Genomic DNA, 140,300 nt, shown 5'->3' with positions numbered 1-140,300 from the left:
CCTACCCTTTTGCTACACATGAGGCTTCATGTATCTCGGCTCCAGACCTAACACACAGAAAAAGAGCTTTATAAAGATATGTTATGCACCCCAGTGATGGCATCAGATCTGCTGCTGTGCTAAGTAAGAAATGCAGAAAAATGTATAATACGTAGTTTTGTTGTGATAGAGTCTGTTACTGGTAAATGAACATTCTCACTGAAGTGATATTGTTGAAGTTCAAGCTGTCGCACTTTGTACTCTAAAGCTTTCAACAGAACTGATTATTTCAATAGCCATGGGGGCTTTTGAGAAGATGCTTACTTGAATCATATAATAGGCAATAAAAGGCAAATTGCCAAAATGAATGTGTTGAAAGGAAAAAAAATATGGAACTTAACCAGTGCCAGCACAACAGGATGTGTCATCGATTGACATTTCAGAACATTTTCAGACATATCCTAACAGGGAACTTTTTTCTCCTTGTATATTCTAGGGAGAATGACTCTAATCATCCCATTATTTTTGTGTGACAGTCTCACATAAATAAGAATTATCATAGAAAGAACTTTACATGGATGACACATAGGAAAAGCCATGACACATAATTTTAGCTGCAATAATTTTTTGCTTCCTGTTTTATTCATGCTGCTGTTCAACAAGCTAGAACAAATGTACTCACAAGTTTGAAGCCAAGGAAATTCTTGTGGCTAAATTTTACATCAGCATTCTATCTATTCACTTTAATAAGGGATTTTTAAAGCAATTGTTAGAAAATCTCTAGTGCTGAATATTTCTGATTTTGTTCGTCGTTTGAAAACATACATTTTTAAAAATGACAGAGTTAAGAACAATACTCTGTTTGCAGAGATAGCAATTATTTTTCTTGCTTTTCATATCTACAATCAAAGATCTCCAACAGTGTGTTCCTATAACTGACTGGGGTTGGGGAGCATTATTGAAAATATAGACTCCTAGGCACTACTGCCTGGAATTCTGATTTTCTTTATTGGTATTGGAGCCCAGAAATCTACATTTTAATAAACACCCCCTGCACGTGATTCCTGTGCACACTGAATTTTGAGAATCATAGATACAGAAGCTGCATGAAAGATCATGCCAGTCAATACCAAGAATGATATTAGGAGTACCCAGACTTCTGTGGCAGTTGGTCATTCCTTTCATTACTTCAAGGTCATGTTCAATTATAGAAGACCAACTGATACAAGCAATTCAGTGAACAGCTTTCTTGAATAGCACACAGCAAAGACAAGTAGAATTCAAAATATATCACCTTGCAGTTTGAAATCATTAACTGAATCTACAGGATTTAATTAGAAAAGATCAAGGACATGGACAGTTTTTTAAGGAGCAATAGCAACACGGAGGTGATTAAAATGTGAATGAACTTAAAGAAGAGTTCTAGAATTGATAAGGGATTTTGATTGTAAAGTTACACTAATATATCTTATGGGAATTTCTTTTAATTTTCTCATGAATTAGGTAAAAAATACACAGATTACTAGAATATCATTGGTACAAATAACCCATAAAATGAATGGACAAAACTGCACACAATTAAGTTTATTATTTATGAGAGCATTTACATTAGTTAATTGAGCATTCAGTCTTAGAAATATTATTTATCAAATAATCCAACTTTTGAACATTTTGTTGTTAAGATAAAGCCATGAATTCATTGTCACTTGTTTTATTTTTTTTTAACTTTTTGTTGGAATACTACTACTGTTTTATTATTGTTCACATAGAAAACAATTACTCTCACTAATTAAGATCATGAGGCCTTGGAACTGGACAGCCTTGCAGTCAAATTCAAGTTCCACCACTTACTTGGTTCATATCATTGAACAAGTTACTTAAACTTTCTTAATTTCAGTTTCCTCATCTGAAAAATGGCATTCAATCATAATAAAATAGCTACCATTCATTGAGCACTTATTATTATCCTCAAAACAATCTATGAGATAAATATTATCCCTATTCTACAAGTAACAAAACTTGAGCTTAGAAAACTAAAGAAACTTGATTAACATAGCACAGTTAGTAAGGGGTGGAGATAGAGTTAAATCTGTTCAACTCCAGACACTTGTCTTCTTAACCGCTATTGATCGCAGCCCCCAATAAAACCTTTTTCCTGGCTCTCTCTAAGGATTGAGAGAGATGCTGTCTATAAATTACTTAGCACGGTGCCCAGCCTGCAATAGGAACCTAATGAATGAAGTCCATTGTTATTATTACCGTTGGAACTTAGCCAAGACCATAAATCATTATAATACAAGGCAGAATGTAAGTACCATTTGAGAGTTATAAAAAAAAAAAAAGGATGCCAAGAGAGTTTAAAGGAGAGAGAGAGGTGACATTTGTAAGTAATACCAGTCTTCAAGGAGGGGGCCTTTGAGAAAAAATTGTGTAGGGTTTTGGCACACAGAGATGAGGGAGGAGGGTAATACAAACAGAGGGAACAAGCAGAGACCCCAACACACAGATAGGAATGGTGGGGTTTGTTCAGGGAGCCGAGAGCAGCTGTTGGCCTCAGCTGCTGATAGACATAGAGAGCAGGAGAGGGGAGATGAGAAAGTCAGACCCCTTGAACCTCTCTGGGGAGGGCTTCGCACTGCGGGGTGAGGAGTCCTTATTAAACATGGTGCACAGTGGGGAGTCGGGGTCAGTTCTTGAGCTGGGAGGTAACGTAAGCTGGGTTGTGTGCTGGAAAGACAAATTTGGCAAAGATTGTTACAGAGAGCGACTGAGGGCGTGGGCAGGGCAGAGTGTCTTCGTCACCAGATGCCACCTCTGTTAGCTTCCAGGTGAGCGTGATTTCTCCTCCAGAGCACATTCCGGGGCCACAAGATTCCTTTATAGTTGGTGAGGTTTGCAGTACAACAGGGCCCTCTACAGGCGTCTTGATGATTTGACTCGGAGGAATTTAGATGAAGAAAGATCTTAAAATTATTAACACAAAGGACAAAGTTTGCAGTTCACAGGCTCACAGGACCCCTGAACTGGTAGCCTAAGCAACAGAAGGAGGTTGGGTGTTAAGGGCACGCTCGTTCTAACCGAAGCTATGTGAGAGATAGGGCCAGGACTCTAAATCTTCTGTTTTTCAAAAGAAGCTAGATTTTTATAGCAAAACATCTTGGTCTCTAAATGTGGGCTTGATTTAAGACAAATACCATGAGAGCTAAAGGAAATAGGTCTGTGGGCTGGATCTACCTTAGAGGCTTTGCATTTTCAACATACAGCTTCCAACCAGGAAGGGAATGTGTAGGTCATCTTTGGAATCTAACTTCTCCACTGAACAAACAAGAAAGTCAGATGCAAAGAACCACAGCAAAGTTAAATAATCACATAGCCAGACTAGAACACAGGTCATTTGAGTGTCAATCCATTGCACAGGTATATTTAATGTTGTTTCCAATTGGTGTCCTGAGCTGAACCACCACTATTTACTGTTTTTCTCCAAGGTGAACGTGGGGCTAGTGTGGGATTGAGGGTGATGGGGTCGGAGGGGGGTTGATGAGATTTTACTGTAGATGTGAAAACCACTTGGATGCCATCACCAACCTGAGCCAGGTATGTCCCAATTGAGGTAATGTCAGGGTCAGAGAACCCTTGGCCACAGGCTAGAATAGAATATTCCCAATATTTCAAGAGAATATTCCTTATTCCCTGAGCCATGAGGATCAGCCAGGGTTCATTTACAGTCTACAGTCTCTCCCCAGACTGTGCACTCAGCTGTCAGCAGGCACTGTGTCACACTATTCTGGCCCCACCCTAGGGACGGTATGCATATCTTAATAATCTGCAGATGACAGCAGGGAATTTTTGTGGTTGATCTGTGACAAAGGTTATTATTTTATGTATCTTAAAGAAAGAACTTTTTTTTCATTTGCATACAGGTGATTTGGGTGTATCTCTAAGTTCACCAAGAAATTAATTCTCAATAGTACATCATCCCTAAAATGTTGGGAAGCATTAGCATGTAGAGCTCAGATGAGGAACTTTGACCTCAGATCTACCTGGTTCAAGTTCTGTGATCTTGAACAAGTGACTTGCCTTCTTTAGGCCTCAATGACACACAAGAATGTATTAATTAAAATAATGCAGTTAATGCTTTCAAACATCGTAAGTGCCCATAAAGTGTAGCTGTATTGCATTATTGCTTCAACTAGATTTGGTAAGGAACTTAATATTGAATCTATATTTTTGTGCAATATTAAAGATCTAGAGATGCCATTTTTTTTCCAGAAAGATATGAGGCCTAATTAAAGTCCCCTTAAAGATCAAAAACACTGCTAATTTGATAGTTGCTTGACTGTGGTCTTAATCAAATTTGAGTCTAGATGAATTATGCTCCAATAATATCTGAGAAATAAAAATGACAAAGGCCATGAGGTATTTAAATAAGACCTGACTAAACAATTCAATTTTCCTTGTTATCATATAATCACATCCCTAATCTTTATGAGATGTTTCTTTGGAAGCTGTGGATGTTGCCCATATTCTGGAACATCTATCATGTTTAGTTTTGGCAGAGAAGTAAAATATAATAATGGGACACATTTATTCATGTGGATATTCTCAAGGGACCTAGCCTTAGAATTTGTAGAAAATTAACTGCTTAGGCTCCTGTATTCTCAGCTGGGCACTGATTGATTGAATGATTTTTAAAAATTCCATGCAGAATTTGGAAGATATGTTTGTGAATGTGCTACTGAATAGATCTGAGCCAAAGGTTTGGACAGAAGAGTGGACTCACCCAGATTAGCAGTGCCAGACGCTGACCAATTATATTTCAACACTTTACAGTTCATCTTGGCAGATGCTCATATCCTGACGTCATGCAGCCATGATGTAAGCCAGAAAGAGCTGTATTTTGCAATAGTAAGATTCTGGTAACCCTTCCCATGAATGTGGGTTGCAGGGTATCAATATTTATATCACAGCACAGAAAGCATGTTATATTTTGTAATGCAGAGAAGTCAGAAGGCTTACTCATGGTCCCCTGCATAGATGAATTATACAATGTTCAACATCAAAAGCTTAAATTGCTGATGTTTGTCTTGTTATTTTCTTAAGACATTTTCCCAATTAAATATAATGAATAGAAATCTTGATGTCACCAAAATGGACATGTCAAAATTAAAGAATCAGATCTCTATTGTGCCAGGAAACACTAAAAGATGGGCTATGTTATAACTTTATCCTCTTCATCTTTGTAAAAACATAATTATATAAAAAGCTAATTTGGGGAAAGAGGATACAATGACAAGCATTTATAATTCCTTCTTTGTAAATTTCCTGGCTCAGGTATGGCTGAGATTATAGTATGTGCCCCACCCTCATCATACTCTAAAATGCTAAGTAATGAAGCACTCATGAATATTAATGACCTAAGAATGCGTTCTCAAAGAATTGAAGGATAGACAAAGGGAGGAGACAAAATGGGGAATGAAAGCAGTTGCAGGACCCCTTGGCCAGTTTTATTTAGTCAAAGATGCCAGAAACATGTCCTCATTTCTTCCCTAAATGATCCACCCCACCTAATGATCCATTGACTGATAGCTGGAAGTGTGGTTCCGATGCAAGAGCTTCACTGGTAGGCTCTTTTGAGAGTCTTATTCCATACACGGAAAAAAAAAATGGAAAATGAAACAATTTGCACTTGAGTCCTGCTTATGCACATAAATATTGCCAGATGTGGCTCTGGCTCTGTCGAAATGCCAGAGATTCTTCCTGAAAAATTAACTCTTGGAGTTATGGGATCATAGATTATCTTGTGTGACAGACCATAAATAGATGGCTTTCATAAGCCGCACTCTTAAGTTTCTGTACAGTCTCACTGAGTGGGTTTGATATGGTTAATAAATACTATTCTATAGGTGAAAAAATGTGAATCTCTATTGGTATTTGTTTTGGTTAACATTTTGGTTTAGCGACATGGGAATTTTTTAATTCTCTGTCTAATGTTGTTCTAATTTCAATCATATCGTGTTGATAATTGACAAGTATTTACAGTCAATATGTATGACCTTTAAGGTTATCACATCTCCGGACTCTAGCGTTAATTCCTCTTCCCTTTTATCAGGAGACAGTTCCTAACTAATTAAAGGCTGTCCTTCATTGTTTCTCCCTGTACTCTCCCCAGATTTTTTACATCTTTTTAAAATGCTTAGGAAGAGCATAGCTTTCTAGGTGTGGTCAGTCGCTGGAGTCACTAGGAGGAACCTGCACCTCCCCACTCCGTGGTATGATGTAACCTATGCATACTGTGCGAAAACATGCAGAAAGCGCTGACTGCAATTCACCCGCATTAAATTCCATCTGAAGGAAAAACAAAGCAAGCAAAATACTTTCTACTCAATTTTCCTTGGAAAAGGAAAGCAGAAGGTAAAACTTTGTTTAGGAGTGAATGAAAAGTTACAACTAATGTAAATCAAAGGCTTGTTACCAGACTGACATGGTGGGAATATTCCAGTTTGATCCTCTCTTAACCTATCTCATGATCAAAATTGTTTTGCTTATCCACATCACAATGGAAAAAAAAGAGTCCATAGTTTTAGACTAAATTGAAAAATAAATGGTAGCAATTATAATTCTTTAATATTATTTTGTACTCCATTTAAAAATAAATTATTATTTTACAAACCAAATACTAAAATATACACCTAAGATAATATTCAGTGGTGTGTTTTCGGGTGGAGTTGGGGATAGAGGTGTTGAGGATAATCTCACCTGTAATGCTGACTTGGAAAAATTTTTTCTTCTATTACTGTCAAATTTTAGAGATAGAAGGGCCTTGTAGAAAATGAAACCAAAGCCCAAAGAAATTGAGGGACCTGCACAAGACTGTTCAAACTATGTGGCAGAAATATAATTAAAGAGGAAGGACATTGATTCCTAAGAAGTTATTTCAACCACCGTTCCATTTTTCCTATGTGCAAATCTGTTATCACATGTTTAGAAATGGTAAAGAAAGTCCCTACATGCTGTAGGCTGGTGCAAAAATTCCTAAGTCCAGTTATTCCGTTTCTATTTCAAGGCCAATTGTAGATTTTTATTCATTAGGAGAATTCTAGGATTTTGGTCCAAAATAATGGTCACCATGGCATTCCACTGATAAACTGGAGGAAGTGATGAACAAAAGCACTGAGTCCAACACAAAGTTTTATAATCCATACAGAAACAGAAATGCTTGGCCTACTCTGGACTTGCTATCCAGTCAGCTTTCAGTCCTCAGAAACTCCTTAGCTTATTCCATATTTCACAGATAAAGTCTGCCCAGTATTGTCACAAGCTGGGTATAATTTGTATTTGCGTTGAACATTCTGTCTTCTTTTCAGTGGCTTAGACCACATGTTTGGTTCACTGGAGGTGCCATAACATCGATTTCATCTTAAAAGTTGGCATCACATTCTTTTAGACACCATGAAAGCAGCATGTTTGGGATTAGGTCCATTGGGCAAATAGACTTAACGAAGCCCCATCTAGGTCGTCCAAGATGCTGAGTATCAAGCCCATGAAGAACCCAAGCTTGCCATTGCTTTGGCTTGCTGTAAGGTTGATAATTATTCCTGTGAAAAACTCACATCTGACATGGTCAGAAGCATAACTCAGTCTTTCTGCAGTGAGAATAATAACAACACGACATCAACAAACCCAGAGTAGAACCATGAACTTGACTTCTGTCATTGTAGCTTGTTCCCTTGGCTTCCATTGCATCCTGAAGACGGCAAAGTCTAAAGACCAATGCAGAATCTTAATCTCCTACTTCATCGTGATACCAACTTCCATCATTTCCAAGTCTAGTTAGCTTGGCAAGTTTTGTTGTTTCGTTTGAAGATTTCCATTCTGAGCCCACTGATTTTTACAAATGCCTCGATGAAAATTCCTTACAAAGGCCTCACAGTGGTTTCCCTCCAGAACAGATGTTGTAAGGCGATTTCATTTTTAGACACCTAAAAGAGAGCATTGGTTTCCATATAAATTTGACTGCTGTTTGTATAGGTCATTGAGGATTACATAAATGCACTGGTGTAGCAGTTCCCTTGGAGCCCCACCCAGATCCCCTTCACCCACTGGTGGACCCATCCCCAGCAGCTGTGGGTAGGTGTTAACAGGCTCACAGCTGCATCCTTTTCCAGAGGATTGCCTATGGCCAGCAGAACACCTGTCAGGAGTTTCCTGGGAGATTACAAACACCTGACCCCTACCCCACCGTAAGCATCCTGTGACCCACGACTGCCTAGTTCAGGATACTAAAACCCAGACTCTTCTCTTCCTTGGAACAGGTCGATGCTGCCATTCACATTCCAGATCTTCCTGTGGAATCAGGCTGAGGCTACACTTTGGCGAAAGCCACATCTTTGCCTATCTGCTTCTTGTGTTCTGCCTGCTTTCCTTACTTCATTACAGGTTTGACCTTAGAGCAGTCTCTCAGCCAATCACACACACAAGTCTCCACCTGAGACTCTGCTGCTAGGAAATCTGACCTCAGATAGCTGGCTTAGTAATATCAAAAGGTCTTCACCTCCCCTCCTCACTATTATTGTTAATTATTTCTTTGGTCTCTTAGGCAAATCTGCAACTGACATAATATAGATATGATTCTCTCTAAGATACAGTTGTTAATCAAAACAAACTTTTCCAATTTTGGATAGGCAGTTTTGGTCATTTCACTTATTTTTTTTCCATGTTTGGAAAAATTTTAATTTTTTTAAATTAATAGACTTCATTTTATAGGAAAGTTTTAGATTTACAGAAAAATTGAGAAGATAGCATAGAGAGTTCTCTATGCCCCAGACCCAGTTTCTCTTATTATTTACATCTTACATTAGAATGGTATATTTGTTTTAATTAATGAACCATTATTGACAAAGTTTTGGTCATTTTACAAATTAAAAATTAGTAGAACACAGCGAGGGAAATATATTTGTAGTTTTTTATTAATGTATCTCACATTATTTCTTTCTTTTTTTTTTTTTTGAGACAGAGTCTCACTCTGTTGCCCAGGCTGGAGTGCTGTGGCGTCAGCCTAGCTCACAGCAACCTCAAACTCCTGGGCTCAAGAGATCCTCCTGCCTCGGCCTCCCAAGTAGCTGGGACTACAGGCATGCACCACCATGCCCAGCTCATTTTTTCTATATATATTTTTAGTTGTCCATATAATTTCTTTCTATTTTTAGTAGAGACGGGGTCTCACTGTTGCTCAGGCTGGTCTCGAACTCCTGAGCTCAAACAATCCGCCCACCTTGGCCTCCCAGAGTGCTAGGATTACAGGCGTGAGCCACCGCACCCAGCCTCACATTATTTCTTGATTTCCCTAACTACATGGATTTATGGAAAAATTACTAGTGTGGAGAATCTAGAAGTAAGGATGAATACATCAGTAGTTTATATTTATTTGTAGATAAGTTTTATCTTCTTAGGTTTTTAGCAGAAGACAGTATTTTCTGAATATACTTCTAACTGATGTCTGGAGGAAAATGGCCCATGTGTGTGACACATTTTTATTCATTTTTAATACTCATTCTTTGATTTTTTTTCATTCAACAAATATTTCCTCAGTGTCTGTTGTGTGCTAGGCACAGTAGGAGGCACTGAAAATATAATTGTGAGCAAGGCATTAGTTCCCATCCTCTTGGGGCTCACTGTCCTCCTCATTTATAGCTTTGATGCAGGCAGACAGAGAGAGGATGAAAGGAAATGGTAAATTAGAACTATCCTATTACAACTGAACGTAAACTTTTACTGCTTGTCTGGGTTTATGAAAGAAGCATCAAAAATATTATATAGGAACTTGCCAGAAATACAGCCCTTTTTTCATTAAAATATTCTACGTGTCAATGCATGGCGCATTGTAGGGACACAATAAACATTTGTGGAATGAATATACGCCAAGTGACTTCATAATTTGTCTTTTCATACCTTTTTCTTATGTAGCAGTAAAAAATAGCAAGGAAACCACTTAATAGCAATCCAACACCAATCCCAACTGCAATGTATTTTTCATGAGAATCCACGGCATATGAAGTTAATGTCAAGTGCTCACACCTTTCTCCAGTATAACCTGTAAAACACCTTTTAAAAAAAAGAAAAACAAATGTATAATTTTAAAGCCCACACAAAGAAATAACCTATTTCAAAAAAATGAAAAAAGAAAAAAAAAAAAAAACTTCAATGGAAAGTAAGTAATTTAAATTAAAGAGGCAAATACCAAATGAAAGCCAATCTGTTAAAGGTAATGAAGTAGCTATGAATCTTAACAATAATTAAGGCTTCATATTTCTCCTCATTGGTAAAAGGGAAAGGTAGTGTGCTTGCATGAGCTAGTCTAGAAAATTGTTAGTCTGCTTGTCCGTAGAAGGATGCTGAGCAAATTAGTGATCATAAAAATAGTTCTGTGTTGCTCTAGTCTAGAATTTTATATTCCTGAAATGTTTTTGCCTTAGTCTGTTTTATTTCATCCTACAAACAACCCTGTGAAAACCTGGAACCACCGTTGCGTGTTGTTAAAAATGCATATTCCAATTCAGATGTTCTGGGATAGAGCACAGATTCGGCATTTCTAACAAGCATCCAGGTTCCACAGATGCTGCTAGTCTGGGCACCATATTTTTGAGTACTGAGGATTAAATAGCTTAGAAAAAGGCTCCTTAGATATTCAAATACACTGAGGACTGGCGAGTCATGTTCAGATCATGCACCCATTTTATCAGATAAGATAGAGGAGTATGGAAATGTACTATATGAAACAACAGAGGCATAAATTCACCTCGTCCTGTGTCTAGGACTTGGAAATTTCTTTGCAATTACCTGCAGAGGGCTTTCTCTAGTTCATGGTGGAATGTACAAACACCATTAATGCAGTAACTATTTAGGTCTTCCAGGCAAGGGTGTGAGAACTTCAAGGCTATGGGTCCTTCTGTGTTGTCAGCTAAGAAAAGGAGATAGAATATTAACAGTTGAAGTGTGTCCTGCTTTTATGGTAATTTTGAAATACATATGTAAAGAGACTTTTTATTTTGAGACTATTTGGGGGGAACACTTTGTCCTTTGAACTATTGGTTCCCTTAGCAGCTTATATTCCCAAGGGTTCGGTTAATGCCATCTAGACATATCATTAATTAATTAGGGGTGAACATGGATTGATGATTGTTCCACTGTTTGGAAGATACTCACTAAGGTACAGAGACAACAAGTTCGCCAAGTTCGCCAGAAGGTGGCAGCATTAGTTCCAGTCTTAGGTTATGTTGAGCAACGCTTCCCAAACGTGTCCTGGCTGCTAATTAATACAGAAGATCTCACGCGATCTTTTCATATAACCCCTTTACAACTGAGTAGTCATCATTTGGGAAGATTTGTATTTATGCTGGTGAGATAAAGAGCTAGATTTTCCTGCCCTCCCCAGGAAGAGAATGGTGAAATTTCTCCTTACTCTTACACAAACTACCATGAGGAGTTAATTGAAAAGGGGGCAATTTCCCTGACTTCATAGAGATACTGTTATGACCTATACAAGAAGCCAGAAACAACTTATGGCCTTAATATTGAGCCTTATATTATGGCTAAGACTTAATATAGTTAATGACAATACTTTCAAATATTAATTTAAAATTTTACTCAATTAAGAGGCATTGTGAAATAGTGGAATTAGAAAACCTGGGTTTTATTTCTAGTTCTAACACTATGTAAGTGACCACAACTGGGAAAAAATTTTGTAGTCAAGTGTCCAGGAATCACCTTCTGGGAAACCTTCCTTGGAAGATTGTGTTGTGGCAACATGTGTATTTCTGGATGTTTATTCGTGATTCTCTGATTTATTAAAGACAAACCTATAACATCCTTGGTGCTTATGCAGTGGGAATGACCTTTGGGGAAAACTGCATAACTGAGTCCTTTTGAGTATACTTTAACACTGATTCTTAACTTTTTCTCAAGCAGAATTAGTGGCATTTTATTTTGCCATTTTTAGGAAGAAACATATCTCCTCATCATTAGTTATCATGCTACACCATATTTGCCTTGCTAAGAAGATGAAGAGAATCTTTCTGGTTTCTAGGAAAAATACAGATCTAAAAGGCACTCTTTTTTACATTGAAAGTACTAAATCTTTAGGTTCTAGGGTATCAACAAGATACTATGTTGTATCACTTCGTTTTAGTTAAGAACGTACATAATCTTAAAATTCACATTGATTTTGTTGAATGTGGTGTGGTAAATATAAGTTATTGTTTTGATAATTCTGAGACAGTGAGAATTTCCCATTATAACTGGGCTTAGGTTCTTCCTATTTTAAGACTAAACAAGTTCAATTAACCAAGCCTGAACCAAGATTTGCTAGAACATGTGAGAATTAAAAGAAGTCATATGCAAAGAAAGGGTGTGATAGACTCATCTTTCCCCTCGGGAGAAGAATATTCATTATATATAACTTTATACAAAATTTTCTAATATACTAGAGTCATATTTTTAGTTAAATAAAAAGCAAAAGGAAAAACTAAAGGTTTTCATCAAGAGAGCAAAGGAAATATAGAGGTGATATATAGTCTTTCCTTGATATCCATGTGTTCCATGTCTGTGAATTCAACCAACCAAGGACAGAAAATATTTGGAAAAAAATGCATCTATACTGAACACATACAGACTTTTTTCTTGTCATTATTCTCTAAGCAATACATTTTAACAACTATTTACATAGCATTTACATTGTATTAGGTGTAAGTAATCCAGAGACAACTTGAAGTATGCAGGAGGGTGTACATAGGTTATATGCAAATACTGTGCCATTTTATAAAAGTGACTTGAGCATCCTTGGATTTTGGTTCCCTCGGGGTGGGTGGTGGCAATGGTGGTGATGATACTGCTATCCTGAAACCAATGCCCAGTGGATACCAAGGGATGATTGTATTGGATCCCTTTGTTCCCATTCCTATTTCCTATAACTTCAAGAATCTTATTTGCAGTTCACCATCAATTTTCTACAGCAATATCATATTCTGATAAGATGTTTCCTCTTTGTTTAAAGGCTCAGAAAATAAGAAGAAGTTGCCTAAAGGTTATTCTAAAACTCACACTGATTTTGTTTTACAAATTGATAGATACTCAAAAATTGAATGGCTGAAATATTTTAAGTTAATCTCTTAAAATTTAAAATTATTGGTGAAATGAGGAACACTTAGATATTACTATCTTTCACATTCAGAAACAAAAAATCTTGGGAGGGTGGTAAAAAACAAACAAACAAACAAACAAAAAACAGAAACAAAATCTTTGACTTGATCTTCTTTTATTTGCCTGACCCTGAGCACAAGATGTTGTTTCCTCTGCCCTAAATCACATCACCAGTCAGATGGAAGGATGTGAACTGCGTGAGAATCACAGCACTCAGTAGCAAGCTTTCCAAGTTCACCTCTGAGAGTTCAAACAGGTTTGAAAAAAATTGATGCTAACAGCAGCCAGAAGCCACTGTAATAATAATAATAAAATAGGAAAGAAACTATATCACCACCAACAACAAAAATTGGGTACAAGTAGTTAGGAAATACAGCATATACTAAAACAACAAAAGCCCCCAAAAAACAAACAAGAAAAAAGATCTTTCCAAATATGAGGGAAAGTGCTTTTCATCTGTAGACATAATTTCTTTGGCTGCAAAGCTCACAGTCACAGATGAAAATATGATATTGCTGCTCGAGAATGCCAAAAGGAGGGAGAACTGCCTCTGGACACTCAGGGGTCATTGGGACCAAGAAGAAATCAAGTAGAAAATGTGGCATGTTTCATTCAGGACAGTAGCTGCTGACAACTATCCTTCTCTCATTTGCTCCACTTCCTTCTTTTAAAAAGACAATTCTTTGCTGACATACTGATCCATCACTTACATTTAATAGCATCTTGCTAAAAGAGTTGATTGTCTAATATTAGAATTATATTTAAAATTGCCAATGTTCCTTTGATCACAATCCAAATTTCTCTCACAAGTTTTAAGAAAAGTTACTTGAAGTACAAAAATAGGAAGCAAATACCTTCTGTTTTGTTAACTGTCCAGTTAGCTTGCAGGGCTGTGATTGGAGGTGTGAATGTTGCAGCTGCCTCTTCAGCCAACGCTGTCATTGCTATATTAAGGGCGGAAAAAGCATCTTTAACAGATGAGCCTCCTTCTGTGTACAAGCAACAGATAGAAAGTATTCTTATTCTGTTTATTCCTATTTCTAGTTTTAAATTTATTGCAATTGAAATCCATAACCTGACGAGGGGAATTTCCTTACTGTTTCTCATCTGTTCCAGGCTTATATTATAATTATAAAAGTAAAAGCATATTACTTTTTATAAAAGAAAGTTAATACATTTATATACTCACTCCATCATAAGGGCACTCTAGTATCATAGCCAAAATTTATCAATTACCCTTCAATTATATGAAGCAAATATTTTGGAGGTCTCAAAAAAGTTGTCAAAATAGATCAAGAGAGGAACATACATTGCATAAGAAACTAAATTAATCCCCAGATTCCTTGCTCTGATCTTTTTCATAAAGAATAATTGTTAGAAGCCAACTTCTCTCTAATACAGAGAGAATAAATCCTATTCATATTTTACAGTGATATAAAGTTAACGAGACAAAAAAGGAAATTACCTACCATTGAATAAAAGATAGACTGATATTGGAACTCCCAAAGCCATTTCCTGCAGTTGCTTAACTTTCTTTCTCTTATCCTCCTAGACTGACGGGTGGAAGGTTTTTATTTGAGCTCTCTGAGTCTTCCTTGCATTTATATTTCATGAAGCGTCATCTGGCAGCTCTTACTAATCAAAAAAATATGTACTTCTGGCAGCAGCAGAAAGCCTCCGGGCGCTCACACACTTGTTTAGGATACCTGTGTTATCTACTGATGTGATCAGGTTTTCTTTTGAAACACTGGTTTCCTATTACCTGTGGGCATAATCGTGTATATAAAAGCATAAAAGTACTTAAAACAACAAAAAAGTATATATGCATTCCTTATTTAGCATATCTTGAAATTACAGTCATATTCCTGAAATTACAGTCAGTTATAGTACCTTTCATTACAGACTATAAGCTCCATTGCAAATCAAGATATTTTATTAATTTAGTTGCAGGGGAGAACAGTTAAATTTATGGGGAAAAAAAAGAGGTTTAATATTCCCTATTTGTTTTTGTTGCTTAGTTTTACTATGACAAGTTCTGTATGTATAATTACATTGAATAGTATAACATTTACCTTTAAAGTCATTCTGCTATTTAATATTTTTCTGAGTAAATGGAATGGGCTACCAAGTTCTAGGAACAACAATGCCTTAATCTATGTCCTAATAATTAGGCTAGAGAGGACCAGTAAAGTACCCAAATAACAATCGCAATAGCAATAATATTAAGATTCTCAAGATGACATTTAGTTTGGGTGCCTCTAAAAAATTTCTAAAAAATTGTAGAAAATTTTAAACAATACAACATTCAAATTTTTCTCAGTGTTTATCTAGTTATAATTATTTAAAGTGCTGATTTAAAGGCTGAAGTATGTAAGTACTATGACATTTTCTGACTACAGAAATTTTCACTTGCCCCAAGTTACTGTAAATAATTTATACATATATTTGGCTGAGGTGTTGTGCCTTTTGACTTGGAATTTCAATTGCTTATATTTTCTGTACCATGAAAACTTGCTCTAGTCAATACAGGCTATCGTTTGCATCATGTCCTCCCAACAAATTAGATTTGCCAGAAAGGATGCTTTCACTATTCAAATAGGAATTTGGCATTAGAAATCACACAAGAATGAGCTTGTTGAACTCATTATAACTTGGGCAATCACTTACTGTAGGAGTTAATCATTTTAAAGTTAAAAAATATATAGTATTTGCCCCCCTTTAAATATGCCTACATTTTGTATTGCTGCTTTTATGGAGTTTTTTAAAACCACTTATTATTAAATCAATTTCCGGACAATATTTTCCCCAGGCGAATAACATTTGAAATATAAATTGAATAATCCTCATGGCACCACTGGTGAGAATTTAAGGAGAAATCCTTCATAAAAGATTAAATAAACCATCACAACTCCTTTTGAAGTTTCTGGAGGAAGATGATAAGACATATTAAATATCTTTATTTCGAGAACCAAGACATAGAAATACAAACATCATCTTCGTATAAGCTATTAATCGGAGCTAGCATAGTGCTTTACACTTTACAGGTTTTCACGCACATCTCAATTCTTTCTTCAGTAATCCTGGCCCAAACAAATCCGGTGCCTAACATATAGTAAATACTCAATGAACCTGTATGGAGTGAATAAATAAATAAATAACAGGGTCTATTTTTATTCTCAGATGATAAATGAGGAACGGAGGCCCCAAAGAATTAATTGATCTGGGAAAGGACATGCCTCACAGTCCGGACTGCAATCCCACGTTTTAGGTCCTAAATCATACGCCCTTCCCACTCCCCTAGCAGTGTCAGTATCCTCTTGTAGGACTTGGTGTACTGATCTCAGAGGAAGTCCCTTAATTATCTTCGAAAATCAAGCTTTAAAAAAATTATCACAAAAAGCCAAATATTAAATGAATATTTAATGTGGTTTTCACTCACAGCTGGGCTGAGAGATGAACCGCTCCCTCTCTAGATGTTTCCCCACTCTGGCATAAGATTTGGACCAGAAAGTAGCTGTAATGCCCACATGCTGCTTTTCCTCTGGGCCCCATACTGGACCCACTTACACTCTGTGCAGAAAAGTCTACTCCCTTCATTTCTTACAATCCTCTCACCGAAAGATTCTTTCTCCCAATCCTAAAGACCAGGGGAGATGGGTATCATAACGTGGCCTCACTGATACCTTTACTCATGCTTGATACAGATTAAAGCAAGTTAGAGTGAGAAAGGAGAAGGAAATGAGAGGTTAACAGCTCCACTATCGTTTTTCCCTTTGTACCACTGTCTCAGTCTTTTTGATTTACTCATTCCTTCCCTTCCTACCTTTTCCCCTGCCTTTTTCACTAACTCATTCATTCATTCGTAAAATATCGAATGCCTATTCTATTCACGGCACTGGGCTAGGTGTTCAGATGTTTGTAAGACAAATAGACAAATCATGCACGGACCTCAAGGCACTAAAGGGAGCTAGGATAAGTATATATTTAACGACCATAGTGGTTAGGGAGTGAAAGCTGCCATGAACATACATGTGAAGGGCTAGGAGAGCGGAGAGGTCAAACTCTCACGGCATTTTTCACAGACGAGTTTCATTTGAAGTCAATCTTAAAGAACAAACAGGATTAGACATGCATTAATAAGAGAAAGGATTCTAGGCTCAGGGGAGGGCGCGGAGGGGAGGCAGAGTGGAGGTAAAAAGAGTGGGCTCTTAAGTCCTCCCAACAGATCGTTTTGAATTCACATCCTCCTCGTCTATCAAATGGAGATTGTCAGTAAGGAGCAAAGACAAAAAATTAAAATAAAAAGCAAAGATTTTAGCACATGATACATACTCAATTAAGGATAACTGTTACTAGTGAACAAGTGTAGGAAGATGCAGGTGTACATAGTGGTCATCAAGAAGGTCAGGAATTTAGTGGTTGATATATGCCGGCAAATTCTAAAGTTTCATCACTAGCCGTGAATTCCTATCCTCTTCCCAGACTGATATTACTCCAGCATTCTTATTTATGTCTTATGTCATCACCTCAAACTCAACGTGTCTTAAACTGTTTTATCTCTTCTCTACAGTCAGTTCCCCTTTCAACTGCTGCATGTTAGTCGATGTTAGTCAATGATAACATCTTCTAACTACAATTCTTGTAACTTACTAAATGTGATCTAAAATCTGATTAATCTAAGCTTCCTGTAATTTATTTGTACATATTTATTCAGCTGTACCACCCTCCAAAACACGCCCTTCATTTTGGTCTGACTGCCACCTTTGCTTTTCATACGTCTGTGCTAAGCTCAGTCTCACATCCATCACTTTGCATTATTGTTCCTTAGGATTCCCTTTACAGGTGCTTTACAGATACAGATATAGTAGTAGAACAAAACCTTCCTCTAAGTTCTCCACAAAGCCCATCATATGTCTATCTTTTAGGGACCTCAAATATCCATAAATAAAGTCATGGTACTGTGACTTTATCTCTTTTATATGTTGACAAGTAATTCCTCTTTCACCAAACTTTAATCAGGCTCCTGTGGTTTCTTTCCTTGACCAGGTCTTGACCTTGACCAACTGAGCCCAGTTTTAGCAAAGAATCCTGCTGAGTCAGTTTATAGTGAATCCTCCTACCCTTACTATCTGATCAAGTTTATCATCTCCTATCTTTGGTATCTAAGTCTTTGGCCTGATATTATCAAGACTCCTGATAGCCAGTTTAGCAAGAATCCTCCTACCCTTGATATCTAATCAAGTTCCTCTTAGTAATTTTTCATCCACTGACCCCCTGTCTCTGCTCTTTGTCTATAAATCCCCAGCTGTCTTTGTTGTATTCACAGTTAAGTTTAATCTCTTTCCTCTATTGCCATAGTCTTAAATAAAGTCTTCGTTATTGTTTTAAACAAGTGTCATAATAATTTTTATTCTACAGTGTTTTAATTTGTATCTGGGAAGTCTGACTCCTGATTGTTACAAAATAACCCCTCCTGCATCATCGAGGGAGTGGAGATTATTGTCTTCACATTTTCCATGTACACGTACATTGTTCATTTTATTTGTTTTGGGAGTTAGGGACGTTTAAAAATTAAAGAGGCCCTTCCCGAAATGTTTGCTTGGGAGCTTTGAATTTAAACTTCTGTTGGGGAGACAAAGATTGGGATGGACTGTTTGGGGAACATACTATAGAACCTTTTCCTTCATGTTTTAGAAACTTATATATTTCCCCAGCATGCAGTAAAGATATGGGTAACAAATACATGAAAAAAGAAATTTACAGCTATCTTAAGAAAAGAGAATACAGCTATTCTTCAAATTGCTTTTATTATACAGTTGAAATGTTATTAATTATAAACATCTAGTCTATTTTCACACAAATGATCAAGAGTACACACTGATCAAGACATGCATTGGGTAAGAATAATTATTGGTACATAAATATACTGGGATATACGCATGAAAACACAGTAGCAATTACATGGCTCCAGTAGACTCAAAATAGATTTTAATGGCATTCACATGTATTTACTTATTTAAATTGTGTTAGAAACATTGCATCTGCATTGAGGACCAAATACCATAACAGAAGAGGGAAGAACTGTGGGCAAGAAAGCAGTAGGTCTTTAGATGTATCATAAGGTTTAGTTCTGGCACATTGACAGTATCATGATTTCCTACTAGATTTCTGAATTTGTGAACAAACTTAGCAGTAGCATTTGCTATTCTGTAATGATGACGTCACTTATACCACATCATATTTGTCTGATATTTATGGGAAAATACAACTTTAGTTTTGTGTATTTATTTATTATTGGATTTTTTCATTATTGCTTGGTGAAGGTACTGTCCAAATGTTTTTTCAAAGAAAAAAGAAATGAAATGTAAACCTAACATATTATTCATATACTTTTACTGTGGTAGGTAGTCATTTATGATGTGATGGAATCATTGCTTTCCAAGTAGCACTGCATTTTTTGCCTTTCTGGAATGTTTTTATTTCCTTAAATAGAACATCTTTTCTCAGTAGGGTGGTCTTGTTGGATGCATTTGGGAGATATCTGAGATCAAGATTTTATTTTCAATATTCTGTCTTTCTTTTAGCAAGTTCTTTTTCAGCTTATGACATAGACCTTAATATATTAAAAATTTGAGCATGCCATGGCAAAACTTAAATAACAAGTTACATGGGTGCCCATCTGGTTGACAAGACATTTGTTGAAAACATACTGTGTGTGATATTTGTGTCAAAAATATATTTATTATGAGCCCTTTATTGTTTTAACAGTATGAACAAATATCCTCAAAATAAAACAACTGTTACCAAAATTTTCATTGAAATTGCTTTTTTTTCCATAAAACTCAAAATAAGTTAGCAGGAAATGCATAAAGTTATGTGAATCATCTGATCCACAACAATTCCATCCATGAAAAAATAAATACAATGCAGAAATAAATAGCTTTGTAGTAAAATATAAAGGTTTTGCCTTTTGTCAAATAAATAAATACATGACTTCAGTTTGCTTCATTCTGTCATGTGATCTAATAAATGATTTTTTTAGCTGCCAGAAGGGTATTCTTCAGAAGCATTGCCACCGTCATGGGTCCCACGCCTCCTGGGACTGGAGTGATAAAGCTAGCTTTCTTCTTAACAGCTGATGGAGAAAACAGAGAGTATTCTTTAGTTTCAAATTTATCTGAGAATTTCATATTTTTAAACATGCTGAATGCAATGAATTTTTCTATATTACACATATAACTCTAACCATCTCAAATCATTTTTATAATAAAATAGGCTCTAATGCACACGCACGTGTATACACACACACACACACACACACGCACTCACTTAGACAAATACTTCTGTGTATGACATCTAAGGTGGACCAAAAGAACACAGTGGGACCAAGACTGTAAGTTAATATCTACATGTAGCTCTGTTAGTTTTACGTGATGAAAAGCTGTAACCTATGATTGAACCAATTACTTTTAATTCTAGTTAACTACTTCTAAAACACATGATATTGGTCACAAAAGGGAGACAGAATATTGACAGTTCAGCACATACCATCCATTAAATCGAATTATTCCTGTTACAACAGTATCACCATGTATGTGTGGGTAATAAATTCCAGTGTAATCTAATAAATATCATTAAATATATTTGAATTACTGAGCACATATATAGTCCTGTTCAAAGGTATGAAGACTCATTCAGTGAATCTAGATGGTCCCCGCCTTGTGATGGTTTGAATTATGATTTTTTGATTACAACAGTGTAAAAGCCATATATATTCAGTAGAAACAATATTTCAAATTTTGAATTGTAATCTTTTCCCAGGTTAGTGATACGTGATTCAATACTCTCTCATATGCTGGGCAGTGGCAGCGAGTCGAAGCTCCCAGTCATCCACGGAATCACAAAGGTGAACGACAAATGCTCTACAGGGCACTGCACTGCCAGGTGATTTTGCCCAACTGTAGGCTCATCTAAGCATTCTGGGCATGTTTAAGGTAGGCTGGGCTAAGCTGTGCTGTTTGGTAGGTTAGATGTATTAAATGCATTTTAAATTTATGATACTTTTAACTTAAGATGGGTTTATCGGGACATAACAACATCGTAAGTTGAGGAGCATCTGTATACTCAAAGAAATACTTTTATAAGTTTGCTCATATACACTTCTACATGAATCAAAACCAACAGATGTTCGCTAGAGCTTAAATATTATTTTTGCACAATGTATACTACTCTCTTGAAAGGTGGTTTGTGATATTTACCTTTATTTAAAGTGGGATACTACATTGGAATAATCTTTTTAATCATAGGAAAAGCAAATTAATAATATTGTTTTACTTGAACAAAAGTCCAAATAAGCTTAAATACATAACCAAAAAAAAAAAATCCAGCAAATGTGTGTCATAAATCTTCTGGTAGTATGTTATATACAAGAGATAAGAATACTGTGATTTGGAAGGTGATATTTCAGTGTTCCAAAAAGCCTCTCTACACATAGAGCACACACCCTTTCCATTGCCATATGGAACTCTATGCTGCAGAAACATTAGACTGGGTTAGTAGCCAATCCACAAATAGCAATGAATTTTTGGTCCTTTCTTCCTGCTCTAACTGTCCCTTCTACCTGGAACATTGTTCCACCTTATCCAAACAAGAAACTCCTTATTATTCTTTAAGAGCCAATAAAATGTCACCTCTATAATTTTCCTCAAAACTCACCCCTCCAAAATAGAACTTAAAGTTCCACCACTATGTTTCCAATAATTTTATACCTATTCGCATTGTGGAACAGCACCCTGCACTGTCTGCTCCCTTAAGTACATACCAGCACCGGGAAGGCAGAAGCCAAGTTGTTGTGATTATTGCTTTTAATCAGCCGGGTGTGAAACATTCTATAATTCCATGATTTCACCCCATCCCAAAGCAACTGCATTATCATTAGCTGAACAAGTAGAAAAGTCCCAAGAATGGCTCAAGTGACAGAAATTAACTCAGTTGTCTCAAAGTGTTAGGAGAATATTCTTAGGAAAAAAAAAAAGGAAACTAAGAGGAAAAGGTTCTAACATATTAATTTTCCCATATTTTTACTATTAGTACTCATAACTCATCATCTTTAAATTACATCTTATGCTTCAAATTATACAACTGGCTTAACAGTCTTAGGTGCTTTATTTCTCGTGTCAGATCAGATAAACCACTGAACTTTCCTCTTCCAAATTAAGTTTTTCACAGAACATGTTTACTATTGCATTCTTTTGCTCAAAAAGTGAGGTATGGGTGGAGGAGACTAGGAATGAGCTGTTGCATGAAATAACACCTGCCAAATTTTTTCAGCTCAGTGTCTGCATTTTTGCACACTTTACTGGTAGAAACCGACACATATTCACCCTGTCCTCCCGATCACGTCATAGAATTAGACTGTGTGATGGCTAAATGGTCTTCACGTGACCCGGGCTCAGGCGTCTCTGGATATAAATAAGCATTTAGCAGCATCAATGGAGCCCTTCAAATTACTCACCAGGCAGAAGATAATATTCTTAACATATCTAGTTATTTAAATATTTGTTTCTTTTTTTTTATCTTTGAGATAAAGTAGATAGCTATGAAGGTAAAGTTTATGCATACACATGAAAGGCAGACAGTGATGAATTTGATTTAAAAATATGTTAGGTCTTCTGATATTATTTTCATGAGTATCCATGTGAGAAAGAAACATGAGCTTGTCTGCTGCTGCCTAGTGTTAATGTAACTTTGTCTATTTACAGGAGGATCAGGGTATGGACGTGATTCCTCAAGAAAGGTGGGGAGTTATTGGCAAGTGCCAGTGGGTACAGGTGCCAATGCTTTAAAAAATTCTCTAGTCTGGCTGGGTGCGGTGGCTCACGCCTGTAATCCTAGCACTCTGGGAGGCTAAGGCGGGTGGATCCTTTGAGCTCAGGAGGTCAGGACCAGCCTGAGCAACAGCGAGACCCTGTCTCTACTAAAAATAGAAAGAAATTAGCTGGACAACTAAAAATATATAGAAAAAATTAGGTGGGCATGGTGGTGCATGCCTGTAGTCCCAGCTACTCGGGAGGCTGAGGCAGTAGGATTGCTTAAGCCCAGGAGTTTGAGGTTGCTGTGAGCTAGGCTGACGCCACAGCACTCTAGCCCGGGCAACAGAATAAGACTCTGTCTCAAAACAGAAAAAAAAAAAATTCTCTAGTCTAATGATTTTTGCTTAACTATTTCATGGCTAGCCTAAGCAGTTTTTTAATGAAATACCAGAGGTAGCTTATGAGCTAAAATTAGTCATGTGAGAAAGAGTTAAATTCAGTTCATGCATGATGCTCTGAAAAGCATCTGTCTGAAAAAAATTAACAGTATTACATCACCAGAAATAACCTCTCATTGGCTGGTCTTTCCCTGAGGGCAGACAAGGTATTGCACCTGCTTGAAGAAGATGATGCTTTTAAAGATTAATCCTATTACGTGGGGGGAAAAGGTGTTCTATATGCTCCATTGAAAAGAAATACGGAAGCATTATAGGGCAGTCATTTCCTTCAGACTTGATTGTGGGAGTATGTGTGTGTGTTTAAGGGAAATACCAGAAGTTTTATATGTGTGAGAAACAGCTATTATTAATAGATCTTGATTGATAACAGCATTTTCATTAAAGGCTAATGAACACATATGGCAAAACCAGGATTAGATTCAATTTTACCAAGTCAACATGATTTTAGAGTTAATTGAGACTGACAATTGAGGTAAATAAAACAATCACCAGTTCCTATTGTATGGAAATTGCTCTGTGGAATGAAACTTAGAAATGACATGGTAATGGTTAAATCTAGTTCCTGAAAATAAGAATATTTTGAGCAAAGGCAGTAATCATCAGGACAATTTATTTGAATGACCTCCGCAAACTTTAGACCCTGCAAAGTAAATTTCATTGATTTCCATGAAAGTGCTATGGCATTGCCAGCATGATTTAGAATGTTACGAATGCCTGTGTTCAGTTGTATAGAAAGAAAAGAGAGTACTGTTTAAAATCAGTCATTTTGGATGTCAGATTTGCCTTTATACACACTCATTTTCCTTGTCTAACAGGCCTTTCCCTTACTTCTCCATCTGATGAATATTTATTCTTCCTTCTCAGATCTAGTACAAATGTTATTTCCTTTGCGGAACCTGCTAACCCCACAGTCTTTTTGCTCCAAGTCTACCATGTCAGCCATACAATCTACCGCCAGATTTCTTCTTTAAAACCCATATCATTTAATTATTTCAGCTTACAGACATTTGATGGATCTTCACTGTCTCTAGGATAAAATATAAATTATTTGTCATGGCAATCAAGGTCTTTTATCATCTGGCCCAACATCTTTGTGTTGCATCATTTCCTAACCCTATCCTTTGTTGTTCACTGTTCCCACACATGCTACAAACTGGACCAGACAGATTCACAGCAAATGTTTCTTGACCAAGATAGACACAGTTACTGCTCCTTGGAGCTTATAGTCTGATTGATAAGATAGACATTAAAGATACGATTACCTAAATAAGAATTGAGCTATGGCTATGGTATGTGCTACACACGAGATGCATTCTGCACTGCTGAATGTGTAAGGGAGACCTACCTGAGCCGAGCACTGTGTGTATGTGGGCGTAACTATGCCAAACTTTCCCAGGTAACATAGAGAGCTGGAGAATAGATAGAATTCTCTGTGGGGGGCAATGTTTGTGATAAGCAGGTGGAAAGCAGCTTGAACTCTTGGAAACACCACAAGAAGGCCAGGATGGCTGGGATGCAGGGGTAAAGGGGGAGAGCTGCAGGCCAGGACGTGGAAGGGGTAGGCAGGGTTTGGTTTATGTAGGGCCTAGGAAAGAATATCAAAAATTTTGGATATTAACCTAAGAGCAACGGTTAATGTGTTTTTAACATTTGGAAAACACATGTATCTTGAGGCAGCATAAAATCAAATGGGGAAACCGCTGGTTCTGTGTTTGTACATTTCTCTAATGAAGTGAGCTCAACATCTGGCGTGGAGGGAAAGGAGATAAAGTCAAAAATAACAAAATAAAACGAGACTCACTGATGCGGGAATAAGTGCAGGTTCTTGTGGGAGCACCTCAAAGAAAGAACAGAGATTAGATATGGAGGTGAGAGACAGATTTGGAAAGTTGCAGAAAAGCTGCAAGATCTGAGGATGCCCGAGAGGGAAAGAAAAGGAGAGAGAAAGGCAGTGCAGATGTGGAGAGGAGTAAAAGCAAAGGGGTCTTGGACTTGACAATGAATCTAACGCTATGGAGGAGCTGGAAGAAGTTCAGCTCAAGATGAAAACAGGGAGAAGAAAGAGAAGAGGCTGGGGAGGTGGTCATGGGCCGCAGGACTCCAAGGTCAGGAACCTTAGGTTGGTAGATGGTAGCTGTAGTTACCGTGTTCAAGGTGAATAACCTTTTTAAAAAGTCTTTTTGGAATGAACTTTATTATTTATACAGTGCCAGTTTTGTAAGATGAGAAATTTTAGAGAAAACTGTATGCCACTAAATAATTTTTAGAAGAAAATTAAAAGGAGACACTCATGTTGCATTTTCATAAAGTTTCAGGCTCTTGTATGTCATTAAATGAGTAGCCAAGAAACCCTTTTTCAGCCTAACCTGCTGTGTTCCCCCTTCTCCACTATATGGACGACCACTTTTTATTTTCTATGTTATGGGCTTCAGGTTTCTATAGGGAAGAATTCAGACAGACTTAACTTGACATTATTTCCACTATTCTTACTTGAAGACAGCAATTTTCCAATACCAGGATAAAAACAATAGGTATTAAGAACAGGTTATTTTAAACACTTATGTTTAAAATTTGAGGTGATTATAGGGATGATGGCAGAAACTAGGTGTCCTGTCTGTATGTGTGCCTCTGGAAAATAAATAAGGGTGACATATGGTCTCTAGGTGCAGAAAGATCACTCATGATGGATACTAACAGCAACATAAGAGATGTTAAAATGCCCTTTAACAACTTAAGTAAGAATAAAATTAAAAGTATGTGCTCATTAACCTTGTGGCACCAGAAACCCAGGCTTTATGACAGGGTGTCTCCTCTGGCTTGTGTGTTCTGTGTCATTATTTCCTCTGGAAACTTTATGTTCCCATATTCCCAGGGCCTGGCACTTAATAATCCAAATTCTCATCTAAGATATATTGTTTGGAAAACTCTCTTAATTCCTTGTCAGATAGTGAGTTTCTTAAGTAAACTATATACACCTCCCAAAGGCCCACGTAATAGAATTTTCAGATGTATCTAAGCAGAATCAATTTTGCTAGTGCATTTTGAAAATTGTATATTCTGGCCAAGTCAAAGAATATATTTGTGCTGTATAAATCTACTTTTGGATGGAGGAAGAGGAACTGATGTCTCAAGTTCCTCGAGTATTGTTTTATTTCTCTTTCTATTTTATACAATTCCCTGTCACTTAAAACAGATTATGATGCATCTTATAGGAAGTAGGTTTACATTTGTGTTTTATAGCTAAATGTTTTAACTTTTCTGTTTAGGTACCAATAAGCAAAGAATAATATTTCATTACATGTTTGTTAGTTTATAGTGTTAAGCAGTTTCCTTGTCAAACTCTACTATTCATTAAAATAAAACAAAACAAAACAGAAGGACTATATGGCTCATGTCTGATTTCTGACAATACAACTAATTTTTAAAAAGCCACTCCTTCCCCCTAAAGGAAGAGGGATGATTCCTCATCTGCAGCAAAAATGCCTTGCTTCTCTCATGTGAATTTCAGCCTCCTAGTATATATACGTAATTGTCTAAATTAAATGGTTGAAGAATTTTCCCATGCTTCTAAATGCAAGCCACTTAGGCATGGCCTCTCAAACATATCTACTATAATGAAGGGGAGACAAGCTTCAGGAAAATGAAATACAGGAATAACAACCAGAAAAACCTGAATGGCATAGGACGGCAGAACTAGTATGACTCAGGAGGTAATACATAAAACACCCCACTTTCTCACATGGTTGATATAAAAATGACACTTAAGAACACGATGAGCCAAAAAGGGCTCCTTAACAAGGGAATGGCTCAGCACTGAACTGCAAGGCAACAGGGAATCCAGTGCCCCAGAGGCAAGTCACTAAGCTTCCTCTTACATTTGTCCAGTTGCCTGATTCCTGAGGTTTGTACAAGTTTTCTACATATATGAAGATGTTATCACAACATCCTGTGGGCAGTAATAGGACAGGAAGGGTTATTTCCCTAATGGGGTAGAAGAGTATGAGACTGAGATCTACTTTTCTATACAAATTGTGTTGGCTTCATCAGCTTGGGGAGCTGTACCCTCACCTATTTACTTTGCCATCTGTATCTGTAGGTTGGCTAATTTTTTTTTTTTTTTACCCCTCCCCTGGCTAATGTTTTTTTTTTTTTGCTTTTACATTAAATTAAATCTCTATATATCTCATAAGCTGCATCATAGATGTAAATATCTAAAAATACCACTTATACCATTTAGAAGACAGTCAGTGGAGCCAAATTGCAAATCAATTAATCACTTGGGGAAAGTATAAAATTGTTTTCTCTGTATTCTATGACTTATCAGTGAAACCTTTCTGACCATGGGTGTTGTCAGCTGTCATTGCCACCTCCATTTTAGTCAGCAGGGGTAGCAATGCTGCTATGATATTTCTGGTAACTACCAAAGCTGGGAAAATTACTAAAATATCTCTCTTTCATAATGTCTTTAAAAAAACAAAATAATCATCTATTCTTATCATCCTCCCCAATCCTTTTCTTCCCCCATTAATCCTTTCTCCTCCAGCCACTGAGTATTCCTGTCAGAGTGACAAATCTGTAACTAGATCCGCTGTTTGGAGGATCCTCCGGATCTCTTGGCAGGGCCTTGATCTCAGTGGCCTGCCTTAACCAACCTGAGATAGGAGGAGAAAGAATGCCCTTCCCATAGATTTTTGTCTTTTACTATGGGGCACTGAGAAACAGCTACAAAAATCTAATCACAGTGTAAGAGAAGAAGAAAAACTTGCAGAGTCGTCAGATGCTTCTCCAGTTCCTATGAATTTACTCTTTGTGCTTCTACTTTAACTCTTCTCTACAAAGGTAGCTCATTCAGTGTCAAATACATTCTACTAAATAGACTGTCCCTAAAGGTTGACTTGCTTTCAAAGACCCAGACTTCACACGAACCAGCCTATGTTGTAAGCCACGGTGCAGGCAGCTGGCTCATCGATGATTGGGACCTCCTAGTGACCACTTGTTTTATGAAATGACCTCTGTGGGTTCTATGATCGCAGTATTAGTGACAGTCTCCCCCTTAGAGGCTTTTACAACGTCCATCAACTTTTCCAAATGATTGGAACAGATCACCTGAGGCTTAAAGTATTCAGTTTTCCCTAATACTAAAAAGCTGGACTTTTATTTTATTTTATTTTTTTTTGAGACAGAGTCTCACTCTGTTGCCCGGGCTAGAGTGAGTGCCGTGGCGTCAGCCTAGCTCACAGCAACCTCAAACTCCTGGGCTTAAGTGATCCTACTGCCTCAGCCTCCCGAGTAGCTGGGACTACAGGCATGCGCCACCATGCCCGGCTAATTTTTTCTATATATATTTTTAGTTGTCCAATAATTTATTTCTATTTTTAGTAGAGACGGGGTCTCGCTCAGGCTGGCCTCGAACTCCTGACCTCGAGCGATCCACCCGCCTCGGCCTCCCAGAGTGCTAGGATTACAGGCGTGAGCCACCGCGCCCGGCCAAAAGCTGGACTTTTAGATTACCTTTTATAATCATCTCCCATAAAAAGTTGATCTTTTGAGTCAGACTGATCAACTGTATCATCAACTTAAATGATTAACACTGAAAGGTGAGGTGGTGGGGAGTCACATTCATTGGGTTCTTTACAATATCACAGATGAATAGTTTTGTAAAAGTGATATAGTTTAAGAACAGTCCTGTTTCCTTAGAAACTGGTAACATGGTCTTACTGTCCCATGTTGTAGAACACCCACTTGGGAGTAACCAGTGCCAAAACCACTTCTTAAAAAAGCTTACTTGGACATAATCTGGAAAATATAACTTCCAGGGAGTTTGTCTACTATGTGCATGGCTATACACCCAATACCTCAAACAGTGCCTGGTATGAAGCAGCGCTCATTAAATATGTGCTGAGTCAATCAATGAATGAACCAATGGGTGTATTATTAATGGATATAGGTTGCTGTGGATTAATAATGCATTTGCAGCTACCTTGAGTGGGAGCTTTTGTTCTCATTAAGGCAACTTACGTCATATAAGAGTGACACTGCAGATTTAAAAGTACGAAGGATGTGCACAGAAATGACCGGTGGTATGACTGGGAAGGCTGAGACCTGGTGTGGGATGGAGATACAAAAGAAAACTAAGACAAGAAGCTCACCTTAAAGAGGTGCGCAATCTAGTTGGGAACAATTAAATCAAAGTGTAAAGTGGTATAGGATTAAGAGCAAAAGGAGGAAGGTGGATGAAACCTACAACAGGAGACTGGAGAAGACGGAGATAAACATGAGTGCCTTAAAGTTGATTCATACGGTGGTTGAGTGCGGAACAGACTAGACCAGAGAGCTGAGGCCAGAAAAGTAACAAGTATGGTGGTGTCTGGAATGTGAAGTTATACAGTTGTGAGCGAGTGGTGCAGTGTGCGTGGAGAGAGAGGGTGAATAGCATGCACACATACACACACACACACACACACACACACACACACACGCTGTTTTCTGCCAGGCATTATGCTCAGCAACTCACATACATTAATTAGCTTATGTAAGGTGATTATTTCATTTAATCTGCACAACAATTCTATAAGATAGGTATTATTATCTCAGTTTTTCACATGATAAAATCGAGTCTCAGAGAGGTGAAGTGAGTTACCTAAGACCATAATTGTTTGCAGCAATAGAGTTAGGATTCAAACCCAAGTCAGCTGCACTCCAAAACATAGTCTTTTTGAAAGGTCAGACGTAATATAAAAAGAGCAGGGAGTGGAAGATATCTTTGAGGTTTCAAATGCAAAGCATCAAAAGAAGAGAAAACACAGATGGAAAGATGCTTAAAAAGCATTCCAGGGGTTTTTTTGTTCCATATCTAGTAGTTGCTAAGAAGAATGGTATTGGGCTTCTCTATATTTAATAATTCCAAACCCTTTTCTGTCCTCATGTTCGGGTATTGGGATTTTGAGAAATAATCCTGACCAGATCGAGTCCCAAATTAGAGGCTCCCTTTGTGGAAGAGATTTCCTGCCCAGTGAAGATTCTTTTGAAAAAATGCTAGGCAAAGCTCCAGCTACGTGGGGCACGTTTGTTCACAACATCATGCTTCCCTCCTTCAACAGACTGTGCTGGGCCTACTATTGAGTACGTTAGGACTGTTGTAAGAATTTTCCTCCTTGACTTTGATCTGCTGTTCCCGCATTCTAGAAAGAGCCTCTTCTTCCTCTCTGCCCACTCTCTACCCTAAATACACATACTTGGGTAAAATTCATTGAACCTGTAAGATTCATCTCAAAAGGATTCTAGAACTGGCACCTCCACTCTTGCTTATTCCAAAGCCCTTGGAGTCACACTTGATTCTTCTCTTTCCCTCATATCTAATCATTTAACTAATCATTCTAACTCTCCTCTTAAATTATATGTACCATCTAACCTCTTTGCCTATTTTCACCCTAGTCCACACCCCATCATTTCTTACTTGGACAATTACAATAGCATCTTAACAGGAACCCCTATTTATACCCTACGTCTCTATAGCCTATGTGTCATTCAGAAGCCAGAATGATCCTGTTAAAATACAAGTCAAATGTCATTTCTTTGCCCCAATCCTCCAGTGGCTCTGCATTGCCTTAGAGCAAAATCCAAATTCCTTTCCACAGTCTGTAAGGCCCTATGTGATATGGCACCATGGCTGCTACCTCTTTAACTTTCGGCTCTACCACTCTCCCCCTGACTCACTGTGTCCCAATTACAGTAGTCCCCCTGCAGCTCATTAAAACCACCAAGCATGCTCCCCCCCACAGTCTCTGCATTTACTGCTCCATTTGTCTGGAATGTTCCTGCCTCATATATTCATAAGGCTCTCTCCTTCATGTCTGTTCAGGTTAGCAGTGAGCAGTTCTTGAGACAACCCTTTCTAAGCAACTCCACCCCATCGTTCTCTAGCCGCCTGATCTTATTTTTGTAACACTACACACTGCCTTATATACTATATGCATATATATGTATTTGTTTATTATCTGTCTCCTCTAACCAGAATATAAGCTACTTGTGGGTAAAGACTTTGTCTATTCAGGGTACTGTTGTATCCCAAGTGCCTGTGACAATGCCTGACACACAGCAGGTGCTAAATAAGTACTGGAAAATGGAATGAATTAATCTAATTTGAAGAATTTGAAGGGCTATATTAAAATGATCAATAATGATCAAGAGATTAAAAATAAGTCCAGTGAAGATAGAGATATGAAAACTAAAAACTACAACAGCACGTAATAAAATTTCAAAATTGCATAAAGTGGTCAATAAATATCTAATCTCTATCAATGATTGAATAATAAGTTTAGTTAGAATTGAAGACATTTAGGTGAGGCTGTACTATCTATGCAGTTTTTTTTTGTTTTTGTTTTTTTTTTGAGACAGAATCTCACTCTGTCACCCAGGCTAGAGTGCTGTGGCACCAGCCTAGCTCATAGTAACCTCAAACTCCTGGGCTCAAACAATACTCCTGCCTCAGCCTCCCAAGTAATTGGGACTAGAGGTATGCACCACCACACCCGACTAAGTTTTCTATTTTTAGTAGAGACGGGGTCTTTCTCTTGCTAAGGCTGGTCTCGAACTCCTGAGCTCAAGTAATCTCCCACCTCGGCCTCTCAGAGTGCTAGGATTACAGACATGAGCCACCGCGCCTGGCCTATCTATACAGATTTTATTGCAATCTGTATATCTTCAACCTACAGGAAGTTCAGAATATAAGATCTGAGCCAACATGTGACTTCAATGACAGTAGGCATCTACCAACCCCTCAGGAAAGAGTTAATCAATAGAATATACTTTGAAACCAATTCGAAAGCAAGCTGACAATGATGAGATTGCCCCCTGAGGTTTTCAGAACTGAATGGATTTAGGATAGATAGACTGAATGGTATGTGGATACTGGATAAAGAAATCTCTCTCTTTTCCATCCCAGGTAAGAGATCAGTCTTTAAGTTCTCATGTACAGCGTGGATTGTTATTCATCCAAGTCTGTCCTCCCATCCAGAGCCTATGGATTCCACATCTCTCTCACTCCTCATGTGACTAGTTCAGGTCCATAGAATGTTAACAGGAGTGATGCATGCACCTTCTAGTTCAACTTTCTTAACGGTGGAGCTTCTTGTCCTGGGCCCTCCCTTTCACCTTACCATGAAGGTGAATAGAATATAATGAATAGAATATGATAGAAGATTATATTCTATTAATACAATATAGATAGAAGATTAGGTCACTGAATCTTTAATAGCAAAGCTATTAAAGCTTCAAATATAATATAGAAGGATTATATTCTATTAATAGAATATAATAGAAGATTACATCTGTGTTATTTTGTTAGGACAACTCTCACAAACTAATACAAACTGTAAGAGAGATGGAAACAGTATCCCTGAAACAAAGCAGAACTGCCTCACTCCTTTGACTGTCTACCGAAATCCAGACTTCTATGGGAGAGGGCTAACTTATCTCGAGTTAATGCATTTTGGTGCCCCTTTGTCATAGCAGCTTAACCTATAATTGGGTGTAATACTTAGAGTGAAAAAAGGGAAAACAACCTAAGTGTTTAATGAAAGAAAAGGTAAAACAAATCATGATATACTCACTGAACATAACCATGAACTAGGACCTCAGCATGAAAATTACTGATAAAAGTGTAAGTGCATAAGTCATATATTCCTAAAACTATGTAATATCTGTATACATAAAACATTTGGAAGCAACTCTAGTAAAAAAATAATGATAATACTTGTTGTGTTGGAAGAGTAGACATTCTTTTCCATAAACTGTGATTACTTTTATAATTTAAGTCAGTTTAATCAATAATATAACATATCCTTAGACTTAGCTCTATAATTTCTATTTATTATCCTATAACTGTAAGACAGCAGAGAGAGGAAAGTCACTCTTAAACATTAACCCCATCTATTTTGATTTTGGGAAAAATGCCTGCACATTGTTCCTCCTTCCTATCTCTTTGCTTTCTTTTCACCAGTTCTTCCCTGTATTATTTTATTCCATGTTTTGACATAAAGCAATGAGTGGAGATGCACGGTCAGGGTTGGAAGACAGGGAGAAGAGATCGCAGGCAATCAGAAACAGACATTCCAGTTCTTTCTGTTCCACCTCCATCCCTGTAGAATGCGTCATAAAACTGAAGCAAAGCTATTAACGCTTCAAAAGAGTACATTATTAATAATAGAAATGTCTGTGTGTTAGCTATGAGGCATAAACAAGGCTTAAGAGTTCACCAAGATGAGCAAGGTTAACTGAATTAACAGCATGGGAAGTCGTTAATTAGATTGTTCAGCCGACCAAATCCATTCGGTGAATTGCTGTTATAAAACCAGTATAATTATGAGCTTCTGAGTCTAGGACTACAGACTGTCTTCCGGTTTGTTAGGAAGAAGTTACTTATCAGTCGTACTGCATAATCTCTTATTTTTATCCTTAGAGAATACAGCTTTCTTTGTCAGAAATGTATGAAGCTTCTTTCGAAGCTACAATAGAAAATGGTGAAAAGGAATTGTAGGTAAAAGTAGGTGTATCGCACAGTTAAAAAATAATCTATATAGCAAATAAAAAATTTTCAAATAGATTATTCATTGCGTGATTATTAGTAATACAAAGAAATTCTTACACAAAGAAAAAACAAAATAATTTACCAAAGATGCTTAGAAATACTGTTTCTTCCTTTAATGTCTGAAGTTGGAGGGGGCTTGGTGTGTTCAGGTGACTGAAGGGGAATGGTAAATATTTGTCAGAGGCTGGGAACAATGATGAACTATCTTGAGTTCTATAACTGAGGATCAATACAAAACAAAATAGCACTACAATTTAGTAATAACTTTAAGGCCCTATTTATTCCTAAAAACACCCAGAGAGCATGGCTTTGTAGGAAAGGCCTAACTTGGACCAGTGTATGATTCTCTAGGAAGATGAGAAGCAAACAATACCTCAAACACTGAACAATCTACATGGATGATGACAGTAATAGTGAGAAATTATAATCAAATGTAACTAAATAATCATATAATACAGGTGATTATGGCATTGGATATGAATTTGAACTATATAACCATTAATTTCATGAGATTTTATTGGACACAGAGATAAATACAGGCAGTGCTGTTTTCACAGTAGTGTAGACCATAAAAATGACAGTTGAAACAGTCAAAGGAATCTTAATAATCAACGGGGGAAATTATAATTGTTTAACGACCTTTGAAATTTTTTGTCAAAACATTAAAAATTCTCTTATTGTGGTTTATAAATGTATAGGGAATTAAAAATAATAGTAAAAGTAATATTTATTTAGTACACTGCAATGTAAAGTATTAGCGATATTGAGAATTAAAGTGTTTTATTTCTTTGTAAAAATTCTGTCAAGAATAATTTGAATGGTGCTTGCCACCTCTGGTCATAGAATTTACGATTAGGAGCAAGCATCTTTTCCATGCCTTCGCGAATTGTCAGATTCCTTTCTAAGTTTGGATCAGCTTCCGACATTTTCTCCTTTGCCCTTTCAATGTCCTGAAATATCTCTGCACATTCCTTTAATGTGAAGTTTTATGTGCTCTGGGACATCATCATCTTTTTCATCACAAACACTTTGCCCATTAATGTTGATAAATCATTCCCATCAACGTAATCTACTTTTCATGGGTGGCCCAGTTTCCTCTATTAATAAAACAAAGATTTCTACAAGGACAATGCACTTCAACATTGGATTTTACCCACATCCAAAATGCTTATCTTGGCTATAGTTATGGTGAAACCTTCACCGATACTCACAAAGCAGCCACACTTTCCCTGTGGCAATCTGCAGCTAAATGCTACCTATGAGTTTTGTGGCATAACCTGAGTTAAAGTTCCTCCCTCCCAGTTGGGGGATCATCCCTCACCTCAGGTTAAATCCTGATGAACAACCTGAAGAGCAACATGTCAAAACCTATCACCTGCCTGCTTCTATGGGTGGCTGAGTCATGACCTTGTTGGCAAGGTCTTCTCTACCAAGTCCAGGTTTTCCTAGTGCTCTGGCTCCATGAACCAGCAGGGTAGCAGGAGAAATACCAGTAATCATATAGGCATATTTGATGATAGGATCAGAAAACTCTGACCTTCCTTCTGAAAGTCTCAGTGTTTTTACACAATCATTTGGTAACTCCCTGTTGTATGTCCAAGATACGCACCAAACATTAGAGCTGCAAGGGGCCACTAATATAATTGCTATCATTTATCAATAATACTGATGGCCAGAGAGGTTGCAAAGCTATCAGGCAACAGTGCTAGTTCTAACCTCTTCAGTCTCCCAGACCAATACTCTTTCCTGTTCATCTTGTATCTTTTGTTTCTCTCTGCCATTTCCTTTTTTTTTTAAATTTAATAGATATTACCAAGTTGAGCAGTATGCAACATGAAGTATATATCTGTACGTGCCACTAAGCATACATACCTACCCCATAATTCTCATTTTTGAAATGTTTTCAGAATACTCTCATGAGCAAAACACATTCTTAGTTAAAAATAAGAAGGCATGGAAATAATCTGAGACCAGCGAAATATCCTATGAGAGAAGATTCTTACAAAATACGGCGATCTGCTGGGTAAGTTTGCCCTACAATCACTATCAAGGTTGTGAATTGCAAACATCCAGCTCTTCTTGCCTCAAGCTTGTTATCTTATGTTGCCAGTGCCATCTGGGTGCCTTATACGTGTGTGGAGATTTTGCAATAAATGCACAGTAGCTATAATGGTATCAAGAAACAGAATGACAGTGCAAAAAATTAAATAAGACCACGTTTTAAAATGAAATGCATCTTGACTCTTTCAAGTTTGGAAATTGAAATAAATTATTGATATCTGACTTGAGTGATTGAACATGAAAGATAAAATAATGAGGTCATTTCCTAAGAATTGCAGCACGTACACACAACACACACACACACACACACATATACCTACAGACCCACATAACACACACACATATCATACAGACACACATAACACACACACATATACATACAGACACACATGTTCGTGTGGAGAGCCATCCCTTCTTGACTAGAGTTCCCCCCATATCTGGGACCCTACGCATTAGAGTCAATGAGGGCAGAGGAGTGTTCTTTGACAAGGTAAATCTCTACTTTGATCTTATTTACCATTCTGTCCCTAGAATATATTGTTGTATATCTGTGTCCTTAAGGTTTTCTTCTTTTTTTTCTGCTAGCACTACACTCAAATTGCTTACCTGGGTCTGGTCCTTGGTGTATCCCAGAATCTCACTTACATGGGCCCAGTACTCTAGGACACTTCTGATGATCTGAATTTTCAATTTTATTCATTAAAATTGCTAGACCAACATGGTAGGATTTGGTAAGCCATCAGCTAATGATCAGGTTCCAAGTGAAAATTTAAAATCTAAATTATTTAAAAAATTGCATTTTGGAAAGACATACCTATAACTAATGAAGTTCTTAATGTGGCCCTGCTTTTTTGGGACAGAATGATCAGTTTTATCCATGAAATATTTCTAATATAAAAACATCTCCACTTACATTACCCTGTTCATGCCTTCATAGACATCCAAGACTCCTAGGCTATACTGAAAACCTGAATGCAGGTAAATATCTGACAAAGATATTGGAAGTAAAATTGGATTAGGAGTCAGGCATCTAGAAACATATCTGTCTTGGGGCTCAGTTTCCTCATCTGTAGAGAGAAGGCATTGGGTTAGAATTTGTTTCTTTACTACTATACGTTGGCAACCTTATATCCTTTACTGGCCATAGAAATTTTAGCCTAGCTCCTCTTCCTCATCCTCTGTAAAACACAAGTGTAGATAACTGTCTAGTTCTGCCTAGATCCAGATAACTGCCTAGATCTGAAACATGGTTAGGGTTAGCAAACTCACCCCAAGATGCCTTCTGGCTCTAAGAGTGAATGGCTGAGCATAGCGCATAGGTATGCTCACATCCCCCAAATCACAATAATGCCCAGGACTATAAAAGGCCAGCTGAAATTTTATTGTCTCACTAAAACTGTACTACAAGAAATTTGATCCCCAAACCAAATATTAATGGTATAATTAAAAGGAAGGAAGGAAAGAAGGAGGGGAGGGAGAGGTAGAGAGAGGGAGGGAAAAAGGAAATATATAAATTTGATTAAACTTTTTTCCCTCAGAGGAAAGAGGTGATGATTAATAATTTAACAATGTCCCCATCACAATAGAAAGTTTCTCTTTCTACTATCAAAATATGTAAGGTAGAATCTTTTTCTCCTCCAATCATCAAAAGATATTTGGTTTATTACCTTCAAAATCCACATCTCCAACTAATTTTGTCTTTCCTGTCACTGGGTCATGGACATAGTTGATACCCACATCAATTACAGCCGCACCTTCTTTAACCATATCAGATGTAATCAACTTTGGGATACCTGAAAACAAAACAGAGTTGTAAACCACTCTTAATAATCCTTAAGCTTTGTCCTTGAGTATAAGAAAGGTTTATATATACATCTTGCATATTTTTTCTCATGGCTTTAAACAACATACAAAATACAGTGCTCCTAAGAAAAGATGCCAACAGCACTCTGATCATTTCTGATCTGGCAGAAGAACAAAGACAACTAAGGTAGCACATGGGAGTTTCTGTGGATGAAATTCTGCCAAGTTACCCCCTCACCTTGGAGATTGCTGATGTGACTTCTCCATAGGGATGCCAGCTTGAGCAGCACCCCTTTGCATGTCAGCTACAATAGATAGGACAGGCAGATTATAGACATGAAACCGGCTCCTGCTGAGGTTGGGTGGAGTGGGGCAAAAGCAACTTGGAAATTGGAGCCAGAGAGAAGAAAGAAAGGGGGCAAGAAGGGGAAAAAGAAAGAATGAGGATAATAATTATTCATATTCCCCAGGGTTGTGGTAAACAGTAAAGTGCCATAAACATAGTGGCATCTCATCCACTTCAAACATGACGTGCTATTAATATCTTGAGCTTCCTTTTATTTTTTCTTGGTTTCTTTGATTCATTATGTCTGTACATGACACGGAAAGGTGTAATGCACAGTAAGCTCTTCTCACTATTGCTCCATTGCAGCTTAAAAGGCAGATCTATGGAGATCTTATGTCACCATCTGTTTCCTGTACCTATTTTCAAATTTTGTTTCAAGTACAACAGTACTAGCTAACAATGGTTAATGTCCCAATTTTATTTTTAAATTAATGTTTAACAAACCATCCCCAAATTTAGTGAGTTAAAACTACAATTTATTATTAAGTCTCATGGTTCTATGTGTTGACTGAGCTCAGCTGGATAGATCTGGTTTAGGATCTTTCCTGTAACTGGAGTCAGATAGTGTCTGAAGCTGTAGTCACCTAAAGGCGGGACTAGGCTAAAATGGCTCACTCACATGGCTGCAGCTGGTGCTTGTGGCTGGCTGGGAGCTCAGCCAGGGCTGTCATCTGAAGCACATGCGTGTGAGTGTGGGATTCTCACAGTCTGGCAGCTGGCTTCTGAGACTGAGTGTTCCAACAGACAAAAAGTAAAAATTACCAGTCTCTTAAGCCTGGAACCTGGAAACTACCGTAATGTCACTGTCATATTTTATTGGTCAAGCAGTAACACAGTCCACTCAGATTCAAGAGGAGGAAGAAAAATTCCACTTCTCAGTGGGAGGAGAATCAAAGAATTTGTGGTCATCTTTATTCTAATACAATGCTCTCTGGTGGCCACTGTGTCTGGTAGGTGATTTACTCACTTTCATATTCTAAATCCCTTGCAGGAAAAGCCTACCTGTTGTGTTGTCAGAGACCTTCTTCTAGCTTTCCATTTAAGTATTCCAAATGGCTTAAATGTCACCTGTGACATAGGATTTTTAGTGCTAGTAAGAGTTTAAAGGCTAAACAAATGAGCGGTGCCCACATGTAGCTGTCAGATAAGTTATTTAGTCATACAATAAAATGACCAAAGAGGCATTAGTGCTTGAGATGTATTTTTCCCTTGTTTTCCCATCCTGTGACATAGAAATTCATCCTTTTAATGGGATTTAGCATGGATACTGAATATTCCTCTAAAGATAGTCATAATATCCTGGTTCTTTTTTGGTTTCCAAGAGAAAAAGAAAACATACATTAATTATAGCTACAGAAAATTTTTAAAAATGAAAATGTTCATGAAATAGTTATTAAAATCCAGCTAACATGCTAATGGCAAACATCCAAACCTCCTTCTGATTATTACAACACCTCAGAGAATATCAAGACTGGCAATGAACAAACGCCACAATTTTCAAAATAGAAGGAAATATGAGCTTGATTTTAATTCCCAGGAAAATTACCAAACGGGAAGAAAATTAAGTTCCAAGTTTACTTTTTTCTGATAATGACATTTTTATATGTGCACTGTAGAAAATTTGGAAAAATATCTAAAAGTTTAAGATGAAAATAAAAATTACTATTATCTTACCATCCAAAGATAACTGTTAGTATTTTTATTGTATTTCTTTCTAGTATTTCAAAGTATTTATATATTAGATATAAATTATGATGCCTATATTTCATTCATATTGTGTCTATGTATCTTACCATTTTGTCATTAAAATTAAATTCTGAGCATTTTCTCATTTCAGCAATTATGTGAAGGTTAAAAACTATATGAAATAATTCATCATGGATTACCATAAAAAGTTATTCATTCCTGCATTATTTCCAATACTTTGCCATTGTAAATAATGCAGTGATGATTATTTATGCTCAGAAAACTACAGATTTCTTAATCGCAGCATCAAATTTTATAAAATTTTTCACTTAACCCTTAACATAATGGAAAAACGTGAGTTAGATGAAAGTATGTACTGGTAGAGTCATAAGTAGTTAAATAAAATATTCCAAAACTGTTGATCAACACATCTGTAACAAGGTCTATTGATGTCTTCTGTGAAATATAGTTGTCAGTGCCATGTTAAACATTTTTATAAATAATTTGGAAGAATATATTGGCATTGTGACAGTTATTTTACGTTTGTCCTCCTCCAGATCCATTTTTCCACCTTTTACTGCTCTACTGTGATGCTTACAGAGGTCTTATGTCTCTCTTAGAGCCCCATCATGGTCATGAGAACGAGCTCAAGCTAACCTACGGGAAGATCCAAGTCCTGCGGAAGAGAGCTGAGTCATTTCAGCTGAGGCTCTACTAGAGTGATCAGCCCACAGCCAACCACCAGCTGATGGCAGGTGCTTGAGCAAGCGCAGTAAGATCAGCAGAAATGAGCCAAGGTCACCACAACTGACCAGTTGAACTACACAGACTCGTAAAATAGCTTTCACAAAAAGGTTATTATTTAAATTACTGAGTTTTGAGGTGTTTTTTTGTCTTTGTTTGTTTGGTTTTTTACACAGCAATAGCTACATAGCCCATATTTGCAAATGGCACAACATTGAATACAATAGCAAGTAGGTTGTCACTTTGGGATGATGGATTATAAGAAGCAGAAAGAATTTAGAAGGGGATAAACATATAATTCTTACAAGGTGCTACACTTGATTAAAAATTCATTAAAGAACTAGAGTGTCCAGGATATAAGGATGTATTAATAGCATTTTTCAATGCATTTTTAGCAAACTTTTTCTGGAAAGGTTGGTTGTATTCCAGAGGCTTTTCTAGAGAAGAATGAGTAGAACAGATCTAGAAATCATGTTGTGTGAAGCAGTGCATATATATGCTAGTTTCCATAGCATATGGAAACTAGTTGATTCAATTGTTTATTATGACTCTGGAACAAGACAAAAATCTTGTGCCACAATGTGAAACAATACTATCACTTAAACACGCTGTTTAATTCAGCTAACTTTATTTTTTCATAGCAAGACTTCCTCAGTGAAGGAAGCAGTGTGTTGATTTATACTACTGTTTGATCCAGCAATCCCACTACTGGGTATTCACCCAAAGGAAAAAAAGACATTCTATAATAAAGACATCTGCACTAGAATGTTTATAGCAGCACAATTCACAATTGCAAAGATGTGGAAACAATCCAAGTGTCCATCAGTACATGAGTGGATTAATAAAACGTGGTATATGTATACCATGGAGTTCTACTCAGCCATAAGAAACAATGGTAAACTAATACCTCTTGCATTATCATGGATGGAGCTGGAGCCCATTCTTCAAAGTGAAGTATCCCAAGAATGCAAAAACAACCATCACATGTACTCACCATTAAATTGGCATTAATTGATCAACACTTATGTGCACATATGGAAGTAACATTCATTGGGTGTCAGGCAGGTGGGAAGGGAGAGAGGGATGGGTAAATTCACACCTAAAGGGTGCAGTGTGTACTTTCTGGGGGATGGGCATGCTTATAGCTCTGACTCGGGCAATGCAAAGGCAATATATGTAAACAAAATGTTTGTACCCCCATAATATTCTGAAATAAAAAAAAATGATGGCCATACCTAAAGCACACAGAACACTAGTCTACACCATAGGAACCAAGTTTTCCCTAATGTAAAGATGTAACCATTACCTCTTGAGCAAGTGTGAGGCTATATCCTTATTCTCACCAATTAGAACCCCAACTGGGTATTTTCATATGCTTATTTGACAACCTCAGAATTGAGTTCACATAAATTAAAAAAAAAGTAATCCCTCCCCTATGGATCCTCCTATCGTAGTCATCTTTAAGTCTTTATGAAACAGCTCAGTCAAGCCATCCTGATAAAAGATATTTACACATCACTTTAATTAGTAGAGTTCAAAGAGCTGTGTAAACATTATCTAATTAAACTTCACAACAATTCAGTGAAGCAAGAAAAGGTTTACCCATTATCCTCATTCACAGAAGAGAGATTTTTGAGGTGCTGAGAGGCTAAATGATTTCTTAGTTTCACAATGATGAGTCAGAGGTGAGGCTGGGAACAAAACTAGAACTCTAATTCAGATATAGAAGTAACACCACGGAAATGCTTATTCAGGGGGATCACTCCTTCATCTGGAAGTTGTCCTACTAAATAAATAACGAGAGTAATTGGAATGGAATTTGTATTAATGTATAAGTTTCTTTCTACATTAGAAAGACTTTCTTCAGCACTATTTGCTTTGCAAACAGTAATATGATGGCTAAATGCATCTTAGCTAAATAGAGCCTATATTAGTAATGAGAGTACTTCAGAGTCTTCTCTTAAGGATCCTCCTGTTATTTCTAGGAATCCTTAAGCACTGTTTACAAACCAGTGAGTCAGTGGCAGTGACCACAGAGCATATCTCGTTCCTTTTGTTTTTTCCTGGCTTTTTGAGTTTCTATCTTGATACCTGTATGCCTGTGACACCAGCTGTGAGAATAATGTCCATGCCAAGGACAGTAACTGATTGCTCCCCAAACTACTACTCCTTGAAGTACCAGAATGGTGCTAGGTTCCTTACAGAACTTAGGGCCAGCAGGGTCCTACTCTACAGGATCCTTTTGTATTTAGGAAGTCAAAGGATCATTTGAGTAGTTCCATCAGCTTCTGCCTTGAACGATTTTTCTGCAAAGCCAATGGACGTGTGTAGGGTTCAAATGCATGCTTCTCTTTTCTTCCTTCCACCAATCAAATCTTATTCTCTGCATATAAACATTGGTGCATGTGGATTATGGGGAGAGCTTGGAGGCCAGTGGGGGCAATAAGCAACATAGAGCATTCAAGTCAAATGGAATGGGTTTCAAACATTTGTGGACCCTTGCTTTAAAGGAAAGATATTTTCCAAGCTTAGTGTGTAAAATGATCAAAGCAAGGAGAGATGTATTAGTTGAAAAGAAAAGGTGGAGGAGAGCTCTGCAACCAGCCAAAAGCCCCTTAGTTTCCTCAGAGCTCAATTTGAAAACCAGTAAGTCCAATCCCTGTGTTGTTCTTGTTGCTTATATAGATTTAGGCGGTTAAAGTGCAGTTTTGTTGTATAGATATGTAATATTACACAGTGGTGAGGTTTGGGCTTTTTGTGTACCCATCACCCAAATAGTATACATTTTACCCAATAGGTAATTTTTCATCCCTAATCCCCTCCCATAACTCTAGTGTTTATTATTCCACTTTGAATGTTCATGCATACCCACTTTTTAGCTCCCACTTATAAGTGAGAATATGCAATATTTGATTTTCTCTTTCTGAGTTACTTCCCTTAGGATACTGACCTCCAGTTCCATCCAAGTTGCTGTAAACAACATTATTTCATTCTTTTTATGGCTGAGTAATATTCCATGGTGTGTGTGTGTGTGTGTGTGTGTGTGTGTGTGTGTGTGTACACATATACATATCCCACATTTTCTTTATCTAGTCATTGGTTGGTGAACACTTAGGTTGATTCCCTATCTTTACTATTGTGAATAGTGCTGAGATAAACATATGAGTACAGGTATATTTTTGATATAATTATTTTTTTTTTCCTTTGGGTAAATATCCAGAATTGGGATGGCTGGATCAAATGATAGATCTGTGTTTACTTCTTTGAGAAATCTCCATACTGTCTTCCATAGAGGTTGTACTAATTTACATTACCAACAACAGTGAATAATTGTTCCCTTTTCTCTGCATTCTCACCAATATCAATTGTTTTTTGATTTTTTTAATAATGGCCACTCTAGTGTAAAATGGTATCTCATTGTGGTTTTAATTTGCATTTCTCTGGCAATTACTGACATTGAGCATTATTTCATATGGTTGTTGACCATATGAAATGTTTCATGTCCTTTGCCCACTTTTGATGTTTTTTGTTATTGTTGTTGTTTAGTTCCTTGTAGATTCTGGATATTAGTCTTTGTTGGATGCATATTTTCTTCAATTCTGTAGATTGTCTGTTTTCTCTGTTAATTATTTCTTTTGCTGTGCAGAAGCTTTTTAGTTTAATTAAGTCCTATTTATTTACTTTTGTTTTGTTTTTGTTGCATTTGCCTCTAGGGTCTTAGTCAAATTATTTGCCTAGGCCAATGTCCAGAAGTTTTTCCTAGGTTTTCTTCTAGAATTTTTATAGATTCAGGTCCTACATTTAAGTCTTTAATCCATCTTGAGCTAATTTTTACATATGGTGAGATAGGGATCCAGTTTCATTCTTCTGCTTATGGCTACTCAATTTTCCCAGCACCATTTATTGAACAGGGTCTATTTTCCCCAGTGTATGTTTTTGTCTGCCTTTGAAGATCAGTTGGTTGTAGGTATACAGTTTTATTTAGACAATCCCCTTGTTTTAAAGACATAGTTCTGAAGGCCAGATAGTCTGGACAATACATACAAATAAGGCCTTACCTTTAGGAGATACAAACTACTTTTTTATAATCCCTGGTGTTCCCTTCATATTTATTCTTAGATCTTCCCCTCTCCCACCTCTTTTAAGCATTCCAGCAGCAGCTGAGGCATTCTGTGCTTGTTGACTCAGAAAAGTGAGACAGACAAGAAAGAGAAGTGGAGAAGAAAGAACTTACTTCCCAGCTTCAGGATTTCAAAAGCCTAGCACTTTAAGGGAACAAAGGGTATCAAACAAGGAAATGGAAGGGCTAAGTAGGTAAAGCCAGAAAAATTGAAGAGGAAGTGGTGAGAGCTTAGACTTCAGAGGTTCCCAGGAAGATGCTGCTAGTCAAAGAGCAAGACACAGAGTGAGGGCAAGTATTCTTTTGTAAAACTTTTGTCTTTGTGCTTGTGTGTGTATACACACACGTATATACACACATACATATATGCACACACACACACACATGGAAAGACATATATATATTTTATATATATAAAAACAAGGATATTTATATATATATACACACACACACATACACATATAAACATATGCGTAAGTATATATTAAGTCATAAATTGTGTCATATATTGCATGAAAGGCCCTACTTCCTTATTCCCTATCCCCCATCCCAGAGATTCAAACTCACTGTCATGTGACTTGGCTGTTCATTTCATTAAACAAGTTGAATTTCCACACTTTGAATCTGAGCCTGGCTGTAACGGTCAACTTTGTCAGCAGAATAAGACAGAAAGGACAATGTGCCAGTTCTAAGCGTAGCCTCAAGAGGTCTCACATGTTTCCACCTGTCCTCTGGCACTTCGGCCATCGCCACAAGAAGGTCACATCTGGGCCTGTATGCCGGTCCCAGGATGAGGACGAGACACATGTGGAAACAGCTAGAGTGCCTCATACAAACCCAGATTAGGGCAGAGCCCCCAGCAGATTTGCAGACGCATAAGTAATCCAGCCGATTTATGAACATAATAATCAATCAACCTGAGATTAGCTGAGCCTAGCCTCTGTGTTAATTCCCCGACAGACCACAGACTGGTGAGTTATAATGACAGTTGTTGTAAGCCACTGAATTTTGGCATGGCTTGTTCCACAGCAATAGTAGGAAGCAAAATATATTTCTTTTCTTTTTCTTTTTTAAAAATTTACTTATATATTTTTTTAATTGTGTTTCCTTGTTTTTTTTAATTTCAGAATATTACTGGGGTACGAATGTTTTAGTTACATAGATTGCTTTTGTACTGCTTGAGTCAAAGTTATAAGTGTGCCCGTGACCTAGATAATGTACATTGTACCCATTAGGTATGATTTCACCCATCCCCTCTCCCCTCTCCCACCTGCATGATTTCTGCTAAGTTTTACTTTCATCTGTGCTGATTGGTTAGTTCATGTGGTGTTTTGTTTTGCCATTCTTGCAATACTTCACTTAGGAGGATGGTCTTCAGTTCCATCCAGATTGTTGCAAAAGGTATTAATCTGTTTTTTGATGGCTGAGTAGTATTCTATGGTGTACATATACCACATTTTATTAATCCACTCATGAATTGATGGGCACTTGTGTTGATCCCACATCCTTGCGATTATGAATTGTGCTGCAATAAACATTCTAGTGCAAGTGTCTTTTTGATCAAATGATTTTTTTTCCTTTGGGTAAATACCCAGTAGTACAGTAGTGGGATTGCTAGATCAAATGGTAGGTCTCCCTTTAATTTTTTGATGAATCCCCATACTATTTTCCATAGAGGTTGCACTAGTTTGCAGTCCCACCATGCCATAACTGCTTGGATTTGTTAGGGAGTACAAAAACCTACCAGAGACTCTGAAAAATATTATTAGTAAAGGTAATAATAAGTTAAAGATAGGCACAATTAAAAAGAATTACACACGGAACCTCTAAAGTTTTAGCACTATTCAGAAAAATAGCAGGAAAATATCCACATAGCAAAATACTTTCATTACTTTAACACATATTAGCTATAGAGCTACTATGTGCCAGGTAGTAGGTGCTGGGGATAAGGCAATGAGCAAGACAGACAAAAGTCCCTTCCGTAATGGAGCCTACATTCTCATAGGGAAGATAGTTAAAAACCAAATAAACAGAAACATAATACACTGGTAATGACAAGTATTAGAAACAAAAATAAAAGGCTGTAATTTTTAGATAGGCCTCTATATATGCCATTTGAACAGGGACATAAATGAAGTTGAGAGTGTGATTATGCAAATCAGTGGTTTTCAAACTTTTTGGACTCAGAACCCCTTTACATTCTTAAAAATTATTGAAAACTCAAAAGAGCTTTGTTTATTTGGCTTATATCCATGTATCTGAGCATATAAGCAATTAAAATTCATAAATTATTTAAGTATTTCCTTCCTTTGAAAAAACAATGTCTATTACACGTTAAAATAAACAACATATTTTAATTAATTATATATTCCAAAACAAAAACAGTACTGAGACGATAAGCATTTTGTTACAATTTTGAAAATCTTTAATTTCCAGCTTAACAGAAGACAGCTGGATTCTTAAATCTGCTTGTGTGTTCAGCCTCACACGCATACATAGTTGGAAAAGGGAGGAATGTTTTAATAGCCTCTTATGATAATTGAGGGTATCTGTCTTTGATTCTCTACCAAAACTTGACAACTGATAGTTTCTTAAAGGTCAGTTCCAATGTGGAATTTGAATCCATTTCAACAAACTTTGTAATATTCATACTCTGTAATATTAAAATCCGTTGGTCTATCTAGCATTTTGAATGGATTTAGTGACATCATGCATTGCTTATTTGGAGACTATGACTTCATTGAGTTTTATAGATATTACAAATGTCACACATCATCATACAACATAAATATTACACTCATTAATATCACTATTGATCTCATGAGGAAAAAAACATTAAGTATTGGAAAGCTGTCAAGCGCATGATGGGGGGAGGGGGACACTGCTTTTGCAAAATTCTAAGTTTGCAGGAAATCAAACCACCCCTGAGGGCTAGTACAAATCCACCACAACTCACCTACCTACCAGTCTTTGCTTTGGTATCGTCCTTCTCACTGACAAAAGCAGATCATTGGGCACCTGACTCATTTCCTGCAAAGCCAATAGATGGTCCTATCTCTACCACCAAGCAAAGACCTCCCCACTCATCCATATTTCTGCTCTGAGTATCTTACCACTTCCCAGCAGACTGGAAACACTGTGGTGAGGAATGTAATGAATGACCTCACTCTGCACTTGAGACCCCACCCCCCACGGACAGGGAGCGGCATTTTCTCCCACAGGCCCAACCTTACACATGTAATAAGCACATAACAACAGCTGGAACAAACAGTAACAAGAGATTGTTCTGTCACACCTATAAACAAACTGAATGGTGTTATTTCTAATTTTGGTCCTCCATAAGATATAAAAATAATGTGATTGAACAGTGTTTTAGACTAAACCTCATGGAGTCTACTGTCATAGGTGAGGTCAGTGTATAATAAGCCAAAGTCAGGAAAGAACAAGTGCTTTGAGAGAATGAAAAAAAGCTCTCTTCACTCCTAGGGATTTAATGGGTAGCTCTGTTACCTTGTCTACAAGCTTTGTTTTGGGAGAATTTATAGGTGCTTATAATATACTGTGCAATGCAAGGTGGAATCTTGCCACTGACTGGGAATAAGTCATTTCAATATTTTTTTATTTTGTTTTATAATTATGAAATGAACACACCTTACAAAATTCACTTGGAGAATCCAGAGAAAGATTTATAAAGAAGGAATCAATATTTATCTATCGCCTATCACCCATCAGATGTTAGAAGTAACTACTCTTCTCAAATTGTATTTTTAAATCCCATTCTTGTTTTTCTGTTTGTGAGTGTGTGTGTGTATATGTGTGTGTGGTATATTTGTTTATCATGGATATAATGTAAGTATTTTTCAAGATATAGTTTAATTGGCTTTGCATAATTCTTTTTTATAAATATACCATCATTCATTAAATGTTTCTACATTGTTGGATGCTTAGACTGTTTCCACTTTTTACTATCATAAATAAATCTGTGCTAGATATCATTGAATATTATCTCTGTAAGCCTCATTATAATTCTCTTTGTGATAAATTCCTAGGTACAGTATTTTGGGAACTGAGATAATGTCCATTCACAAGCTTGTATCCAAAACAAATTTTTAAAATTTATTTATTTATATTTGAAAAAATTTACTTAAATTTACTATCTAATCCAGTGGCCACCATAAAGTTAATGCCATTTTCTGAGTTCTTCCTAAGCTGTTCAATACTCTTTTGCAGAGCTTCCAATAAAATGTCAGAAAATGTATCATAAAGTAGAGGGGGAAACTCCTTCAAATGTTTTTTATTCAAAACAAGTAAATCTAGCAGTGATATCTTAGTGACCTAAAAGAACATATGTTACTGTTAGTACACATGGAGGAATTCTCATTCATTCTGGTGTGGTGTACCATGTTATGTTTAGAAATACACTGACCAACTATCCTGGGAAAGATGTATATTGTAACATATTCTTTGGGATGTGTGTGTGTGCGCACACGTGTGTGAGTGTGTGTGTATTTTATGGAGACAAGCAATCTTTCTTATTATCTTTAAAATAAATGAAAATATCAATTATGAAACACCAACAATAGATCACTCAACAGAAACATTACTGCAATGTACCTGCCTTCTTATACAATGCAATATCTGATCTCTGATATTATTATCTCGATTTAAAGGGCATGTATCAGTAAAATACTACGAGTGAAACGCCTGAAATCTGCACACTCATAGAGCTATGACTTATTTGAATTTCTTCCAACCATACTCATACAGCCCGTACTCGTGCGTAGTACTCATTAATTCTCAGGTTTTGTAACAAAGGTAGGTCATTTTAAAATAAGCAATTACTAGTTAACTAAATCAGAAATAAATCTGGGGGAAATACAAGTAGATGAAAGATGGAAGGACAGAGCTAGAAACCTTTTTCTGATTACATAAATGGGAAAAAGAAAGGACTTCCACAGAAAGTTGCCTGCAGAGGTGCAGCGGATATATACCAGCACACAGCCCTTGCTCCTCATCACTGTCCCTCAAACCCAAAGCCACACCTAAGGCAGGTAAGCAGGTGCACTGTCATACTCTCCACGGCACATTTCAAACACCGCCTCTGTACGGATTATTACACAAGCATTGACGTGCAACATTTTGATCCCTTTTCTTTTTTAATTTTGCTGGATTTTAATTAGATGTGTGGATGCTATTGCAGAGCCGCGACTAATAGTGACTATAGATCTAATGAAATCATATTCTTTCTGCCAGTCAACACATGTCTGGAAGAGAAAATCAGCATCAGCAATACCACACACTGAATACACCACAGGAATGATGACTTCACCTACAGAAGGGCTCACATTCCTACCCACACTAGAAAGTAAAGCAACAGTATTTTCTAGTTCTTTCACTGAAGGCAGTCATCATTTCTCAGCTGTTTCTCTGCCTCCTCCCTACCTTACCTTTAAACTCTGCAGGTGCGAGCTCTGAGTCAATAGTGCTCACGCAATGCCATATTAAGTCTTCATGAAGTGGGACAGCCCTAAACAAGGTATTAAAGAGACTCTCAGGCTGAATGGGCCCTGAAAAGATCATCTGCCACTCCTCACCTTCTAGGAGAAGAGCTTAAACCAACATAAGCACCTGACTTCTATTGAAGGAGATTCATCCCTTCAACAGTAAGATTTCTAGTCCTGAGAGTAAGGTTCTAAGTGCCCGTCAATACATGAGTGGATTAATAAAATGTGGTATATGTATACCATGGAGTACTGCTCAGCTATAAGAAACAAAGGCGATCTAGCACCTCTTGTATTTTCCTGGAAAGAGTTGGAACCCATTCTACTAAGTGAAGTATCCCAAGAATGGAAAAATAAGCACCACATGTACTCACCATCAAATTGGTTTCACTGATCATCACCTAAGAGCACATTTAGGAATAACATTGATCGGGTGTCCAGCAGATGTGGGTGGGGGAGGGGATGGGTGTATACATACATAATGAGTACAATGCACACTGTCTAGGGGATGGACACGCTTGAAGCTCTGACTCGGGGGTGTGGTGGGGGGGCAAGGGCAATATACATAACCTAAACTTTTGTACCCCCACAATATGCTGCAATAAGAATAAAAAATAAATAAATAAATAAAAAGAAATACAAAGATAAATAAGACTTAGTTCTGGCTGCAGGAGGTCACAATACAGTGAGACTCACTTTAATACTGTCCTACTATAATTCTTACCATTCCCTACTCATCATATATCTCATTTAGGTCCTTTGTATTTCCATTTTCCTTCTCTTTTATTATTTTGTTACACTTCATAATTCACAATACAATCCTTGAAAGAGAACTTGTCTACTTTAAATAGAGGCACCATGTTATCCCATGTTAGCATGACGTATTTAAATTTTACATAATATTAAGTCATATTTTATGCGTTACATAAGTGTGCTAAATAGCCTTTTTACAACTATAAACTATGACTTCATATAGCCTCATACAAAGGAAGTTTTATTAAAAATTATTAAACCTAGAAAGAGGTAAATCCATTGAAAGTATTGGGGGGAAAATGCCTTAAACCTTCTCTTTAGTGTAGTCCAGATGACATTTATTAGAGTCCCTTGCTGGAAGAGAGTGATAATATTCAAGGGACATATCCAAAAAGGGAACAGAAATCCTATAGTAGATTTTAAATCATCTACTGATATACCAGTAAAATATATACTTGTGTTAGGCACCGCTCTTTATAAGATATGGATCACATACTCTACAACCCGAGAGGGCTTTCAACCCATACTAGCACGTAGACCCCAGCATGTCATAAACTGCTTTCACCAGACCCTCAGGAAAGTTGAATGGACAGCACAGGTGTAAAAGAATAAATAAACAAGTGAAACCAAAGAGAATAGACTAGATGGCTAGAAAAAATTGCTGGGCATATCCATAACATGTAGAACTTTCATTTTAAGGTCCTAGTTTTTAAAGAATAAGAGTAAATAAGTCAATAGATGTTTCAAGCAAACTTTAGGCACCCCAGGCTCAGAAATCAGATAATCAAGCCAGAAGGGATTGAGAAAACAATGTCTTCTTGTTTTAGAAAGCATTAAAATAATTAAATAACAGGCAGGGAAAAATATGTTTACTAAAACAAGGCTGTCTGTGGTAGGAAAAACATACTGTGAAATTGCAATAGGCTGTGAGAATTCAAGCTGGAAAAACCAGATCAATTGGATAACCCGGTCACGCCATATAATGGAAATCCACTGAACTAAGGCAAAGGCATTGGGTAGTCATGACAAATCCACTATCCACAGACTGAAAGTGCAAGCATAAACAGAAAATACAGGCTGTTCAAAACATTTATTAATAAAACTTAAGTTTATACATGTGAAAGAGTCAACACTTATGAAGTTAAAGTCACTCATTCTATTTTTAGGACATAATTTTGTCTCTTCCATATGGCATATTTTGGTTTATCAAAGACATTTTCTCATGTTATTCAAACATTGCTTTCAAAGATGATCAAGGTTGTGGCTATAAGGGAACAACATGTATGAAACAACAAAATTTCAAAAAATACCATTTCTTTTTTTTTTTACATAAAGTAAATGCTAGAGCAAGAATAGGCCATCTCTCATCAGCACTGGTCATACAGAGGCAAGAATGCAACGTTATAGAACTTACCAAATTAACCAACGCTCTTCAAACATGTCAGAGTAGAATTGTTCAACTTACACAATATAAACAATCTTGTTTTAGATGGTTACACCCTATTCTAGATGTGTACTACCACCAATGCTAATGCCTTTCAAACTCAGCATTCCAGATTAGAGCTCTCTTCCAAACCCCAAATCCACATATCTCAACTCTCTACTGGACTTTTCCACCTGACTATACAAGTATCTCAAACTCAAGTTCAAATTGAACTCATCCCACCCCCTGATCTTTCCCTCTCCCAAACTTTGCTTCCTTGCTACCTTGTTAACAGTAACACCATATACCCAGTTTCCAAAGGCAGTAAGCCCTTCTAGTCTATTTCTCTCTCTCTCTCTCTCTCTCTCTCTCTCTCTCTCACTCACTTTCATCTACTCCTGTATTAGTTTTGACTCACACCATTGCGACTTCCAGTCTCATCCTTGCCCAGAGGCTACCAGAGTGACTTTTCTATAATTTAAATATGATCATGTTAGGTTACCCATGACCTACAGGATACAATAATCCAAATCTCTCAATTTATTATGCTGGCTGGCCCTTCCCAAAGGTTCGTCTTCATCTTTTATCATTCATAGTCAGGTACCATCATTCCATCATTTTGAAAGAGTAAATATTTTCTTTGAGAGCATTTTAGAGCTCTCATTCCCTTCTATTCTGCCTAGTGAATTTCTGTTCATTCTGTGAGATGGGACACAGCTCAATAATTTAATCATCAGAGTCAGTGGAACACAGCTATCACTCCCTCTCCAATGATGCTCTGTTTTTTTTTCAGTCTCTGTCTCCATCTCTGTCTCTCTCTCTTTTTCTAGATAGACAGACATATACATACCTATGCACATGCACACACACACACACACACCCTAATATTGCACTAGCAAACTGTATAATACTAATTTGTTTGTACATCTTTGTCCTCTGCTAGGCTCTGAGAGTCTCAAGAGCTGAAACTATATTTTACATATCTTTGTTTTTCTAGTACCTGACATAGGGCCTAATACATAGTAGCGACAAAATTAATATCTGTTGAATGGGTGAATGAGCCCAAGAAAACATGTACAGACTTATACACTACAGCACTGCTCATAACAGGTATGCATTGGAAATAACATACATACGCATCAGTGGAAAATGGACACTCAGCCAATTGAGTGTTATACAACTAGTGCTACATATTAACATGGGCAAATCTCCAAATCTTAATGTTAATCAGAACAAAGCAAGTTACAGAAATGTATGGCATGTTGAGATTGAGAATATGCATAACAATATTCAGATCATACAAATCTGGGTGGAGATTTTATAAGTATTCATATTATTCTTTTGTTAACATTATTCTTATGTACCTTTGTGTATGTGTTATATATTTCATAATATAGGCCTTTTAAATACCTGGTCATAAAAATATAACAAAATGATAATGACAAGGGCTAGAGACATATCTTGAAAGGGACCTCTCTGTCCCATGACAATACACATATGTAACCAAGTAAAATTAAGTTTGAATAGTGTATCATTTAACCATTTAAAATACATTTCCAAGGAAATGTGTATTTCTCCATAATGAAGAAAGATCTTTGATCTACTTGTTCTTTACTGAAGAAGTTCTTTTGGATATTGCTATTAAGTCTTGTTTTACTCACGAGAAATTAGAAGTGTATGTATGTGTTGAGAGAAGAACCTCCAGAGAAAAAATCAACTTCTGCTTACCATGTGCTGATACCGTAAAGTGAAAATACTTGAAGGTGAAAAGATTTTAACCCCCTTTCAAAAGCCCCTGCAATTAGAGCAAGTTGAGAAAAAAAAAATACAAGGGTCTCAGGCAAATGAATAAAAGGAAAGAAAACCTTTGAGTGGTTCTTAGGTACTCAATTTTGAGGAAATGTTTTTACTTCTTTGAAGGCTAACATGGGTCAAGGAAAAATATAAAAGTTTGTGTACTTTTTTTTTTTTACCATCTATGTTACCAAAATGTTATCAATATAAATAAGAATTCTTTGGGTGCTACATGATAAATTTTCATATATTTTCATTTAAAGCATATTGTAATTTTAGTCAAAGAGTCACAACACCATAGCAGACGGAAGGGAAGAAAAGCTACGTTAATTTAGCAGCCAGTATGCGCTAGGCGTTTAATTCTTAATGTAGCCTGTAACACCAGTGTAATTACCTCCATTTTACAGTAGCTGAAAATGAAGCTTGGAAAATTAGGTGTGATTTTTAACGTTAAATTAAAATTGAAACCAAATCTTTCTTACTGTAAAGACCACGATTCTTCCACTAGAACACCCTGCCTCATACTTGAGCTCCCTTCCCCTTACACCCCAGACTTCTGTCTTCCTGTGTATCCCTAAATCTTCATAGCATACTGATCTGTAATGATAACAGGCCTACAGAATGGGTTACTTGTCCATTATATATGTCAAAGCAGTTTATTAACCTACATATAAGGAACAAAATATACCTTAATATTAAATGACATATGTAGTCTTTGTTATACACAATGTTTAAATGTTAATTTTGTTTTTGAGAATATAAGTAACCATTAATAAACAAATCAATAACTTAAGACCAATATGATAAATACATGGGTTCCTTGTGCAAATAATCTTAGCAAGTGGTAAAGTTGGGATTTAAATCCTGGCAATCTTACTTTAGCAAGGCCTGTGCATTTACACTATACCATTGAAAATAATTGACAAAATTGAGATAAATGACGACTTTAGGAAGGAGGAGAGGAACCCTGAGGAGGATAAGCAGAGGCTGGCTAAAGGGGACAGGCTGGAGAATAAGAAATAGGATATGGGAAGAGAAATAGCATGAGTGATGCCATGGAATGTACTGGCATCCATTCAGGAAGTACCAGAACTGTGAGTGAGCAAGTTACACTCCCAGGTTGCATGAGCTGCAGACGGTGGAGCAGACTATTTCCACGCCCCACCTCTTGAGAAACTTCTTGGTGTCCTGGCATCTTGAAAACTACTAACCCTGCTCCAAGGAGGAGGAGATCATCAGAGGGAAAACTCCACTGAGCCCTCGATGATGTTTGATGGGAGTGTGTCCAAGACTTGATAACATGATGGGAGAAGTGGTGAAAGGAAGTTAGTTGGTCACTTTGTATTTTATGACAAGTAAGCATGAATATTCCAAATTACTGAATTACCCATTTTTCCTGTTTTATATTAGTATCTGTTATTAAATGTGTTGCAATAGAGACGCTAGAGTTATGACTGTGAAGGTTCATTCCTCATGCTGGAGGGAATGGCTTGGTGGGCAAAACACCAGCTGTCACCACTGTGACACTGTATCCAGAGGTTAACACGCAAGTGGCATTGACTCAGCAGCTCATCTCCTGAATACAGGTAGTGCCAGAGTTTACTCAGATGGGTGGAGGGTCAGTTGGACCAATATCTATAAAAAACTTGCCCATCCTGCCTGCATAATGAAGATTCCTAGAACTTTTACAAACTTAGGATGTCCCTCAGTTTCCTTTAAGCATAAGATGCAAGAGAGCCCAATGGTCATTTAACAGTCTTTGAAGGTTAGCCCGATTCTGGATCTCTTTGCCTTCTTTATCAGTAGCCTCATACAAAGCTCGTTGAGCCTCCCCCTAAACGCCTTTCCTTTCAACTGTTCAATTTGCTTACTGTGTTTTAGATGCCCATAATGGTCTCTTTACCCTTCCTTCACCCTTCTCATAATTTCTAATCTCAACATTTATCCTCAAATCAGTTCATTCATCCACTTAATGATATGAACAAATCTTTTATGAACAATTTCACTTTTTTTTTGGCTTTATCAACTACTTTACAATGATAAACTAGGAATTTTTGGTAGCTTCTCAAAATAATACCACACTATGTAAATCAACCAATAACTAGAATAATTATTACATTTTTTAAAAATTATATTCATTAAAATATACCAGCTAAATTTGTATCAATCTGAAAAAGTCCTTGTTCTAGTTATAATCTCAAAATCAATGTAGCACACACTTGTGGGGTACCCACTACATGTCAGATATTGTTCTACTCACTTACCTACCAAGCTAAAACAGTAAAATACCAGGCCTATGCATGCTGTACTCTAGTGAAGATGACAGACAACTTTAGTGCTATAACCATGGTACATCAAAGTGCCCTAAAAACCAATTTCTCTCTGTGAACTCCGAGAAGGACTTGAAGCCTCTTTCTTCTAACTGCATAATGTGACAGAGTCCAATTTGTCAGATCTGAGCTTCTAACTTAGTCAAAATCTCGATTTTGGAGGAAAATGGTTACAAGGTAAGTGATATACAGTGAAACCTATAAGATTAGTATTATGACAAACTGGAGGGGTGAGATTAATATCAACACAGGCTAATATTATTCATGCCTTAGGATCGTCACGTGGTTTCTTCTTTTACTTTTTTCTTCTGCAAGCCCATTTCAAGATTTCATCACCACATTCCTCACTTTCATCTCTCAGACATTATCAATCTGACTTATCACGCACTCCTCCTCCTTCTACTCTTTCTGACTTCTTCTAGATGAGACTGCTTCCATATATGCCGACATTCTAGTTATGACCGTGATCCAGCCCTCCCTGTTCCAGCTACCTCTGCCATTAGGTCACTATCTTCTTCTTTAATACTCTCTGCTAATTGTATTTGTTTATTTCCCACACATAATGCATGGTGTAGTTATTTTGGTAATATTTTACTCCTATTGTCCGGTTATATGGAATTTCTTTTTTACATTCATGCATATTTTCTGTATAATTTCAGAAATTTACAAACATCTACATGTTTTATCCTTAAATTCTCCAGGTGGTTATTAATGAAGTGGAAATGCAGCAATCTTTAGTTATTTCTTGTAAATTTTCAATCTTCTTCTCTCAATAAATAAATATTAGCCAAATATTTATTTCTTCAGGATGACAGCAGAGCTATATACAGGGCTGTCTTCTGGCATTCAGCCTACCTTTGTAACTAGAGAGAGGCATCAGAGGTGAAATATCAACACGAGGCAAGGAACAGGACTTGTTCCTGCCGTCTTTGTTCAAAATGTCTTCTGGCCTGGATTAGGATGGTGCGTGGCCCACTTGGCTACATCTAAAATAGCTGCTCACATGACAGGTGCCCTCTGGTGGCAGGAGGGTGTGCCCAGTGATATGGCTGAGGGAGAGCCTTAAGAGTGTCACCACACCTAGGGGCCTGACAATCTCCTGGCTCCTATTTTGTTAATCTTGAATAGGCTTGATTCTTCCTTTTTCTTCCCTTCCTTTATTTTCCTTTTCTAAGGTATCTATAGGAGAAACTCAAGGATGACGACAGTATCAGCATTATGACTTGTGACATAAGGTTTGATTTAGTCACAAGAAAATATCAGTGGCTCTTGCAAGAGGATTATGAGCACACGACTACCATGTGTCATAACAATAAAACAAAACATGAGCAGGAACGCACGCTGAGAGCTTTTGCTCCACTGGAAGAAAATTTCCATTCACTGTGATAATTGATAAATGGTAACTAAGGGCAACTGTGAAATAGTCTTTACAAGTTGTTAACTTAGGGTCAAATAATACCTTTTAAAGATAATGTAAATTTCATTCTGTCTAAAGTTAGACATCTGCATCCGAATGTTTATAGCAGCACAATTCACAATTGTAAAGATGTGGAAACAACCCAAGTGCCCATCAATACATGAGTGGATTAGTAAAATGTGGTATATGTATACCATGGAGTATTACTCAGCTATAAGAAATAACGGTGATATAGAATCTCTTATGTTCTCCTGGATAGAGTTGGAACCCATTCTACTAAGTGAAGTATCCCAAGGATGGAAAAATAAGCACCACATGTACTCACCAGCAGATTGGTTTCCCTGATCATCACCTAAGTGCACATTTGGGAATAACACTAATTGGGTGTCAGGCAGATGTTGGGGGGGAAGGGATGGGTATATACCCACATAATGAGTGCGATGCGCACTGTCTGGGGAATGGACACGCTTGAAGCTCTGACTCAGTGGGGGGTGGGGGGTAAGGGCAATATACATAACCTAAACTTTTATAAACCTATAATATGCTGAAATAAAAATAAATAAATAAATAAATAATAAAGTTAGAGATGAACAAAGATGACCACTCGAATTCCTCTCTATTCACAAATTCTGAGTCTTATGTGTGAACATTACAAGTGTTTGCAAAAAGAAGTCAATATAATATTTATTTGCCATAAATGTATCAGTATCTGTAGCAATTATTTCACGTAATGTTGCTCTTTGCTCTGAAAAAGTTTATGGCTTCTCTCAACATGTCTGACTTCTGTCAATCCAGCTCAAAACTGTACATTTGATATCACCTGAATATATTTAATACTTTCTCAGAAAAACAGGAAACACACAAAAAATCTATTATATTTCTTTAGGTCACACTTTCTTTCTTCCAGACCAAACATCCTCAGTTCATCAGACCAAACTTCATACGTCATCTTTTATAGAAAGATTCTCATCCTAGATGCTCTCCTTTGGACAATGGTCTCATCCATTAGCTTTTCCCTTGAAGTCTAGAACATAATTCTTCAGCCTGGGTGTGGCCAGTGCAGCACAGTGGCTATCTCTTCCCCACACCTTCACATTCTATTTTCATTAATACAACTTGGAAGTACAAGTTTCACTTTTTTCCCCATAGCTACAGTACATTATTGACCTGCACTGATCTTTTGTTGTAAATGCTGTTCAATCATGTTTGCAAAGCAATTGGCAAAGTGCGCATTTGTTCTTGTACTTAATCTGTCATCCCAAAGGCTGTCTGGGTTTTCCATAATGAAGTAACAAATGCTAACGTAGGCACAATGGACCAATGTGATGATTGCCAGGCGACAGAACCCAGTTGACAGAAGTTAGTCAGACATATACTTAACTCTTCCAAGAAGCTGTTCTTTCAAACATGTCAGCAACTAGGGAAGGAATTACTCTGCTGGTGACATTCCACCAAGTAACAGTCACGAAGGACTTACCTGCAGCGACAATGATAATGTCTGCCAGCTGAGTATGGATCTTCAACTGTTCTTTGGGGGTGTACCTGTGAGTTATTGTCACAGTTGCATCACCTGGAATGCATAAGAATTTTCATTAATAATTACTGAGCTTTTTCAAATTTTACGGATGCTCTAAACCTAGAAGAGTTTCAGTCATTTCCTAAGAGTAGAAAAGTTGTTTTGACATGACTAATCACTTTGAGAGCAAAAGTTAGATAAGGAAATTTCCTTGAATCAAAATATTGTACCTTGCAAGGTAATACATGCAAAATCAAATGAGACCAAATGAGGATAAGTGCTGACCATCACAGGAAAGCTGTAAGCAGGGTCCTAGAAACCCAGGATTTAAAATTCTGTATTGACTGGCTAATACATTGGTGTAGGGGATACTCACTGGCTTGATAATGACAGACAAATGAATACTGGAAACCACACGGTAAGTGCACTGAAAATGGGGCAACATAGTGTGGGACACAGGTGAAAGGTTGACTCTGTCTAGGGCAGGTGTCAAGGCAAGGAAGGGTTTCTAACAGAAGCAATATATATATATATATATATTTTAGGTCTTAAAGCATGAGTAGGAGTATACTCACCAGGGAAGAAAGAAAAGGGCAGTCCAAGCTAGGACAATAGCAGCAAAAACACGAACCAACTCTGAAATGATGTGTTTAGAAAAGAGTGAAGAGGTCTAGTATTTAACAGGAAGTTTTTAAATGAAAAAATTAAAGGAGTGATTGTTGAATAAGAGAAGCAAGCAGCCTGAAAGATTCCAATGTTTAAAGTATGAGCCAGTGACTAGGAGTCGGGGGAAGGTGGCGATGAGCTACAGTCAAGAGAAGGGTTTTTGGTAACCATGGCTGTGTGAGACTGTGTTCTCTCTTCTCCTCCTGGAAGATGTGCAAATGCTACACAGGTAACAACAACAAAAACTGCAAAATCTCCACTTTTAGGGAAAACTAGAAAGCATATTTTCCACAGACTCCCAAAACACTATAAAAGTTACCAAAAGCAGCAGGTAGTAGATATCACATAGGGAGAAAGGCAGCAAGGAAGTACAGACAATGACAAGATGGCCAGCAGCAGCAGAGTTCTGAAAATGACTCCAAAAACATACTTCCTGAAGGTGAAGTGTTCACTCCAAAGTGCAAAAAATATAATTTTCTTAATCGAGGCAGAAAGAATAGAAATAAAGGAAGGATAGTCTTGTTGAATCCAGCACAGTCGAGAGTGGGTGGTAACACACCCACACAGAGGAGCCATTTCAGTAGGAACCGGCCTGACTCTGTGAAAGCAGCAAGGAGTCAGAAGACTGCCCAGCACCTCCGCCCTAACCCCCAGCAGAAGTGTCCTGTAAACAGGAGATCCAAGAAATTCAACTCATTCAATAATGAGTAATAACAATGGATGTGATGCAGCATCAATAAAAAGGTACCGTATGAAGCCCAGCCCAGGGGAATTTGGGGGTGCATTTTGGAATGAAGGTGCTTTGATTCTAGTGGTGACTAGACTAGTTATCTAATAGATGCCTATATGCGTTTGTCTACACCAATGAAACTGCACATCAAAAAGAGTGACTTTTACTATATACAAGTTTTTAAAAATTAAATTAAAAGGTACATTTAAAAAGTGGCAGAACCAAGAAAAAACAAGGCAAAGCAAAAGCAAAACAAAATTTTAAAGGATTTACCAACATATCAATAAACAACAAAAACTGTTGTCATGGAAAAGCTGAACATTATGGCTACACATTTTACCAAAATTTTTAAAAATTAGAACTTCAGGTTATAAAAAATGGGAGAAAAAAGGATTGAATCCATACAAATTGACTATAATGGTCCACACTAAGTCATGTTTTAGTAAAGTTCCTGGATTTTAAAGATTAAAAAAAGAATCCTATTAGTACCAGACAAAAATTCAGATCTCTGCATTCAATCCCAGAAACTAACAAAGCAATACCTATAAGTGACTCGTAAAAAAGATTGGGAGTCCAGGATTTTGTATCCAGTCAACTGCCTCCAAGATAAAAAGTTGTAAAGAATTTTGAAAATGCAAGAATTCGGGAAATATTGTTCCTATAAGTTTTTCCTGAGGAATGTGCTTAAAGATACACCTTAATTAATCAAAATATGTTTGAGGAAACTGGCAAAAGAACTGTTAAAGAGTTTTGAATATATTTAGTTATAGAACTAAGACATTAAGAAAATAATCCCAGAATCATGCCAGGCTATAAGGGATACACAAAACTCTGATATGGAAAACTGGTATCTAAACAAAAATCATATACAGTATGCTAAGTTCCATGTTAGAAGGAGCTATAAGTTATAGTGTTGGCAAGAGCATCAGTATCTACTCTATCTGAGAAAGGCATGGGGAAGTTAAATGTCTCAGAGAAGGCAGATTCTTGATATGAGTAGGAATTTGTTTTGCTTCTGCATCAATTCCCTTTGACTGTGCTTTCCCTACCCTTTCCCACTGAGATATCATTTTCCATAAAAATATGAGAGCATATATTATTCAGTCCTAACTGTTAGAAACCTCATCTTTATGAGAGCTGAAGTCTACCTTTTTGGAACTTCTTCCATGATTCTAGATCTGTCTTTGATGGCAACACAGAATAAGTATTAACTCCCTTTTCCATGAGTCAAACCTTCAAACACCTGCTTGAACCTGAATCAGCAGATGAAGCAAATGGCAAACCAAATCTAAGATAGAACCTCACATATAGGGTTTTGCTTTGTCATTTTTTTCTTGATAAGGAAAAACTGAGTCATTCTCAGTACATTAACACATGTCACAGTTGGGTTTAAAAAAGAAATTACTGAGAGAAAATTACAGGAAGGAAAACTCAGTAGTCATCAACAGAATAGCATCCAATGGAGAAAAGAAACCTAAGTTCTGTTTTAGACAAATGCTTCCAGAAGCCTAAACCTTCTAGATTCTAGATTTGTGCATTGCCTTCTTTCTCTTTTAGTTTTAAATAGAGAATAGTAAAGATGTTATTGCATCTCTACACAAAAAATAAATAAATAAATAAATAAATAAATAAATAAATAAGACAAATTTAAAAACTGCTTTCTACAGAGAAACTCTCCACAGAAGCTAGATGTTATTTTGGTAAGGTAGTCAGGGGTAGCCTGAGGAGGTGACATTTGGGCAGAAACCTGAAGGAAGTGAGGAAATAAATTATGTAAATAACTTGAAAAAAATGCATTCCAGGCAGAGGGAAAACCAGGTGATCTGAGCACATACGATGTGCTCCAGGAAAGTAGAAAGAAGATTTGTCTGCGGGGCAGTGATGGAGCATGAGAATGGCAGAAGATGAGTTCAGAGACAGAATGGTAGGAAATGAGTTCAGAGACAGAATGGTAGGAAATGAGTTCAGAGATGTAGCCCAGGCTCAGATCATGGTGAGGAAGTGGATTTTATTCTGATGTTACATTGTCATGGGTGTTACGGAAAGCCATAGATGACTGAGAACTACTACCATGTGGAAAACAGATCATATATGAAAGATGAGACAAGGGTGGACAGGGAAACCAGTTCAGAAATATTGCAGTGTTCCAAGTGAGAGATAACAGTTGTCTTAACCAGATCTTATTAGTGGAGGTGGGGATATTAAAGGCATTTTTACACAGGTTGCTAATGTATCATACATGGGGTGTAAGAGAAAGAGAGAAGTCAAGGATAGATTGAGCAACCAGGTAAATTGATGGTACCACTCACTAAGATGGGGAAGACTATGGGAAGTAAAATTAGGAGTGAGGTTTTTATCTAGTAAGTTTGAAATGCTTATTGACCACTCAAATTGAGCTGTCAAGTACACAGTGGTTCTATGAGTTTAGAGTATGGGGGGCATACAGATGGTATTTAAAGCTATGGGGCTGCAAAGGATCACCGAGGGAATGGCTATGGAGAAGTGAAGTCCTGGGCTCATCTCAGTGTTCTGAACACCCATTCTTAACTCTGACACTATTAGATTGCTGTATGGAGCTTTCTAAAAAATACCAATGCTCAGGTCCGACTTCTAAAGATTCTGATTAAGTTTTGTTCTGTGCTGGGTTTAGGCAGCTATATGTAAAAAAACCCTTAATGATTATAGTGGGCAGCTAGGGTTGAAAACCACCGGTTTAGAAGTTGGGAAGAGAAGAATGACCCAGAAACAGTGAATGAGAAGAAATGTCTAGTGAGGTAAGAGTAGTGCATACCAATGGTAGCTTTAATCTGTGCTTAAATGATAAAAGAAATAGCCCTATAAAATGTTCTTTCGTTAACTTAAAAAGCATGTTATGAATATTCTTCAATCTATTATATAGTTTTCTTTTTATAAGGATCTACAAGGGAAATTACTTTTAGCTCTTAATATCATAAAAATGTTTTATTTTTCCTGAGCATGTTTATTTTTAATCTTAAAGACACTTAATTGGATAACTAGTCATTTTTTTTTCCTGCTAACAAGCTCTCAGGATGAAATTAGTGACCTAATCATAGCAAATGTAGTTTAGACTCAATTAAATAATTCATTAAACATATATTCAGCACCAGTATATGCAGTGTGCTTGACAGTGGGAATGTGTCCATGAAAATTTAATGATACACCTATTTTTAGTAGGAGCCTTTGGCTCCATTTTTAGTTCCAGCCTTCCCCTTCCCTTTTTCCTCATTATTTCTCATTTGCATTGCATTTTACATATTGCTATGTGCCCATCAGTTTGGATTTTTCAGTTTTAAGTAAAGAATAGTAACAGAAGGTAGCCAATAAAAACATCCCATCACAACAGCAACAGAAAGTAGATCAAAAAAGGGGTGTAATGTTCATACATAATTGTAATAGAAATTATTCACTCCTTCCTACAACTAAGCTTTTTATAGAAAGCTCTGCTCCTCCTTTGAGATACTCTGCATAGTTATAAATTAGTTAATCATTTATACTTCATTGTTTAATGACTGCCTTTCCTACTAGACTATAAGCTTAGGAGAACAGACCAATGTCTGATTTATTCACCATCGTATTCCCCATGCTTAACAATGAAGAAATTAGCCTCTTCATAAGGAGATAGCATTACAAGTCAGTAGCTCAAGAAAAAAACATCTAAACAAAAAGATAGATCCTTAATGGTTTACTGGAAAATCACTGTGACCTCTTTCAATTAATGCACTCAGCACCAACTTCCCCTCCTCTGCCCAGTGTCCTGATGACAGTCACGAGGCACCCTCCTCTCCTACTGAACACGAGGTGATTCTTGGGGGAGGAGGAGTTTTAAGTTATTCTTTCAAATAAATGCCTATAATTTTAAATAAGAAGGAATTAGTGTGTGGTGGGCACCTAGTTACTTCTCTCCCCTCTTCCCTTCCTTCCTGCCATACAACGATTTTTTTTCAACAAACAGTAATTGTCAAATTTTAAATCCCTCGCTTGTGGTCTTATTTTCTATGATACTGGCATAGTACTTGGCACATAGGAGACACAACATAGACCTTTATTGACTAGACTGACTAAATGTATTATTATATGCTGAGCCCAGTGCTAAATTTCAGAAATATAAAAAGCCTAAGAAAATATCTGTTATTGAGAAATTCACACTTACTATGTGTGTGTATGAAGAAGAAGATTAGTATTGCAATGGCAGCAGATACAAACTGCAAAAGTTAGAAGACATAGGCTACACCTTGAAGGAATGGGTGGCAGGTGGGAGGAAAGGAGATGAGTGATGGGAAATGGCATTCCAGGCAGAAGGAAGGGATGTATAATGGCAGGAACGCATGAAAAAAATGGTCTGTTTGGGGAACAGTGTGTAGTTCATGGAGCTTCAGCATAAAGTACCAGGGAGAAAGTGACAGGAGAAATGGCTGAAAAGGTAGGTTGGAGCAGAACAGGATACCCTGATGAGTGATGCCTTGAACAAATCAGGCTTGTAGAAATTGGAAAAGATGCACTTTGTGCTAGTAATAAAACAAGTTCCTAGTACTTTGAGGTCATAGAGAAAGCAAGAAAGTGATGGAGAAAGAGAGAAAATGACAGAGAAATATTTTAGTTTCACTTCCCATTTTAAATAAGGTTTAATATTATTTTCAACAATGTAGTAGTGTCATTTGTCTGATGAGAATACATATTTTCCAAGTACAGTACTTTCCAGATACTAGCTGGCTGAATTTAGGAGACATTAAAAATGAAACAGTGCTCCTATCATCCAATTTAGAAAATGAGAGTAGGACTAGCATTTGTTCTTTTCTTCTGTCTTCTACCATCCACACTTAAAGTTGTAATTCAGCAAAACTAATCAATACAGAGGCATCACGAAACACAATGTCCCCAAAACCTTGTGATGAGCACTTCTAACCTGGGGGTGGTGGGATGGGAGTAGCAGAGACTAAATGCCTGTCATCCCCCTGTCCCAGTGTGACAATGGTTCCTCCTATAGAGGCAGCAAATACCCCACTCCACTCCACTGCCAATAAGACCAAGAGTGTCAGTCCTGGTGGTGTGATCACTTTGCATGACTCATGCATTCCTAGGCGTTCCTATTTGGCTCCTCTTTTTGAAACCTAAGAGAGCTTGGCCCAACCTGCCACTGGGCTGAACTTAATCACACATACCACTCACATCACGTTGCACTGCCTGAAGCATCCACTACTGTGTTATTACCTCCTGGAGGTGGGAGATCATGCTCCCAGGCCGGCAAAAATGTTCATTTTCACAACTGGAGTCAATTGTCATAATGAAAAGGCATTCAATTGGCAGAAATCCTTGTGGTTTCCCACTTAGATAGGGTGCCTCTTGAAGAAAAAAATGGTTGAGACACAGAAAGTTGCAGCAGCAGGACAGCTTGAGTGTGAAAGGCGAATGCATTAAGAAAACACAGCTTGCAAAGATGAATCCTGAAGATACAGACTGTCATCTTCTGGAGAGACAGGACTAAATACTTTTCCCTGCTGTAACCCACAGTGTTTCACAGAGAGTAAGTACTAGATGATTATTGGCTGAAAGAAATCAAGAATATCACAGGGCCCATAGGACTCAAAGCAAAATCAGCTGGTTGCTGGTCCTACCAAAATACTCCTTAAAAATGGTCCCAGGATCAATGCCACCACAATGATGCCACAATTTTTCAGTTAAAGGAGCAGCATGCAACCCCATGCTGTGGCCATTTAAGGCGACCTATTTTGATGAGACGTCCTGCATAAGAATAAAACTATGTAGAGAGGTGCTTACTATAAAAGAATTTGAAATAACATCAGATCGTGAATTCCTCTCATGACAATTAGTAACCACACATAATGCCTTGATCCTTATGGCACCTTGTTATCTTGAAGGGATAAAGCTGTTTTAGAGAAACTGGAGAGTTTATCTCTTATTTCCTCATGGTAAAACTTAAAATAAAGACTTTGTGCTAGAGCAAGTGGTGTTTGGGTAAGTTACTATGTACAAAGAAGTTAAAAGAATACACGGTGATCTTATAGGTGGTCACAATGATACTCAAACATCCTAATAATTAGTGGGGCTCATAAGAAGAGACCCTCCACTGCCAATCTCCTTATGTTACCTTAATTAACCACAGGCTTCCTCAAGCAATCATGGACCTACGTAAGTACCCAGAATGTTTTCCAAGGGATGCCAAATTTTACATTGTGCCACTGAATATTTATAATTTGCATTACCAATACTTGTATATCATGTCCCCTTGCACCCATCACCACCACCAAGACTAGCTTTGGGAGGACAGGAATCCTCTCTCACCTACTCTCTATAAACTGCACAGTGGCTCAAAGGCCACGTCCCCTACAAAGCCTTCTGTGATGGCTGGTCCTCAGCAGGAGGTGATCTCCTTCCTTGCTTCCTTGCCATGTTGAGTGTCAGCAATATCCCTTTACTTCAAGATTTTAGCACATTCTCACTCCTCTAAATATTTCAAGCCCTCAGGGAATTAATAAAAAGCTTTGTCTCAAAAAAAGGCTGAGATCCATGTCATTAATATCAAAACTAAAATCTAGCCATGAATAGATACATATTAATCAAGCTAAATTATAGCATGGTTATTTTTCCTCTCGTGCAATTATCTTTGGCTTTAAGACAAAAATGAATCATTAGGGTTCTGAATGTATTCTGGCAAAGAAATACACAGTGTGAGCTGAACACTCAACATGGTGAGTGTCATTATTACAAGTTCTATAGATATGAATTTGCCAAGTTAATCCTCCTTCATTATCTCTATTAGCTAACAATGCATATGGAGTCACTGCACATAATTGCTGCTCTAACAGACATGGACATTTGAAATATTGACTTTCCCACAGCCTCCAAATCTTCAGTAAGCAGTTCTCACCGATTCATTATATGAATAATACATGTCAGCACACTCCTAAATATGTATAAGATTAAACACTACTCATATTACAAACCTTCCAATTTCATTTTTAGTATAATTTGTTACCTTTTAGATATTATAATTATAGTGGCACCTAGGTACCACTAAGATAATGGTGAGTTTAACTATCTGGCTTGTAAGTAACCAGTATTACAACTAATTCTACTCCTATTTCAATTTTTAACATATATTCAAGTGAGAATATTTTATAATACAAAGTATAAAATATTTTTTAAAGCAATATGTTTTTACCCTACAATTCTTTCCCCAGAAGTCATGGCTACCATCAGTTTGTATTTATCTTTCTCATGATTGCTTTAATATTTTTACTACATATGTATACATCTATAAATAACCCACATATGATAAAAAATAAAATAACATATTTTATGACATAGTATTATCTACTTTAAAACAGCATAAAGAGGAGGAAAATTAATTTTCTTAGACGGGTATTTTATAGACAAATAAATAATTCAAAATTGAAATGTATCAAGAAATTAACACACAATTGCTGATTACTACCAAAAATGTGCATTGTAGAAGTTCTATGTGGAGAATAATGTCACATTTCTAATTAAATAATTAGATTTTATAAATTCTGAGTTTATTCAAATTATTATAAAAAAGACTAGATATGATCCCAAAAAGGCAAATACAAAACCCACCAGAAAAAGAAAGTCAAATTTCAAATAAAAGTAAAAATTACAACATTAACCTCAGATCCTGTTACTTTACACTTTATGGTTAGCATGGGTACAGATTATTGACTTAAGTACAATAATGAAATAATAGTAATAGTCACAGCTATATGTACCAACAGCTTACTTAACTTACTATATGTCAGACACTGTAATCAGTACTTCATATCCATAATCTCATTTAATTTTCACAATAACCAAGTAAGGAGATATTACTATTATTGTCATTTTACAAATGAGGAAAGTAGAGGCCTACACAAATTAGATGACTTGCCCAAGGTCACAGGATTTGGCAATGAAGGTGTCTGATTTCCTGTCTATCCTTCTAACCTCAAAGTCAGCACCCAGCTTCCGGTTCTGGAACCCTAGTTCCTTGTGTGCGCTTGGACATGTTCTCTGAAGTCTGTAAAGCTCATTTCCTTTAGTATAAAATGGAAATAACATTAATAGATACCAGAATTACTGAGAACTAAATAAGATAGTTTATGAGAAAGTATTGAGCAAATCATGGAGATACATAATGGTGCTTGTCATGTTACTGATGAAATAAGAAAATAAAAAGTTGAAAATGAAGAAAAAATTGCTTATTGGCTCTTGGTCAAAACTTCCCAAGAAAAGTAGTTAACTTAGGCAAACATTTCTGATAGTTTTACCTTGCCTGACATAGAAACTATTATATAAAGGCAAATATGAATCAATATCTTTACTATATATAACCTATGAGACAGATAAGTAATAGATTAAGCTAGAAGTAAATCATGAAACTAGGAATTCAGCTTTGGAGATGAGTACCATGAAAACTGTCATACTACCAGTTTAGCCTTTAAAAGAGCTGTTCAAAAACTAAAGCTTTTTAAAGTTACCTGGAGACATTTTCGAGCTCTAATTTACTATGATACACATGCACATATTGATTTCTGGCAACATTTAAATTCTTAGGCACAGAAAGGAAAAATAATATTCAAAAGCTTCATCATTCATCATTTTAGATATGAGTAGGTTTACTTTTCCATGGGGCTTTGTGTTTTAAAAAATTATTTCATATGCATTATGTCAACCAAGATCCTAAAACAAGTACTACAGAAAATTTGAGATCAGGAAAGTGGAATTCACGAAGGTTAATAACGATTAGAAATCTATATATCTGTACGTGGTGTTGTATGTGCATACGTGTGCATGTGTGTGTGTTGTCTATCAATCTGGTTAAATATTAGAAAGCAAAAACATATCTCCCCTCTTATTTGGAATTAAAGAAAACAATGAGGAACTTGCTGTATCAAAGATGAGGGGCAAAAAGCCTAGAGGCAGTAAATGATAAAGAAAGTAGTAAAAATCCCTAGCACATACATAGACCAAAAACTACTGTATTAAGAATATGAACGTGAGCTTTTACCTATGTTAGAACAAGATGAAGAATTTAGCAGGCAGTGATGAGCTGGGTAACCTGTGTGCCCTCTGCCCACAGCACTGGCTGAGGCAACCATGAACAATGCCCCATCACCCCTTGCTAGATTTCCTTCCCATTCCTGGGGAGCTGCTCAGCATCTAGCTGTTAGGCTGCTGAAAAAACCAAGGTCTTAAGATGACGTTCAGATGACAAGCACTTGGAAAACATAGCCATATGTTCTCAAACACCATCACATTTTGCTGGGCTTTCTCCGTGACTTGGGGTGTCACTACTCCTTTCAATTCAATGACTACTAAGCCTCAGCTTCCTTGTCTGTAAAATGAACTAACTAGCTGATCTCTAAAGTACTAAGACTTTGTCACTGTAGGAATTCTACATCCAACAATCCAAGGTTTGGGTTTTTGTTTTCTATTTTTTTAGGCATGAGATTTTTATGTATCTAGTGGTTTTTCAGCTGTCTTAATGTCTATAGTGTTAATGCTTTGAAGAAAGTGTATATAGCCAAAAGAAAAAAATGGGAACAAAGGGGCCACATATTTTCAGTAATTCTTTTATTCACTTTCAAGGCTTTCACATCATTAAATGAACAATAAAGGAAACCTTTAATTGCATAAACACACAGATATGCTAAGTTGATTATCAAAAGTCTTTACTTGATGATATAAAAAGTAAGAAAATGTTAGGAGTGATAGAATCTGCAAGGTCCCACCTACCTCCAGGCCGTTCATGCTCCCCATCGGTGTGTAAAAGCATGGCGATGGGCATCCCTACGTTCTTGGATCTTCCAGCCACAACCACATTTTTCCCAAATGTTTCAATTCCTTAAAAACGAGTTTGATTTAAATGCAGAATCAACAGGAAGAAAATTAAACATTTCAACAGCCAACTGAAACATTCTTTAAAAATTTCTAATAAATATGGATTATTACGTATCTTGTCCATAATGTTCCCAATTCATTATAAATAATTCTTTTCACACTTCTTGGATTTGTCATTTCCTCTCCAATTATGTCCTCATTAAAAAACCCACAAATATTATCAAGTTTCTATTAAATTACTTTTAAACACTGAGATTCACATGAAGAGTTAGAAGTGCAGAGGCTTCAAATATATTAACAACTAATTGTAAAATATGCAAAGTACAATAATGTCAAACTTAACTGGCAATCAAACTTTGAGCAAAGCTGTGACAAAATGAAGCGGGGAACAAAACTTACACACCTTACTCCACAGTAAGGAAGCACTAAATTTACTAAACTTACAGACTCAGAAGGGTGTGAACGATAAAGTCTGCAGATTTAACACTACCTCTTTTGGACTCAGTTTCTTCTAAGTAAAATGAAGAAGTTGGAACTAAGATTTTTCCAAGTATTAATATTCCAAGAGTATGATTCTAGGATCTGCTTCCCTTTGGAAATTTTCTCCATCAATTAGAAAACAGCAGATTAGAAAGGAGAAGATGCTGACAGAAATGGAAGTGACAGCAGTGAAGGCAGGAAAATCATCAATGCACAAGGCAATCTGGAGTCAATCTGGAGTCAGTTAACACAGGGGTAAGCATCTCCACACACCGCAGGAGTCTGTGAGAGCATACAGAGTATCTAGCCCAGTACAAAGGTAAACGTTTATAATGAAAACCGAAGTCAATAGAAATTGTTCATACACGATCAGCACATTTTTTAAAGGTAAGTAAAAATATAATATATTTTGGAAAGGTTTTCATCAAAATACTAAGTTTATAATTTAAAAATAGGCAGGCACACCTACTATTTGGAAAATTCACTCCCTACAAGTTGCAACAGTTATCTGTAACCTGGCGCATGTTCCTCATTTTATTTTATTTTGGATTATTTTTTGACTGTTATAACTTTATATTTTTCTACAGACTGAAGTTTTAGGGATTATCATTTTCTGCCATGCTGTAGGACTGAGGCGTTTCCCTCAAGGCAATGCACAAATGTTCAGTTCAGCGCCTACCACCCGTGGCCTGCAGACCACAAGTTACCAACCTGTTCTTTTGATTATTTCCCACACAGCACTGGCGGTGGCAGGTATGAGAGAATGCTGATCAAGGCACAGTCTTCCGATGTTGATAATATGATATCCGTCTACATCTTTTTCTGGGGCGATTCCATTACATACTGTTCGTTCATCCACATGGCCTAAAAAGCAAATAAAATTGGTCTCATTTTAAAATTGTTATTTATTTGGAACTCTGGAAAATGAAATCTGGTGACTTATAGCTATAGCCAAATCACTATGGTGCAGCTCCAAGAAAGGTGTAAAATCATTATTACTCTTTTCTTTTCTTGCCACCAAAACAGTAAGCCAAAGTGCTCCTGACCAATGGCTATGATTAACTGCTATTAGACTGTAGGCTATTACAGGGGCAGAAGTGGCTGCACTGGTGGAAGGAAAAAAAAAAACTGTGAAAAAAAACCAGTATCGATGAAATCTAGGAACAGCCAGGTGTTATATCTTTGCCTTGGTAAGCCTGCATATTTTTAAAGGGTTTAAATCCATATTTCTCTGATACAAGACATTCTACTATAGGGCTTCTTTCTATTAAATACTTTGAGCAATGCAGTTTAAAAGGGCTTTGTTAGTGTTAAGAATAGTCATAACATCATTAGTTCCTAGCTTCCTCTTAAATTACATAAGAAGAAAGCAAACATGAAACACACGCACACACATACACCGCCTTTCCCTAATGCACTAGGACAATGAAATCCAAAATATCATGACGGTTGGCTACATAGAAGGAAAAGAACACAACCTGAGTAATGAACTAATCAAATGAGATATGGGATGCTAATCATCTCATTTTAAAAATTAAATAAGTGTAGAAATATAAAATAGGCTCATATTGCTCTATGCAAAGTAGCTTAAGTTACCACTAACCTAACAATGAACTCATGTTCCTAATATATTGAACACCCATGTGCCTAATATATTGCTATGTAAAAGTTTCTTTGTCTATTACACAACGGATGCCATTTGGGCACAATTTTTTTAAAACACCAAAGCCCAAGTTCAAACTTCTCAGAGCTATGCCTTGTGTCCTTTATCTTTTGTATTCTAAAAGTGACCACAGCCACTTTAAATAGATTCAATTTGCCAGCTTTAGACTACCAAAACCCTTTAAATACACAAAAGAAGTCATATTCAAATAGAACTGGGGCTTTAGAATGTTTCTCCATCAATAGTCTTTCATTTTCAATAATTTCTTTCATTTTATAATGTTTTAGTACGGTAAACCTCTGTTTTCTCTGAAGCTAGATCATTATAAAGATTCTAGTAAAACTTTTTGTAAAAATTACATGTTGTAATTACTATTTGAGGACAAAAATAATGGTTCCTTTTTAAAAAACATCTCGATGATGTTGATCATGGTGATGATTACGAGTCATTTTTTAGTCACCTCCCACTCATGCAGAAGCTTTATGACATGAATATTTTTTTATAGTGAAATCAAAAGCTCTATAAAGAAAAAGAAAAATAATCATATTTGAAATTTCCACGTTTTAGCTAAGGCTCAAATTACTTCATCTCTAAGTTCAAAAAACTGGCTAATGTATGAACACATATGGGCTGAGCCACAAATTGAAATAATTCAACAGGCTATTTGTAGATTTTAAGAGCTATCCTCTTACCCATAACCCTCAGCTACACTGAATTTCACCATCTGGTCTGTGCTCTCCCATTCACTGAAAACAACACAGCTATAAACAAATAATTCCTCTCACACACCCGTTGAAATATAGGAGAATAAATGTAAACATCTGAAAATTTGCAAGCCAGAACTAGAGACTGGTGATTATAGACCTGTCTACTTGTGCATTTCCTTAAACTTCAACTCAGATGACAGATCACCATTTCAGAACAATTTTGTATTAATCTACTTAAGTATTAGTATTAATAGTTTAAAAGATAGATGTATGGACATACAAAGGGTTTAACATAGAAGATGCATAAAAACTGAGCTTATTCAGTCTAAAAGGAAATAAGTCTCATATGAGTAGATGAAAAATGTTAAGATTATAAAAATCAAGAAAATCAATTCATACATCATTTTTATGTAATTATATGTTATCTCAGCAGCAGATTAAATCTGATATACATCCTTTGCCAGGAGAAATCTACTTTATATTATGTAGCACACAGTGTATAGTAATAATTAAAAACTAAAATTAGAGAAGCCTACCCCCAACTCCTAATAAGATATTTGTTAACCCTAAAATATCCCAGGAATGTACTGTTTCTTCTAGGGCCCCAAATACAACACTATTCCTAGATTAAATAATATATGTCTAAGCACACGAAAAAAGAAAAAAACATTTTATAGCTAATACTATCCCCTTTTATTATATGGATAAGAGAAATAAATACATCTCATGCTTTAGACTGATGGCTACTAAAAGTCTCCTGAGAGTGTCCCTCTTGGGGCACATGACTTGAAGAGAAAAAACAATCATGAGACTCAACAGCATCAATTTTCTCACAATGGTTTTAAAACATTTTTGATTCACAGAATACACTGGCAAACAACAGACCACGTAACATCTTACCCAAATGAATACAAAACTGGTGATATTCACATTGTGTTTCCCCCCTTTTTATATTTAAGATCATGGAGAAGTCATTAAATCATGCCAGGAAAAAAAAAGTCATCAAATTAAAAAAAAATACTACTGCAATAAAATAGCTCAGAGAATGCCTTCAGGGACCACACTGCAGAACTACTACAGTGAATATACATTTTTGTAATTTGTTTATAATATGTTTAATTGCCTCTGAACAGAAAAAAATAAGATACAAATAAATTATTGGTTTATTTTCCACCTAAGGATTTTTACACTACTGTTTTAAAATACCTCCTTTCACTTCCCCCATGCCTGTTGGATAAGTACAAGTTCATCAGCACAGTAAACAGTGTGTCCTTTAGCTTGATTCTATTTTTTTTCTATAGTCCCTTATCTGAGTGCTCCATCCCTTTTCCAATTATCATCGTCACACATCCTCCTCGCTAATCACACCAGACTGTGTCCATTCCCCAAGCCCTTAGCGTTAATTTTTGCATTACTATTGCTCATGATGATGATTTTTACACTAATAATTCCCCTCCTCGCGTTTTTCCCATCCTATTCATTCTTTAATACATTGATCAATTGCTACCTGTTTCCTTATCACAAATTGAAATGATACTTTTTCTCCTCTGCTCGCCCATGAAACTGCTATAAAAATACTTGGCACATTAGCTCAGTTAGTTGAACACGTTAGGTAATTATCTCTCTCACTTATGAATGTGAGTCTTTTAAGATACAGACCTTGTCTTACTAAACTGATTCATCTATAGCTTTCTCCATCTCAGCTGATGACAATCTCATTCTTCGGTGCTTCTTGCCAAAAAACCTGAAGTCATCCTGAATACCTCTCTCTCATATCTAACATCCAATGGATGGGAAAATCCATTGGTTCTCCATTCATAACATATCTAGCACTTCACTAGTCTTACCAGGTCCATGATACTACACTAGTTTGTGTGGACATTATCCCTCCTGTGAATTCTTGAAGCATCCTCCTAATTAGGTCCCTGCTTCTACATTTACACCCATACAATCTATTCACAAAACAGCAATAGGGTTATACTTTTGAAATGTTTGTCTGATCACACCACTCTTCTTCTGAAAACCCTGCAATGCAATTTACCTTAGAATGGCAAAACAAAACAAAAACAAAACAAAAACAAAAAAACACCTGCACAGTCTGTACTGCTCTGAAACCCTAGTTATCTGTCTGATCTTATCACTGGTTACTCTCAATCTATTCAAATCATACTGGTCTCAAAAACATCAGGTATTTTGCTACCTTGGCTATAGCTTTCTGTCTGCCTGGAAGGCTTTCCCCCAAAAAAATGTCACTTCAGCTAAATCCTTCCCTTCTTTGATGTTTTCTTAAATGCCACATTATTGGTAAGGACTATTCTGACCACACTATTTAAAAATGTAGATTCCACTTCTATTCATGGTGAAGTAGCTTATATTGGATCAAACTTCTCATAGAAAACAATTGCAAACTTTGGAAAAATTGTTTTAAAAAAATAACTATCTAAAAAAATGGAGTCACTAAGAGACAGATTTGGAGAAGAGTGGACATCTGAAAGAAAGTAATGCCACTGAAAGAGTTTCCCATTTTGGAGGCTTTTCTAGTCACAGAACAGCTAGAATTTCGATATAAACCTGTAGTCTTACTTGTTTAAGGAACCAAATGATGAAATCTGGGGATACCACCATAGTTGAAAATTGAAAGGGATATATCTAGGAAAGGAGAAAGCCACAGGGAGAGAGTAGATTCAAATATTGTACATAAATTCTGCCCAAATCTCTGATTGACCCCTGAACAACACACACCAGAAGTAAACTCCAAGAAGCCTATGTAAGTCTAAGAAAACTGAACAAAGATTATAGATTTGTTTCACCAAAGGAGAAACAAAACCTGAAGTCCTCAGTCTGATACTGGAATTTACCAAAAAACTTACAGTTAACATCACACTTAATAGTGAAATACTGAACCTTTTTCCTTAAGATCCAAAGAAGGTTCAATCCCACCATTTTTAGTTAATGTTTTATTGGAGATCCTAGTTAGTATAATAAGATAAGGAAAAGAAATAAGAGAGATCATACAGGAAGAAGTAAAACTCTCTAGTCACAGATAGTGTACTTGTTTGTATAGAATATCCTAATGAATCTATAAAACAATTACTAGAACTAATAAACTCAATTTAGCAAGATCACAGATTATAAAGTCAATATATAAAAACCAATTTTATTTCTGTATACAAGCAGCAACTATCAGAAAATGAAATTTTAAAAGTACTATTTACAAAATAAATGTCTGCCTAATCAAACTATTTAGCTACAGTCTCTTAATGGGTTAATTATTTTCTAGGAGTAACTGAGAGAGATACTTTTACAAGCTAGATTAACTGTTCTCAAGCCAATAAATACTTAAGTTACACCCTTTGAGTTCTACATCAAGATTTCAAGACACAAAATACTTACCAGGTACCTACCATTTGCCCAATATCATTTAAGAGCTGTTTCATCATCAAGGGGTGAGGGGACAGAAAAGGAATGGGAAGTGACTCTGATCTCACCAAGTTACTCCACCCCCAAATTGGAGAATACAGCAGAGCTTGGAGGTGGAGTGGGAGGTGTTCTCTACGCCAGGAAGGGGTGGGTCTGGCTCTCCACCCTTCCTGAGCCTCCCTCTCCTACAGCCACAGAGACCGTCCGGGATGTCCCCAGACAGGCTTACTTCACAGGTTGTAAAAAAACATTAATGAAGTTGGAATCTACACATGATGGAAAGGTTGCTAACCTTTGCCCTATATGATTCTCTTGAGTGAGCTGAAGAGTATCTGGAGATCATAAAATTGCCTTATTCTCATGAGCAGTGTTGGAGACACCCTGGCTTATTAAGCCCTTGGATTCCTAGGCACTACACACAGTAACTTCTGTCAAACTCACAGTACTGCCCTCGAAACAGAGCATATTCTATAGAAGAAAACACTCAGATAAGCAAGCATGTCCATTCTAATAAGCATTTTTTAAATACTCAAGGAAAAAGAAGAGATGCTTTGGGGACCTTGCTTGCAAAGTTCCCAAGGACAGTAATTCAGTTTCAGATCGTTTTCTAACTACGCCTTTCCCCTAGTGCCTAACACAGAGTTATATGCCGATTGGATTCTAGGTAAATATTTGTTGACATGGTAAATGAATGAAGACAGACAGAGAGCTACAAAATAAGTAGATCTTTTTAAAGACTTTCTACAAAGAAATATCCATTTTTCAGAAGGCCTTTTGATTTTGGTAAATACTTTGTTAGCATTTCAAGGTGAATATACTCAGTGATTTACTCAGCTTCCGGAATAAACCATTAACCTTTAAAATAACCAACCAACCAACAAACAAAAACACTTTTTGCCCAATGCTGCCATCATGTGGTTAACATACCCCACAGGCAGAAGAGTTGTTTTCCATTTTTCTTCCTGTTGTTCATAAATTCTTTGATAACAAATTACCTATGAGATTTTTTTTTAAAGGTGGATAAATGATAGTAAGGATGACTTTGTTTCTGAGTGAACACACAAATTATGTCAAAAATAATTTGAAACAAAATAGTCCATTTGAAATCTGGTCTTTTTTCTTTGAAGGAATCTCAAATGAAGAAATTGGATTAATCATAATTCATGGCTTGTGACACAATCTCAATATTGGTTCAAAAACAACAAAATTTTAATTAACTAGCTTTTTTCATAATTAACCAGGCATATACAAATCCACTACTCAAAACAAAAGTTATGGCCTTGACAATTATCTATATTTAACTATATAACCCACTCATTAACCAATCCCCTTTCCTGCTCCAATCTGATGTAAACTTGATCCTGAATCCTGTGCTTATCATTCTTTTGAATTCTTTTTTATATCATTTTATTGTATTTATTCATATTCCTAATAGATTTGGTTTTTAAAAAATAGCTTTACAGAAGAATATTTGAATATAACAGACTGCATATATTTAAAGTGTACAATTGGACAAGCTTTGACATATGTGTATACCGGTAAAACCAGCACCACAATCAAGATAATGAACATATCCACTATCCTGAAAAGTTTCCTCATACCTACCATGTAATCCTTTTGAAGGGAATAAAAATATTTTACCCCAAAATATGTTTCTTTGACTTATTTTGAGATGGCTGTCAGAGGGCCAGCAAACAGAAGTGACCCCGCTAAGCTGTCTTTTGTGAGGGAAATTTACATCTATGGAGAGTCTGCATTAGTACAGCCAGACCTCCCCAGGTCTGGATCTAGGAAAGATTAACTGAGAGTCTGACACCTTTAAAAGTCAGAAAAGAAAAATTTACCATCTATTCTCTCTGATGGCTGCCATCTGTGAGGTTTCAGTTATATAACAAGACCACCTTTGCTAGCCAAGTCTCTCTTCTCTCCCTCCCATAACCTGTCTTGCCACAAAACCGGATTTACCACCATAACCTGTTTCTGGCCATGCTCTGAGCCTGCATTCCTTCTGTTACCTCAAGATAAGCTTCTGCACTACACTGTGGGGTTGGGTTTTCATTCCGAAGGCTCCCGTGTATACATGCCAACTAAGTCTGTATGCCTTTTCTCCTACTAATCTGCCTCATGTCAGCGATTTTCTGCAAACCTTCAGAGGGCCAAGGAGATCTTGACCCCTATACTTTCCTCCCTCCCTTTCCTATCCCCTCATCCCCGACCAACTATAAATACCTGCTGTAAGACTGAATTATATGCCTCCTTCAAATTCCTATGTTGAAGCACTAACCCTTAATATGATGGTATTTGGAGATATATTTAGATGAGGTCATTAGTGTGGGGCTCTTGTGGTATGTTTTAGTAACCTTGTAAGAAGAGACACCAGAGAGCTTGCTGGCTCTTTCCATCAAGTGAGGACACAGCGAGAAGCCTCCGTGTGCAAGCTAGGAAGAGACCTCTTACCAGAATCCAACCCTGCTGGCACCCTGAGCTCAGATTTTCAGTCTCCAGAACTATGAGAAAAGAAATTTCTGTTGTTTATGCCACCCACTCTATGGCATTTTCTTACGACAGTTCAAGCAGACTAATGCACCACTGATCTGCTGTCGCTATATATTAGTTTATATTTCATAGAATTTTATATAAATGGAATCATAGAGTATGTACTCTTATTTGTCTGGATACTTTCATTCAGCATAATTATTTGGAGATACATACATGCTATAGCAGGCATCAATATTTTATTCTTTTTTATTGCTGAATAGTTGTATTTTTTTTACTACAACTCAATACAAGCCAAAAGCAAATAAAATGCCTGCCTAGAATAAAAAATATAACGTGAATAAAAGACATCTTTCTCTCCTTTACAAAATGATCACTTATTGATACAGACAGATTCTATGTACAGTAATAGCAGGTGTAGAGAAGCATGCACATACGGTCATTTTTATTTCTCCCTAGCTTTAGGGCCAGCTACAGCACAAACAGCAAGGCTGCAGACACACAATTATATCTTGAGTACTTCCAATTCTGACCAAAGTTGTACAGCATCTGAACATAAACAAGGGCTTAGTCTATGACAGACCCAGTGCTATTAAACAGTACAGAGTTCTATCTCATCTCTTCGCTTTCTACCCAAAAGAGATGCATGCAAACTTGCTTGCACATTCTGTTTAAGCCTTATGCAAACTTATCCTCCAACATAAGAATTATAATTCTAATTTGGAATTTCTCTTACTGAAGACATTGCCCTAATTGTGAAAAATCTCAGATTTCTAATCATGAAATAATTTGGAATCTATTTCCTAACCAAATTATAGAAAATTAGAGGTATAATCAACTAGACTCATTTCATTTGTTCAGTTGCTTATTTGTTCATTTGTTCATTATAACAATCCCATGAGATATGTACAGGAGAGGCTATGTTAATCCTCTTCCATAGAGCCAAGCTACCAAAATGACTACGGAGTTCCATTCCTTCTGTAAAACATTCAAGCTGATGCCCAGGGCTTGCTGAACATACCTGTTGCGTTTCATGATAACCAAGAGACAACTTTTTGTATTTTCCAGTCTGTCACTGCCAGTTCTTTCATGGTAAATTATATAACTTAAGTAAAAATGATATAAACAAATGACAATGCACAATGAAAAGAAAACAGTTGTTATTTTTGTGAAAACTAAGTTGAATGTTCTGGAAAGACCTTGAGAATTAAAAAGAACCAGTAATGACTTAGATAAAGGCAAGGCAACTTTGAAGATTGGGGGATATTTTAAAAACCTACATGAATTTTTACTTAGTTTAATCTCAAATTAAAAATTGTAGGCAATGAATTGTAGGTATTATCAATGAAAGAAACAATACAGAATCCCAATCAGTGGGCTCCAAAAAGCTTTGGGCCATCAAAACATTAATGAATGAATATTTAAATGTTTTATGTTATAATATAATGTTTAAGGTACATATGCTTTATGATTTCCTCCTTTAACGAATTTTTTCTATTAACAAACTATATACTATACATACAAATAAGTAGGATAAAAGATTGATTTTTCAATTCTCTAATTTTACAAAGAGGAAATTAAGACTCATCAAAGTTAAGTGACAGTAAGTCATAAAGCCAGATTATAAATTTAAACTGTATATATCTATATCTGCATGGCATCTTCTGCTAGCAAGAATGGACCACTATGCGATTATAAAAATAAAACATAGGCTGTTTCAGGAGGAATAGTACATTTAATATCTTTCTTTAATCTCACTGCTACCATTCTTGAACCTCATGAAAAAGAAATAGTAAATAAAGATAGAAATACCATTATTGAGCAAGGTAAAACCATAAAAACTATAGGTTACAAACTTGGAAGCAGGAAGACAGGATAGATCATCGAATTCTAGTCAAGATGATGGTTACAGGCAGTAGGAACCTGTATGTGAATGTTTAAAACGTATGTGCTTATGTTATGCCTTGTTATGTCTGAGAGGCAGTATAATGTAACATGAAGTTAAAAAGGCAGGCTCTGGAATCAGACAGCCTGGGTTTGGGTCTTGGCTCTACCATTTACCAACCGGCAAGATTGGACACTTCACTAATCTCTGTTTCAGTCTCCCTCCCTGTAAAATGAAGATAATTCCTACCACATACAGGTGTTTTGGGGATTAAATAAAATAATCTCTATAAAGCAGTACCTGCCACATGGTAAGCACACATTACTCACTAGTTAACACTGATACTCTGATGAGGGTACTAATGTAATGTTAAGAGTATTGTTGGCACGGATACCAGTTTGCCTGGATTCAAATTCGAGCTCAATTACTTATCAGCTCTGCGAACTTGGAGAAAGTTACTTAACCTCTCTGTGCCTCAAATTCCTCATCAGTAAAATATATATAATAGCTCCAACTTCACAAGATTATTGGGAGGATTCACTGAGTTAACAAATGTAAAGTGCCTAACCTATATAAATGCCTTATGTAATCACTGTTAGATACTATTGTTTTGTATATTATTGGCTTTTCGGCTATATAGAAAACTTCCTTTTCTCACAGTATGCAGGTATTTGTTATAACCATGGTCCCTTTGGCTCTATGCTTCTCACTCTCTGAAATGAACACAGGACTCAAGCAATTTAGTCTCTAGTACAGATAGATCACTAGTGCCATCTAGTGGGGAGGAATGCTACTGATAAAGGGGTAAAATTTCTACAGATAATTGGACAAACGAAAGCTAATGTAGTTAGAAATCTGTGACAAACTAAATATAATGTAGGTTAAAAACTGACATTTTTATTTTTTAATAGACAAAAATTGTATCTAATTGTGGTATACAACATGATGTTTTGATATATGATATACGTTGTGGAATGGTAAAATCCACATTAAAAACTGATAAATTAATTTTAAAATAAATGGCTAAGAAACACATTACATACTTTTTTACTTATTTTTTAAATTTCAAAATATTATTATAATTAGGGGGGTACAAGTGTTTTTGTTACATGAATATCTTGTATAATGCTTATGTCTGGGCTTTTGGTGGGCCCATCACCAGAATAGTGTTCATTGTACCCAATAGACAAGTTTGTAGTCCACACACCCCCTCATGCACTCCCCTCTCCTTGATTTCTCATGTCCTTTATATCACTTCGTGCCTGTGTATCCATCTATTAGCTTCCAATTATTAGTGAGAACATATGGTGCTTGGTTTTCCATTCCTGAGATACTTCACTTAGGATAATGGTCTCCAGTTCATTCCATATTGCTAAAAAAATGATATTATTTTATTCCTTTTTATGGCTGAATAGTACTCCATGGTGTGTGTGTGTGTGTGTGTGTGTGTGTGTGTGTGTGTATCTCACATTTTTTTAGACACTCATGAATTGAAGGATACTTAGGTTGATTCCACATCTTTGCAATTGTGAACTGTGCTGTGATAAATACTTGAGTGCAGGTGTCTTTTTGATTAAATGACTTCATTTCCTTTGAGTAGATACCCAGTAGTGGGATTGCTAGACTGAATGGTAGCTCTACATTTCTTTCTTTGATGAATCTCCACACTGTTTCCATAGAAGTTATACTAATTTGCAGGCCCACCAAGAGTACAAGTGTACCTTTCTCTCTGCATCCACACCAGCATCTATTGTTTTTTCACTTTTTACTAATGGCCATTAGTAGGTGGGGTAAGGTTGTATCACATTGTAGCTTTAATTTGCATTTCCCTGATGATTAGCGATGTTGAGCATTTTTTCATATGTTTCCTATTTGTCTATCTTCCTTCGAAAAACTTCTGTTCATATCATTTTCCCACTTTCTGATGGGGTGGTTTGTTTTTTTCTTGCTGATTTGTTTGAGTTTTTTGTAGATTCTGGATATCAGTCCTTTGATGTATAGTGTGCAAATGTTTACTCCCATTCTGCAGGTCGTGTATACACTCTGTTGATTATTTTCTTTGCTGTGCAGAAGCTTTTTAATTTAATTGAGTACCATTTATTTATTTTTGCTGTTGTTGTATTTGCCTTTGGGATCTTGGTCATAAATTCTTTGCCTAGGCCAATATTTAAAAGAGTTTTTCCTACATTTTCTTTTGGAATTTTTATGGTTTCATGCCTTATATTTAAGTCTTTAATCCATCTTGAATTAATTTTTATATATAATGGGAGATACAGATCCTATTTCATTCTTTGGCATGTGGCTATCCAGTTTTCTCAGCACCATCTATTGAATAGGGCCTGCTTTCCCCAGTGTATGTTGTATGCTTAGTTGAAGATGAGTTGGTCATAGGTAGATTATTTTATTTCTGGGTTCTCTATTCTGTTCGGTTGGTCTGTGTCTCTACTTATATAACTTTCCATGCTGTTTTGGTTACTCTAGTCTTGTAGTATAATTTGAAGTCAGGTAATGTGATGCTTCCAGATTTGTTCTTTTAACATAAGATTGCTTTGGCTATTTGGGCTCCTTTTTTGTTTTGTTTTTGTTTTGCTTTGGTTTTTTGGTTCCAAATAAAGCTCAAGATTATTTTTTCTAGATCTGGGAACTATAATGTTGGTATATTGATGGTAATTGCATTGAATCTGTGAATCACTTTGGGTAGTATGGGCTTTAAACAATGTTGATTCTATCAATCTATGAGCAGGAGATGATTTTCCATTTCTTTACATCATCTGCAATTTCTTTCAGCAGTGTTTTGCAGTTTTCCTATTATCTCCTTTGTTAAGTATATTCCTAGCTATTTTATTTTCTTTGTAGCTACTGTGTATGGTATTGAGTCCTTGACTGGACTCTCCGCTTGACTGTTACTAGTATATAGAAATGTTACTGAATTGTGTACCTTCATTTTGTAACCAGAGACTTTTCTGAATTTATTTATCAATTCCAAAAATCTTTTGGTGGAGTCTGTAAGATTTTCCAGATACAAGATCATGTAGTCCACAAACAAGTATAGTTTGACCTCATCTTTCCTGATGTGGATGCCCTTTATTTTCTTCTCTTGCCTGATTGCTCTGGCTGGGATCTCCAGCACTATGTTGAATAGAATTGGTAACAGTGAGCACCCTTGTTTTGTTCCAGTTATTAGGGGGAATGATTTCAACTTTTTCCCATTCAGTATGATGTTGGCTGCCGGTTTCTCATATATAGCTTTTGTAATTTGGGGGTATATTCCTCATATGCCTAGTTTGTTGAGGGTTTTTATCATGAAAGTGTGCTGGATTTTACCGAATGCTTTGTCTGCATCTATCAAGATGATCACGTGGTCTTTATTGTTATTTCTGTGTATGTGGGCAATCAAGTTTATTTATTTACTAAGAAGAAGGCAAGCACTGTTCAAACTACTCTTGATAAGTTTTTTGCAAAGAAATCAAACACTTTAATTCTCAATATTTCTAATGTTTTAAACCATAGTGTACTGAATAAATATTTGTTTTATTAACTTTTCATTTCCTTATACATTTATAAACCACAGTAGGAAAGTTCTTAATGTTTTGGTGGAAAATTTTAAAGGTCACAGAAAAATTGTCATCTTTCCCACTGATTATTGAGATTACTTTTCCTGGTTTCAGCTCATACAATCGTTTTTATGATCCTGCACTACTGTGCAAAGCAAGAAGTGCATGTATTGCCAATGCCTAAATTTTTCACAGTTTTTTGTCACTGTAAGCATAAATTATTCAGAAATCAACACCTGGTATACCTACTACTGGTATAATAACTAGTGCCCTTCTGAACACTTTCAGTGTCAGGATATAATGTTGAAAGATGCCCTTTCTCCTAACCAAATCAGATATATAGAAAAGCATTATGTACCTGGCAGTGGTAACTGAACTAATATACCACTGACTCTTGGGTCCATGTTCAATTGATCAGTTATGTCCAAAAGTTCTTCCTGAGAAACATCCTTGGATTTTAGAATAAGCTCACTACAGATACCTGGAAGAAAAACAAGCAGAGAAAGTTGCTTGACTAAATAAGACGTGGTTTTTCATTAATGGTGTCTTACACAGCATAGGATTGGTCCCTACTGGAAGGAAAGGCCTTTCTACAAAGGTGATGGTCAATGTATCATCGGGAGGGATTTCTCATATAAAACTGGTATTTTCTCTTGGTTTACATGTACTCTTTGACCCAGTATCCCTTGTGACAACTTGCATTTATTTGTAATAAGCTATTATTAGTAGATTTGAAGAGAGTAAAAATACTACAACGACCACCATTCAGCCAAGTCTGCCAGGTTTATTATTTGATTAAAACAAATGTAATAAAAATGGGCCTTTTGAATGTAAAGTATTCCTCTCACGTGTTCCCATAGGATATGAAATCACACTGAATTGGTCGTGTAAGGAATCCAAAGAAAAATAGTAAGAAATTAATATAACTTTAATAATTGAATAATCTCTAATAACAGTCATACATGTTATTGAAATGGCATTTATTTGATAATTATCAGTCATAATTATCACACTTAAAAGCAAAAAGAGAAAGCTATTTAGTAACTATTACAGCTAAAACACATACCCACCTACAGCAGAGGCAGCTCTTATCTTATTCCTGACATACGTATGGCTTGCTGGGTTATCTCCTACTAAAATGATGCTAAGGTGAGGTCTTCTGTTCCCCAGGGAAATCCATGACTCCACACCTCGCTGTATTTCTTTCTGGATATGCTTGGCCATTTCAGTTCCTGAGATGATAATGGCTTCATGTCTGTGGAAAGCAAAGCAATAAATATAATACTAAGAAGACAGTAAGGAACTTTCAACCACATAAATTTAAGGCAAAAGAATGAATAAAACATCTATGATTCTCCAAGAAGACCCAAAATTTGATATTTTTCCAATTATATTAATAGTCATTCTTCAGGTTCATAAATATATCCATAATTTTGTGAAGGGTGCCAACCCTGTTTTTTAGTTCTACACTGTCATCTATCTGCTACAGACTGAATGTTTATGTCCACAAAATTCACATGTTGGAATCCTAACTCCAATGTTATATCAGGAGGTTGGACCTTGGGAAGTGATTAGATCATTGGGGTGGAGCCCTCATGAAAGAGGTTAGTGTCCTTTTAAAAGACTCCAGAGATTTCCCTCGTACCTTCAACTATGTGAGGACATAGCATGAAGACTGCCATCTATAAACCTAAATGCAGGCATTCACCAGACACTTAATCTGTTGGTGAATTGATCTTGAACTTGCCAGCCTCCAGAACTGTGGTGAAGAAATTCCTATTGTTTATAAGCCAACCAGTCTATGGTATTCTGCTATTCTATTCTAACATCCCGAATACTACAATGCTATCTATAGGATACATTTCCATTCCTTTGTAACTTTCATTTATATTAATATATATACACACACACACATATATGTATATATATATATACACATATAAATTATCAAACCACATACTAAAGATCTGGACCATTATATTGGCTACATTATTTTTTCTAAAGAGACAGATCAGCACAGCCCAGTTAAAACTGCACCTATCTTCAAAGCTGGGCTTTGTATATACGTGGCCCCATAGTCTTGTGACCCTAATGCTAAATCTGTTTGCTCTTGGTTACAAGACCCTGAAGTCATGAGCTCCATACTGTACAACTCTTTTAATTTACTCAAGGAATAATTTTATTCCACAGCCCCAGGCTAGCTCCCAGACAATCGCTGTCAGTCTAGCCATGCTTGTCATTGATTATGGTGGGGATCAGGCCAGTAAACAGATGGCTCAGCTGCTCCCCCTCACCATAATGTCATTTCTAATGAAAAAACTTTACATAGACCATTACTTCCTGGAAGTTTATAAGTATTTAAGAAGGCAAGAAATGCTATATTTTGATAGATAACATAAAATATCCCTGGAAAGGCACAAAGAAATGCATTATAGGAAGGCTTTCCTGCTCTCCAGGATCTCAAAACTTAAAAGTGGTGAATTATGCTGCTCTTGCTGTGTTTGGTATAAGCAGAAGATGGTTCTTTCTTCCTGTTGCCCCTGTCTTTTCACTGTTGAAAGGTCTAGTGAAAACATGATTACTACACAAAAATCCAAATGTAGGTCAACAAATATTGTGAAGAGGAGAAAAAGGAGGAAGAGTAAGAAGCAGAAGAGAAAGAAAATAAGGAAAGGAAGCCCGTACAGAATCTTAATTCTCTCTAGTGCCTGTACACTTTTAATTTTCTAATGAGGGCCATAATTATCAGCCAACACACAAAATGCAAACTTGCTGTTCTTTACAAATGAGTTAACTGCCGTCTCTAATAAATAGGTTTGTGTTTACATAGGTAGAACCACATCAAGAACACTCCACTTCAACCCAGAACCATTGGCCCAGAGCATTCATCCAGATTCATACAATTTTGATGGAAACAATGTTCTGCTAAGAAGCAATTCTCAAATGTTCTCTATGGATAGATAAATCCAACAAAAACTGCCTGGGAAGCATGCTAAACCTGCAGATTCCCCAACTCCACAATGACATCTACAATTCAGAATTCCTAGGAAGGGTGAATTCTGGGAATATGCATGTCTATCAATTTCCTATAGGTGATTCTTGTGCATGATCATGTTTGAAAATCATTTCTTCAGTTTAACATAAAAGTGTATTTTAACAAAATCATACTTTGTGAGTAAATAATTAACTGAGCAAATTGGCTAGACAATACAATCACAACTAGATATGATGATTGTAAGTAAAATCTATTTTTTATTCCAATTTTGTCTATGCCTCACTAAAATTTTAATAGTTTTCAAGACATGCAAGGCCATGGTAAATTCAGTATACCAATCTTGTTCCACTGTCTTGTTTTTTGTAATACATTTATTGAGTATAATTGACATGCAATAAACCATACATATTAAAGTATACAATTAATATATGTATATACCTAAGAAACCATCACTACAGTCAAGAAAATGAACATGTCTATCACCCCCAAAAGTTTCCAGGTGCCCCTTTGTAATCTCACCTTTCCACCTCTCTCTGCCAGACCGCTCCCCCTGTCCTCAGGCAACCACTAATATAATTTCTATCACTATAAATTAGTTTGTATTATCACGAAATTTATAAAAATTAAATCACACACTACATATTCTTTTTTGTCCAACTGCTTTTTTTATCTTTTTTTTTTTTTTTGAGACAAAGTCTTACTCTGTCACCCTGAGTGGAGTGCAGTGGTGTCATCATAGCTCACCGCAACCTCAAACTCCTAGGTTCAAGTGATCCTTCTGCCTCAGCCTCCCAAGTGGCTGGGACAACAGGTGCATGCCACAATGCCCAGCTAACTTTTCTATTTTTAGTAGAGACAGGGTCTCACACTTGCTCAGGCTGGTCTTGAACTCCTCCTGAGCTCAAGCGATCCTCCCGCCTTGGTCTCCCAGAATGCTAAGATTAAAGGAATAAGCCACCGCACCTGGCCCAAACTACTTTCACTCAACATAATTATTTTAAGATTTGTTCATGTTGATGTATCAATAGTTCACTTCTTTTATATTGCTGAATAGTATTATATTGTATGGATATTCCAGTATCTGTTTATCTATTCAATTGCTGATGGATATTTGGGTTGTTTCCAGTTTTTAGTCGTGACAAATAAAGCTGTTATAAATACTTGTGTACACATTATTTTATGCATATATGCTTTCATTTCTTTAGAACAAATACCCTAGGAGTAGAATGGCTAAGTCATATGGTAGGTATATGTTTAAATTTGTAAGAAACTGTCAAAATGCTTTCTAAAGTGATTTTACCATTTTATATTACTACAAGCAGTATATAAGAGTTCTAGTTGTCCCACATATTTGTCATCACCTGGATGGTCAATGTTTTAAATTTTAGACATTCTAAGTGGACATACGGTGGTATCTTATTATACTTTTAATTTGTATTCCCTTAATGAATAATGATGTTAAATACTTTTTCATGTGCTTATTTGCCATCTGCCATCTTCTTTTGTGACTTACATAATATAATCTTTTGCTCATTAATAGGTTGTTTCCTTATTTTGGGATTTTAAGAGTTTTTATATATCCTAGATTCAAGTCCCTTATCAGATATATAATTTTAAATATTTTCTCCCTGTTTGTGCTTTGCCTTTTTGTTCTCTTAAGAACAGTTCTTAATTTTGATGTACTCCAATTTAATTTTTCCTCTTACAGATCATGCTTTATGTGTTTTATATAAGAAATCTTTGCCTAACTCAAGGTCACAAAGGTTTTCCCCAGTGTTTCCTTCTAGAAGTTTTATGGGTTCGGGTGCCACATTTAGTTCTAAGATTTGGGTCTATTCTTAGTTGGATAAGAATTTGTATTAGAATATCGTCAAGTGCTTTTTCTGTGTCTATGAGATGATCATATGGTTTATTTTTGGTGTTAGTCTGTCAATATGTGATTGATTGGTTTTTATTAGGGACAGGTGCAGGTCGGCTGTGCTAATCACAGGAAAAGGAGAGACAAAAATTAGGAGGACAATGAACATTTAGAACCAAACCTGGAACGGCACAAACTTGTGGTTAGGGACTTTTCCAGGCCAGGAGCACGTGCAGAAACTAGGAAATAAGTCAGACATAGAAAGACAAATGTCACATGTTCTTCTAAGTGGGAGCTAAATAATGTGTACATATAGACATAGAGTGAGGAGTGATACACAATTGAGACTCTGAAGAGTAGGAGGATGGGAGGGGCATTGATGAGGAGAAATTACTTAATTGGTACAATGTTTGTTATTTGGGTAATGAATACTCTAAGAATTGTTAACTTCATTACAACCCAATATATCCATGTCATGAATGTATACAAATTCAAAAAAAGAAACTGACTCAAGTATTTGAATAAGTACTAAGAATAATCATTCATGCCAAATAAAGATAATATTCATATAAGTAATATAAAATTTTAAATTGTTTTAATATATAAGGATATATCTTAAAATGTTAATTTTGAAAATAGTTTTGAATAGAACTATTTTGTAGGTACACTAATATGTTTGTAAGCCAATAAATATCCCAAATATGTAATTTCCATTACTTTAATGCCCTTTCAAAACATATGCTGGTTTGGTCAAAAAATTACAGTCACCTTGCCATTAATGCACATCAAATGTACAGTCAATTTGATCCCTGAGATATTGTTCACGCAATATACCCTGTTATTAGTTGCTCAGGTGATGTTTTCCACAAAGGCAGAAATGTGACCAACTCCCAAAGAAGGCAGGACAAGGAACCCTCCCTTCCAATACTTTATTCTCTCCCTGTTGCTGGGCCAGCCACTATATGGTCTTCATTAGTCAGCAATAAATCACAGCAGAAGTGGGGGAGGCGGAGGGAGTAGCAGGACAGCACTATGCAGTACAAATTACTCACCTGAAGCCCGAAGTCCTGGGTGTCAGCCCTGGTTCACCATTAGTAGCCATAATGAGGTTAGGCAAGTCACTTAACTGGTCTCAATGACATTCAATCTCCTCATATATATAATGAAAATGCTCTCTGTTGACCTTACATTATATAAGAGGATTAGGCTAAAAGTTGGTTGGCTGGTTTACAAAAATGGCTCTCTCTCCTAGTTTCTAATAAATAAAAGATGAAGACATATTAAGACAGCCAGGAGCAATATGAGACCAGAAAGCCAACAGCATTTAGTGCTGTTTCTATGGGCTTATTTACCTGTACTTCCAGAAAATAAACTGTACCCATTTTAATGTACGGTTACTAGAACTAAATGAAGCATTTAATAAACTAAAGTAATAAAAGGAGGCGAGGGCTGAGGCGGAAGAGAAGGGAAGAATCACTTCCTAAGTTATCAAAATACTCCTGCACAAAATGATAAAATAACAACAAATAAAACCTAGTCAAGATCAACAGTTTATTTAATTTGTATACTTGGCAAATCTACATTTTGGTTTGAATTTTATCTTTAATCACAACTTTAATTAGAGCTGCAACTGACCATTTTATGACATAAAAATAAAAAATCCCAATACAATTGGTAGCAATTCAAACCTCTCCCCAGGTCCTAGCACACAGTTGAATTGCTTTGTATCTTTGGATATTTTGAGTTTCAACTAACAAGATAAAAGAAATGAAACCCAAAGGAACCAGGGCAGAATTACTTATGGAATAAAACCAATCACCAGTACTGAGGAGCCTTTTGAGATGTATTAAAAAAAAAAATGAACATTTATGTATGTTAAGTTTATGGCCTTCTAAAAAACATTTCACATCCTAAATACTCATGGCTTAAATAATTTTATCAGAAATTATACATTTATGAATAGAAAGCAAAGCAACTTCTTTTCATTATGTTTGATTCTGTCTGATATTCAGTTTTATAACTCCTTCTAGACATGTAAATTAGAACACCAGTAACTACCCTAAACAACATCTGTGCATTTCCAAGCTATGTAGAAAGAATCTTAGATGCTAAGCTTTTTGCCACAAGAGCCCTTGGTCAATCTGCTGAAACCTCTAGATACTTCAGAACAATCTTTTTAAATGCTCAATATAAAATACGTAAGATTACAAGGGAAACCAGTATTACTGAAATATCAAATGCTTTTTTTAAATAGCATTAAATAACAGGATCTAGTGGCAGGTCTAAAAACTACTGTATCAAAGTTGTGATGAGTGTATATGTTTTGAGGTATTTGCCTTAACTTTGTGATAATAAAATATCTGTGGTTTTTACTGGCAATGTCACAAGCACTGCTAACATTATTGTAGTTTGTTGCTAACATTTACAATAGCAGAAAATGCTAAATTTATTAGAGGATAGTGACCTCCCATCTAAGTTTATGGATCTCCTGAATTCTATCCATGAGGTCCTAGGTTAAGAACACTTCGAACTAGCGGAATCTGACATAATAATTTCTGAAATTTATTTACAAAATTAGCTTTTGTTGAGTCACAAAAGTTCTACGAGATTTAATAAATGTTTTCAAAAATAGGAAAAAGCAACAGTGAGATAAGTCAAGATTATAAACTGCTTATAGAGAGAATACTGGAGAAATACGTGGGTTCAACCCTTGTCTTTACCATTTATTTACTGTTTTAACTTGGGCAAATTAATTTGTGTAAGCCTCAATTCCCCAATCTGTTAATTGGGAATAGTAATAGTGTCTACTTCCTTCACTTGTGAGGATTAAAAGACATATTTTATGTGAAACATACCAGCAAAGTGATTAACACAGAGTAAGGGCTCCTTAGATGTCAATAAGAATTTATTTTTCAAAAAGGCAAGATGACATTCACTGCGAAGTTAATAATAGCAAAAAAGGGGAAAAGGACATCTATTGTAAACTAGAAAATGCCCTCACTTTAGAATTATGAATCTTTGGATAGTCTTTGGTTCTAGGTGCAGTCTTCACTGACCATAATTATAGAAACATACCTAGAGTACAGGTCATTAAGTGAACAAACCTGGTTGGTATGATGTTGACAAAACATGACCCAAATCTGAGAGTAAATTATTACATATTTTCCAAGAACTAGACACCGAAAAATAGCAAGATGGTTGGGTAAGTTAGGGCCAATTGATTTAATGTAATAAGATACAGCCATCAAAATGTTAATAAAAACAACAGCAACACAGAAATTGCTTATGATGTAATGTTAAGTGGAGCAGCTGGCTAGGTCTTCTTGGATATCCAATCCTGACTTCTTTGACACTACTGTTAATTTAGCTTTGGATTATGTTGCATTCTAACCATAAAGTTTTCTATCTTGCAGTTAATGTGTTTTTTTTTTTCAGGTCCAAATCGCACTTCTTAATAACAAATCTCATTTATTACCAGTCATTTCTTTAATTTATCCCACTCATTTACAGTTCAAATTTCACCCAAACTCCTACCTCTTTAAACCTCCCTCCACCACTTTATCTCTAATTAAAACTATTTTTAAAAACTTCATTGAGTGCCATGGGATTCCTTGAAAGAGGATGTGACCACGAAAGATTACCTGGTGGTGTTTTGTTTTGTTTTTTTCTGTTTTTATCGACCCATCGGGGTATTAACATGAATGAATAACGTAACTTCAAAGCATTTGGAAAAAAAAAAAGATTTGGGTCATTAAAGAAATTCCTAAACTATTACTAAGACCATGATTGCCTAACAAAATCTGAGATTAATAGTCCCTTTTTTACCTACTAATCCATTTTAATCAAAAACCTTGATTTTGGAGACATTACATTAGAACACACCATACTGCCTCTGAACAGCACAGCAGGGACACAGACAATAAAACTAAGATATGAGACACCAGATGGTGAAACATTTAGTTTCTAAATTTAAAATGACCCAGACCTGCTGAGAAATCAAAATTGTAGCCAGATAGCTATTACATCTCATATTCATTAGAACAGGTACAGCAGTTAGATAGGAAAACCACACTATCCTATTTGTCAACAAAACAGAATATGATTTTGAGAAAATGCTTTTGCTAGTCTTTAGGACTAACTCTATCTTAGCTGAAGTCAGTCTACAGAAAATCAGCTTTAGTGATGGTCCTAATTGGAGTTTGGATCATTCCTTCAGGCTTCACGTAAGAATAAAATGGTCTTTAACTCAAATGGTAATTCTACTGCAGAGAAATATTAAGTACTAGAGGAAAGAGTCTAAAGAAAATTGAACAGTGTCACTAATAAAATTTGTCTTTTATTATTAAACTCAACTAATCACTGCAAAAAAAAAAACACATGAATACTTATATAACATAAACCAATGTCTTTCATTAGCTACAAAAATGTATTTTTTAAAATGTGGTCTAGCTGCAAAACTCATAAAGCCTTTGGCAGCGAGACATAAAGAAAGGTGAAGCTTCTATAAAGAGCTGCAGGTGGTACACAAAATTTTACAAATGCTAAAAGAAATAATAATAAAGAGGGGCAGAAGAGAATATACCAAATTAATGATGTGAGGAATCACTGAGCAGAGGATACACATGGAACAAACACTTGGGATATTCATTTAGTTAATGAAAATGCGTGGTTCAGGTAGGATGGATCTAAGCAGGGTTTGGTCAAGTCCCTGTGTTGTGAGATACCTGCAAACTTCTTTTAGCATGGCACTAATGCACAAGATCTGTAACCTCCCCAACCAAATGGGATAAGGTTGCTGCCAAGCTCCATGCACCACACTGCAAAGCACTGCACACAAAACTCATGTGATGTTTATAACCCAAGTACATTTTGATTTGTAAACTCCTCACACAGTACAACAAAATGGGAGAAATTTAACAACGAAGAATTTTTTAGTTTTAACCTTTTGCCTGTGTAGGCAATTTGAGAAACAATAAGCTGCAACAAATAGAAGGGCTTATTTCTTTGACATTAATTAATTTCTCCAAAAAGATCTAATTTATTATGCATACACAGAAAAAAAAACTCATTGCAAATTTTAAAGGGAAAATCATTGAGAGAAAAATATTAAATGATACTTCAAGATTTTGTAACTTCTATATTCCATGAAGCATTATTTCTTGAAATTCTACTTATTTTTAAAAAAAACTCCACTAAAAAAGAATTTAACAGGTAACATTATCACAGGTGCATAGTCAAAAATATGAAAAAATAGTCAAAAATACTTTTTCATTTAAGGCTCTATATAGCTCAGAAAACAGTGATAAATCTATTAATTTAAAACAGTCAATATCATTGGGGAAAGAATATCAAACTTAAAGGCAATTTTCAGTGAAAATAACACTAAGGTTCAAATTTCATGGCAACAGGAATGATGTTAGACTTAAACCACATTCACTATGAAGAACTAGACAACTAATGCGTCACTCTATATTAAAAAAGATGACTGAAAATGGGGACAAGTGGGGAGGCAGACAGTGGCAACCTCTGGAAGATGGAATCTCTTCTCTCTGCTGGTCCTAGAAGAGAAAAGAGACACCAATAAGCATCAACACACTGTCCGAATTCCTCCCCACCCGAGACCCACCAGTCCACAGGTGTATCTCAACCTTACAGCCAACCTCACCTTCAGGTATGGAATTCAGTGCCAAGAGGATGCCAAAAACATCACTTTATCCTAATTGATTAATGGCATCTTTAAAAAATAAAAACTATCAAAAATATTTACTTTTATATGGTTATAAACTGCATCAAATGGGACTGAAAGCAGCTAGGTTAAAACTAATACCTCTCATCATATATGTGAAGAATAGCTTTTCAAAACCACTGCACTCACATAACTGTTTAAAATTATTAATATAAAGAAGTCATTAAGTATAATTCAAAATATCTGAGAAAAATAAAATATCTGAATTCTGTATGAGTGGGTGTGGGGAACGTGTGTGTGCATGTGTGTATGAAACAAGTGGCTACAACCAAAGGTTTGGCTTGTAACTTGTTTGTGACTCTCAGTCAATGTACACAGGTCGTGGGGATGTGGAGATGGAGTTTACATCAAGCTGACAAAGGGAAATGAATCAGCTTGTACTGTTTGAAAAAGGTTATCCTCAGCCTGGAAAGAAGCACTAAAGCAAACGAAATTCAAAGAATAATGATCTAAATAAATTACTGAGAGTGATAATAGTAAACAACTTCCTCAATTCTGTAATACAAATAAAATTGCACAAGATCTGCTCTTCCTAGGGAGCAGACTAGCTGGTAATTCCAAACCAAGTGGCAAATTCTAACAGACACAACTACAACTTACACAACCAGAACTGTGAAATAACCATACATATATATTTTTTACATATCCTTATGGAAAACCTAATCACTAGAAACTATGTCCAAAGTAAACCCTATACGAAATAATTCTTAAATTCAGTCACTTGAGACTAAGATGCAAATATATAAAATGGGGATGTCATTAATTCCAATTAAATAAGCAGTATCTATGTTTCTATGTTACTGATCATTACTTTCTTCCAGGTATTGTACTGGGCACTGGGGATACAAAAAGACGAGTAAGATGCAATCTCCAGCCAAGTAAAAAAGCACTGAAAGCTCAGTACTAGCAGTCCCTAAAGTCTGAAATTAGGCTCTTCTGGACTCACTGACTCTGGGTCAAGAAAATATATTCTCCGATTCTTAGGATGGATTTTGCAACTAAGACAAGTAAAGTGGATGATGGAAGGGTGAAGTGTTTGCTGGGCACCACTGTGCAAAGGGGTTAAAACCGTCCCCTTCTGCATTTGCATTGTACTTGCCAGCAACCGAGTCCAAACACATGCAGTGAATCTAGACCGATCAACTGAGGGAGGTTTGGAAGCGCCACACGGAAAAAGACTGAGAAATCAGGATCAACATCTGATTTTGTGAAACCATTAGGAATTTTAGTGCCGGAAAAGGCTTTGGCAAAACCATTAACAAAGAAAATCAGAAACTCAAACATTAGAAAACCATTTAGAAGACAACGCCCACTCCTTTACTGACGAAACACTACAATAACCAAAACAAAAAAAAATGTTTGAATAAGCAGGCCATGTGTTTTTACGGTCCCTTTCCTTAGTGCCTCAGACGTCTTGTTAAATTACTCAAACTGCACCTGCTGCAAATGCTGAACGTTCTGGTGCAGGAGCCCAGAGCCCAGAGCCCAGAGCCGCGCAGATCCAAGTTCCCGAAGTGAGGAAGCCGCGACCCGCCCCCGAGGCCCGCAAGGCCACGTCCGCAGCCAAGGTGGCCGCCCGCGCCCGCCGCGCTCCTACCTCACGCCGCCGCTCCGGAAGCCCCGGAACGCACGCCCGGCCTGCCCCGGCGCCCCTGCGGGCGGTGCGGCGCTCCTGCGCAGCGCGGGCACTCGGCCCAGGCGGCCGCGGAGCAGCCCGAAGCCGCCGGCCGCCGCCGCCGCCGCCGCCGCCGTCATGGCCGCGGATCCCCGGCTTTGGACCGGGCTCCACCTCCCGCTGCTCCCGTCCCGGCGGCTGCAGGCCCGGCTCCGCCCCCTGCCGGCTCCGCCGGGAAAGCCAGTCGGGAAAACTCTTGGGTCGCCCGCGGGGGCGGGGTCAGGCGCAGCGCCCAGGGCAGGGGCGGGGCCGAGAGGGCGCGGGGTCGACAGGGGGCGGGGCCAAGGGGTGCGGCGCTCCGGGGGCGGGGCCATGGGCGTGGTGCTCCGGGGGCGGGGCCAGCACCCCAGGCCCTGGCGGGCTGCGGCGGAGCGGGCGGGCTGCCTGCTGTGCCGCTGGCTGCCGCGAGGGCGGCGTCTGGGCCCGCGCTCTGCAGACGTGCCGCTGACATTCCCGTAGCGACGCCACCGGGAAGGCGTCCTAAAGCAATCACTTCAGGCAGCACGCCCCACTTTCCCCCAACGCGGAGCTCCTGCCCAGCAGTCTCCGTGGCTATGTGGAATTTAATTTAAAACAGGAAAGATGCGATAGGTCGTTTCCCGCTCCCTTTGTGCGACCCTGGGACACCAGACATGAGTGTGTGGCAGTGTGGGGGCAGGAGGGGGACCTGGCTGAGCAAGGTTGGGACCTGGGATTTCGGTAGCTCTACCTTATCTCCACTTTGGGAAGGAAAAATTGACCGATGTCCATTGTTTTCCCGAGTTCACGATCAAGTTAATGGAGCCTACCCCTGCGTTGTCCGGTGAGTTCGTAGTGAGAAAGCAAAATGTCAGCTCCTTCTGCAAAAGCAAAACTTCAGACTGTCCATTCGTTGTGCAGATTGAAACAGACCCGGATAAGACACAGTCATTTCTCCCAAGGTCGGGCTGCAGCTGTGGAGTCAAAACAGTCTTTTTCACAGCTGTTCCTTTACTGCAAAACCTTGTTTTCTGAAAATCACAGACTGTCAGAAAATTTGCTCTGTAAAATCATGCCAATAAGAATGGGACACTGTGCCCTTGCCCAGCTGATCCGAGTCAATTTAACACAAATAAGAAAACAGGAGATTTTAGGTCCAACACCTAAATCACAATCCACAAAAGAGAACAAGATGTTCTTCAATAGGTGATGGATGAACAAATTGTGGTATATCCTTACAATGGGATATTATTCATCAATGAAAAGGAGCAAGCTGTCAAGCCATAAAAAGACATGATGAACCTTAAGTGTATATTGAAAAGTGAAAGAAACCAGTCTGAAAAGGCTACTTACTGTATTATTCCAATTATATGACATTCTATAAAAGGCAAAACTATAGAGACAATAAAAAGATCAGTGGTTGCCACAGGTTCTGAAGAAAAGGAAGAGGATTGAACAGGTGAAGCACATAAGATTTTTTAGGACAATGAAATTATTCTGTATGATAGGCTCCAGCTACTAAGTGATAAAAGTGGAGTTCCAGCCCCAGGTAGTGTGACGTCAAAGACCACACATCCAACTGCAATGCTGTTCCGAATCTGTTATTCTGGAAAAGTTGCCATGCTGCATCACCAAGATCTTTGTATTTTAGGTATTTTGCTATACAATCTTCTGTAACTGTAAGATACAGCGGATAGGCTTTCTAAATCCTCTTGGTCACTGTAATTGTCTATCATTTTCCGTTTGTTATTTCCCAGCTTACTGTGATGCTTCCTGTGATGGTTGGTGTTTGTTTGTTTGTTATTTGCAGAGGTTTTTAATGCTGGTAATGTGTGGACAGTGTGGATACCTGCATCAAAGACATATCTCCTATCACTAGCTTAAGCCTTGACACTACCCAAAAGCTGCTAGAACCAGTAACCCTGATGCCTTCATCGTCAATGATCCTTGGTGATTTCAGACCAACACCTCTTTTAAGTATTATTTTTTTTTTTAATTGCAAGACCTCTGTCATGGGTTGGAACTGGAAGATTACTTGAGTGATAGGATCTACCAAGAATCTACTAACAATCTCTACTAAGATTCAACTTTTGCCCAAGACTGGTCCATCATACTTGAATTATATCTTGAACCAACCTCTTGGTTCTCTCATTCTGGTTCTCTCATGCTTCTAAAACTGGGGTACACATAGGGGTGTTGCAGACATGTGCAAGAAGGTATCTGGAGCCATGAAATAAATATGTCTATTATCTTGGGACATCAATTACCCATAATAAATATCAATTGTTGCATAGTAAATATTTCAAAATATCAAAATGTCTTAGTTTTGGCTGCTAAAACAAATTACCGTAGACTGAGTGGCTTAAATAACAAGCATTTTATTTCTCACAGTTCTGGAGGCTAGAAATCTGAGGATGCCAGCATCCTAATCTGGTGAGAGCCCTCTTCTGGGTTACAGACTTCTTCTTGTATCCTCATACGGTGGAAAGAGGGTGAACTAGCCCTCTGGTCACTTTTTATGAGGGAACTAATCCCATTCGTGGGGACTCTACCCTCATAATCTGATTACCTCCCAAAGGCCCCACTGCCAAATACCATCACATTAAGGACTGGATTTTAATATATGAATTTTGGGTGGCACAAACATTCAGCTTGTAACATTAGATAAAAAAGCATTTTTAAAATATGCAAAATTGGTGACATTTTTAAAGATAAAACATAAGACCTCTAGGAAATTTTGCACTTAGTGTAGCTGTACTCTCCAATCAAACATTCTTAGCTGATGACCTCGCTTACTCACCCAATTCTGCCTTTGGGATATTTGGGATAGGTTATTTTCTACGAGAATCCTTGGTCCTTTATGCAAAGAGTTATGTATAAAATTCTAAAGTGAGCCAAGCTTATGCTCAAGCTGAGAATCCCCTGTGAATATATTTGCATTTAACATCCCAGTTGACTTTTGCCCCCTATTGAAAGCCAATATACATCACAGACATTTCATTACATATTTGTTTAATTGTATTAATATAACTGCTATCCTAATTAAGCTATACCAGATAGAATAATTTCATAAAACAACTTAATTCTTTTTTTTCCTCTGTCCCCCAAGTCCTCTTTGTGGGAAATCTTATTCCCTTCTGCTCTATGAAATCTTGAACTGATCCTACAACTTCTTGGTCCTTTTAAGTTATAAGAACAATCTCATTTCAGAAATTATTATTCCTATTTTATAGATGAGGAAACTTAAATACTAAAAGGTTAAGTAATTTCCCTGAGGTCAAATGAGTGACAAGAGGATAGGCCCAGATGGTTTTGGGTCCAGAGTCAGTGCCATTCAATGAATGAATGAATGAATGAGCTGGAGGAAGGGAGACCTTAGAGGGTTAGAAGATTGTTTTAGTAATCCAGGTGAGAAATAATAAGGGTCAGAACTAAGGTTATGTCACTGTGGGTGGAGAGGAAGAGAGATCAGAGAGTCATTTAGGAGGTAGGATCAATAGAATCTAGTGACAGACGGAATGTGTGAACTCAGATTTTGCAGTAGGCCTGACCTTCTCCAGCATTTGTATCTCAGCCTTCTAGTGTGAATTTTGCTTGGACTAATCCTCCACATATCATTTCATGTTATCTTGTGGGGGATCATTTAGCTCCAACCTCTTCTACATGTAGTAATTAACCACTGCAGGTATGGATTCTTGCTAAGCAAATTTGGCCTTCTTGCAAAATGTCATATTTCAGTTATTTTACCTAGAGCACCAGTCAATGGTCCCAATAACATGAAAAATTTGTCACAAAATGAAGGTCTATTTTCACCTTTGAAGTTACTGTGAGGACAAAAATATGGTGTACTAAATACATTCATAAACTGTTGATGGCATAAAAATTTGAGAATATAAATGTTGTCATATTTGGTAAGGTAATCTGATAATATGAATAAACCACAAATATCTTCATGGCCTTAAATTGTGTTGTCTTTTTTTGAAGCCTAGCCCCAATGAGTAATGCAAAACATAGAAAAAGGTGTGCATAAAGTGAAAAATATATAATTAAGAAAATTAAAAATTTAAATGCTAAAAATATAGGATTATTGGTGTGAATTGTTAAATTACATAAAATTTAAAATAATGAAAGTACCAATAATAGAAGTTTCTGTAGGCTTACTCTGTGCCAGACACTTTTCTACGTTCTTTACGTACATTACTTCATTTAATCTTCACTATTGTCCTGGAAAATAGTCTCTTATTCTCATTTTACATATGATAAAACTGAGCTTCAAAGAGATTAAGAAATTTTTCCAAAGATACAAATCCAGTAAGTGGTACATCTAAGATTCAAATAAAAATAGCTTGATGATTTTGTTTTTAAAAATAACAACAAACTTCTAATAATATACAAAATGAAGAAGGCATGAAAAGGGAAATTAGAACTTATTTTTGGCCTAAAGGAAAATGAAAAGAGAACATGTCAAAATTTGAAGAATGCAGCTAAAGCAGTGCTTTTAAATAAATCGGTAGCCTTACATGTTTATTTTAGAAAAGAAGAAAAGTCTAAAATCAATGATCCGTTAAGGTTCCAAATGGTGACGTGGAAGCAAGGTGACTTTACCCACAGCCCCCACCAATACACACAGAAAACCAGAAACAAGTATACAACACCAAGTCATTATTGCATCACCAGCAATATTCCAGAACTCAAACATGAGAGTGAGACAATTCCTGGGGTCACAGAGAAATGAAAAAACTTTAAGCAGACAGTAGGTAGGAGAATCAGATTTCCATATCTGTGACCCCTGCCTCCACAATCTTGCCTAGTATCAAGCAAGGAGGAAATTCTCCCCAACTCATGGTTTCTAGGCTGGAAAAAGTGAGATTGAGGTGGAAAGCCAGCTTCTCCACCATCTCGAGTTCCCCTGCAGGAAACCTGTCCCTGCCTCAACCCACAGGCAGCATCACAAGTACCTGCCAAGAGAAACATCACTGAGAACAGCCAGAGACATATGGGGGACATGGGAGCCCTGGAAACTCTGCTCCGTAATGTGGCCAAAGGAGACATCCAATTGGAGTGGGTGTTCAGCAGCACCACGCTATAAGAGGAATGTTCCACACATGCCCTGGGCATGAACCTCTCGCCAGCCTTTCCACATTGCCGGCATATTCCCTTTGGGACCTCACCCATTTGGGACTGGTAGAACTCAAATCTTTTGCAAGAGCTGAGGCAAACCTGGGCTTAAGGCGCCATCTAGTGCTGAAAAGGAGGAAGTGACTTAGCTGAAAAATTTAGCCGATAAATTAAGAAGAATCAAGTCATACCCAATAAAAACCAAAACAAGCCAGAGAAGACTGAAATAAATAACTAATCCTTCAGTGCCCACAAAAGTCATTTTGAATAACTTTCTATATAAAAACTAATATTTATAGTTTTTAAAATTAATATTGAATCTCCATGTAGCACTTTCTATTTGATTTTGCAGTATATTCTGTGATACTATAATGGTATTTACAGGAGGTAAACTGTGATCTTATTAAAAGAGATATCACCTTCAGAAAAAATTAATAGAAACATGACTATTTCACAGCAATGTCTTATTTAAAAAAACGCTTTAGTGCTGATAAAAGAAAAAAGCAAATACAGAAAGCACATGCTAAAAACAGTGTTATAAAACAGAGTCTCAGAATGGTCTAGGGTTTATCAGGGTTACTCAAAACAGATGGGAAATAATTGTCAACAGAATAATTTGTCAACAGAACACTGAGTAAAAACGTACAAGTCACCTGGTTCAATATTAATAGGCAATATTAACCAACTGTGGTCCCCAATGGAATATAATATAAATTATAAATGAATATAAGTATAGTGATATGACATATAGGTCTATAAATTTAGCTAACATTTGAACATATAAAATATGTATAGAACAAATTCTGAAGTTTAGTATCCAAATGCCTACATCAATTCAAATATTACACTTTCCTTAGATGTATAGGGATAGAACCTAAATAATTCAAAATTTATTAATAATTCAAATCAGGGCTGACTTATGCATTAGGCAGAGTAGGCATAGTGCCTGAGGCCCATGATAATTTTAGGGCCTGTGAAAATATTTAAATTTCTTTTGAAATCAGAAGAAAAACATAAAGGTTTAGTGTTATTCCTTTCTCACAATAGAAAAAGATGAAATTTTTTAGGGCCTGCCAAAATCTCCTAAATTTTTACTAAAACAGAAAAAAATGTTGAAGTATTTAAAGTTATATCAAAAAATTATTCTTCACGTTGATAGCATCATAGTAGGAGGGTCCCACAAAAGTCATCTTGCAGTCCCACCCACATTAAATGAACCCAAAGAGAGAAATTATTTTTGTTTCAATCAGCAAATCTCAAAGCATTTTTGGATAATATTGCTTTGCGAGAATCATAGTTAGACAAAAGAAAACTCCATTGATCAGAAAGATGTGCCTACCTTCACACAGTGCTACAGAAAGTGTGGACCTGCCAAGAGAGTAAGAGAGCAGCAGCCAGCTTGGAAATCATGTTTACACTGGACGGTTTCTCTCCGGTGTCCTATGGCCCCTAGACGCTGGGATGCTTAGCTGTCTCTGGGGACTCGCGAGGGCTGGAATTCTCCTGAGGCTTTTTATATGATTGCAACACTAAATGTGTGTGGATTCTCATCCTACGTTACTGGAAATTACACAAAATTCAATATGCCCCCCTGCACTTTGAAACTAACCCCAACAGAAACAAACACTCCCTGGTCTCTTAACAACAGATTTTCAGCATGGTAAATTTTAACCTGATTGAGTATGACTACTTTGTTAAGGGCACATAATTTTCAATTTGTTTGTTACTTTTATTGACAACCCTAATTCTCATAACATTTCTATTTGAAATAACTTTAAACTTATAGAAAAGTTGAAAGAACTATATAAAGAATTCCAGAATACTTTTCACCCACATTTCCCAATATTTCCTAAGAACAACAAAATTCTTTTATAAAACCAGAGTACAAGGATCAAAGCTAGGAAATTAATGGCAATACGGTGCTATTATTTACTTTATAGACTGTATGCAAATTATGACAATTATCCCAATGATATCCTTTACATAGATGGGTGGATGGATTCATAGATAGATAGGTAGATAAAACTTTTCCAGGATCCAATGCAGGTTCATGTATCACATTTAGTTGTAATGTCTCCTTAGTCTCCTTTATTCTAGAACTGTTCTTCAATTGGAATTTGTCTAATGTTTCTTTATGATTAGATTCATTTTTGGCAGCAATATCCGAGGGTGATGTTGTGTACCTCCCAGTGCATTATGTCAGGATATATTTCTACTTCTGCACACACAAAGAATAGTCTAAAAGACGTTTCCCCCAGGAAATAGGAAATTAAAGTATCAGTTTATGCACAGACTGGGTGGCTTAAAGAACAGGAATTTATTTTCTCACTGTTCTGGAGGCTGGAAGTCCAAGGTCGAGATGTGGATAGGTTTGGTTTCTTCTTAGGGCTCCTTGGCTTGCAGATGGCTACCTTCTTGCTGTGTCCCCACATGGCCCTTTCTCTGCGTGCACACGTGCCTGGTGTCTCTGCCTCTTCTCATAAGGACCTCAGTCCTATTAGATCAGGGCTAACTCATATGACCTTATTTAACCTTAATGACCTCTTTAAAGGCCTTATTCCCAAACACAGTCACATTCTGAAGTGTACTGTTCAGAGTTCAACGCATGAATTTGTGGGGACCGCAATTCAGTCCATAACACTGAATGAAGCTCCTTTGCTCTATTCCCACTGTTGTTCGTTTCGTTTTATAAGAAAAGTTTCAGGGTCTGGGTATAATGAGCACTGTTGAAGAGCCTTTGCAGTAGTTACAATTAATAAATACTTTATTTTGTTTGAGCTACTTTCCTCTTTTCTGAGAGGTCAATGTTGCAATGAACAGCAGAGGCATGTGGGTGCATATATGTGGGAGGGGATGAAGGAGGGTTGAAATCTAGATTAATATGCTCACTAGAGAAGCAAAGCAAACATTTACTCTCCAAGTATTTAGTTCCTAATGTTTTTAACTTTTTAATTGCTTTGAACTTAACCATTTGTTCATTAACTTAATAATGTTATTTAATAAAATCAGTGTTACTAATAATTTCATAAATACTTTTTGAACTTGTTATGTGCCAGGCATTGTGGTAGGCGTTGTAAGTACAACAGTAAATAAGATATAGAAGGAAAATATATATGGAAGATATTTCCTCCTTTATAGATCTTGCAGTCTAGTGAAGATATGAACGGGCAAGTAAAATGCAGTAAGTAGAGTGTTATAACTCAGAGAAGTGCAGTCAGGGAAGCAGAGCCCAGGGCTGGACAGGACTCGGGCAGGGCTGGGTAGCCAAACTTCAGCAGGGCAGCCTCTGTCCGAGAAACCAGACTCCAAGACCGCTGCTTTCTTACCTCTGCGTTCCCCATCTAGTCACATCAGCAGCATAGCTAACCCAGGGGACAGTCAGGAGGACTGTAACTACTCTCTACCTAGGCCTCCCTGATGTCTACACCCCCACCTACTATAAATCCAAACTGGTGCCATACGCTGTAATACCAGCTTTGCTAATGGGCCTCTACAGGAATCATGACTCTATCTCTCTTTATTTAGTTTAAGTATACATAACTTTTCTTATATTCCTTACCATTGAGTATATACTTCTTTAACAGCTCTCCGATAATGTTTTTTCCTTCTATCCTTCCTTTCTCTCAATTTTTTTTCTTCCCTTCCTTCCATCTTTTTATTCTTAAATTTTTTTGTAGTTCCTCATTACAAATATGATTTAGTTTGGGTATAGTCAAGTACAAAAAAGAAAAAAATATATATGTCATCTCACCATTCAGAGATTATGGCTGTTAAGGTTTTGATGTATTTCCTTTTGATCTTGTGTGTTGGGAATATGCTACAAAATTGGGGTTCTACAGTGCATACAATTTCATGGCATGCTTATTTCACCTTCAACTGTGCCACCGGCATTTCTTACCATCACTCAGTACTTCTGCTTCATGATTGTTGTTTCAGTATTTCTACGTCTACTTGCATCTGTGAAGTATTCCAGCATGTAACTTTACCGAGTCTTCTGTTTGTTCTAACTTCTTAGTGGAGTTCTTCCTCTTTCCCAGTCCCATTATGCTAAGCCAAGTCCTCCTTCCTCTGGCCCAGGTCACCACAGAAATCTCTTAACTGGTCTGACCACAAGTTCTCCTTCACTCCACTCTGCCAAGTGAACCTTCTAAAATGCAAACCTGACTCTATCTTCCCAGCTTTATCCTTCAGTGTCTACCCCCTTGCCATTCTCTTCAGGATACAGTTTACTGTCCTGACCCTGATACAAGTTTTTTCTCTACTTGGCCCCTTCTGGCTCCTCCAGACTCCTCTCTGGACCTGTCTGTCTCTCCTCCCACCCTCAGCTTCAGTCTTTTGTGTTCTTATATCTCTGAGTCTTTGTTCATACTATTCCCTCTGTCTGGAATACCTTTCACTTTCTTTGCATGGCATAACCTCTGTATCCTTTAAAATTCAACCCAAGCAGCACCACTGCTTGGATACTTCCTGAAAGAGGCCCTAAAAGGTCATTTTTTCAACCCTTACCTCCCCATATGGGTTAAGATCTCAAGGTCAGCTTTCTCTAGCCTCTAACATTTCTATAGCTGACTATACCTTTTCCTAAGTGACTTCTTGGTTTTTGTTTTTTTATCGTTAATAACAGAAGTGAATCTGAATCCCAAGCACCTAACACATAGTGAATACTCAAGAAAAATCTGCTGAAAAGAGTTAGTTATTCACAGTCAATCTGGCTCGGAAGCCATGAGTTCCTGTGTCTGAGGCCAGCTTCCTTCTGTTGGCTCCCTTCTAACCTCTGCATGCCTGATACGTGACTCACTAATTCCTAGACAATGTTATTTGTTGACATGGATATAAAGCCCTGTACACTTGTGGAATTTCCCAAGGATTTCAGAATCTCCCTTTAAAATCCCTTTCCCCCAGCATTTACATCACAGATACCTCCAGAGAAAAAGAATAATAGGGCATTGTTACCTTGAGGGTAGATCAGCTATTGCCAAACATCTCCCTCAGGAGCACTGCTGCTTTTAGGAGCTGCAAAAGAGGAAACCAAATGAGATTTACTTTACAAATATGATGAAATAAGATGTAATATGCACACTTTAGCGTAGCAGACATGAGAGTGGTTTGGGTGGAGATCCACAAAGACAGAACGACATCTATTAGTATATGACTAGTTCCAAATACCACTTTTAGTGCCAAGGAAAGAAAAATCAGTTTGAACCTAAGCTAACAGAAGCTTTTAATAAAATCACTACAGTGATGTAGGTCAGATTCACCATTTTGGCCATACAACAGAACCTTCTTGCGTTTGTCACTGTTGCTAGTTATTAGGGTCACAGTTGCTAACCTGAACATCAGGATGAACATTTTTACATAATTTAAGCAACAATGCCAATCAGAGAGATCAGAACTTCATCACCGTCAGAGGTGAATATGTCTGGTCACAGTCTGAAATGTGGCTTTTTGGTGTGCTTATGGCCAAAGAATGACCATATGCACGAAGGTAAGGCAAGCATGAAAATGGGGTTTGATACATCCAATAAAGGGCTGATAACTAGAATCTACAAAGAACTCAAGCAAATCAGCAAGAAAAAAAAATCAAACAACTCCATTAAAAAAATGGACAGAAGATAAGAATAGAAGCTTTTCCAAAAGAAGACAGACAAATGGCCAATAAACATGAAAAAAATGCTGAACACCACTAATCATCAGAGAAGTGAAAATCAAAACCATAATGAGATATCACCTAACCCCAGTAAGAATGGCTCTTATCATAAAGTCCCCAAACAACATATGCTGGTGAGGATGCGGAGAGAAGGGGGAATGTCCAAGGGATCCCAGCAGAGGACAGTGAAAGTAGAAGATGGAGGATACGGTAAGGGGGATCATGTTCATGTAGATCCTGTTCATGCAGAGCTATGAGCAGTAGTGTGTTAGTAAGCCAGCTCTCAAATATTAAAAAAAGAAACCCAGATTTGTAGCATTTGCTGATTTCCATAGTGTAAATAATCCCACTGTGGCCAAATTTATGCTATCAGCAGCTAGTCACTGACTTTCAAAATTCTGGACAATTTAACAATCCATTCTTGTAAGCCCATATGAGCTGACATGAGCACAGCAATGATGGTGAGGTTGAGAAGCTCTCACTGACCAAGGATGATCTCCTATGGGCCCCTTGGGATGGTGATTCTTCAGTTACGGAATACTTTTTCTGGGGTACTCTTTTCTTTTAATGAAATTCTATGTTTTACTTTACGAAGTTGGTGTTCATATCCTTTAACTCAAGAGGAGTTTTTCAAGTGGAAGATTGGACAAATTGAAGTAGGTCACCCCTCAAGTGCCAGCCACCTCTGTTCCCAAGTTGAAATGACAATTACTATCCCTCAGTGAATCTGGCCACTCTGAGATGGGAGGGGTAAGGGAGAAAGGAATGAGAATGTCAGTGAAATCACATCCTGTTCTTATTCTGCCCTGGGGCCTTACTCACCCCCAGTTTTGCATCTCAGACCTTGGCTTTTCTGTGAAATGAATGTTCTTTGGCCCTAGCTTCCTGGAAAATTGGAAGCTAGCCTCTAACGTCAGCTAATATCATCCACAGGCCAGGCAAAAAGAAAACGAAGAAACATATGGCACCCGGAAGTTGTCTTTGAGAAATTGTTTTCCATAGCATATTTGCATAAATTTGTCATGGGCTTTCTATTCAATAGGAGGGGAAAAACAGCATGACCTTCAGTTCACTGGCATCCTGTTGCCCTTTGCAGCCAAGGTCAGACTGTGTCTCACATTTCTTCTTTTCTGCTTCTCTTAGTGCACGAAAGACTGCAGATCTGAGGCTACATATCATTGCATTCAAAATTGTGCTATGAGTGTGTAGCTTGAATTGTGCAATAACATTTCATTTGGCTAATATTTCAGTTTGTTGAGTCATAAGGCTGGCAAATAGCTATAGACCATGAAGCAGCCCTTTCTGAATCAGTGCATGTGAGAAAGAAATTGTAGCTAAAGGCTCAGCACAGCAGATACTCTTGGCACTACCGTCTTGACTCCACAGCTTTATTCTAGGATGCAGACACCTCTCCACACTTAATTCAATGGCATTGCTTCCTATAAATTCGGCATAAATCTCAGACCTTCAGGAGTATATCCCAAGACACATAATGAACAGCACTTGGTGTTTAGCCTTTTCCTGCCCTAACTGTGAAAGTGTCCCATTAGGAAATAACAATAGCTATCAGCTTATTAATTCATGAGCAATTTGATGCTCCTACATGATAAGTGTAAGTTGAGAAATGAATTTCCTGCTGCTGAAATTCTAACACCTTAAAAATTCTTCAATGATCAAATATGCTTATTCTTTGTATTAATAATGAAAAAAAAAAGATTTTTTAAAAACCAAACAATTTAAGTGTCTTGGCAAATGTCAATTTGGTGGGTTAGGATCCTAAGCCACCAACGTTGGGTCTACCTAGTGTTGCAGTTTTTCAAGCATCCAGAAAGGCAGGACCGTGATTCATTTTTCCTAATCGTGTTCCGTTGTTCTAAAGTTATCATAGAATGACTTTAATGAAAATGCTAATATGAATTAAAGTTAATGAATTTCTTATATGAGGTCTTAACCATTGAAATGTATTGTCCACATTCCATTTCCTTTCTTTCCCAAGAACATCCTATTTCAATTCATTAAGCACCATTGCCTTCCCAGCACTTATGAAATGAACCCTGTGTGTAGATAAAAACATAAAGAAAAAGTAAATAATTCTTGTTTCAAAAAAGCAAAAATTCCTCTGATGGGGTATCAAAATGAGCACAAATTAAAACACATTATAATAATAATACTCAGCTTCTTCCCCAAATTCATCTCTTCAGTCACCTGTTGGAGGATGCCTTTTCAGGATTCTCTCCTATATGCTCCATCAGGCCCATATCTAACAAGTGTGGACAGCTGAGGAAGAATTCAAAGACAGGCCCGGGTTTCTCTTTCTAAATATTTAAAGTTTTTTAAACCAGTTATCAAAACGTTAAATACAATGAGTCCTATCTTTCTACCTTGACAAATATACGATCATGTGTCACATAATGAAGTTTTAATCAACGATAGATCACATATACAATGGTGGGCCCATAACATTATAATACCATATTTTCACTTTGCCTTTTTGTATGTTTAGATATGTTTAGATACACAAATACTTACCATTGTGTAACAATTGCCTACAGTACTCAGTACAGTAACATGCTGTACAGGTTTGTAGCCTGGGAGAAATAGGATACACCACATAGGCTCAGGATACGGAGACCTTCTTTCTTGAGTCTGAGGGCAGTATTGGACCTCGTATGGAATTGACCATACATGATGCATTATTTTTTTCTTTCTTTATTCTATCCTTTAGAATTTAAGGACAAGGAGAGTATTTTATCCCCAGTTCCTTACATATATAATTCCTGACATAAACATTGGGTTATGACCACCTGTTGACATCCCTGTCTGTTCAACTAGATTGTGGCTTTTGTGAAGGAAGAAATAGATGTTTTGATTCCTGAATCTCAGCGTCTCACTCAATCCTGGAAACATGTCTGCTGCTTGATAAATAAGTCCATCGGTTGAGCATATGTGTAACCGCAGAACTGCACTGAGCAAGAGGTGAGACAGTGCAGTCCCTTCCCACATGGCCCGAATGTTAGTTTGACAAACATTCAAAAGAGACAAGAAGAAAATATAGAACCAGAAGGGCGTTGGAACCCAAAGTAGTTCCTAGTCTCCATTCCATCATTTCAGCTACCTTAATTTTATTTCCTGTTTTAAAGTCTTCATTCCTGAATCTTGGACCACCAGTTGGACAAACCCTCAAAGTTAGCTAAGGAACTTCAAGTCCCTTGGACATGTTTCTCTTTTCTACCTCTCAAGAATCTTTTATTATTTTATTGTCTTTTTCTCACCATTCTCAGTGTCTTCCCTTCTTTTTGAACCCATGATCTATCCTTCATCTGCTTCTCTGCTGGGTGCCACAGAAGTGGAGCAGCAGAGAGGGAAAAGGGTTGTCACAGTGTTTTACTCACTGCTAAGTATAGTCCTGCACTTTAAAGGACCATGGCAATGTTTGTCCTTTTATGGAAAATCAATGTAAGCCAAAGTCCAAAGGGATACCCCGGAATATTTTGCTCTGCGTAAATCCTTCAGAACCTTTGTACTTTCAGGCAGTGTGGTCAGGGAGCCACAATAATGACTCAGATTGAATAGTTTTGTCCTCTTGGTGGAATGAAGGCATAGGATCAAACCTAATCTGATCTAAAGAAAGTAATATAAATTTTCTTGCACATTCAATTTTATGGAGCAAAATTCAGACCCATCACCCAATGTTTGTTTCTTTTAACTTTTTGGTTTTTTTTTTTTCTTTTTTGAGACAGAGTCTCACTCTGTCGCCTGGACTAGAGTGCCGTGGTGTCAGCTACCTCACAGCAAACTCAAACTCCTGGGCTCAAGCAATCCTCCTGCCTCAGCCTCCCGAGTAGCTGGGACTACAGGCATGCACCACCACACCTGGCTAATTTTTATTATTTTTAGTAGAGACGGGGTCTCGCTCTTGCTCAGGCTGGTCTCAAACTCCTGAGCTCAAGCTATACTCCCACCTCAGCCTCCCAGAGGGCTAGGATTACAGGCATGAGCCACCGTGCTTGGCCTACCACCCAATGTTAGAAGGTTCAAGGAAGTGATGTGAAGGAAAGCAGAGATTGGACTTTTATAAGAGAATGTTGAGAACTCAAAATTTAAATTTAGTCATTGACTTTGCTTTTGTTCCAAGTCTAATTGTCACAGGCATGTAATAAAGCTAGCAGTCCGTATCTCACAAAGCTTTGCCTATTTTCCATCTATTTTTATGATGGATATTTATGCAAGATAGAGAAAAAAATGACTACAAAGATGTGACAGAAAAGGATTCCACCACAGATAAATATATTATTCAAAAATTCCTCTGTAGTCCAAAGATTTTGTATTTGTATCCAATGAACAACTTATGTATGATATTGAATTTAACAAAATTCTGCAATGGAAACAGAGAATGTGGTTATTTTTGTTAGCTTATGGGATTCATCTTTGTCCTGATTCAAAGAACACTTCAGGCTCAAAGGTAGAGTTCTCAGAAGAGTATTGCCTCCGTGGTGGGGGTCAAATTAATCCAAGCCTTAAGGGTATCATGGATCCACAGTTAGAAAGCTTAGAAACAATCCTAGAAAGGATCAAACTGATAGCAGGTAACCTAACTGCTGCATCCTAAGTTTTACTCCTACATTGTACCTTCAATAGCACAAGAGTTATCTTGTTAAAATATAAATACAACCATGTCACTCATTTATGTCTAAATAAAGTTTCTCTTTTGCCTACAGTGTAAGATCCAAAATTCTTAGTATGGCAGATGCCTTGGTTTCCTAATCTGTGAAATGGGTATATTCTGAGTATCTATTTCTTGGGTTACTGTAAGGAGATTTTACACATGCACACGCATACATACACACGTGTGTGAACAATCTCAGCCCTGTTTCAGAAGTGAAAAATAGACAAAATTGTATGTTTTTATTATATGTTAGTGATTATTAATAATTATAATTGTCATGTTGGTGTTATTGTTATTTTTGTGCTTTCATTGACAGTCTGGTGGGTTAGTAAGACATTTAGCAAAAACATTTTAGTGAAAATAAGCAAAGAATGTTGAAATTAAAATACAAGTACTTCAATTGATTTTTCAAAAAATTAACACACTAGGAAGTGGGGTGCCAGTGGAAAGGTATTACGGTTTCCCTTTTTTTTTAATTAATAATTTTCCTTTTGCACCCACCATGAGCAACATTCTTAGTTCAGGGTAATAATTAGTAAGTGTGGCCCAACTGACCAAAGGACCAGAACAAATTTTGCTAAGTCAACCAATGCTGGTGCCATGTTAATCTTTTAACTCTGCTGAGAACACTGTTAAGCTGCGGCCCTTATCAGCAAGAGCATCGAAGCTGGCATTCCTTCCAGGAAAAGCTCAGATTGCACAGCAATTTACTGTAGCTCTCTGTTGCGCAAACTTTCAGTGGCTGGTGAAATTAAAATGAAATGTGCTTCAACTTTTTTTTTCCGACTGATAATTTTTAGCAGGTAGTGTCTATAAACTAGGAACTTATGATATAGGCACAGCCTTGATCAATATAACAAAACCATCGATGGGATATTTTTATTCCTGGAAGTTCTTTTTTGTATCTTGTATAGCAAGCATTTAGTTTTACACAGTTACTCATGTGTATGCGATACAAAAGTATCGCCCAGAATAACACTTAAGCTAAAAGTATGTGATGTATTATGACATTTAAAAAAAAAATCTATCCTATTTTATTTTATTCCATTATATTTTCAAATACTGGTTACAAACCAGTAAATTGATTTACTGACCCACAAGTGGATCATGACTTGTAGTTTAAAAGTATTGCTCTAATCTCTTGATGACAGAACTGGGCTTTAACAGTTCATGGTGGCGTCTACCTTCTTATTAGTACCATCCAAGATACTCTGAGAGCCACTAGAGGTAAAATGCTCAGACCAGTTAGAGGCTTCACATACCCTATCATCTGCCTTCAATCTTAATACCAGATCCTGACCTAGTGCTGGGAGTCTCTGGAGACTTCATGGGGTGAAGCATTTGGGACTGATGGCACAAGAAGCAGGAAGGTTTCTGGGCTGTTGGGACCCTGAGGGATACCCCTTGTCATCACCTCTACATTTCCATTTGGTTCCTAGGACAAACTGGATTGAAAATTTTTAAAAAATGCATTGTTTTCAAGGAAGGCTGAAAAAAAAAACTAAAATATATTCCATAGACTTAATTAAGATTATTTTATCTGGTTTCTTCTTCCCTAATTGCTTCTTCTTTTGTCTAGAGAAAGAATGGCTTTAAGCCAATGGGCTTCTGAGTCAGTCTTGGGTTTGATTTTAATTCTACCTGTAAGATTTTGTATGACAGTTTCTTTTTCTATAAAATAAGAATCATGATACCAACCTCTTCGCATTCGTGAAATTATTAAAAATGACATTATACTGAAAAACTCAGGTACTGCATCTGATCCAGAATTGGAAACTAATAAATGTTACTTTCCGTCGCTTCCCTTGGTGCATTCTTTCCAGAGCATATATTCCATCAGCAGTGGTCATAGTCTCCGAACTAGCAAGGAACCCACTAGGAAACCACAGACAAGCACCTTACAGACAAGAATTTTTCCTCAGCAGGACCACAACTCAAAGCTGGGATGCTACAGCCTGTAAAGAAAAATATATCACAATAAACATAAACCACATTTTTCAAAACAATCAAATAAAAGCCCAGTAAAACATGTCAACCCCTATCTTCATAATACTATGAAGAATTCAAAGGATCTAGTAATGGAAAGGCTGTCTCAACTCTTTCTTTGGTGAAAAAAAGTTAGAAGAAATAAACAGTATGTAACCATGCCAACTATTTCTTCACCAAGTCAGACACAACAAGGGGATTGTACCACTGTCCAGTTTTGTGTAAGTGGCAGCAAACTTTGAAAGCAAAGAAGTCACTAAGCATAAATAAGAGTTAGAACTAACAAGTCTTAATTATCAATGGTGTTGGCTAATCTGTCTTCTAGTCTGTAATTCAAAGCATGGTATCTCAACCCCCATCAGTTCTATCTCTAAAATCTGTTGTAATTATTTGTTTATCTTTCCAATCTGTTTCTCTATAGGAGCAAACTTTATGCTAGGAGTGATGTCAGCGAAGTCCTCAAGGTAAGTCAGGGTAAAGTAGAGCCATACCACTTACCAAGTCGCAAGAATGTCAGTACTCAGCAAAGAGCAGCCATGATGAGATTTTGCAGGTATATGAGATTGTACTAGTTAAATCTGCAAGACACAATAAGAATTACAGGGTAGAACGGAATTTAGTAAGCTGAGCTTCTGTTTTAGAGATAACTACATTGGGTTAAACAATTGCATGGGTTTACAACACATGCACATAAGATTGGCATCAGCACTTGTTAAAAGCAGAAGGAATTTGTTTGTTATAGTAGGTTTCATAACACTGGTGTTCTCAACAATTTCAAAAACTTAGTATGGGGCTTTCACAAATTAAATCACAGAACGTGATGTATTTGGAAAGAGGAAAAAAAAACTACTTCCTTTCTGAAAGGAAAATAGAATAATTTTTATTAAACCAGTTCTAGGAGTCATGGAGACAATTCTATACATAATGGGCTGATTCTTGATATGTCTTATCTTTTGGGGGGCTGTTACTATAGATAAATCAAAATTTTACTCTTCCTTAGTATTTACTCATGTCAATCCTTTGGGATGGGCCTGACAACCATTATAAGCTAATATTTTCTATTGTTCTTTAGTTGCAAGAAATAAAGGATAAATTTGGACAGCCAGATGTTAATGCCCAAGGCAGGGAGATAGTCATTTCTTGGATTGCTTAAACAAAAAACACTTATTTCACTGTTCTTGAGGCTGGGAAATCCAAGATTAAGGTGCTGGCAGATTCCATGTCTGGTGCAGGCACTCCTCCTAGTTTGCAGATGAGCATCTTTTTGCTGTGCCCTCAAAATAGAGAGAGAGTGACAGGACTCTGATCTTTTCTTATAAGGGCACTTATTAATCCATCATGGGGGCCCTACCCACATGACTTCATTTAAACCTAATTAATTACCTCCCAAAGACCCCACCTCCCCTAATATCACATTGGAGGCCAGGGCTTCCATATAGAAATCTGAGTGGGACACATTCAGTCCGTTACAATAAGACTGTAAAACACTACCTCTATTTTGTTTATTTAACAAATATCTGTATAACATTTAATATGTGCCGATGTTTTACAAATGTGAACACATTTTAGACTCGTAACAACCCTGTGCGGTAGGCACTATTATAAGCTCTTTTACAGAGGAAAAGCATGAATACATAGAGGTTAGATCAACTGCCAGTGATCATGGCGCAAGTAAGTGGTATAGCTGAGGTTTCAGCCCTCACGGCCTTGCCAAGCTATTTCTAGAGCTCTACATCCGGCTAACACCCTGTTCCTGAGGCAGACCAGCTGTGGCTTCCCCGCCCTCCTCACAGCAGTGGCAGAGTGTCCTACATATCCCAGAGGTCTGTATGCACCCTGGAGAATCAACTTAGAACATGCAGTTTAATTTAAAAGGGAGCGGGGGCACAGGGGGAGGCATTGAAATTGCTGGTGAAAAGTCAGTTACCTAGAGAGAAGGCATCAGCTAAACAGACTTGATAGCTTTATTGGCATTCTTATAGACTAAAAGTAGGTTGACAGTTATTTCTTGAGATGGAATCAAGCCCAGGATGCAGGTAAATACAGATGACATGAAAAGGCATTAAATTAGAAATCTAGTGTTTACATAGCAAAGACACATCTGTTTACACTTAGACAAGTAAACAGGCAAAATCACATTTAGTACTTCCCTTCTGGTGTCTAAGAACTTTTCCGTCCAGGGACAGTACTAGAATAGGTGGATCTCATGAGCTCAGCACGTCCCTTCACGGCTCCCCAGTAACTTTCACCAGTCAAAACACAGCCTCCCATACAACAAAAAGGTGATGCTCCCGGAATTTCTAAAGTGTGAGGAGTTCCAAGATTTCAAAGAGAGGAAGGATGGGAGATGACAGCGCTGTATCCTAAAATCAGCATTGAAGTAAACTGTGACAATGGTCTGCTGCCCACCCCACCCCCACCCTCTGCTGCAGAAGAACACAGCACACCTGTGTTTGAGATAATAAAACATCAGGAACAAGACAAAGGTTCTTACAGGTATTCTGAGATGGCGGATGTCTTTTTAAAGAGTTTATTTCAGAGATGAATGAAATTGGCAAAACACAAGTCAAAGAGGGGAGCTAGACCAGACAGGTTGCCATTCCCACCTTAACTCTTCCAATGCCAGTAACTGCAATGACTCCCAGAGCAGTAACTCTTTCCTGAAAAGATGTAGCCCAGTCCCTGCATGGCCCAGCGCCTGCCCCCTGAGGTCACCCGGCGCCCGCAGTCCCCGCCTCCGGCGGTCACTCCAGCGAGGCCAGCAACTCACTGCTTATCTGGGAATCTGGGACAGAAAACAAATATTCCAGAGTCCCAGGGTACACGGGAGCTAAGCGGGAGGGCGAGGCAGGGGCTTCAGCGGCGGGTCCCCTCCCACTGTCCCCAGGGGCGGGGCCGGCGCCTTCCCGACTCAGAGAATGACCTGGAGTCCGGGAATTTCCCTGGCCCGGGGATTCCGGGCTTTCCCGCCCCAACCGTGCATAAAAGGGGTGCGCCGGCCTCGGGAGCCACAGACCCGCACCTCGGGAGGCACAGACAGCACCGCAAGCCCCTCGCGCCGATCTCCACCGCACGCACCGCCGCCCTCCCGCCGAGCCATGACCCAAGTCGCCCGTGTGGCCCCCGCCGCCCCCCGGCTGCTGCCGGCCGCGCTGCTGCTCCTGCTCCTGGTCGCCGCCGGCCAGCGCGCAGCAGGTGGGACCCGCGCCCCGGGACCCCCACCCCTGGGGCGGGATCAGAGCTTTGGGGGGGTCGCCCATCCGGGGACAGCCCCGCTAACCCAGTCTCTTCTCCCCGCAGGGGCGCCCGTGGTCGCTGAACTGCGCTGCCAGTGCCTGCAGACCCTGCAGGGAATTCACCTCAAGAACATCCAAAGTGTGAAGGTGACGCCCCCGGGACCCCACTGCGCCCAGACTGAAGTCATGTAAGTGCCGCCCCGCGCTGCTGCCGCCGCTGCCGGGTGCGCCCGCCCCTCCCTCCCGCTGCCCCGCGCCCCGCTGTCCCGCCCTGACCCCCCGCCCGACCTCCTGCATCATGGGACCCCCCCTTCTCTCTGCAGAGCCCAGCTCAAGAGTGGGCAGGAAGCCTGTCTCAACCCTGCAGCCCCCATGGTTAAGAAAATCATCGATAAGATGCTCAACAAGTGAGTTACGGTTTTATTTAAACATGGGGCTGGACTTGGTCAGAAATAACTGGCTTCTGCCCACTGGGTTATATCAGGAAGGGAAACCCAGGGGTTAGCTGGAGGACTGAAACACGTTATTATTTTCACGATGAAATATGCCATTAAGGTTATTAATATGGTGCCAGAGGATATTTCAGCGTCCTCCAGTCCCCCCACCCACCCCCTGTTCAAATGAGTGAGGGTCCATGTGTGTTCCTTGAAGATTAAGTGATTTGGCTAATGATGCTAAAATGCTTACTACTTATTAAGGAACTTCATTCTCTCCTGGGCTAAAAAGTGGAACCTGTAGTTTGGGGCATTTTGGGCTCTAAGTCTTCCTGTTGAAGATCAGGGACATTGCAGTGAGACCCACCCGAGCTCACTGCTAGAATCCCTGTGAACATTGTTTAATCTCTTTGAGTTGCAGCCAAATTATTAATAGCTATTTCCTAGCGTGGTGTGTGGCTTCAGTGAGGTCTAGCATGTAAATTTTAACAAAATGGGACACACCATCAGAAAGCAGTACATTTTGGCTCCTTCAAACCAAGAAGGTAGTTGCATCCGCAGCGCCCTTGTTCCTCAATACAGAGCATTCAGGAGCCCGCGTTTTTGGCTACACAGGGCAGTGGGTACAGCCAGATGTCCCCTGAGTGGAGGGCTGGGCAGGAGTCTGCAGGCAGAAATCCCTCCAAGCCTCAGGGCCAGAGTAAGTGAAGAGCAGCCTTCCTGAGCCCCTGTAACAGGAACCCTTTTCTCATCCTAGGGGCAGCAGCAACTGACCTGGAGAGAAGTAAGCAGCTCAGCAGCTCATTGGTGGTGGAGGTTCCTGCAGGCCAATCCCTGCCCTTCCAAGAGCTGAAAATGAAATGAGAACAGCTGGTTTCTGGATCACCTGCAAAGCACTTAATATGTTTGAGTAATTCCTATGAGAGTTCTATTTATTTATGTATTTATTTATTTTTCAAAGCTTGTATTTTAATATTTTACATGATTTTATTTAAAACTGTGACTGTGTTTCATCAAACATAGCTCAGTCCTGATAATTAATGTGAAAATGATGGGTTTGTGAAGTCTTATTAAACTAATATTTAGCGGGAGGCCATCCAGTGTCAGCCACTGTGCTAGGTGGGGTGGGAAGCAATTAGTGACATCAATGTTAGGGTAAGGGAATGCGTGTGCATGTCTATTTTTGTACTTTTAAAGGAATGTCAGTTTTTATTTATTGAAATTATCCCATGTTATATAGTCAACATGTTTATGTTGAAGCTTCCCTTGGACATTTTATGTCTTCCTTGTAGGGCATACTGCCTTGTTTAATGTTCATTATGCAATGTGTCTCTTTGCCTTGTAACTGAGAAGTTACAGTTACTCTTACGTTTTTATAAATGACGTGAAAATGAAATTTTTTAAAAAAAGAACGTGCGTGGGTTTTGTTTGATTTTTTTTTTTTTTTGACGTTTCCTTCCTCGTAGGTGCCCAAGTTGTGGTACTGTTAGATTGGGGTTTATATCTTATTCTGTGCCTGCTGCTGGCTGGCACTTTTCCTTATATTTTTCTTACTAAAAAAGATTAGTTAATGCTCTAAGAAAGTACACAAACACACTTCCCCCAATACCTTGATAATTCTAGTTTATATAAAATATTAGTTTTTCACACAGATCAATTTGTCATTCAGATTAGTTCTTTACAAACTTAAGAATTTTATGAACATTTTAACAAGAGCCCCTACTAAATACATCGGTAAGTGGTTTTTCAAGCAATTATGCAATTGTTTACCTTTTAATGAGGGTCAGGAGCAAATGATGGAAAAGTGGATTCTTCCTTAGAACTCAAAAAGTATGTGCTTTTTAAAATAATAGTAATAATTACCTACAGTGATAAATATATGATGACAGTAACACAAAGGACAGGGAGATAAATGAATATACATTTCTCTTCAATTGTTAGAGAAAGTGTTAAGGAAAATTGTAATGTATTGAGAACATATGTTATAACTTATAGGGCATCTATTAAAAAGGAAAATGCAAGATTTTGGTCTTCACAATCTGAAAAGGACATAAAATGGAATAAAGGAAAATACCTGAATAATACAAAAGAAGACAGGTATTGAAGAATAAAGATAACACAGAAAATGGGACAGGGAGAAGTGAAAAATCTTGAACTTCTGGTCTCAAAGACTTCTCCTGCCTCAGCCTCCCAAAATGCTGGGATTATAGGCATGAGCCACCATGCCCAGCCAAGAAATGAAGAATCTTTATAAAAGAATTCCTAATAGTATGAGTACAGTCTTTGCCTTCCTGAAGGTAAAGCTTAATTCCTCTCCCCACATTAGTGTGGGCTAGACTTAGTGACTTATTTTAAATGACTATCAAAAAGGAAAAATAAAAGCTATATATGGAGAAATTTGGCAGACACAGTTTTACCCAAATGATCAAAATTATCATCACCACTTATGGTATGTGAATATTATGCACCCCTGATAGAATGTGATGGGAAGGGCACCTCAGCTCCATTTATGTTCTTTGACAAAATACCAAACTCCAGAATAATCGTGAGTAGGACATCATACAAATCCAAATTGAGGGACATTGTACAAAATGCCTAACAAGTAATCTTCAAAACTGTAAAGGTCATGAGAAACAAGACAAACTAAGAAACTGTCACAGATCAGAGAAGACAAAGGAGACATGAGGACTAAATGCGATGTGGTATACTTGCTTGGATCCGGGAATGGAAAAAAGGAATAACTGTAAAACTGGGGAAATCTGAGAAAAGGCTAGAGTTTAGTTAGTAACAATGTATCCATGTTAATTTTCTAGTTTGGAGAAATGTACTGCAATTAAGTAAGATGTCAAAATTTAGTACTCTCTGTATTATTTATATAAATTTTTTGTAAATGTAAAATTCTAAATTAAAAAGTTTATTTTTAAAAAGACAGGGCAAATAGAATAGCAAGATAGTCGACAAATACCATATATTAAAAATTATAGTAAATTTAAATGGAAGAAGTATTCCTATTAAAAGTCCAATCACCAGATTGTATAAATATTAATTAGACTTTTATGCTTCTTAAAAGAGACATAATTTAAATTATAGCTAGATAGAAGGAATAAGTTCTAGTGTTCTATACCATTGTATGACAACTATAGTTAACAATAATATTCTATAAATTTCAAACAGCTAGAAGGAGGCCATTGAATCTTCTTAACACAAAAAAATGATAAATGTTTGATACGATGGATATACTAGTACCCTGATTTGATCACTATACATTATATGTGTGCAAATATCACTGCATATGCCATACATAAGTATAATTATTCTATGTCAATTGAAAAGATGAAATAAGAAAAGTAAAAAAAAAAAGGGGCCCCAGATAGCTTGAAATTTAAAGAATTGCAAGTGTCATATCATGTAAAAACTAAGTGAAAGATACCTGACAGGAATACATTATTATATTGATTAGTTATTAATAATGACTAACATGATTAATATAAATTATTAGTATATTTATTAATAATTTATTATATAAGGCCTAAATAATATATTATGCCTTAAGGAAGAAGTGGTCTTAAAGATAAATAAGGCTGAGTCAAAATAAAAAGGAGCAAAACAAGTCTGCAAGACAGAAAATAATCCTGTTTTACGAACTTAATATATTACCAAAAAAAGCAAAATGGAGAGACAAAAGAGCAATAGACAAATACATAATCATAGTTAAAGATTCTAACAAACTCTTTCAATACTCAATATGCAAAACAGGAAATATTCAGTAATAATATAGACGAGTGAAGCAACATAATCAACCAGCTTGGCCTGACTCACATATATAGACATTTTACCCAGCAATTGCATAAATCTCATTTGTTTTTCCAGTGCACAGGGAACATTTTATAACACAGATGCTATATGGACCATAAAGAATGTATCAACACATTGCAAAATTTTGAAAAGTTACAGAAGACATTTTCTGATCAAATTTTTAACAACAATTTCTAACTACCGTAGTTGAACTATACATCCATACCCTCTGAGTGATGTGTTTGCTGTGGTTTGTAACTCATCTCCCAACTTCCTAAATTTTACTTCCATAATACTAGAGTTGTCATGCTGTTTTCATGTCCGATATAGTCATCTAGTGTGACAAATATGTTTCCATGGAGATGTTTCCTCATTTCCTACATTTTTTTCCTGACGTATCCTTTAGTGATTTTGGCACTGTTGTATTTTTTAACTTACATGATACGGCCACAGTGTAATTTAATTACTCAATACTACTTCCACAAAAGTTTAAAAAACAATCTTAAGAAAATGTAAAGTTTATATTAGAATCAATTTTTTCAAAAAGCCTTGGAATAATGTCCAAATCTAATATATTAGATGGTGCTCAGTTTTAATTAATATAAATACAAATAATTAGAGATTATTGAAATCATCAAGATGTCCTCATTACAGTAAGAAAGGAAAAGACTAGCTATGTTGCAGAAGGAAGTATGCAAGTTTAGTATCAAAGAAATATTTCATGTTTCGAGTTTTAGCTTTACCGACTATTCATCTTTGCAAAATGATCACAGTCCCTTGTATGCTGTATGTGTCTAATAAATGTCTATTGAATTTAATATCCACCATCCTCATTTTCTGTACATACCTTGAACCTGTAAATTACCATGGCCTTCCCACCCTCCTTATGGTAAACAGTAATGAAAACCTCACACAAATCCACTTGATAAAACTTGTATTAGGTGTCCCCGTTGCTCCTAATAGCTTAGTTTATTATGGTATTTACCACCCTCTTCTAAATGCTACTATTTGCATATTATTCATCTCCCCTATTGCATTGAGAGTTAGAATGTAGAAGAGCATGTCTTAATCCACCGCCCATAATTTCATCTCTACATTACAAATGTTGAGAAAAATGATCAATAAAAATTCTTAAACAAATGAAGAAAGAAAGGAATTTATTACAATTCAGGTGGAAATGCCCTTCTGGTCAAAAAGATAAGCAGTATTTGGAGTCAGTAAGAAAAAACTAACTCAAATTGTCACAATGAAAACGGAAATTATTCCATTTTTCTCTGAAACTGATGAGTACATGAGATAAGGCTGGACCCTGGAGATCAATCATTCTCCCCAGCAATCAGTTCCACTCCAGGTCTGGCTGCTCTTCTCTGTGCTGGCTTTGTTTTAGGCAGGCTCTTCTCAAGCATTGGCAAAGCTCCAAGCTTCTGTTTTAACAGCTGTAACCAAACAAGAAACAAGGCCCTGTTTTTGCCACCATTTCCTGCCAAAATGGGCTTCAGAGAATTTCTCTGACTTGGCCAGGCTTAGGTCACTTGCCCACTCCTGAGCCTACTGGGGTCACCAGGGGTTGGACCCAGGCAGGAAGGTTTGGACAGTACTGCTTTGGGTAGTCAGCTCACTTGTGAGGCTTGGGAGTAGGGTCACCCTACCTGAATTACCCATAGTGGGAGGACAGAGAAGGTTTCCAAAGGAAAACCAGGTTTCTATTATCAGAAGGGGTAAGGAGCTCAAACCAGGTAGAAATGACAAATATACAAGAGACCAGACCAGGTGGATGATTTTAGTATTAGTAGGAGGCTGTCCAGAACTTTATTCTCCTTGGAACTTAAGAAAACAGAAAATACTTTGCTGTAATGATGTCCAAATCTAACTCAAAATATTGGCATAAGCAAATCCTCAGGGCAAATGGAGCATCAAAAAATTTACAATAGTAGCCAAAGGAATAAAACATTCGAAGTAGCCAGTGTCATATTTGTAGAATGAGCCATAACTTTATGCCTAAAACTTGTGTAATAAATAAACCTCAGTTGCTTACAAAATGAGGAACAGAAGGCGATTGACCATTGAATTATTGTGAAAGCTTTGACAGAAACCAAAGTTAGCAGCTTAGGGTAACAAATCGTATTAACATAACAATTACAATTAACGATGTTGCTATTGTAATTGTTCTGGGGCTCCAGGAACTACACCCATACGAGATGGTGAACTTAATCAATAAATTTATGTGTGATCTAACTACTTCATCAGCTGTTCCCCATCTTTCTTCCTCTCTTGGGACCCCCCTGTTGCCTGATACACAATATTGACATTAGGCCAATTAGTAACCCCACAATGGTCTATAATTGATCAAATAAGAGAAAGAGTCACATGTCTTTCACTTTAAATCAAAAGCTAGGAATGATTAAGCTTAGTGAGAAAGGCATATGGAAAGCCAAGGTTGGCAGAAAGCCGAGCCTCTTGCATCAAAGAGTTAGCCAAGATGTGAGAGCAAAGGAGAAAATTAAAGGTGCTGCTCCAGTGAACACACGAAGGATAAGAAAGCAAAACAATCTTTATTGCTGATAAGGAAAAAGTTTTAGTGGTCTGGATAGAAGATGAAATCAGGGACAACATTCCGTTAAGCCAAAGCCTAAGCCAGAGCAAGGCCCTAATTTTCTTCAATTCTGTGAAGAAAGAGAGAGGTGAAGAAGCTGCAGAAGAAAAGTTGGAAACCAGCAGAGGTTGGTTCATGAGGTTTAAGGAAAGAAGCCATCTCCATAACATAAAAGTTCAAGGAAGGTGAAGCAGCAAATCCTTATGCAGAAGCTGCATCAAATTATCCAAAAGATCCAGCTCAGACAAGTGATGAGGGGGCTACACTAAACAACAGATTTTCAGTGTGGACAAAACAGCCTTCTGTTGGAAGAAGATGCCATTTAGGACTTTAATAGCTAGAGAGATGAAGTCAATGCCTATCCTGAAAGCTTCATAGGACTGGCTGATTTTCTTATTAGGGGCTAATACAGTTATTGACATGACATTGAAACCAAGGTGAATTTATCATTTTGAAAATACTAGGGCCCTTAAGCATAATCCTGAATCTACTCTGGCGGTGCTCTATAATTGGAACAACAAAGCCTGAATGACAGCACATCTGTTTATAGCATGGTTTACTGAATGTTTTAAGCCCACTGTTGACGCCTATTGCTCAGAAAAAAGATTCCTGTTAAAATATTACTGCTCATCAACAATGCTTCTGGTCACCAAAGAGCTTTGATGGCAAAGTACAAGGAGATGAATGTTGTTTTCACACCTGCTAATACAGCATCCATTCTGCAGCACATGGATCAAAGAGTAATTTGAATTTTAAGTTTTATTATTTAAGAAATACATTTTGTGGGAGGGGATGGAGGTATGACTACATGGTGAGTGCCAGGCGCACTGTCTGGTGAATGGACACGCTTGAGGTTCTGACTCGGGGGGATGGGCGGGACATGGACAATGTATATAACCTGAACTTATGTACCCCCATGATGAGCTGAAATAAAAAATAAATAAAAAAATAAAAAGAAATACATTTTGTAAGGCTATATCCACCACAGATAGTGATTTCTCTGATGGATCTGGGCAAAGTCAATTAAAAACCTCAAAAGGGTTCATCATTCTAGATGCCATTAAGGACATTCATAATTCATGGGAGGAGGTCAAAATGTCAACATTAACAGGAGTTGGGAAGAAGTTGATTCGAACCCTTATGGATGACTTTGAAGGTTTTAAGACTTCAGTGGAGGAAGTAAATTAGGTGTAGTGAAAGTAGCAAGAGAACTAGAATTAGAAGATGAGACTGAATTGCTGGAATCTCATGAAATAACTTGAATGGATGAGGAGTTACTTCTTATGGATGAGCAAAGAAAATGATTTCTTGAAATGGAATCTACTCCTAGTGAAGATGCTGTGAACACTGTTGAAATGATAACAAAAGGTTTAGAATATTACAAGAACTTAGTTGATAAAGCAGCAGCTGGGTTTGAGAGGACTGACTTCAATTTTGAAATAAGTTCTACTGTGAGTAAAATGCTATCAAACAGGATTGCATGCTACAGAGAAATCATTTGTGAAAACAAGAATCAAATCGCTGGAGGCAAGAAAATCGACGTAATATAGAAGTGAAATGAGATTTGTGTCCATAAAACAAGGAAGTGGGATGAGATTTGTGATCTAGCACTTCGTGTATGTCAGAGGAACACATCTTTTTGCTGCATCGATGAGCAAAGGGTGCTAGTCATCATCTCTTGATGTTTATGACGCTTTTGGTGCTTGGAGAGACTGGAAACTGTAGACGCTATGAGCCCAGTGCAGCGGTCGCTCCCCACACTCCCAGCAACTCCAGAGGGACCACTAAGTCCTTACTTCATAGATGAATCAGCACTTTCTTACACCAAAAATGTGGTGCGCACGGATTAACTCAAGCTTTGGAAGTTCCAGAATTTCACAGAAGAAGGAAGTTAACTAGGATTACGACACTTTGTCCTAAATTAAACATTGAATGAGCTTTCAACACTGGTCATCCCTGACCCTTGTGGAAAGATACGACAAAAGGTGTGATTTATTTGTGCTGGCTAAATACACAAGGACAAGGCAAATGTTCTTAGGTGTAATCTGAGATAACAAATATATTTTGACAGAGTGTATCTGTGCAGAAGTAAATAAAATCTTTTGTCAGAAGGCATTTACATGTATATAAAAAATGGATAATGGTAGGCTGTCATGATGGAAAAAAAAATTGAAAAGTGGGTAGCCTGGCCCTTCCTTAATTCCTCCAACCCTGATAACTAATGTTCCTCAAGGTGCCTAAAGCCCCACTAATAACAGGTTTAATTTTTTTATTTTCAATTAGGAATATTATCGATACATATTTGTTGTACATATTTATGGGGTACATGTATTTTGATACAAGCATACAACATATAATGATCAAATCAGGGTAATTGGAATCCATTACCCCAAGCATTTATCATTTCTTTGTGTTAGGAATATTTCAATTCCACTCTTTTATTTATTTTGAAATATAAGACAAATTATTGTTACCTACCGTTGCCCTATTTTGCTACTGAACACAAGATCTTATTCCTTCTATCTAACCATATTTTGTACCCATTAAACATCCACTCTTATCCCTCCTCCCCACTACCCTTCTCCACCTCTGATAACCATCATTCTGTTCTCTATCTCTGAGTTCTTTTTTTTTTTTTAACCTCCCACATAATAGTGACAATTTAATTCCTGGCTTGTAAGTGGTAGATAAATGGTGAATTGATGAATGGATATATGCCTGACCAATAAAGTAAATAAAGCAATTTGTGTTGAAAGTTATCTCTAGTAAAAGTGAGAACGATAGATGGTGTTAGGCAAAACTATTTCACTGGCAAGAGAAAAGTAATTTAAACCATCTTCACAAAACAAAAAGAAATAAGTAAAACCTGTTCCAAATACAGAGAAGCATACATACATATATATGTACGTGTATGTGTGTGTGTGTGTATATGTATATTAGAGTCAGCTGTAGAACTTGGGTGTCCAAACAATGTGGTTAGAAATTTGTCCTCATTCCTGTCTTACCTGTGCTTTTTTCTGGACCAATTCATTTTCAGGCAGGTTGTCCCACCTGCAGAACTGCAGCATTGGCAGAACTCTAGGCCTCATTTTACTAGTTTAGCGACACTAGGGATAATTAAGAACCTCTTTTTCAACTGTTCCAGCATAAATTCTAGGGACTGTTTTTGATTAGTGGAGGCTGAAGTCAATTGCCTACCTTGGCATCAATCAGCAGTATTGTTCCTGTTGGTTTTAGCAGAGTGACAGGAAGGAATTGAAGGGTGTGTCATTCCCCCTGAACTCCATGGACTGAGAGCAGGTGGTGATCTAGGGCCACTTATCAAAGAAAAAAAAAAAAAAGGAAAGTGTTACGGAAAGGCTACAAGGCTGAATAAGAAGAATGAGGACAAGCACTTGGAGGAGGAAGGAAAGAGAGTTTGCTGACAAAGGAGGAAATATGGTAGATCTTCTCATCTCAAAATCCCATATTTCCGGAACATGAGCAGAACTACAGAGCTTTTAAAGGGAGGGTTCTGGGCTTCAGGCAATTGCTGTGGCTATTTTAATCCTCCCGTCTCTGCCAAAAACAAAGCCTGTGAACTCTGACAGCCTCCCACAGGGGGGGTGGCTGGCACATATGGGAGTTTTAATAAAAGACTTAACCTACCTCAGGGATGCAGGCCAGGCTGCGGCTCCCAAAAGAATGGGGGCAGTTTTTCAGGCCATTCTCTCTGTTACAAAACCATAGAAACCGTCTCTGGAAAGACTGAACATAGAGCCTGACCCTGACTCTGGCACATACTATGCCCTTAGACTGTGGGGGAGGGTGAATCCTGGAATTTGGTGCCATGTTCACACATTTTTGCTCTTCTCCCTTAGGAGCCAGAGTCATTACACCGGAAGAGATGCCTTTCGGGAAATAGTTACAGACATTGTGAGGGGACAAGTTCTTAAGGCAAACTGGGTAGAGCAGAGCTACACTGCCTGTTCTTGCCTGTGGGTCAGCATGGTTTGCTTCTTAGGATGGAGCCGTGCCTCAGTCCAGGCTGCCCCAGTAAAGGAGAACCTGAGTCACGGGCCTGCCGTGCAGGTCATCTATTTGGGGGAATGTTCCCAGTGTATAGGACTGAAGAATTATCATTAGCTCCTGTTCCTCATGGGAAAGGAATGTTCCATGGCAGTGAAGGGAAACTTTCCCTTTCCCCCCCGAAAGTTCGCTGAAAGATCAACTCACACTTAAGGCAGATTAACGAGAGGAAAAGGTTTATTTACCATGGGCATGGAGAGAATCACAGGGTGATTACCCCATATCCTGATGGGATCCAGATATTTTTATATATTCCTTTTAAGGGGTGGGGGAGATGAGAAATACAGGTAATTCTGTTCAGGGGCAATAAATGGTTGCTAAGGAGGTTGAATGGATGGGTTGAATGGATTGACTTATACATGATTCTCTTTGCAAATTAAATTAACCTGAGAGACAGGCATTATATCTAAAATGATTTGGGCCAGGTCTGCTTGCATTCTTGATTGTTGTCCCTGTGGTATATTGACATAACAGGGAGGGGAAAGGAAGTCCACTGTTCTTTTGATGGGTCAGCCCCGTTTCTGCAGACAAAGGGAAGGTCCCTACCAATGCCTGCTGATCTTGAAGGGCCTTCAAGTCAAAATATTCTTTATACCAAGGAGTTATATTTTGGTGTGAAATTTCCTGAGCTCTTTCAGCAGCAACAGAGAAACACTGGGCCAGAAAGTGACAGACACCTGATGCAGCTGAGGCAAAGAGCTGCCAGGTCACACCTTCAGGCAGCTGGTTGCCGTAGCAACGACTGGAGTAAAAAAACAGTGTCCTCAAAAATGTGACCATGCTGGATTTCACTGTCCATTCTGAAAGGTTACATAATGATTACCAGGCAAGTGGAATTCAACCAACAAAGCTTCCGTTTTTAAAAATTCTTCCATTTTTTTTTAAGGATCATTATTCACATAGGCTTAAAGAATGCATGGATATCTGGCATTCAAACCTTGAAAATTAATTGACTTGAAGAAACGCTTGTTCAGACAAGAGAATGAATGTGTTTATTGTTGCAGGCTACAGCATTCCATTGCTTCTACATTTTACATTTTGCTTTAGAGAGATCTCACGGATTCAAGTGGCAGATTAAGGAGAAAATAACAGCAAAAATAAACTTTCCTTTTTGCTTCATTTACAAAAACAAGTATTTTGATCAAGTCATTCCCAAGAGTCTAATTCTACATCAGCTACAAACATCGGTTGCTCCTTGGCACGCTTCCTTCTTTTGGCAGCTTCTGTGGCTAATTGGAGCTTTACTCTCTCAAGCGCTCTCATTACGTGAGTTTTGGGTTGGGTCTGGAGACCATTACAGCAACACTCTGTTTTTCCTCAGTTACAGGAACTAGATGAAAGATCTAGACACCATGATGAATGCTGAAGGAAATCTATGTAATCCTATGAGACAGGATGAAGTGTCCAAAATGAGGAAGCAGATATTTTGGATTTTCATGCTGAACAAATAGGTACTCAACAAAAATTCAATTTCCTTTCTAGAAAGCTAGCTGGTAAAGCATGAATGTGCATGCCTGTGATTCTGGTGGTGTTCTAAGTTAATTGAGAAAGAGAATCTTTTAAAAAAATAAAATTTTATTTTGTGATAATTTTATATTTATAACAACAAATTCACCCAGTCCCCTATAAGTAAACATTTTACATTACCATGGCATATTTGTCAAAGCGGGGACACCAACACTGGTATATTTCTTTTAACTATACTTCAAACTAAACTGGATTTCACCAGTTTTTCCATTAAGGTTCTCTTTCTATTTCAGGATGCAATCCAAAATATCACATTGCAGTTAGTTGTCACGTCTTCTTAATTTCCTCTGGACTGTGACAGTTACTTAGTCTTTCCTTATTTTTCATCCCTTTGACAGTTCAGAAGAGCAGTGCTCGGCTAGTTACTATTCTTCAAATTGGGTTTGAAGAATGTTCTTCTCATAATTAGATGGGGTTATACATTTTTGGAAACAAAATTAAAGAAGTATTCTTCTTATGCCCTTCTTATGACAGCACATCTGAGGGGTACCTGATATCCACATGACATCACACTGATGATGTCAATTTTCATTATTTGGTAGAGGGATAGTTTCTCCACGGCAAAGTTATATATTGTTTTTCAGTATTGGACGCTTTAACAAAAAGTCACAAGCATAGTCACAAGCATAAAATGCAGTTGCATGCTCTGTGGTTGGCTAGAAGCACAGTGTCTTACCTCTTGAGCTGGGCCGTACAGAGCCCTGTTGTGGAGACATTTGTCCCTGGGGAAGAGGACTTCCTTTTGAAGAAGCTCAGGAAATTTCACCACATATTATGGTTCCTTGGTATTGAATTAAAGGCCATTCAAGATCAAAAGGCACTGGAAGGGGCTTTCCCTCTATCTGCATAAACTGGACTGAGGATCAGAAGACTGAAGGGGCAATGGACTTGTCCTTCTCTCCCTATTAGCTCAATATATTACAGGAAACAAGATCAAGGATGCAACCAGACCTGGACCAAATCATTTAAACATAATACCTGTCTCCCAGGTTAATTTAATTTGCAAAGAGAATCATTTACAAGTCAATCTGTTTCCCCAATCCATTTATCCTCCCTCGCACCATTTGTTGCCCCTAAATATGTCAATGTTTGGAGCGAAAGGGCAACCAACACTGAATACCAGGCAGTTCTGTAGTAAATGGAATGTGGTATATATTCTCTAATCACACTTAGACTATCTTGTTTAGTTCTCCATTTGGTGGGAATTAGGAATCAGTGGCAAAAGTTGAATCCAGTGTTAGTTTCAGGGAAACCGAGGGCTATAACATGACCTCTTCTTTCATATCCTGAAACGTTGATTTCAGATGCATATCAACTATGAAAAACTCAACATTGGAGGGAGGATCTACAGATAGATAATAGGAATTATAGATAGAGGATAGCTGGCTCAGCAAAATCTAGCCTACACCCCGTCCCTCCGTAATGACAAGACTGATAGGAGACACAACTCTCTTCCTCTAAGGCTGTCTCGCCTCCCTGTCTTGGGTCTCCCGGGTCCGCCCCCAGCTCTTTCCTGTCCCCCACGCTGGAGTCACTGGGCCCCCCTAGCGCGCTCCGCGGCGGTAATGACAGCGCTGAGGGCGACTCACTGCCTCTCTACGGATTTGGGGAAAATAGTGAATATTCCAGAGGACACAGGAGCTAAGCGGGAGGACGAGGCAGGGGCGTCAGCGGCGGGTCCCCTCCGACTGCACCCCAGGGGCGGGGCCCGCGCCTTCCTTCCGGACTCGGAGAATGACCTGGAGCTCCGGGAATTTCCCTGGCCCGGGATTTCCCGTTCAAGCCGTGCATAAAAGGGGTTCGCCGATCTCGGGAGCCACAGACCCGCACCTCGGGAGGCACAGACAGCACCGCAAGCCCCTCGCGCCGATCTGCACCGCACGCACCGCCGCCCTCCCGCCGAGCCATGGCCCGTGTCGCCCGTGTCGCCCGTGTCGCCCCCGCCGCCCCCCGGCTGCTGCCGGCCGCGCTGCTGCTCCTGCTCCTGGTCGCCGCCGGCCAGCGCGCAGCAGGTGGGACCCGCGCCCCGGGACCCCCACCCCTGGGGCGGGATCGGGGCTTTGGGGGGTCGCCCATCCGGGGACAGCCCCGCTAACCCAGTCTCTTCTCCCCGCAGGGGCGCCCGTGGTCGCTGAACTGCGCTGCCAGTGCCTGCAGACCCTGCAGGGAATTCACTTCAAGAACATCCAAAGTGTGAAGGTGACGCCCCCGGGACCCCACTGTGCCGAAACCGAAGTCATGTAAGTGCCGCCCCGCGCTGCTGCCGCCGCTGCCGGGAGCGCCCGCCCCTCCCTCCCGCTGCCCCGCGCCCCGCTGTCCCGCCCTGACCCCCCGCCCGACCTCCTGCCTCATGGGACCCCCCTTCTCTCTGCAGAGCCCAGCTCAAGAGTGGGCAGGAAGCCTGTCTCAACCCTGCAGCCCCCATGGTTAAGAAAATCATCGATAAGATGCTCAACAAGTGAGTTACGGTTTTATTTGAACATGGGGCTGGACTTGGTCAGAAATAACTGGCTTCTGCCCACTGGGTTATATCAGGGAGGGAAACCCAGGGGTTAGCTGGAGGACTGAAACACGTTATTATTTTCACGATGAAATATGCCATTAAGGTTATTAATATGCTTTGGTGCCAGAGGATATTTCAGCGTCCTCCAGCCCCCACCCACCCCCTGTTCAAATGAGTGAGGGTCCATGTGTGTTCCTTGAAGATTAAGTGAGTTGACTAATGATGCTGAAGTGAACATACTTACTACCTATTAAGGGACCTCATTCCCTCCTGGGCTTTGGATCTGAAAAGTGGAACCTCTGGTTTTGAGCATCTTGGGCCTCTAAGACTTCTTGGGGAAGAGCAAGGACATTGCAGTGAGACCACCGAAGCTCAAGACTAGGATCCCTGTGACATTATTTAATATCTCTGAATTTCAGCAAAATAGGGTAGATAAAAGTAGCTCTTTCATAGCGTGCTGTGTGGCTTCAGTGAGGTCTAGCATGTAAATTTTAACAAAATGGGACAGACCATCAGTGAGCAATTTGACTCCTTCAAATCAAGAAGGTAGTTGCATCCGCAGCGCCCTCTTTCCTCAATACAGAGCATTCAGGAGCCCGAGTTTTTGGCTACACAGGGCAGTGGGTACAGCCAGATGTCCCCTGAGTGGAGGGCTGGGCAGGAGTCTGCAGGCAGAAATCCCTCCAAGCCTCAGGGCCAGAGTAAGTGAAGAGCAGCCTTCCTGAGCCCCTGTAACAGGAACCCTTTTCTCATCCTAGGGGCAGCAGCAACTGACCTGGAGAGAAGTAAGCAGCTCAGCAGCTCATTGGTGGTGGAGGTTCCTGCAGGGCAATCCCTGCCCTTCCAAGAGCTGAAAATGAAAAAGAGAACAGCTGGTTTCTGGGTCACATGCAAAGTGCTTAATATGTTTGAGTAATTCCTATGAGAGTTCTATTTATTTATGTATTTATTTATTTCTCAAAGCTTGTATTTTGTTATTTTACATGTTATTATTTAAAACTGTGACTGTGTTTCATAAAACACAGCTCAATCCTGATAATTATTTAATGTGAAGATGATGGATTTGCAATGTCTCATTAAACTAATATTCAGTGGGAGGCCATCCAGTGTCAGCCACTGTGCTAGGTGGGGTGGGAAGTGAGGCATCCAAGGAATTAGTGACATCAGTGTTAGGGTAAGGGAATGTGTGTGCATGTCTATTTTTGTACTTTTAAAAGAATGTCAGTTATTTATTAAAATGATCTCACATTATGTGGTCAACATGTTTATGTTGAAGCTTCCCTTGGACATTTTATGTCTTCCTTGTAGGGCATACTGCCTTGTTTAATGTTTGTTATGCAATGTTTCTCTGCCTTGGAAGAGAGAAGTTACATTTACTGTTACATTTTTACAATTGACATGAAAATAAACTGTGTTTTAAATACATACTTAGGTTTTGTTTGATTCTTTTTGTCCCTTTGGTCTTCCTGGTTGGCCAAGGTGTGATACAGTTAGACTGTGGGTTATTTCTTCTGGCTAGCACTTTCCCTACATTTCTCTCAACCAAAGATTAGTTGATGCTCTGAGAAAGTGTACACTTCCCCCGAAACAGCTTGATAACTCTAATTTTATATAAAATGTTGCTGCTTTTCACACAGACCAATTTGTTTTTCAAGATTAATTCTTTACAGTTTTTTGAATGTTATATATATTTTAACAAGGACCCCTACTAAATGCTTTTGGTAAGTGGTGTTTCAAACAATTATGCAGTTATCTTCCCTTTAATGATGTTGGGAGCAAAAGGTGGACAAGTGGATTCTTCCTCAGAACTCAAGAAATTTGTGCTATTTAAAAAAATAATAATGGTGATCTACTGAGATAAATACATATAGCAAAGTTAAATATTTATGATGAAAATAGCACAAAGGAAATGCTGGGCGATAAATAGATTTATAATATAACATGTTTCTTCAATTGTTAGAGAAAGTATTAAGGAAAATTGTAATATAGCAAGAATATATGTTGCAATTTGTAAGGCAACCACTGAAAAGAACAATGAGAAACTTTGGACTTAACCTGAAAAGGATATAAAATAGAATAAAAGAAAATACCTGAATAATCCAAAAGAAGACAGCAATGAAGGAATAAAGGAACAAAACAACAAATGTGACAGGGAGAAAAAGGATGAATCTTCTCTATAAAAAGAGTCCTAATAATAATAGTACAGTCTCTCCCTTCCTGAAGGTGAAGCTTAATTATGTTCCCCGAGTGGGAATTGGACTTAGTGACTTGCTTCCAAAGAAGAGTCTAGGAAACAGGAAAAATAAAAGCATTATATTGTAGAAATTTGGCAGACGCCACCTTAACCAAGTGATCAAAGTTATTATCACCAGTTATGGCGTGTGGATATTATGTACCGTCTGATAGAATGTGATGGGACGCGCACCTCAACTCCATTTATATCCTTCCACAAACTCCAAAACCCCAGACTAGTCAGGAGAAGGACATCATACAAATTCTAAAAGAGGGACATTCTATAAAATGCCTCTCAAGTATTCTTCAAAACTTTCAAGGTCGTGAAAAACAAGACAAAACTAAGAAACTGTCATAGATCAGAGGAGACAAATGAAACAAGAGAACTAAATGCAATGTCGTATACTGGATGCAATCCTGGAATAGAAAAAAAGACTTTACTGGAAAATTGATGTAATGTGAGTAAAGACTCAAGTTTAGTTAATAACAATACACCAATGTTCATTTTTTAGTTTTGACAGATGTAATATGATTATGTAAGGCATGAACATTGGGGGATGCTGAGCTAAAGGCCAGACACGTAAATACTCCAAAAGACTACACAAATTTTATAAATCTAAAATTATTCCAAATTAAAAATTTTATTTTTCAAAAGATAGGACAAAAGGAATAGCAAGTTAGTAGACTTAAATACAATTATATTAATAATTACAGTATCTTCAAATGGAAGAAGTGCTCCTATTAAAAGTTAAAAGTTATCACACTATATAAATAAGACATATTTATGCTCCTTAAAATAAACATAATTTAAATTATAACTAAATAGAAGGAATAAGCTCTGATATTCTATACCACTATGGGAAGCCTGAAGGTAACAATAATATATAATTTCAAAAAGCTAGAAGGAGTATGTTTACTGTCCCAAACTCAAAAAAATGATAAATGTTTGAAATTATAGCTATGCTACTTACCCTGATCTGATCACTATACATCATCTGTCTGGAAACATCTCTATGTACCCCATAAGTATGTACAATTATTATGTGTCAATTAAAAAATGAAATGAGAAAGGTAAAACAATATGTATTAGGCCTCAAAAAGCTTGACATGAAAAGAATTAAGTGTTATATCATGCTAAAAGTAATTGAAAGAAATCTGTCTTGGCTATATTAATATATTGATTACTTATTAATAACTGCTAATATACAATTAATATCAATTCTTAGTATATTTATTAATAATTGTTGTATGAATGAAGGACTAGTTAAAAAAATACACCTTGAGGAAGTAGTAGTCTTAGAGATAAAGAAAGATGATTCGAAATAAAAAGGGACAAAAAAATTCTACAAGAGATAAAGGAATTCTAACATTTTCTGAATTTTATAACATACTATCAAAATATATGAAGCACAATGGAGAGACTACAAAAGAGCAACAGGCAAATACGTAATCATAGTTAAACATTCTAATAAACTCTTTCACTACTCAGTGCATAAAACAGTAAATATTCAGTAACAGTATAGAAGGGTGAAGCAACATAATGACTGACTGACATATACAGACACTTCACCCAGCAACTGCATAAATCACGTTTGCTTTTCCAGAGCACAGAGAACATTTTCTGAAAAGATCCTGTATGCATCATAATGAATGTATCAACACATTTCAAAATGTTGAAATGTTGCAGACAATATTTTCTGATTATTAAGCTGTTTATGATAATTTGTAACTTTCCTACTTGTACCATATATTCATACAGTGTGCATGATGTGTTTGTTGTGGTTTATAACTCATCCCTCAACTTCCTAAATTTTACTTCCATAATACCAGAGTCGTCATGCTGTTTTCATGGGCACTATAGCCACCTAGTAAGATAAAAAATATTTCCCTTGATGTTTCTTCATTTCCTTCCTTTTTTTCCTCCTGACATATCATTTTGCAATTTTGGCATTCCTGTATATCTTGAGTTACATGATATGTCCACAGTGTAATTTGATTACTCAAATACTGTTTCCAAAAATTCTAAACAACAATCTTAAGAAAATGTAAATATAAAGTTGATATTAAAATCCACTTTTTCAAAAAGCCATGGAATGTTGTCCAAATCTAATGTATTAGATGGTGCTCAGTTGTAATGGAAATAAATTTAAATAATTAGAGATTGTTGAAATCATAAGGATGTCCTTACTACAGAAATAGGATAAAAGACTAGCTATTTAATAGGTTGTGGAAGAAAGGGTGCAAGTTAAGTCTGAAAGAGTAATTTCATGTTTGGAGTTTTGGCTTTATCCATTATTCATCTTTTGCAAAACCTGTCACTTGTCACTTGTACGTCATATGTGTCTAATAAAAGTCTTTTAAATCCAATATCCACCATCCCTCATTTTGCACACACCTTGAACCTGTAGGTTACCATGCACGGCCTTCCCACCATGCCCATGGTAGATATCGAAAAGGTCATGGTGTGAGCTCTGCACCAGGGCCAGAAAACACCTTTAGATGCATGTAGAGGTTTCCCAGTGCAGGTACCTTCCAAACTGATGGACAAGCAGGATTTGACAGCACATAGCCTCCAGGATCAAAGCCCTGCAGCCCCGTGTTGGCTCAGTTGCTCCCCTCCCCCTGGTTACAGGGTGAACTCAACTCCAGATACTCAATTCACTTGCTGCTACTAGGACTTCCGTTCTCTTTCTAACTTCCATGTCTTTGCTGCTTTCGTTCTCTCCTTTGAGGATGTTTTCCACCCATCAGTGCTCCCCCCATCTACTTGGGAAACACTGCTTCCTTTAAAACTCACCCAAGTGACCACTTTTCCAGGAAAACCTCTCTGACACCTCTCACAAACCCACTCTATGACAGCTGTACTAGGTGTCCCCATTGCTCCTAATGAACTTGAACTATTTAACAATGAGAATAAGAAACAAGCAAACCAACCAACCAACAAACAAAACCCAACTCTCCCAAAGTTTCAATCACTTATCTCAGAAAAATATGTTTTATTGTGTCATGGTTAAGCCATACTTCCTGGAGCTCAAATTCTAAATTTTATTAATTGTGAATAAACCTTGGCCAAATTACATAAATTGCAATTTCCTTTTAAATTTTAGTATGAGTCACAAATCAACAATCTAATAATTCATCTCAGAAACTTAGAAAAGAAAGAGCATGACAAAGTGAGAAATTTGTCAGAAATTTGTCAAAAGTGAGACAGAGCACCTGGGGAATTCTAGTTGCCTCCCTGACTAAATCCAGGAAGAGAAGGAAAGAGTATTCATGATCGTGATTTTGGCTGACAGTCCCAGTTCACTTTTAGTCAGCATGATTAGTATTATAGTCCTAAGAAGGATTATTCATACTTCAAATATGTAGTGGAATAGTGACATAGAAAGATCTAGAATTTAGTTCTAAAATTTTGTTTCCACACATTCTAGAGTCCTGTTTCTTAAATAAAGAGAGGTTGCAATGACCCTTCTTTGAAAAAATATACTTTCTTAGTGGATGTGTTTTACCTGCCACATAAATTTATGATGTTTGTTTCTGATCCACTTCTAGAGTTGGATAAAGGGTAAAAATAGTTGATTTATTTCCAGCAAGAAAGACTAGTTATACTTCTTTATAATTTGTAGTACAGTACAGAGTCAGAGCAACCGCATTTCAAGTCTAGTTCTGAGTATTTCTACCTATGTGACTATAACAATTTGTTTAACATCTCCATTGCTCAGTTTTTCTTAATGAGTGATGTATATTATTTTTATTTATTTATTATTTTTTAATTGTTTTTATTTCAGCATATTACAGGGGTACAAATGTTTAGGTTACTTATATTTCCCTTGCCCCACCTGAGTCAGAGCTTCAAGTGTGTTCATCCCCAGACGGTGCACACCATACCCATTAGGTGTGTATTTACCCATCCCGTCCTTCCCCCTCCCATCTGCCTGACCCCCAGTGAATGTTACTACTATATGTACACTTGAGTGTTGATCACTTAACACCAATTTGATGGTGAGTACATGTGGTGCTTTTATTTCCATTCTTGGGATACTTCACTTAGTAGAATGGGCTCCACCTCTATCTAGGATAATACAAGAGGTGCTAGATCACCATTGATTTTGTGGCTGAGTAGAACTCCATGGTATACATATACCATATTTTATTAATCCACTCATGTATTGATGGGCAATGGGGTTGTTCCCACATCTTTGCAATTGTGAATTGTGTTGCCACAAACATCCGAGTGCAGATGTCTTTTTTGTAGAATGTCTTTTGTTCTTTTGGGTGGATGCCCAGGAATGGGATTGCTGGATCAAATGGTAGTTCTACTCATAGCTCTTTGAGGTATCTCCATATTGCTTTCCACAGAGGTTGTACTAATTTGCAGTCCCACTAGCAGTGTGAATGTTCCTATCTCTCCTCATCCACGCCAACATTTATTGTTTTGGGACTTTTTGATAAAGGCCATTCTCACTGGAGATAAGTGATATCTCATCATGGTTTTGATTTGCATTTTCCTGATGATTAGAGATGTTGAGCATTTTTTCATATGTTTGTTAGCCATTAGTCTATCTTCTTTTGAAAAGTTTCTGTTCATGTCCTTTGCCCACCTTTTGATAAGGTTGTTTGATTTTTTTCCTTGCTGACTTTCCTGAGTTCTATATAAATTCTAGTTATCAACCATTTATCAGATGTGTGACATTCAAATATTTTCTCCCATTCTGTAGGTTGTCTGTTTGTTCTCATGACAGTTTCCTTGGCTGTGCAGAAGCTTTTTAATTTGATCAGATCCCATTTATTTATTTTTGTTGTTTTTGTGATTGCCTTTGGGGTCTTCTTCATAAATTCTTTGCCTAGGCCAATGTGTATAAGACTTTTTCCAATATTTTCTTCTAGAATTCTTATAGTTTCACACCTTAGGTTTAAGTCTGTTATCCACTGTGAGTTGATTTTTGTGAGAGGTGAAAGGTGCGGATCCTGTTTCACTCTTCTACATGTGGCTATCCAGTTTTCCCAGCACCATTTATTGAATAAGGATTCTTTTTCCCAGTGTATGTTTTTTTTCTGCTTTGTCAAAGATTAGATGGCTATATGAGGATGGTTTTATATCTGGGTTCTCAGTTCTGTTCCATTGGTCTATGTCTCTGTTCTTGTGCCAGTACCATGCTATTTTAGTTACTATAGCCTTGTAGTATAGCTTGAAGTCTGATAAATTGATGCCTCCCAATTTGTTCTTTTTGCTTAAGATTGCTTTTGCCGTACAGGGTCTT

The 140,300-nt window shown here is 37.5% G+C and overlaps 4 protein-coding genes and 1 long non-coding RNA gene across 10 annotated transcripts; 2 read left to right on the top strand and 3 right to left on the bottom strand.

The window, feature by feature from the left end:
* Nucleotides 1-7,237: 7,237 nt before the first annotated feature.
* On the bottom strand, nt 7,238-14,746 carry EPGN (epithelial mitogen). 3 transcript variants are annotated; one of them, XM_045532817.1, is made up of 5 exons: nt 14,643-14,746; nt 14,028-14,117; nt 10,816-10,936; nt 9,928-10,080; nt 7,238-7,958 (listed from the first exon to the last, which is right to left on the bottom strand). In XM_045532817.1, exons 1-5 carry the CDS (start codon nt 14,683-14,685, stop codon nt 7,904-7,906), a joined length of 462 nt encoding a protein of 153 aa, XP_045388773.1. In that variant the 5' UTR covers nt 14,686-14,746; the 3' UTR covers nt 7,238-7,903. The 3 variants fall into 3 exon arrangements, with proteins under 3 accessions (XP_045388773.1, XP_045388774.1, XP_045388775.1); XM_045532818.1 differs by having other exon boundaries at nt 7,799-7,958; nt 10,054-10,080; nt 14,643-14,685; XM_045532819.1 differs by lacking the exon at nt 9,928-10,080 and having other exon boundaries at nt 7,799-7,958; nt 14,643-14,685.
* Nucleotides 14,747-18,961: 4,215 nt separating this feature from the next.
* On the bottom strand, nt 18,962-95,415 carry MTHFD2L (methylenetetrahydrofolate dehydrogenase (NADP+ dependent) 2 like). 4 transcript variants are annotated; one of them, XM_045532816.1, is made up of 9 exons: nt 90,908-95,415; nt 90,037-90,094; nt 86,073-86,257; nt 85,361-85,483; nt 71,989-72,141; nt 70,693-70,800; nt 59,487-59,579; nt 37,760-37,885; nt 36,986-37,159 (listed from the first exon to the last, which is right to left on the bottom strand). In XM_045532816.1, the coding sequence occupies exons 3-9, from the start codon at nt 86,224-86,226 to the stop codon at nt 37,002-37,004; spliced, it is 915 nt and encodes a 304-aa protein (XP_045388772.1). In that variant the 5' UTR covers nt 86,227-86,257; nt 90,037-90,094; nt 90,908-95,415; the 3' UTR covers nt 36,986-37,001. The 4 variants fall into 4 exon arrangements, with proteins under 4 accessions (XP_045388770.1, XP_045388771.1, XP_045388772.1 ...); XM_045532814.1 differs by lacking the exon at nt 36,986-37,159 and adding an exon at nt 18,962-20,308 and having other exon boundaries at nt 90,037-95,415; XM_045532815.1 differs by lacking the exon at nt 90,037-90,094 and having other exon boundaries at nt 36,985-37,159.
* Nucleotides 95,416-114,425: 19,010 nt separating this feature from the next.
* On the bottom strand, nt 114,426-117,463 carry LOC123624716. The gene is made up of 3 exons (XR_006730186.1): nt 117,258-117,463; nt 115,150-115,229; nt 114,426-114,620 (listed from the first exon to the last, which is right to left on the bottom strand). It is a non-coding gene; the product is annotated as an uncharacterized LOC123624716 (long non-coding RNA).
* Nucleotides 117,464-117,555: 92 nt separating this feature from the next.
* Nucleotides 117,556-119,733, top strand: LOC123624714 (growth-regulated protein homolog gamma-like). Its single transcript, XM_045532811.1, has 4 exons — nt 117,556-117,846; nt 117,952-118,075; nt 118,211-118,294; nt 119,079-119,733. The coding sequence occupies exons 1-4, from the start codon at nt 117,570-117,572 to the stop codon at nt 119,092-119,094; spliced, it is 501 nt and encodes a 166-aa protein (XP_045388767.1). The 5' UTR covers nt 117,556-117,569; the 3' UTR covers nt 119,095-119,733.
* A 12,397-nt stretch (nt 119,734-132,130) lies between these two features.
* Nucleotides 132,131-134,232, top strand: LOC123624715 (growth-regulated protein homolog gamma-like). Its single transcript, XM_045532812.1, has 4 exons — nt 132,131-132,316; nt 132,421-132,544; nt 132,679-132,762; nt 133,566-134,232. The coding sequence occupies exons 1-4, from the start codon at nt 132,211-132,213 to the stop codon at nt 133,579-133,581; spliced, it is 330 nt and encodes a 109-aa protein (XP_045388768.1). The 5' UTR covers nt 132,131-132,210; the 3' UTR covers nt 133,582-134,232.
* The last annotated feature ends 6,068 nt before the right edge of the window (nt 134,233-140,300 follow it).

The sequence above is a fragment of the Lemur catta genome, chromosome 19 (assembly GCF_020740605.2).
Source record: "Lemur catta isolate mLemCat1 chromosome 19, mLemCat1.pri, whole genome shotgun sequence".
NCBI classification, from domain to species: Eukaryota; Metazoa; Chordata; class Mammalia; order Primates; family Lemuridae; genus Lemur; species Lemur catta.
This window is presented reverse-complemented; position numbering and strand designations above follow the sequence as displayed.

Bases quoted from the DNA above. Each gene is read 5' to 3' on its own strand.
- LOC123624714 (XM_045532811.1), top strand. From the start codon at position 117,570: ATGACCTGGAGTCCGGGAATTTCCCTGGCCCGGGGATTCCGGGCTTTC. The intron at 117,847-117,951 runs GTGGGACCCGCG...TTCTCCCCGCAG, and splicing joins CGCCGGCCAGCGCGCAGCAG to GGGCGCCCGTGGTCGCTGAA. The intron at 118,076-118,210 runs GTAAGTGCCGCC...TTCTCTCTGCAG, and splicing joins TGCGCCCAGACTGAAGTCAT to AGCCCAGCTCAAGAGTGGGC.
- MTHFD2L (XM_045532813.1), bottom strand. From the start codon at position 90,167: ATGTACACATTATTTAGCTCCCACTTAGAAGAACATGTGACATTTGTC. The intron at 86,258-90,036 runs GTTTGGTTCTAA...TGCTTTCCACAG, and splicing joins ACAAGTTTGTGCCGTTCCAG to ACATGAAGCCATTATCATCT. The intron at 37,160-37,759 runs GTAATAAACCAA...TTCTCTCTACAG, and splicing joins TGGAGATGTGGATTTTGAAG to ATGAGGAAACTGAGCCCCAA.
- LOC123624715 (XM_045532812.1), top strand. From the start codon at position 132,211: ATGGCCCGTGTCGCCCGTGTCGCCCGTGTCGCCCCCGCCGCCCCCCGG. The intron at 132,317-132,420 runs GTGGGACCCGCG...TTCTCCCCGCAG, and splicing joins CGCCGGCCAGCGCGCAGCAG to GGGCGCCCGTGGTCGCTGAA. The intron at 132,545-132,678 runs GTAAGTGCCGCC...TTCTCTCTGCAG, and splicing joins TGTGCCGAAACCGAAGTCAT to AGCCCAGCTCAAGAGTGGGC.
- EPGN (XM_045532817.1), bottom strand. From the start codon at position 14,685: ATGGCTTTGGGAGTTCCAATATCAGTCTATCTTTTATTCAATG. The intron at 10,081-10,815 runs GTAATTGCAAAG...TTTTTTTAAAAG, and splicing joins CTAGAGAAAGCCCTCTGCAG to GTGTTTTACAGGTTATACTG. The intron at 7,959-9,927 runs GTATGAAAAGAC...GCTCTCTTTTAG, and splicing joins TACTGCTACATAAGAAAAAG to GTGTCTAAAAATGAAATCGC.